Source organism: Pagrus major, chromosome 18 (genome assembly GCF_040436345.1).
Source record: "Pagrus major chromosome 18, Pma_NU_1.0".
Taxonomy (NCBI): Eukaryota; Metazoa; Chordata; class Actinopteri; order Spariformes; family Sparidae; genus Pagrus; species Pagrus major.
In genome coordinates, this window is record NC_133232.1 from 1,433,908 (window position 1) to 1,578,086 (window position 144,179).

Sequence of the window (144,179 nt, forward strand, 5' to 3'; positions counted from 1 at the left end):
TGCCCTCTATTTTCTTATCCTTTCTTCGTTTTTGTTTCCTCCTGGGATTCCCCTCTTCTGAAAAAACACCTCAAGCACACAAAGGCAAAAACACAGGCAAAACACTACACATAGTGATTCCAAACTATTGGTATGTATACCCCAGGGTACTTCTGTATGCTGTTACCAGGCTGTGGAAAGATTGTATTATTTTAGCCAATCTGAAAAAAAAAAAAGAATGATTTCATAAAAACATAAATTTGTAAATTCTGATAAGATTTCGCAGGCTGTTGTTGCATACATAGCAATCTTGGGTTCCATGAAAGGCACTATATAAATTAAAGTTATTATTATTATTGCCCAAGATAAGATATTATCATAATTATGTCCTGTTTTAAGTAGGTCTTGCAAGATATTTTACATTATAAAACAGGCAAATATTGATCGATGTGCTGCACTTTTCACTATGTGGGCTGTGCACATTATTCTTGCTTTAGACCCTTTTGAAACTTGCTTCCTCCCCCTCTTCATTTCTCTTGTTGAAAGAATACTGCAGAAAGGCCATAACAGAGAGAGTAAGTAGACAGAGAGAAAATGTGTGTGTCTGTGTGTGGATGTGCCAATGAAATGGGGTCCTTTGGGGAACTTATCAGAAATATAAAACTCATCTATCCAGAATAATGTCATAGCTCTGATCGTCAAAAAGTGGTGAAAACAGCACTTTCTGTGGTGATAAAGATGAAAGCGTTTCAGAGGTGCAGTGATGTGTTCTGCCAAACTTTTCAGCAATGCAGGAAAAGAAAATGAGAACAAAAAGAAACATGCATTCAAAGTTGTAAAACTAACCCTAAAGTCATATAAGAAGAGGTACACTTTTTGTTTTGCACAATTGACACAATGAGGTCAGCAGTGACGCAAAAAAGCTTCAAGTCAGGAACTTGTTTGGAATATTCTTTGTTTATTAGCAATATTTAAATACTGGTTGATGTGATGCAGCTTTGAGTGTGTTAATGTAAAAGAGAGACACATAGAAAATACATAAACTCAGTGATAACAAGTGTCAAGATGAAGTTTGGTTTGAAGTTGTAGTCTATCAGAGACTCATGTCTGAGCTCATTAACAAGTCAGAAGAAGTAAAATATCTAGAAATGCTTTCATTCCTGCATATGAAAGCAACTGGGCTGCCAGCATTTGCACTTCATATACATCTCCATCCAATGACAGCATATAAATAAGTAAATCAACATCTGTGTGAACCCAAGAAGAAGTCAAAAGTATTTTAATGAGTGAAGTTTTAATGAAATCAGATTAACTGCCAAAATGTGTCTTCACACCAAACATCAAGCTATTCAACAATGTGAGTGGATGTAACATTTGGAACCAGCAGCAGTGCCTGTATGTGTGTTTTCAATCTACCAGACTTTTTTCTCCTAAAAGCTTTATCGACTGAATTTCTTTGGCCACTTGGAGGCAGAAGAACAAGTCTCAAACACAACATGATAGGTTTGAGAGTTAGCACATTTATATCTGAGGCCAATATGGTGCTTTGCCAGAAAATGATTGTTCAGCCCATTCAACAGGTTTTGTGGCGACAAAACTGGGTATTTTTAAGGACAACTCAGGACATCTCCAGCTGTGTTTCCCGTGACAAAAAACTGGTATTTTAAGGGAAAAAAAGTTTTTCTTATCCTAACAAAGTGTTTTTTGTGCCAAAACTTAACCAGAGCATAATCGTGGCATTGTGACAAGAGAAATTGAACATTGAAACCAAACAAAGTAAAGATAAGTTGAAGTCAACCCATCTGTGGTTTTGTGAAAATGTAGGGGTTTTTTGCCAACATTTATTCCTGCAATTGGGATGGGATTGGTCATTCTGGGTTTGGAGTGAGTTTCTGCCCTAAATGAATGAGTGTATCAAGTATTAAGCGATCTTCAAAAGTGAGGGTGAGATAGAATGCATGATTAAAAAGGTGTGTTCATGCAATAGGGAGCTGAACCTGGAGGCAAAGCTCACTTTACCCATCGGCAGAAATCATAGTGTGGGTGGGCACAGAGAAAATTAGGTGGGCCTACCTAACCCTAAAAACAAAGAATCTTTCTTAATACGTTCTGAAAGGAGGGGATATATACAGTCATATGCGTAAATCACTGGGGGGGTACAGAATAAGAACATGGTTTAGGTTTAAAAAAGTATATATCCTGTATATGGTTTGCAATTGAATGAATGGCCGTGTTTACAGTGCAATCTATGCACACCCCTAGGAGGAAGGAGGCAGCTGCAACTGTACAGTTAGTACTACTAGCTTTAGTCAGGCTTTCTCATGCCAGCAAAATGTGGTTAGGGTGATTAGATTCAAGTGCTGCTTTTGACACCTATTTATAGACTTAGGCAATGGGTAAATATATCTGGATCAGCTTTAAATTGGTTCACCTTGTACCAATCAGACAGGACTTTTCCAGTAAAGTTGATAATTATTCATCAACTGAGTGTTGTTCCCCAAGGTTCTGTCCTGGGCCCAATGCAGATAACGAGCAATTTTAAAGATATTCATCGTCTTGTAGATATTATACATTTCATTTAAGCCTGAATTTTTTCTAAACTCTGTTCTACTAAATTGAAAGACTGGATGACTGATAATTGTCTATACTTAACACTGACAAAAAAGAGAAGTTCTTATTTCTGCCCCAGGTGGTATTGTACAGAAAGTCATGGAATGTCTTGGCTCTTTATCCTCTATTAAACCTACCTTCCATAATCTAGGTGGTTTTAATGGGTCAGGCCTCGAGTCTCCACCAATATGGAAATTGTTTGGTTTGTTCCTGCTTCTGTCAGCTGAGAAATATCGCTAAACTCAAGGCCCAGTGTGCCAAGACCTCAGTTAGAGATGATCATTCATGCGCTTATTTCCTAATCTTGATTATTCTAGCTCTCCTTTAACCTGTTTTAGCAAGACTTACATAAACTGCTTACAATTGGTTCAAAAGGCGGCTGCCGAGCTTCTGACCAAGTCCACCTATGTCACACCAATCCAGATGTCTTTACACTGGCTGCCCATCAAATTCTAAATCCAATTCAAGGTCCTTGTAATCACATTTAGTAGTACAGTTTGTAGGTGGTAGTTAAGTTTGACCCGAAAGCGGACACTAAGGGAAATGGTAGGCAAAAAGCAAGCTTTAGTTAACCAAAAGCTGAAATAATCCAAAAACCAAGAATCCGGTGCAAACACCGAAAACAAAGTAGCAACACATAAGGCTAAACAAAGTACAACCAAAAGCAGGGTTCAACTCAGTAAAAACATGAGGAACAAAAAACCCAACACAAACCACAGGGAAACACTGGAGGACACTGGAAGAAGCTCAGGTGAACAACATGGATGAAACACACAGGAGGATTACACAGGACAAACTGAAGAAGACATCAGGAAGCACACAGACTATATACACACAAGGGCTGAGTACAAAAAAACAAAAAAACAACAGAACCACAAACTGAAACATGACATTAGTGACTTGAATGGTCAGGCACTTGCCTTGCCTTCTCGCTGAATACAGAATGATGTTGATGACAGTGGAGTTTGAGGGTTGGAAAACTGAAACAATAAAATGTACAGTGGAGCTGGAGGTATCTGCTGAGTTGGGTGTTTTTTTCTTTGTGTGTCGGTCATTGGATGTTGTTCTTCTATTGACAAATTGCTAATACATTAGACAAATCTTTACTGGTCCCACTCTCTGATTTGATAGTACAGCAGCAGCTTATTTTCTCTGCTCCTGTGGCATGGCATAACTTTTCATCAGTCACTTAATGTCTAATCACACCATGTTTGTAGAAAACAGTTAAAGATCCAGATCACTTTTAGGGGTTGTTCCTTGTTTATCAGGAGGAGGCTCCGACGTGACCCCCCCATCTAGCATCTTTTAGGACTGCTTTGTTACAAGTCCAAAAACTGGATCCGTATGTAACAGCTGATCTGTATTTGTGTAGCAGAACACATACCAAAGCTGCTGTACCACATGTGAAACTGTGCACATCACGCTCTCATTTTAAAGAAATACTTAGTGTTTCAGTGACTGGGTGAAGCTGCAGGTGTTTAATAAACTCAAAGATAAGAATCGGACACACAGCCAGCTGTGGACAACAAACAGAAAACCAGACGTTTTTGCGAAATCCTGAATACATTCAGTGACACCTGAGCGACATTATTGTTACGATCAGACAGACATTAATATGTCATGTATCAGACCTGCCTGAGTCACATTTTGATCAATGTTTCAGAAGATTAAGTTTTATATGCAAAACTACAAAAAGTGTAAGATGCAAAATACACATTGGTTTGTGTTGGTTTGTGACTAATGAGATGTAACTCTGTTCACACAAAGAGAATATGCACCCTTCATGATGCAATCTTACCAATTCATTTAGAGAAACTATTGTTTCAAGTCCCATGTCAAAGTCTTTTTTGAGTAAATTCAGTTTTAGTTACGACTTCAGTTACCGCTCCTAACAGATCAAACAGCGGGTTTCACTTGGACAAATCCTTTGTCTTTGAGATGAAACACCACATGAATAATGATTTAAGGACGAAAACCAACCCTTGTACAAATCAAATGAAATTCTCTCAAAATAGTAACTGAACTTGTTTCATGTGTGTGTCTGTGTGTGTGCCACTAAATTCACAATGGATTTAAAAAAATTGCTGCACCACAAAACTACAAATACTAAATGTTGTGTATTTTCTGACAGCGTTAAATTTGATCAAATAACATCATCTATTGCTGCATTTGTCTGATACAAACAAATTACAAACAATAAAAAACATGTTAACAACAAATCAGTTTCTTTTATAGGTCTTGACTCTTTCGGTTTTGGAAACAAATGTGCAACATCCGAACAATCCTCTGAAGATGAAGTGTTTCCTGGGGTAATTTGGTGGAAAAGCAGAACCTATCCACACCCCTTTAAGATCAAATAAAGATCTCTGTCGGGATCTTCCAAAAAAATGATGAAATCATGATGAAATGACACAGGAAGGCTGTGTGGAAATGATTAAACAGATACAGACCCAAGGCAAGTCTACTGTATAAGCTGAGCCGAACAGAATTGAGCTTCTTAATTAAAACTACAGGTCAAATATTGCCTATTTTTTCTTACTGCTATCAAAAGTAATTAAAAGTCTTGTGTTTTGCTGAGAAAGTTATTTATATTTTGTTGCCCTAAATTTGGTCATTGTCTCCTCATTTTCTTCTAAAATTAGGATAAGCCAGCTCTGTTTTCTCTTGTGAATGATCAAATAACACAGATACAGACAACTTTTCTAATATTTACCCATGCACCCAGTAATGAAAGATCTGGTCCAGTCAGTGTTCTCTATAATGCTTTTTTATATTACTGGATCAGATCGAAATCCTCAACCGAAATAAGATGTCAATAATCAATGTGGTGCCACCAGATTTTACTTTACTGGTGGATTTTAATTTGTTTTCATCCCGTGTGACAAGTTCCTTCTGGAATCGGTGATCTTGCATTCACATTAATTAACACAATTTCAACCAATCTCAATATATGCAGTAATTTGCCTTTTTATTTTTTAAATGCTTCACACATTTTTGACAACGGCAGGTCCACCTTACCTACCATGTGACGGCTGCTGAACTGCCGCAAGCAATTTTTTTTTGGGCCACTCAGACAGCGTTGCTGCAGTACTGCAACTGCCAGTCCTAGAGAGAGAGAGAGAGAGAGAGAGAGAAAGAGAAAGAAAAAGAGACTGCACCAGAAAATACTGTCCTTCATATTCTTTTCATGTCTGTGACATATTCTACAGATATAGGAATCGAAACTGTAGTGAAACGCTGGCATGATGTCATTATAACTGTCCACAGATCCTTTTCAGATGTGTTTTTGCAGAGAACGAAGACTCCAAATCTCCAGATGATGTGCTGCTGCAGCCTGGCATGAGGCGCGTGTGAGCCGCACTTTTCGTGCAGGCTCTGTGGCTGCTCTAATCTGTTTACATGGATGCCCAAATGAAAGCAACCATGGGTCGATCATGCAGGATATGTGGCCTGGGTGTAAGAGGCTGCAGCCTTGCAAGCAGCTCTGTGAGGCTGTACTTGAATGGTGCTTTGAGCTACAGGTTAATGTCAGTAAGCTTATAGAGACAATGCCAACATGCTGATATTTGGCAGGCAGTGTTTTTCGTGGTGGTTCATCAAGCCACACCAAATATACAACAATTCAGTCTAGGCTGACCATGGATGTGCGAATGCAATTTTACGCCAAACCATTTAGCAGTTGTGGAGCTGTTTCGGTCTGAAACTAAGAGGGAATCATAAAAAAAGTTAGGATACGTCTTTCAATGTCTGCACAAAAGATTGTGCTAATCAATCTATTACACTTGCAATTCTATCCAAGACACTGTTGTGGAAGATCATTTAATATAAGGACTAAAAAAACAGGGCCTAATACTGATCCTTGAGGTAAACCTGTTGTACACTTCATGCTGCTAGACAGTGCATCATCAACTTGAACAAACTGCACACTTTTAAATTTGATAATCCAATACTCTGGGTGAAAAATTATATTTCTAGATGTTTCTCTTCAAACCTCTTTACTTTTAGGGGGCAGGGTTATACAATTGCATTCCACACATTGAGGACTTCCACAAATCAAAGTGATTTTTTAAAGGAGAAAGAAAGAGAAAATAAATCGCATTGACCTTCCAAACATTTGATTTCCTTTTATCTTTTGTATTTTCTGAAGATGTGTAGTTTGTGTCATTTTAGGAATGTTTTGATCTATTTTTTTATGGCATAGATGTCATCTGGTTGTTGAAGCCTGTGCCTCTAATATAAGTATATGCTGTTTTTTTTCTACTGTGAATGTGAAGCCTGACTGATGTTGCATTTTCAATAACCTTGGTTCAGACAGTCTGGATGAGTCCTTGTGTTATTTTACATTATATTATTTCCCTATGCTTATTAGGAGTTTTTATTAGAAAAACCTTTTATTTTGTTCAAATAAATATGTTTTAAAAAAACAACTAAATAATGACACAAAATATTTAGTTGCTGGTTAAAATGTAAATGCATTATTAAAGTCTGGAGAGTAAAAATCCTATCCTATTTTCAAACATGCTTCTGTGAAGCCATTTTGTAATACTATTTAAGCCATGCTGTGCAATTGTACCTTTAGGCTCCTGGGCTTGAAATCAGCTGTGGATTTAATGTGTTTGTTCAGTTTGATACCTGAAGGAGCAGCTAAATTAAAGCTGACATTTGGCGCTGAAGTGTCTATCACAAATAAACAAAAACTGTTCTAAAATCCAATTACACAACGCATTTACTACAAAATGACTGATTAAAAGCAAACTAGGCTTACTACTAGCCAGTGCATAAAGTATGTGATTAAATGTGTGATTTAACGCTCACACAGTAAATCACATACTGTATGTACTGCAATATAATTAGCGTAAGGGGTTAGGAGGTGACACGGTTTATTGGGTTCAGAATTCTTTCCATCTGTCTGTTGTTTCATAATTCTCCACTTCCTCTGACTGTGTCCCTATGCCCTTCTCAAAGAAACACCAAATTGATTTAATAATCAAACCAGACCTCTTCTCTTTCTCTCTCTCTCACACACAAAGATGAGTATGCTTTCCCAGAGCCCAGACTTTGACCTCACTGCTTGAACTTTTATTCCACTCACTGTCGCTTTCTTCGCTCTCTTTTCCTTCATTTCCTCCTGTGTGAAAAGACAAATGGAGGATTCCTTCTGTCGCACACATTTGGCCCTGTAATCCATTCAATTATAACTGCACTCTGTGTCTGGTTCTTTGTGTGCACTACTTAACCTCCTTCTGTCTTATTCTGAATGAAAGGTCATTAGATATAACCCGGAGCTGGGCCAGCTGGACAAAATGTTGAACACTCTTCTCTAAACAGCTGCTTTCAAAGTGCCCTTGAGCAGGCACTGATGCTCCATCTGCAGGAGAATATGGTTTTATTTGATGGCTCTCAGCAGTAAGTGCACAATATATTAATGAATCATAAGTAGAATATATATATATTTTTTAAAAAGGCAAAAACTATAACCTTCACCAATAAATGATAACTAACCAAGTTCAGTGTGGTCTTCTTAGGTGTAAAACATGACAGAAAGAAAATATAAAAACTTTTTTGCTTTAACTTATTCTGAAATAAATACTGGCTTGTAGCACAAATAGTGTTCCCGTTTGTCTCGCTACACGACGAGTCGGAAGAACATGGACGCCATCAGGGTAGTAGCAGGCTAGTCATTGTTATTGTTATTGTTAGCTACATTAGCCTCTTTAGCAAACCAGCTCGAAAACAAAACTTTACATTGTATTGCACGCACAGCAAGACCGTGCAATGCATAAATTGGTGACTGGATTAAAGCAGCAATGTAATCAAATGTGTAAGAGCATTTAAAATCAGGCGAGTGGTCTCCCATGTGGTCTCCCATGTAACTGGAATGCAGCATCAGACCTCACGTGTCCTTAACGACTCTGTAAAGACACACCCACACAGAGTTTAAACGCCTGCCAACTCCCCTCCAGTTAGTTAGAACTGAACAAGCCTCTTGGATGAGAAACATCTTCAAGAAACTGAAACAAGTCCAGTTGCCTACGATACAGCACCTAGATTTACCAAGACCTGGATGACTGAGAACCTTCATCAATAATGTCAGAAATAAAATTCTTTGAGGAAAAATTTCCTCCAGGGTTTTTCAAGAAGAGGTCAGATGCAGTGATACCAGCGTCTTTACAAAATCCTTTCTGTTACTCCGACTCCATGCGACTTAAATGGATAGTTTGGTTATTTTGATGTGGAGTTGCATAGCACCAACAGGGAAGCAGAGTATTGTACTGCTAAACTGAACTGACAGCAAGTTGTATTTTAGCCACCTAAAAGAAGTCACAAAATAAAAAAAAAAATTTTTACAGAGGGGCTAGAAAACCAGAACTGTCCCAGTCTACGTCTCGATCGGAATTCCTCAAGAAAAAGAAAAGAAAATCCTCAGGTCAAGAGCACGCTGTCACAGGTTACAGCTCTATAGCACCAGAATTACTACTTCACCAATCAATAAAATGCTATTCTTGTTTTTGTCAAGCTCCCTTCAAATGGTCAAATGGTCAAATGTAATCTGAAAGGCCTCTCCAAAGATGCTATTTGAAACTACGTGGATGTTCCAGGTCATCATAGGTTATTCCAAGAAGCAACTCTTCACTAATAATCCAACAGAGCGATGAGCCTTAACTCTCCTTTTTGGGATGGGTGTATAAGAAAGTGACTCTATCAGGTAACCTGGCTACACAAGAACGAAATTACTTGAACTGAAGTTTTGGTGAAACAATATAGCAATATATATTTTAATAAATGAATCAGTAAATAATAAAACAGGTGAAACAATGGCTAAATAAGTCTTTTTTTTAGTTGTCTATTCAGCTGCCGCAAAAAGATTCTCAGCTAAGCACATTTTAGCCAAAAAATGTTGCTAGTAATGAGTTAAAATCTTTGTCCATCTTTGCCAACAGCTACTTCAACTGCAGAGAGCTTGTAATGTGACATGTAAAAATGACACATTTTGCATTTATTTTTAGATATTTTCAGATCTTTTTTATCCACACGCATCTACACATACTGTACAACTTATATTGGGGAGTTTAAGTTCAAATTTATACTAATAACAGTTGAAAAACTGTCAGCCTCTTGTAGATTGTTGTCTATATTTATTCATCTGCAAAAATGGAGAATGGAAGGAGGATCTAGAGTTGCGTACACACACACACTCACACTCACACACGCACATGCACACAGGACATTATTGCTGTCCTTGCCTGATAAGGGAACAGCTTGGTGAGAAAAGCTTTTCAGAGCGTTTTAGGATCAAAATCTCTCGGGCACAGCTAGAGCCTGAGCGTTTTAGCTTGACATGTTATGACATGGGACTCTACTCGCATATACCCACACACACAAAGATACACTCTAAAGCAACTTAGACATTTATATGCATGCATGGTTTAATGCATGAACACCTGTACAAGGCTTATTATGTAAGACACATTTTGTGTCTATAGAGAGTGGACGTCACGTCTGGGCTAGGCTCTGTTTGACAAGCTTGTCTAACTCATGGAGTCTCTCAGCGACACATGTTCCTGGAGTTTACTGTCCATATTTCACCTGCGTCCACTACAGCACTCGTGTGCTGGATGAGATGTGGCCTCATGACTTCAAAGTGTAGGACCACTCAGGGGGTGTGGACACGTGGGACACGGGACACGTGGGACACTCTCTGCACACAACAAGGTGAAGGATAGTGTCAAAAGATAACTTAGTTCTACATTTATCTGTAAAAAAAAAAAAAAAAAGTTATTCTTGCAGTGTCTGTTGTCAACTGCTGCTTTATACTGTATGAAAAGTTTCTTACTCGGTTCATTAAATCCCTGCAGTGATATGAAGGCACCAGGAAAGATCTGCTGAGAAATCTGCAGCCTTTGATGAGAGACGTGCTGCATCAGAGAGAATGCCATTATGGCTAACTAATAATTAAGAATAATCATTTATTCTATAACAATTACTTGATTGTGAGACATTGAAGTCTATGTGCCGGATACCTAACAAGTACTGTCTCAAAGCAGAATTATGGCGGATGCTAAATATACACACACACTTTACACCTGCCGATGTGTCAAAACTGGATCCATCTCTCACAGTTTTCTTTACAAATTATAGGATTGTTCCTTTTGTTTTCCACAGCAGGCAAACTGGAGTTCAGAGGACATATGACATCTGCTAGGTGCTCCATCAAAAAATGATCTGTGAAATGAAAAGCCACGTACGAAGTAGCTAGTTACTAGCTCCTAACAGTTACTCTTAGTAATGTCTCAACATGTAGGATTGCGTTACAGTAGCTACCAATTTGAAAATGCAAAGTGATGGGTAATGTTAATGGAGTGAACTAAAAAGATTTCTTCTGGTAAATCACACAGATGAATGCACGCTCAATGTCTTCAGGAATGCTTTAGTCCTACATGTTTTTGTCACGGTCCGAGTGTGGCAGTTGGGGTTTTTGTTGTTTTTTGTGCTTTCCCCCTGTCTGTCTTCCCCCCGCCCTTCTCCCTCACCTGCTCCTGTCTTCCTGTGTGTGTCTGTACCAGTAGGCGTGGCAGCAGTGTCGGCAGTAGTGGAGAGGCACACCTGCAAATCATTCTACTTATCATCCTCTGCTATATAACCCCAGTCTCATCTCCACTCCAGCGCCAGATTGTTCCGCCAGTTACGGTGACTATATCGAGTGCCTCTAACTATTATGTTTAGCTTTGTATTTCTAGTATTGATCTTCTACGTTCTAGGATTTCTATTGTGCTATCCTCTGTGAGCTCATCTACATGAGCTCGCCATCTCATGTGATTGTCTTCGTTCTACCTCGTGTGCAGAATCTCCAGCGCCTCTCCACTCTGGCTTCCTGCTACCTGAGTTCCACCTGCGCTGCTCCCAGACGACTCTGCCTGCCTGCCTGCCTGCCTGCCTGCCACCCTGCCAGCTGAGCTTGTCTACTGTTTCCCCCTCCACAAACTCTCTATGCTCAAATAAATTCCTTTACACCTTGACTACAGCCTCCGATCTCTGCATTTGGGTCCAGAAAGAAAACCCCGACATAACAGTTTTCAAGTTTTTTCTTTCTGCAATTAAAAACAGATGAATAGTGTTGGCAGTTTGAATTATATGCTACCCCGGTATTCACTGGGTTAGACCTCTAAATACTAGGGGGTGCATTCATGAACAAAAATGATCAAATATACATTTCTGCCTTTCACTTTTCTGATTTTTCCTCAGAGGAGAACACAGGACAAGTTATTTACAGAGCTGATATGTATGCTGTAGCAGGCAAATAAGCAATTTAATTTCAGTTGGACTTTGAGACAAATAATTAAATCATTCTCAGGGGCATTTCATGTTGAGTAAAAACAACAAAAATACTGTTATTATTCTGTGAGTGTTTAAATTTGCATTCTCATTTCTCAACCTTTTTTTTCATACTTGTGGCTATTTTCATTTGTTTGGCCGGAGGATTGTATATTTTTTATCCTCTAAGCTAATCATTTAAAGTAGCACTCAGTGACATACAGCTTAAATGTGTAAGGTTAGGTAAGTTTCCACCATGCTACAATACAGTAGCATGTTAAAAGTCATTTTGACCTGCTGCGACATCTGAATGAATATGTAATATCGGGACACAAGTCTTAGTGCAGTAATGCTTCCACACATTAATGTGAACTCTGTTTTTCTATCTTTTCTCCATTATAAACAATCCTTTAGGGAAACAGCACTGAGGGCAGTGGCCCTTCTGTTTGTATAGCCTCCATACCGTAAGTGTTCTGCCTGCAGCAGCAATATGTAAGAGTGGAGGGAGCATGCAGATGGTAACTTCATGCTGCTTTTGTTAAGTAAAGTCGGTCTCATGACCGGAAAGTCCAATAATTTCACCCTGAGATTTACAGATATTTACTGCTGCAGGTGAAGAAAGTTGTGACAACTATTTTAAATACTCTCACAAATGCTTAGTCTGTTCAACTTAACACTTAACACAACTAAGCCACATGCAAGACTCAAACTGGTGCTAACAAGTCCAGAAACCAAAGATAAAAGGTGCTGTATCGTAGGCAACTGGACTTGTTTCAGTTTCTTGAAGACGTTTCTCATCCAAGAGGCTTCTTCAGTTCTAACTAACTGGAGGGGAGTTGCAGGCTTTTAAACTATGTGTGGGAGTGTCCTTACAGAGTCGTTAAGGTTACGTGTGAACTCTGAGTTTCAGAGTCATTAGGGCCACTTGTGGGTCGTTGACCCAACCGGCCTTCATGTGGGTTGCTAGGGCTAGGTGAGCCCAGATGTGAATGGTTGTTAAGCTGTCTGGGGAGGGAACTCAGTACTGCATTGTAGGTGAGTGATAAGTAATGTCGTTGGTCACCAGACGGTCATTCCAGTTTGACATAGATGGATTATTTTACTCCTCTTTCAAACCATCCGTCTTCTCTGGCCAAGATGTTTACATTGTTGTCCTCAAAGGAATGATTTTTCTCCTTCAGATGTAAGTGGACAGCAGAGTCTTGACCTGAGGAGTTGGCCCTCCTGTGTTGTGCCACTCATTTATGGAGAGGTTGTTTTGTTTCCCTAATGTACAAATCTGTGCAGTCCTGGCTGCATTAAACAGCATAAATTACATGCCTGGGTGTTTTGTCCCTAGGAAGGACAAGCTTCTGCCTCACCGTGTTGGTAGGTTTGAAATAAACCGGGATATGATGTTTATTGAAGATCCTCCTGAGTTTCTCAGATGCTCCTGCGACACAGGGAATGATGATGTTGTGAACAATGACTGTCTTTGACCAGAGGAGGTGGCCTACTGAGTTCCCTCCCCAGACAGCTTAACAACCATTCACACCTGGGCTCACCTAGCCCTAGCAACCCACATGAAGGCCGGTTGGGTCAACGACCCACAAGTGGCCCTAATGACTCTGAAACTCAGAGCTCACACATGTCCTTAAGGACACTCCTGCACAGAGTTTAAAAGCCTGCCAACTCCTCTCCAGTTAGTTAGAACTGAAGAAGAATTACCATGACCTGGATGACTGAGAACTTTCATCAACACAAAGAAGAAAGGGCACATCCAATCATGTCTGGGACCTACCATGCCTTCCCTTCAACATGGTCATATAATACTACTCACACATGAATATTGTCGCATCATCTAAAAACTACAACCACTCATTAAAAACATATGCCAAACTGTCATCAACATATCAGCCCATTTGATGTTGAATGTCTAAAGAGCCATAGCTTTTGAATGTCACTTTTGTAATCAATCATGTTTTATGTATTAGCCTACTCAAGATAACTTGAAAGTATAGAAGCTGTTGTTAATCACGTTGTGCTATGTTGGATGTACAAGCCAAGAGAAAGATGTCAGTTTAGCCTCAATTGCTGTTTCTTTGGACACCAAAGACCTAAGTTTTGTTCCTTCCCGCTCTATGTCAACTTCAACTCTGAGTACAGAAAGAGAAAGGGCCCTATTAAGCACATGCTGCAAAAGCATTCAGGGCGTGTCCAACTACCTTTTGCTAGTTAAATGGTAATCGGGGCACAAATTAAGAGGCAAGGCACAAAGGGGCTGTGTTTATCCTGGATTAGTCATGGGTGTGTTTTGGACCAAAGAGAAATGAAACCAATCGGGGTGTAATCTCTTATTCACTTTCAGAGCCAAATGTGCAGGACCTGGAGCATTACTATTAAACAGTTGTACTCATCTTCACTGAGGGACAGGGATGTGATCTTCGGCTGCTGGACCCTCTGCCCCGCTGTTTCACAATCATCTGTCTCATCAACAACTTTGTTTGACTGCATATGAAAAAATACACTGATGTTTAACTGAAGAGGAGGAGTGCTGCTGTCTGTGGATCAGGCGGGACGGGTCATAAAAATGATCAGTCTGATCAATATCACGTGGGTTGCAGGTGGGTGAAATACATCATTAATGAGGAAAATATTAATGACATTACCTGCAGCGATCCAAGCTGATAACCTTAACTGATTAATTAAATCTCCTGACTCACTGACAAGATTGGTTAGTATTTCATGTTAATTAATATTCTTTGTTCTTCAGCACATCAAAAGATTACACATGCACACAGTCTATATTCATATAGTAAAATAGTGTGGTGTGAGGCAGCTGTCCTCATAAATCCTGAGATCTGGTCTAAAAATATTTATTTCAGAAGCTAAAAGTTTAAATCTGTTTCCTCTGAAGTTTCCTCTTAGGCTTTCAGTTTGGCTGCTTAAATGTGCCATGATATTTGCTGCAGTGAAATTACTGCACACATGGCTGGTCAACAAGTTCAAATTCATGCAACTTTTCAAAACCTGCCATCAGAGTGGTTGGGGTAATACAGGAAGCAAGTGTTGTCACTGCTGGGAGCCTCATCTGCTTCAACTAGGAAGGCTCAAATGGACATAGTAGCCAGTGGAGTTCCTGCCCTGATGTTTGAGAGATACCAGGAAATACATATTTTGGCCGCATCTTGACTGTTCACCAGTGCCAAATATACTTACTTTAAGTAAGTATATATAGTTACTGCTGATCTGGCTGGCCTCTTCAACCTCCAAGTGCCAAGAAAAATATTTTTTATTCAATCCGATCAACAAATCTAATCCCTCTCAACGATATAGCGTATAAAGAGCAACACAAAGCCATCATGGAATCACGGAATAAGTCCAAGAATCCCACTACTGATTGATTACAGTATGCAATTTTAATGTTGCATGAACATACATTTGTCAAAAAACGCAATTAAAAAGATAGTAAAGCTGGAGAAGAAAGTAGAAGATAGAAACTACTAAATCCCCTATTTGATTTTAAAGAAAGATTTTTTGGTTGGGGACTTATTTTAGAATGACATTACATTAGCACTATAGATACTTCTGACTTTGTTTTTCCTGACTTGCAGTTTTACTTTACAGTATGTGACAGTCACAGCGTGCAGTTTTGGGTTCCTGCCGGCCTGCTGTCACTATCTATGAGTATGTGCCTTGCATTTCATATGTGTTGCACTGTGAGTATCCTTTAAGTGCATGTGAATGCGTGTGCATACATGTTTTTCAGATGGTGTGTGAAGGGAATGTTAGCAGAAAGTGTGTGTGTGTTTGTTGACTGTCTCTGCTTGCTCAGCTCTCTCCAATGATTTCCAGGCAGGATGAAGCTGCGGTCAACGGGGTCTGCCTACCCTGAGGGCAGCAACGACCGCTGACAGAGATCCAACCAACGGCATCACCACACAGAGCTGCTCAGAGGCCTGATCATGCATACACACACCTAAGCACAGATGGGCAATCGTATGCTTATACTTACAAATACACACAAATATGCATGCTCATAACCATTCACAGTCAGGGTCACTGATTGTATCAGCACTGATAGGACTCAGTAAAAAAAAAACCCTGAGCTTATCAACACTCTCAGTTCAAATACACAAGCTTTCAAACTTTCCAAAGTTGATGAAATCACAATACATTGCTTTTTTATTTTATTATTCTTTGAATCAATGTTCTCGTCTTGCCTTGTAAGAATTGGCCACCTGTTGAATTCATCGTCAAAATAAATAGGGGACATACAGTATGTTATCACCAGAGTAACCACCAACTGCAGCCAACTGTGTCTGCTGTTAGCTAGTTAGCTCAGTTAGTCATGCAGCTTGAATTCTGGGGCTCGGAGGACCAGGGTAATGTTGGTTTTGAAACTGGACCAGGACATGCCAGGGCTAGCTGATTAGCATGCTAACTTCAATATATATACACCGATCAGCCACAACATTAAAACCACTGACAGGTGACGTGAATAACATTGATCATCTCATCGCAATGTGATGTTCTGCTGGGGTGGCTGTGGCTCTGGTTCGTTTCCCCTGGTCTGCATGTCAAAGTGTCCTTGGGCAAGATACTGAACCCCAAACTGCTCCTGATGTGCTGGTCGGCACCTTGCATGGCAGCCACTGCCATCAGTGTATGAATTACTGTAAGTCGCTTTGGACAAAAGCGTCTGCTAATTGCCCTAACATGTAAATGTAAATGGGAAACCTTGGGTGCTGGCATTCATGTACCACTTGACATGCACCACCCATCCAAACACACTGCTTGAGGAACACAATAAAGGGCCCAAGGTGTTGGCCAGGCCTCCAAATTCCCAAGATCCCAATCTGATCAAGCATCTGGAACAGGTCTGATCCATGGAGGCCCCACCTCCCAACATACAGGACCCAGAGGACTCACTATAATGGATGCCAGACACCACAGGACACCCTCAGAGGAGAACCTACATAGTGTTATGCCTGATCGGTATATGTAACCCAGTTAAAAACATGAGGTAATAAGTGATGCTTGCAGTATCATTTAATAATCAAAGCATATAAATAGTGTGATTAAAAAGGTTGGAATTCATTTAAGAAGTTATTATAACAATGTTAAAAGCAGTTAAAAAAATGTTATGTTTATTGTTTTATTTAAAAGATGATGTATTCCTGACAACTGTCCAGCATTTATGGGGTTAATAGCGATTGGCCGGAGCGTCAGGTCTCAGGTGTTTCAGCACAGACGAGGGGGAGGGGGCACCTCAGGACAGGCTAGGAGAGAGCGGGCAAGATGCATGGATCTATCATAAGACCTGGATATGGCGCCGCCTCTCGGCAGACACGCCGATTTTTCCCAGTGGCCACTCGTGGTATTGCAACAAAAAATCCCATGGGGCCCAGAAAGCATTTTTCCCATAGACCGCAATAGTAAAAGAGAAGCCTGTAAAACTGTTCTCAGGACACCTCCAGCTGTAACCACTGTTAATTGCTAATCTTTGTATTCCATATTTTTAAGTCATGGACTTTTAAACCGTCAAAAAGTTTTCTAAAGGCCAGAAAAGCCCCCCCAAAGTCTCATTTTCCATGGTGACGTCACAGCTGTGTGCGTGAACTCCCAAGCGCGGTCGTGCTGAGTCTCGGGAGCGAGGATGCCTGTTGGCTTAATGACAGCTCTGAACGGGGCTAAACGTGGTCGGAAAAGTGAATTAAACGACTCCAGGATGAGTTTTTTTTGAGACAGAGTTGTGAAACAAGTTTCATATTTTAATGGCATGCAATTCTAAAGGTATTTCGGCGTTAAATTACCCGCTTAATGACCGCATTTTTACTTACTGCCAGTGCCACTGCTGTGTAAAAGTCGAAAAGTTATTTACCATGCATGTGATAGTTTCGGTGATGCGTGTCACCAGGGTCTCGGTCTCACCTTGACTGATGTTCAATATCCTTTTCATCCTATCATAACGACCTTTTATTACGGTTTGAACCGTCTCAGTCTGATGGCCTGGAATTATGCAATCTGCAGCACAGCATACTGATGATGATGCAAGTATAAACTACAACGCAATAAATAATAAAGACGAATAATAAAATAGAAAAATATAAGATAAAATTAATTAATTAAGAAATGCACATTTTACTTACGTAATGTCAAAGCATTCTCTATTTAAAGAAAGTAAGAAACAACAGTCAACATGCAGTTACATATGTTATACTCTCACTTGGCTCTTACAAACTATTTTTCTCAGTTTTGCAGACTGTAATCACAAATTAAACAATTTTTACTTGGGACAGATTTGTTTGAGCCTTGGAAATATTTTACAATTATTTTTTATACATATATGCACAATCAACTTAACAATGCACATGAATAATGGCACTTGCACTTCGGTAGAGATATCTGCACTTTATTGGATTCACACACAACATTGTTTACACATCACACCAGCTCCGCCTGAAAGGGAGATAGTCAGGATCCTGAATAGAGGGAGATTGGACATGGTGTATCACTTTGTTAGTATTTGGTGGAACGTGTGCCATAATTACTGTGGCTTACATGTGTAGAATATAGTGCCATAAGTGTGTGCATTTAGTTGAGTCATTGTGTACAGTATGAAACACTAAACTGTCCTCTGTGCTCCAGGGTTTTTGGCCAGAAGGCTTCCCCGGGGGCCAGACACCTCTTTATAGTTCCAGGAGGGACTATATCGGTGAGAGATGTCTTGTGTAGATGGTGGAAAGCTTAATCTTTGTTTGGAGTAAGAGTGGGTGTATTAAAATATTGCATGGGGGTTAGGAGTTAGCAGTGTGTTAAAGGCTGAATATGGAGAGTGAACAGAAAAAACACCACCTATTGACCAGAGATAGGAGTCACAACAACAGATAAAGTAATTCCTGCAGTCGGTTGCCAGACCCATTGCTAAGGACGCCACTCTGATCAGAGTAGCACAGAGAAGAACTATGCAGGGTATTTACCTTGTGTTTAATTTTTACCTTCATTAAACAGCTTCAGACTAATTGTGATGGTAGATAAATGACTTGTAACTTGTTACAGGGAGAGTGGAAGCTCCTTCCATATCGTGGCTAAAAACCAAACCTGCGATCAGGGCCTTGGGACTGGGTGGTGTCACAGACAGTCGCTCTGGCCACAGGCTCAGCTCCCATCTCTGTGGCACCGTGAGTCCACAACACAAACGCGCCCTGTAACATGTAATCTGTTGTTTATGACAGATCAGACTACACAAATACACACAACATAACATGTATATGATAATCCATCGATCCACCGATTGACTTCACTGAAAACAAATCCATACGACCGGGAGGAGGGTTAGGAAAACAACGGAGAACAATGTTTTATCCTTAAAAAAAATTTGTATAAAAGTATAGGACTGAGTTAGTTCATTACAAGTGAACTGACAGTTGATTCCCTCAGTCGACCAGATTGAGGGGTTTATCCGCTGTTTTCGACCTGAAGACAGAGCTTGGAGCAACCAGGACTTTGCCCTTGAGTTCTTCTGGCAACGTGGAAGGAGAAAAGAGAAACCGACGGAGTCCATGTTGAGATGCTGATCTGTGACTGTTGGAGTAAGGACAGGACAGGAACGTTACCTCAGGTATCATCCATCGGCCATTAAGTTTGGGCCACAACGAACACGAGCACCGCATCGGGCCTGCTACTTTATTTTGGTTTTATAATACTTTTAGTTGCCGGCTTTAGATTGAGGTGTGTGTGTGGGCCCACAAATTGTGTTTAAGTGACTTTGAAGTTGGTAAATTGAGGGTTTTCCTGAAGAAAAAGGACATTTTATTTTGAAGGTTTAAGAAAAGAACAGTCATATTTTAATTTAATTGTATTATTTCATTGGAACTGGTGATTTTTCATTTAAGTAAATAATTGAGACTTATTTTTCTAAAACCTGGTGTGTGTTACTTTATTACTTACCTGGAAAGAAGTTATCATTTCATTCTAAGAGAGACTTATCTAGACCCATTTGGTTATAAATCTTTATTAAAACTAGAACTTAAGAAAGGTGAATTCATAGGTAGGTTAAAAAACATTTCACGTGTGTACTTTAACAAGATAATAATTAAAACTGAGTTAATCAGGGTTAACAATATTTGATAAATATCTTAAAAGAACCCAAAAGCCCTGCCCTCATCAATATGACTACTGAGGGGAGCGCTACATATACTGATATATATAATTTTAGACCATTTTTAAATGTTTCAACTACATTTCTTACATATTTAGAAGTCAAGGTCAGCTACTGATTAAATGACAGAGATGGTGAATGTTGTGAATTCCACACCCGGCTGTCCATATGGTGTGTTCACAAACAGATGTGTGTTTCAGATGTTTTTTATGTCTGCGACTTGAACTCAAGTCAAGTTGCACTTAAGTCGCCACACAGAGAGACTTGACTTGGACTTGCGATCTGGCAGACTGACTGCCATTCCCTCTCTCCTGTTTCAGAAGCAAGTGGCCACAGATGATGACGTATAGCATTTACAAAAGATTCCCATTTTTGTAAATGCTGTGGTTCTAGTTTGAAGATTTTGTCCTGCAACTTTAAGCTGTCCTAATAAAAGAGGGGCCTGCTCAGACCTATTAGCAGAAATAAGATTGATTTTGTTATGCTCCAAGAGACACATCTGCTCAGAAAAGATGTAAGCAGACTGGAAAACCATCATTATAGAGTTTGTGCTGCAGCTTTAAATAAACCTAAAGGGCTAATGTAACTTGAACTCAGATTAACAATTACTGGCAAAGGGGGTGATGAAGGTTGTCGTGATGCACTTATAAAGTGCATATGTAATGTAAGGAAAATGGCATTTGTCAGCATAAATGCACCAAACACATGAATAATCTTTTTTTTTTTACTAAATAAATGTTTTAAATAAGATGCTGGCTGAACTCTGACTTTGAAAATCAGTTCTGATATGAATGCCATACTAGATCAAAAATTGGACAAAACAAGATAATCTCACTCTAATTTACAAACAACTAAAGCGCTTAAGTATTTACTTTCTGATTTTAATCTTATTGATGTTTGGTGGTCATGTAATCCCACAGCTAAAGGATACTTTTTACTCAAACGGGCATAAGTCTTTTTCAAGGATAGATTTCATAATGTCTTCATCTGTTATGTTTTTGGTTAAAAATCTAGAGATGACTGCTGTATTTAGACAGCCAGTGCATGATCGGACATAATCTGCTTTATTATCAGTTGATACAGAAATGATCGGAATGGAATCATATGGTCTTGGGATCAAATTTGATTAAAATGGTAAAAACTATTTATGCAAACCCCTCTGCCAGTGTTATCACAGGTAGTTAATGCTCTCCTTTTGAAAGTAGAAGTAGTCGTCAGAGTGACCCAATCGCATCAATGTTATTAATTTTATCACTGGAGCCCTTGGCACAGTCCATTAGGTTATATTCAAGCATCATTGCAATAAAAATAAAATCTACTCAGCACCATATATTACCATCCTTATTTGCAGATGATGTCCTTCTTTTGGTTTCAGATAAAAATAGGTCTCTTCCATGCATCCTTAATATTTTCATACTGTTTAGTTATGTCTCTATAAAATTAATTGTTCTCAGTTGTTTTTATTGCCTTCAAATCCTTTAAGTAAAACCTAATGTGCATATTTTAGAATCCCTGTAGTTTCTCACATAAATATTTAGGAATAAATGTACTGTATATGCATCTTCAGAAAAACAATCTCTAAAAACTATAGTAGAACTCTTAACATATCAAAGTTGATCTGAAAACATCTAAATCACAAATTAACAAACCTGAATTTCATACATCTAACTCATTGGACACCAAAGCAGCATTTTATGGTGAATAAGGTAAGAAAAATACTTCTCCGAACTGCACTCCATGTGATTTGAATGAATAAAGGGAACTTTTATATATATAAATAATATATATAATGTGGGAGTGTCCATCAGTTAAAAAATTCTGGGAACAAATAACAATACGTCTATTTGAACCTTTGGTCTTAGAAATTAACTGCTCTCCATGCTGCTTGATGATGATTCAGGGCAGAGTTTTAACCATTCTCAAAGGCAGTTATCAGCATGGACTGTTGCTAAAAGGATGTTGGGGGTTAATTGGAAGCTACCACACACTCTTTCTATTCAACAGTGGGATTACTCTTTAATAGAGATTTTATCTGTAGAGCTCTCTGTTGCTAGGATGAATGGGGCAGGAAATGTCATGCTTGAGGCTAGGAACACAATTTGTTTTCATTTTTACTCTACAATGCACTTTTGAGAAAATTTGTGCATGTATAGTGGAATTTAGAGAGACTCATGGGGAAGGGATAGGTCAGGGTTAAGGAGTGATCAACAGTGCAGGTGTATGTTTAACGTTACTTATTTGTATTTGTTCTGTCCTAAAATAATGGTTGGGCTGCATAACAATTAAAATGGTAATGCATGAGTTTATTAGGAGAAAATATTTATTTAATTTTTTATTATGTTCTGTCATTTATTGCCCTGATATACTGTGACTGTTACAGTTTTTATTTGTTGATGTATACCTGCAAATCTTGGAGAAAATAAATAAAATATTGATCACAAAAACAAATGGTCTCCAAGAAGGGGGTGGGGGTGGGCGGTCTCTCTGACCTATGGTTAAGCTTTACATCTGCAGAGAATGTTTAGTTTCAGATTTTCCACTTTGTTGAACTTAAACATTGAAATCTGTGTTAATGACCTTTACCTACCTCAATCATTAGCTTATCACCTGTTTTGCACCATCCAGTTTAGTTTAACATCCTGTGTCAGAGCATAAACTGCTCCACAACAGTGTAATTGTTCACAAGCTGTTATGAGAGAGGAGTCTTTTGAATAAACTATGTGCTTTTACTTTTAGTATTCCAGGTAGTGGCACCTTCTTAAGGATGCCTGGAGAGCTTTTCCGCCCACTTCATTAACTCTTTATTGAATTAAACAGTGTGCAACCCAGTCACTTCAGTACCAAATATGTAAAAACAAAGTGGGAATATCATACTAAAGCCATTCTAACTTTGCAAGACACCCACTTAATTTGGCACACTGAGACTGGACTGGACTGTGAATTTTTTCCACCATCACTTACAATCAAATTGCTTTAATAAGGGAACTGTTTGCAGGCAAGAGGAAAACTGTCTTTAGAGTGTGCACATAGTTATGGTTCTGTTTGCTATTTTGTATGACATGACATCTTTTGGACACATTTAGTTGTATTGGGCCTTTGTTATTAGATTCATTTGTGTTACAAAATAGTGACCGGGAAAGCTGATATGCCCTGTCTTCGATTCTGTGCAAGTTACAACATGTACTGTTAACATTTAAGATAGATAGCAATTTTCCTTCCTTCACAATATTCCTGGAAATCATTGACTTGGAAGCATGGTATGGGCATTTGACCACCAAATCACAGTCCTAGAAATTCAAGAAATCATTGCTGTAAGCCGTTTGTACATTTATTTGTTCATTTATAATGTCTACTGTACGTTGAAAGACAAAATAGGTTGGACCGAGACTACTGCTCTATCTGTAGATTGATCCATAAGACACCAGAGGGACCATGATAATGAGATGATTTCTAATGCATGTGATGCTGATGGACACTGGACCTCTACTGTGAAATGAGCTATAAGCCAGATGATGATGTGCTGTGACTGGCTGAGATTGAAATGGCTGTTATCCTGTCAACAGTATTATGATAGCTCACTCATGTAGTCTAAGAAACAGCAACATGTGATATTATAATGAAGAAAGAACAAAAGGGGGAAAATCATGTCAGAGAACAGTCTTGAGGCTAAAGCAGTGTTTTTAATAGCTATATATAATTGACTTTAATGACAATGTAGGAGTAATGCATGGTTTGCCAAAATCTTTTTTCACCAAGTTATTATAATTAAATGTCAGAGAGATGTCAGATGTCAGAGAACAGACGTTCTAGGACATCATAATCAGCTGGATGACTGCTGACTCATACAGGCCAAGGTATAAATGCAGAGCAATATAAAGCAGTGCAGTAAAACACAGCAGAGTCAAAGCAGCTTATTATCAGCAGCAGTTAGATACATACACTATGTTTAGTATACTGTTGCTGCCAGGTTGAGTGACAATAAACTCAATATAGAGAGATGCACTTGCTATTAAGCATCCTTCACTATATTTAAATGTGCAGTAGGACTTGCTCATAGCACAAATAAACCATATTAATGTTTTCAGTATCTAATAGGGCCCTATCAGGCTATTGATCGGTACCATTGTTTGAACAGATGCTTCATCAGCCATTGAAATTTCCAGCTTTAAAAACTCACTTTCCTGCATGTGCTTTGGAACTAAAATGCTTAAACAAGCTTTGTGTGTTTGTAAAATATGGGTTTCACAATGCTAACAACCAAAAGAATTTCAGGGTAAATCCTAACGGGGGAATGACCTAATAACTAGCAAAACTAATGGAATTCCTATCAGCCTCAGCTGTACCTTGTGTTTATTAGCAAATGTTAGCATTCTTACATGCTATACTAAAATAGTTATCCCCGCTTAACATACGTTATCCCTGCTTAACATACATAAGCAAATGTATTGATGTTGTGGTAATCACATACACAGTAAAATCATTCCCCAGACCTGGTGAATGGAGAGGTGAGGACGTAGACCCTTTTGGTCAGGTGAAAAGGAAGCATACAACACCACCAGAGCAAGACTGAAAGCTGGTATATAGGAGGCACAGATGAGACATCAGCTTAGACTGGAGAGAGACCTTAACACCAGCATCACCAAAGACATGGTAGGCAATCCAAAACATCACAGGCTACAAAAACAGGAGCAACCTTGTCACGTGTGAGGCCACATTTCCGGATGAGCTTAAATTTCTGCCAAGTGAGAATATGAGTAAAGCTGCTGGGCCTGATGACATCCAAAATGTGCTAATCGGCTAGCTGATATTATTACTGACATTTGTAACATCTCAGTCTCACAGGAGACTTTCCCCACTGGCTTCAAGACAGCCAGCATCGTCCCTGTACCTTAAAACTCTGCAGTGCCTAGTCTTAACCACTACCGCAAAGGCTTAATTTGTACTGGATTCTGCCAGAACAGGATCCAGGACCTCCCAGATTGGGACCTATTTGGTAGGACCTGCTTTGTCACTATCAAAATCTATAAATTTGATTCATAAAAGGAAAGGAGAGAGCGGTCAGGTCACACAGTGTGTGAGTTTATGCACATCATGTGAGCTATGCTGGCATCTGGTTTAAAGTTTCTTAGTGTTTTAATTATTTGGATTGTGATTATACCAAATTAGGATGTGTGTGTGTGGGTGTGCGCTGTACATTCTACCTAAATGGAGTGGAGGAGATTGATCAACAGAAAGACAGAACAGTCCACTTAATGTGGTTTCTTAGTCTGCTGCTTTCCGTGGTTGTAAATAATAGAACCATATTCCATTCGACCATTGTTGCATTTCACCACAGACAGAAGGGAAACTATGTATTATACAAATAATTGTACCCGACTGCTCTGGCAAAATTGTTTTTGAAACTTTCATGCCAATAAAGCTTTTGAATAGAGAGAGAGTGCATGAGTGCATTGCAAACCATAGACAGCTGTTTTTGAGTAATTATTGTGAATGTTCTGATAACAAATGTAAATAAATAATGCTTTATTTGTGATGACAGTTTTGTTTTTGTTTAGTTTTAACAGCTAGGACATAGGTGTTGATTGCGTCAGGCACTGTGGATTATTGATACTTTCCATGATTTTTTCCCTCCCCCCGATTTGCCAGAACATCAGCCTCTCTGTGTTCAAGGACTTCCTGGTTTACAAAGTAAGCACTGACTACCGCCCTGTGGCATTCACCCTGAGTTTCTCAAGTGTTTTGAGAAACTGGTTCTCCAGCACATCAAAGTCAGCATCCCAGCAAGCCTGGACCATCGCCAGTTCACATTCAGAACAAATAGATCCACAGGGCATGCCAGCTCCACTTCCCTCCGCTCAGTCTTCACACACCTATATCAGAATGCTGTAAGTTGATTTCAGCTCAGCATCTCACCCATGCAACTAAATATGTTTTATTCTTAAAGCTTTGGGCATGCACTTCATTTCATCACACATGGACTTAGACTTCCTGATATTTTCCTGAGACATAAAATAGTCCAGTTACTTGAAAAAATTATGAAAATTGATTGGAAAATATTAGTATTGGTCATAAGGCAGTTGTTCTAAATATGTCGAGTGTCACATTATGAGTTGCTGTGATAAAATTCACTCAAGTTGGATCAGCTTGTGATTTCAGTTTTTTACTATTTTGAATCCAGCACTCGATGGGTTGATGATTTGAAATGTGCTCTTATTGCAATACAAGTTATCATAGTGCAAGAAATGTGTTTTTTGCTTTCAAAAAATGACTTTGTGAATGACTGTATAATGATGTACAAAATATTTCAGAAATTAGATTCTCAAAACTATGTCATATTGATTAAATGTTTTCGAAGCTTTATAAACCAATAGCTTGCAACCTACTTTAGCAGACTGAGATGATTGTACATGATAACATTGCCTCTTGAATACATAAAGAAATTACATTTACTTTAAGAGAATTTACTCGGCAGAATATACAGCTTCTGTCTAACATGAAAAAGTATATAGAACATTCATTAATCATTTTCAGTAAATATGTTTTTAATATGTGCAACCGATGTACATATTTTTGAATGTTTATCCAATAGAAGCCATGTTACCTTAACTGTGTGAAAAAATATATGATGTTTATTCGAAACTGATCTCCAATTAAACAACGAATGAAAGAAAATTGCTATATCCCCATTTCTGACTCGGCAATAGATATATCGTTTTGAAAGGTGTCTCGTCAATGAATTTATCTACATCCACCCCTCAGCGTTCTTTTTTGGATGACCACTCAAATCTTAAAGCAGCTGTTAATGTTGCAGTTGACATTACTTTTATGTGAGGAGTCACTTGTGTGTAATCTATGACTACACAAGTTTATTATTTTTTTTTATTTTCATTTAGTAAGAAGAAGAAAATCAGTTTAATAACATTACATTTTGCTGCCTAGTCAGGGATCCCAGGAGGTCCTGGATCCAAACTTGTGAACTCCTGTTCCACTCCACTGATTTCATATTAGAGTAACACGATATATTACTGTTTTGTTTAATTTCCTGGATTCTCTTTCTGTTTTATATGCAGAAATCAAACAGTTTAGTCACAGTGGGCTTCTGTTTGTAAGAAGACAGAGAGGCAGTGATAGAACAGCGCACACAGAAAATTCAAATTAAGAAGGCGAGTTGAAAATGAAAGGAGACCTGGTACATCCGTCCTGGTTGTCACCTCCTGACAGCGAGCCTGTCTGCTTGCTATGATTCACACACAAACTCCCCATTGTTTGTTAATGAGTGGCTCACACATCAATTGTAAAACAATGCATGCTGAGCCTAGCTAGAACTGCTGCTAAAACCCAGCAAGAATCCAGCATCACTACAAAGAAATTCTGGGAAAAAAAGCAGAGAGAAGCACTGACATAGAATAAAAACAATTGGATGCAGTGAGCCACACAGTGTATGAGCATGGGATACCAAGGCAAGGCATCATTGGCCAAGTCTGACATAGGTTTAGCTGTCATTAAAACAAACAGACATTAATGTTTCCTTTAAGATAAAAAAAAACTCCTTTGCTACTACTTCTACTGTCTTTTGTCAGTCTTTGTCAGACTTATTTGATATTTCATCGACACAACAGGGAGTTCTGGCATGTCAGAGTAAAGGCCATGCTGTGATCTAAATTCTTTTAAGGACACTTCACACTTTGCTTGTCAGGCGCACTTCTGCAATGTTAGAACCAGCTTTTATTAATCTGACCTGGACTTTTTCAGGGTCAGCGCAACACTCATCAGATTCCCTCTATCTGGCTCAGCTGTCCTCTGAATGCTTTAGCTGCACTTAGTCTCACCAGTGCTTTTAACCTTATGCTAACATTATATAATGTTGGAATGCTAACATGCTAATGTGCAAAATGTTGCTTACCACCTGCATGTTACCATTCTAACATTTTGCTTGTTGAGATGTTGACATGTTATGCTAACATCAAACTCAAAGTAGGGAAAGGAAATTATCTTTAAGATGCACTTTGTAGTTTTGGGGAAGAAATTTTAATCAGAAGAGAAAGACTGATGACTGAACAAACTAAATAAACAAACTCTCATCATTTTCATGTCTGAATAAACTGAAGAAACAAACTGACCTTAACCTGATAAGAACTAGCCTCCATGTTGTGCCTCTGCAACTACAAGGTCAATCTGACTAATCAAGGTATCATAATAAAGGGAAAGATTTGAAAGACTTGAAAGATTTGTTCAGATGTGTAAGTATAAGTATATACGTCACTGGGTCCACGTAAATTAAGTTGGCACATAGCATAAATGAAAGATTTTTTTAAAAAAACAACACAATTTTAGAATGAATGAGGAATGATGCAGCTGCAGCTCCAAATCTCTAGCAAACCAATAACAGAACATATAAACATTACCTCTGCCTACTTTTATGCTAATTATGTGAATCAGAACAAAATTAGAGAGGTTTTAGTACAGAGTACTCAGGCAGAATCTACAAATGTGCCATTTTGGCACATTTTGGAACATTTTGGCACCATCTGTGCCATTTAAAATTTCTCAGTTACCAAACTATATATTTAACTTATATGTTACCATAGGTGCTTGAAAAATAGCCCAATTGGGCTCTGCTCGGGGGATAACACAATTTCATACTGTTGTTTATATGTATTTGGCGGACCCTGCGACCTTTCTAGCTTCAAACAGATTTTTGACCTTATTTTCCTCTCAGAACAGCTTGTTTATTGAGTTATTGTCTTAATACCTCATTAATATTGTAAATATAAAAAAAATGGGGTTTGAATTTCCTCCCCACAACTACTTAGTGCCCCTTTAAATCAAGTGTTGGACAAGGTAAAAAAATTAACTGGTGATGACACTTATAAGGAATCTGGGACTCAGTCAATGACATTGCCCTGTACAAAACCTATGGTGATCTGTGGACCAACATTATAGAGAAATGGACAGATGACAAAGACTCTATTAAATCAACACGTTCTCACTCCCAACTTGTCAAATACAGCAGTTTTGTCAGTGGCCTTAAGCTTCAAACTATGATGCTCTACCTACTCCTCTAGTGTCAGCTTTGCACGTGAAGGGCTGCACAGTCAAGTTAACAATAATATGTAATATGCAACGTCCAGTCCATGTATGCAATATACACAGTTCTTTCATCGTTTGTTTTTAATTTGAAAAGGGGCTGTTGTATCTTACTCATACTGCCTGTGCCATCTCACAAAAGGCAAGTCAAATTTTTGCTGCAGCTTCACTTTTGAAGATAAATGATATGAAAAACCGTACACAGAGGACTTGCAGTGGCTACTCCTGCATATTAAATGTACATATCTGTTTTTGACTACAGTGCACCTACAAGCTTTTACTCATTTGAATCAGCTAATACAGGAAAGCAAACAAAAATGTAGCATTTCCATTGTGTTAGTGTCTGTTTCAATTATGACCTCTGCACTTTGCGCATTGTTTAAAATGTCTGGTCATGCACTAAAATATGCCTCGTCATACAAAGCTGCTTGTGTGAACTTACAAGATTATTAGAAATACAGAATCCTAATAGCTACAAAGAAAGGGACTCTCACATTGTAATCTGTGATGATACTGTGTGTGTGTGTGTGTGTCTAAGAGTATATTTGTCATTGTTGCCCTTTCTGCAGGGTACACAGCATCCCTATATTTCCCCCTCTGTGGTGGTTTGGAAGTACTCCAGGCTCCGTTGGTCTCATCTATCCACATTTGAGTTTGTGTGAATGAGAGAGAGTGTGTGTGTTTGTAACCCATCCATTCCCCATAGAATGTGATTAATGGTAAGTGATGCCAGAGGCATTATCCTGATCATGACAGAGCAACACGACACCTCCATCCTCCAAATGAGAATGAGCTCTCCAACTGGTCCGTGTGTATGTGTGTGTGTGTGTGTGTGTGTAAAAAGCTGCAGCAAGAAAGAAATACTAGAGGAGCAGAGGATGTAAATAAATGACAGGAACAGAAGGGTGGATAGACAATAAAGCAAGAAAGATTGAGTGATGCAGAGAAAAAGAGAATGGCTTGTTGTTGTAAGGGAAGACTGTAGGAAAAGAACAGAAAAACAGAGATATATGGCGACTACGTTGTACTGAATTCTTAAATATGTGTAGATGCGACTGAGTTATGACTTAGAGAAGAAGTACATATTTTGATGTAAACTGTGGCAATCGAACACTAAAGCTTTTAAAGAGCCTCAATTTCCCCCATGAGCTGTTTCAAAATTTTATAAGAGCAAGAACTCAAGCAGAAGGTAAAAAGTAAAATAATGAAAAAAAAAAAGAATTCATAATTTCATGAGAAAAAAGATTGTCACACAGCTGTCCTTAAACAGAACATAGCCAAGACAAGTGGCTACTAAATACAGATGTAAGTAAGCAAGTATAACATATGTTGCATGTGTCTTATACACATTTTAAGGAAATGTAGTGTCTGTCTTTGTTGCTGAAACAGTATTACCAATGACAAAAATACATTTATCAGCACTGGAGAATAAAGTGCGGGTTTTGTTTTAAGAGTAAATTTTGAGACAATCCTAAAATTCATGCTAATCCAGCTTGGATTTAAGGCTGCTCCTCACTAATGTCTGCTCACAGAAAAATGAAATGACAATTTGGACTGAGCCTGGCCAAACAACAGGAAAACTGGAGACTGTTGTGCCCACATCTTTACAGAGACCTGTCTCCACCACAACATCCCAGATGGACAGACGTGTTCTCATGCAACTGTTAATACATTTTATATTTTTTAATTCATCATTTTGGCAGTATTAATGCATATAGCATACATTTTGGCAATTGTGTTTTTCTTTTAAATTTCAACCTCAGCTCATATAATATGTCTTAAATACACTGTGTATATCAGAGACGGACAGCTTTCATTCTGTGGTCCTGGATGAGTTTTTGTAATTTTTACTATATCACTAAATATGGCAATTTACCTGTATTTTATACATGCTATTCCCCTTGTGTCTAAGGGGGCGTTGCCTCATAATGAAACTTAACCCTCATGCAACTGATAAAAGTTTTCCTCCAGCTCCCCTACATTAATATCTAAAGCCCCTGGAACCTGGCTATAAATTGTCTCTAGTCTAATAAAGTTATAGTAGGGGCACATAATATACCCAGGACACAGCAGAAGAAATCAATCTGCAGTAAAGATCCCGGACAGCACACCTTGAACTGAGGACGAGGGTAGCACTAGCATTAGCCAGCTAGCCACAGAGAGTCAAGTGTGCAGAGGAGGAAAGCATCGCAAACTTGGATGTGATTCTTATATACTGAAATACTAAGAGATTTTCACCAAGAAAATGGGGAGATGCTGAGGGAAATCACGGAAGATATAAATAAGACAAATAACAGGATTGAAGAGGCCAAAGAAAGAACTGCAGAAGCGGAGGAGAGAATACAAGGCAAAGCAGAGGCACGAACCAAAGAGGACATAGTGGAGACGGCATGGCAGAAACGTGGTTTCGTTTTACAGAAGAGAAGAGTGAACATGGATCATGACTATGCTCCAATGGTACTCAAAAAACGCAAGGACTATGCAGAGGCAAAAAGGGTGCTGAGGGAGAAAAAGATACGATTCCAGACACCTTTTTTCCAGCCAAGTTGAGAGTCTTTTTACAAGATGAGACCCGAATCTACTGCTCGGCAGAGGAGGCAACCAAGGATATGGCAGCAAGGGGTTTACCAGTAAAGGTGTTCAAGCCCCCGGAGCCCTGGCAGAGAGGATCAAGCAACTGACCTGGCGTACATCTCCCCAGGGGAAAGAGACTGAGATACCTCAGGAAACAAGGAGTAGCTCGACGCTTTTAGGAGAAACTAAACAACATTGACTGAACAGCAGGAGCAGAAACATATGTTTTCTATTTTCAACTTAGGGGCAAGTTTACATTGCTGAAAGGCATTGAACTTGGACTGTTCAGGGAGTCATTTTTGTGTGTTTTATTTTTTTTTCAACATTGTGTTCCACAGGGTGTCCGTGCATCCTTAAAAAGTCTTAAATTCATGTATCTAAAATTAAGGCCTTAAAAAGTCTTAAATACGTCCATATTTTGCATATAGGTCTTAAATTACATTTAGTTAGGTCTTAAATATGAACGTTCATTTACCGCTTCCGTCATCGCCTTTTTTGTTTTTCGTTTTTGGGAAATGTGTTGGTGAGATTCACAGTTAGCTCCGTGTGTTGTACTTCTTTCTGAAGTATCCAGGAACGTAAGTGGCATTTTGCCAACAGCCCGGTCGGAATTTATCGCCGTACACTTCGCCAGTTCTGGAAAGACTTCGACTGCAGAATCTGCTACAACTATGGGAGAGTTTAAATTTAGTGTGTTGGCTTGAACAACCAGAAATCAGTTGGTTAAAAGCCGCATAATAATGAATCTGAAGCGCAGTGTACGCTCTGCAAGAGGACCCTCAAATTGGGCACATTTGGTGTGAAAGCGCTGGTGTCACACACAAAATCGGATAAACACCAGTTAGCTTCTAAAAGTCTCCAGCGAAGTCACGCTATCACACGCTTTTGTACACCTTTGTCACCAGTTCCCGGTCCAAGTTCGTCCAGTTCTGCTTGACCCGAACTCTGCGCCGCCTCTGCCGTCTCGCAGTCGAGCAACATTCAAACCATCTTCGTTTCAACTCCGACGTTGAAAGCGGAGGTGTTTTGGATTTGAACACCGTGTGTGTGTGTGTGTGTGTGTGTGTGCAGTTTTTTAAAAAAGTGTGGGTAATTAGAGTTAACTAAATTAGGTTAAATTCCTAGATAAAAACTAAACTAAAACTATTTATCACTTCTTAAATTAATTAAAACTCAACTGAAATAAAAAGCAAACTGAAAAACCAAATTAAAATAAAAACTAATGAAATTTAAAAACTACAATAACCTTGACACACACTCACTCCATTCTTCATTGTTTGAGTTGCTCTGTGAATGGCAATAAATTTAGTTATTTTTGAAAGTAATTCTGGGACTTATTTTCCCTTACTGTTTCGTACTTCGTGTAGGTCTTAAATTTAGTTCAAAAAGGTCTTAAAAAGTATTAAATTTGACTTGTTCAAACCTGCAGAAACCCTGGTTCCAAGTTCCAGAGCTTTAATTAAAGATAACATTAAAGAAATACAGTGATACCAGGTTTAGTTATGGCTGTATCACACAATATGAATGGCATGGAATCCCAATCACATCAAGACGAATAATATCTTGAGTAAAATGAAAATGGAAAAGGTGGGAATTGTTTTCCTTCAAGGTTTTAACCAAGTTTTCTCAGCCTCATATATATCTAGCCCAAGAAGGGGAGTGTAAATCTTGATAGTGGAGAGGTTTAATTTTGAAGTGCAGTTTGAAATCAAAGATAAAAAGGGGAAGATACATTATGGTGGGGGGAAGATTAGAGGGGATTGAGGCCACCTTTCTGAATTTATATGCATCACCTGGAGCAAACTTGTCCTTTTTTAAGCAAATCTTTGATCTAATGTTAACAAAAGCCCAGGGTCTAACGATTTGTGGAGGAGACTTAAATGTCAGATTGAACCCCAAGTTAGACTCATCCCGGAGGTCCAGTCCTCAAAGCAGCTCACTCAGCAAAAAAAAAACAAAAAAAAAAACAGCAGTATATATTGCAAGATTCCTGTAAAATTGATGTGTGGAGGGAATTTAATCCCTCATTAAAAGATATTACCTTTTTTCATTGCTGCACTGTACTTACTCTTGAATCGATTACTTTATAATGTTTCATAAGGATGTACATGTGGTTAAATCATGTAGTATAGGAGTAATGGACATATAAGATCACTGTCCAGTTCAGATGGAAATAGAATTGAATTCTGAAAAAAAAAATGTTGTTATGGAGGCTAAACTCCTCCATATTAAATGGGAAGATGAAGGAGGAGATGAAGGAAGGAAATAGAAAAATATTTATATTTATATTAATGGCGAGGTTTCTCCTCCTGTTCTCTGCGATGCCTGCAAAGCAGTGTTATGAGGGAAAATAATTGCTAAAACAGCTGCATTGAAAAAAATAAACAACAAGAACTAATTAATTTAGAAGTAAAACTAAAAAGGCTATAAAAGGGAATACAAGATAAATATGGACACAAATCTTGCCAGAGAAATGCAACAGGTAAAAACTCAAATAATATCCAATCACGAGACACTTAAAAATGTGCTATTTGTGAAACAGAAACATTATGCGGTGGGTAGTAAATCAACACAATTATTGGCTTATAGACTAAGGAAGCAACAAGCCAAGAGAACTATTTAAAAGATAACTTTAGAATTAAATAGGGTTGTAGGGTGTGGCTTGTGGCTCAAGGCCAATAAAAATCCTGGGCTGGACGGACACACAACTGAATGGTATAAGGTGCTTAGAGAACCTTTAACCCACCTGCTGCTGAGGACATTTTATTGGGTGCTACAGAGAGGGGAGACACCCCCTTCCTGGTGAGAAACAGTTATCCCTAAGGAAGGGGGAGATGGGCTGGACTGTTTAATTACAGACCTGTGAGCCTTTTAAACCAGGACTATAAGATTTTTGCCTCAATACTAGCTAAGAGACTGGAGCAAAGTATGCCTTAAATCATACATTTAGACCAAATAGGTATAAAATATCACCAAACTCAAGACAGCATCAGACGTACTTTACATGTAATTCATCTGCTAAACTATGAGCATATTGAAGCAGCCATAATGGGTTTGAATGAAGAAAAAGCTTTCAACTCAGTAAATTGGTCATTTTTATACAAGACTTCACAAAACTTTCATATAGACAAGTCAAGCTTTTTATAACAAACCAACAGTGAGAATTCAAATAAATGGCTCCCTTTCAGGGTCGTTATCTGCTGATGTTGGTTGAAAAATATAACACAGTGAAAGTTGAAAATAATATTAATATGTAGTATTTTTATGGCATGGAACATTTTTTGTACTAAATGTGGTCTGAGTAATTTTTAAAACATTTTTTTTATCAGTTGCATGAGGGTTAAGTACAAGATGTAACAGCAACACCTTCTCACTTCAAAATTGTCAAATACAGCTTGATCAGTGGCCTTAAGCTTCAAACTATGACGGTCACCTACCCTTCTACCATCAGTTTTCCACGTGAGGGGCTCTGCAGTCAAGTAAGCAATTATAAGTTCTGTGCAACCTCCAATTAATCTTTCAAAATGAAGCTTGCTGACAAACAGTTCATATATTATAACATATTATGACTTTTGGATTGTTTTTAATATTGTCAAACAGTCACGGTTGGGTTAGATTTAGGCACAAATACCACTTAGTTAGGTTTAAGAAAAGTTATATTTTTAGGTAAAAAGAAAGTAACTACGTTCAGTCTCATAACTTCTGGAATGAAAGATGTGTACGTAATATGTCTTCAATACAAATCATTCATGATTCTTGGTCACAAACAGGATGCAAATTCTGGTCTTTGGAAGGACAGTCCAGTGCTTCAAGACATGTCACTAGAGGGGTATCTTCAGGGTCAAACTTACAAGCATAGGGCCACTGACCACACTGCTGTTTGACGCATTGTGAGTGAAAACGGGCTGGTAACAGAGTAAATGTAAGGCATTATCATCCATCTCTGCCCACGAGAAAACAGAAAGATAAATGACAAAAAATAAAAATCTGGTCTTGCTGTGATCATTTTTTCCAGTTTTAGAATAGGAAGTGAAAGCAGCTTGGGTGATACTGATGACGGTCGGACAGCCTCTTTAAGCAACATGGAACAAGCCACAGATCGACAGGAAGAGACATTTGTACTGTTATGAATGGGGTAAACAGAGGGGAAGACACACAGAGACTGAATGTCTTGCTGTGACAAGAAGCTATTTTTCTAGGTATCAGGCAGTAATTAGGGAGCAGCATCAGTTAATTAGGATGGCCCCTGACTGATGAATGATGCACTGCTGTCACCTGCATGGGATTTATTCTGACAACTAGGAGCTGAGTGTGTGTGTACTTTTGTGTTTGTGAGGCTGCCTCTTAAACCTTACGCATGGGGAGATTTTGAGAAATGACAGCAATTTTATGTCGGGTGAACTTTTTTGTGAGGTCCTGAAATTTTGCCAAAGGAAAGGAAAGAGCATATTCTGATAAGTGTTGCCATTTTTGCAAAGGGAATAGATTTTTGTGCGAGCACAAAGGGCAACTTTTCAGTGTTAAAAGCAGTTTAAGCATCATATCAAATTAATTCACTGACAGCATTCTATGTTACAGACTTTTCATCCTCTCTTGCATGATGTGGTATCTTGTCACTACACAACTAAATTAAATTTGGATTTATAACTGCTTAAGTTTAAAAAGTGTTCCCTGTCCAGCCTGTTTCCCATTTAAAAAGTAAGTTATAACAATGTCGTCCTCACAAAGTTATATGAATTTTAGCTTAGATCTCTGAAAGAAGACATTATTCTTGGTGCCATTTGCACAGATTATATTTAACAGTCTGTATGTCTTCTGTATATTTTGAGAACTGTTCATCAGATCTACTTCACACTTGGCATGTTCAATATTAAAAATATAAAAAATAAAAATAAACAGCAAACACTGCGCTGTGCAGCAGCAGGGGTTATGGCTACAGAGCTCTGGCTTAATGGCTTTGCAGACTGAAGCTGGGCTCACACGTGATCCCCTTCACGTGCTGTTATGAGGAAGCAGACATAAACAAAATGGAAAGGTCAGGAGGCTTAAATCTGGATCTGTAAACTCCTCACATGAGCAGAAAATTTGTGCTGAATAGCATGTTTTGAACGGGCACTGCACTATTACTATAGTGAAAAGGTGAAAGGAGAATAAGGCCTACAAGTCTTAGAATAAAAATACTGGCCAGATATAATGGGTGAATTTGTAAATAGTCACTGCGAGTGCCAGTGTGCATTCTGGCCACTCTGTGTGAGGAGACTGATTACCAGAGTGCCAAGAGCAGTCAGTGTCAGGAACAAGCTAAATGTAGCAACTGTGGAGTGATGGATAAATTAACAGAAATAATACAACACACATGCTTGGATACAAATCAGAGAGCTAATTCTGAAATAAGCTTGGAGGTATTGGTGGTTGTTGATGTGTGTCATTGAAATGTTAACGTGCTAACTTATTTTCTTTTTAATTATTTTGGGTGAAGAGAGAATGGGGAGAGAGAGAGAGGGAATGACATGCAGCAAAGGGCCACAGGTTGGAATCAAACCCAGGATGCTCCATTAAGGAAACAGCCTCGGCACAATGGGGCACACGCTCTACCAAATGAGCTACTGGGGCAGCCCATTTTAGCTAACTTTACATCAAACTCAACATATTTAGCTAATTTGTTTGAGGTGAGTTGTAGGTTAACGTTACAGATACAACAGTAAAACTTTGGGGTAAATGTGCCATTGCTGGCAACCATTGGTTCTGTTAACTGTTTAAGGTGCAATAAGTACGAATTTTAGCTTGAAACATTCAAAAGTTCACAAAAACTATCGACAGAATGTGAAGAAATTTTATAAGATATGTTAAGGATGTCTAGGCCTATGTATTGTGTTGCAGAAATATGCACCGAAGTTGGCCATCTAGCCTCAGCCCAGCCTGTCTTGTAACAGCGAGTCATTGTTGCGTCCAGTCTAAGGACCACAAGCTGCATGACTAAATGAGCTAACTAGCAGTTAGCAGTTACTCTGGTGATATACTGCCCCCTATTTGTTTGGAGGATGAATTAGACAGGTGGCCAAATATTGAGCTTTTAAACATTGTCCTATCCTAAAAATAACCTGTTTGTTATCCATACAGAAGAGCTCACACTGCTTCTTTGAAAAGCCACGCTCTCATTTTAGTGTCAGGCATAATTTATGATGCACCCAATAAATATTTAGCACAAGGGGACTTGATACTTCTACCAAAGCACCTCACTTAGGCTGTCAATACAAAGGAAGGATACACTGTATATGTATCACTAAATTGTTTTTAGATAACAAAATAATAACAAAATATTGTTCACTCCAAAATCCACTTACTAGCTTTTTCCGGTCTTCATTCAACAAATAAATGTGAAAATGTGTCCCTTGAAGGTTGTTGGCATCGGATGGCATCTATTATCCAACTGTCCACTGAAAGACAGAACATGAAATCAAAATGAAGGGAACCTTTTAGTTAAGATTATTTTTTCATGTGTTCTCAAGGTGAAGAATTTTTTGTTGCTGTAATTATACCAATCATGCTTTAGTATAAGCTGTGTTTATCCATTTTTCCCTGACAGCGTAAAAAAATGGCTCAGTATGTTAATAAGCCAAACATGTTAAATAATGCACTTTAAAAAAGGTCCACATTTGGGTGCAGAGTCATCCCCACATATAGCTACACACACTGGAGCCTCATTAGCTTTTGCCTCCGGTGGAATTCCCATCATACCCCTAGGACATAATAAACTGGAGCAGCAGTAAATATGCAGAAATCCCAATGATGTGAATTCCCAGTGGCACCAGGGACTGACGATCTCCTTCCAGCAGCGGTCCAACCAATGACAGCCAAAATGCTCGAGCATGATGCCAGCCAGCAAGGGTCGCCCACAGTGACATGACACAACTGCCTTTGGCTGTCACATAACCCACTTAGTATACTGAATAGAATTGTCTCCTATTATGGTTTGCCACTGGGTTTTTGCAGTGAGGTTTCACAATTGGAATGTGGCATCCATCAACAGCGCAGGTACTATTAGGAAATCCTGCTGCCTGAAACCTTAGTGCTAAGGCATCCAGGTCCTGCTGCCCCCTGGGCCTGAAGTATGCGGTGATTGCTGCAGAGCAGAGTGCAGACTTTATGCAGATTCACTTGGACAGTATGTCAAACATATCTGCAGTCCTGCTGTATTGCTTGCAGAGTGTGCATATATAGATGGGGACACTGTTTGTTCGGTTTGTTAATGTCAACAGGGCTGATGGCAGTTATCAGCTCCACAGTGGGGGGATATTACTTTCTTATTAACTACATGTTCAAATTTCCAGAGAGCAATTGGAAATTGACCTCTTCCACTTGTTTCAACCAACATGTTCTCACTCCCAACTCGTCAAATACGGCAGTTTGGTCAGTGGCTTTAAGGCCAATAATATGTAATATACAATGTCCAGTTACAATGTTAAAATAAAGCTTGCTCTCAGGTCAGATATTATTATTATGACTTTTGGACTGTTTAACAGTCAGTTTCTTAACGTTGACAAAGGGTTGTGGTTTGGTTTGGTTTGGTTTGGTTTAGGCACAACAACTACTTGGTTAGGGTTAGGAAAACATCATACTTGGGGTTAAAATAACTACATTCAGTCTCATAACATAAGTGATGCAAGTGACTCATGTTAATGCTTAAGTGATGTGACTATGTCATTAGGTTATGTAAGTGAATGACCCGCCCAAACCATCCCGATTCAGACTTTTCTTGCTCTTTTAACTACTGCACTAGACGAGCACTTCAAGAAGTGATGCCAGAGGGGTAACTACAGCATCAAACTTAAAGGCTAACACTGTCCAGGCTGCTATATTTAATGCGTTGGGAGTGAGAACAGGCTGGTTTTAACATAGAATAACAACATTTTCAACACATAAAACAAAGATTTTGTTCGTTTGGAATTAATACTACCAAGGAGCTTCTTCTTGTCTTCTGAAAAAGAGGCACAGGGAGCTTTCTGTGCGTCTTGTGTAGGGTGATGTGTCTTTAGGAGTTCCTTCTTCCGAACAGGAAGTACTCTCAATATAGAGCTTGAGTTCTTTGTGTCACCTATAACTGCTACTTATTTCAGTGTCATAGCAAGAGGCAACTTTCAAAAACTGATCCTCAGTAAAACTGTCTAGATGCCCCTCAGAAGGTTCAGCCAAAAATGTATATACTGTAGTATGAGCTTGTGTATATTGTGTGTACAGTATGTGTGTCACCAGGAGAGGCAGGTATATAAAGTGCTTTTCCATTTTAGGTGTCAATGAGGCCAAACTATAGACTGATTGATTGATTGATCAATAACAGGAGACTGTAGAGAGAGGGGTGGGCTTGGCGTGGGGGTGTTGGGGCAAAAGAAGTGATTGATAATGCATAAGCCCAAGTGACAAGGATGGAGCAAGGGGGGATGAGAAAGGCAAAGAGTGAGAGAGAGAATGGGAGCTGATGATTGATTGACATTTGGTAAGAGACAGGCTAAAAGCCAGGAGATGCATGAAAAAAAAAACTGATTGAAAAGAGAGAGAGGGCAGTGATTGATTGAGGAATATTACTTTGAAAGGATGAGGGACAGTTAGATGGGGTGTTGGAGAGAGGGGGGCGGGGAGGGAAAGAGGTGTGTGTATAAATTATGACAGTGGATAGGCATGGATTTATTCACTTATGATTGATTGTGCTGTGGTTTCACAGCCAGCTGGGTTTGGGGAAGGGATTTCTACATATATTCAAAATGTCATCAGAATAGATGCACTTTATTATTCACCTCAGCTGCACACAAAACATAATCATCAATTAATCCAAGTGATTTTTGTCTGTATGGTAATGGTTACCATGCAAACAGAAAATCCTAGTTGTTGGCTTTGGTTGTGAAGATCCACTAAAATTCCATTTCTACTCTATATACACAGTATAATTCATGGCCACAGCCCCCAAGTACATGAAAATTTGAGCCTGGTCAGGTTAAATAAGCACATGACTTTCATTCTGGAGACTGCTGTTCATGTCCAGTGTGAAAATAGAAGTCAACGGTGAGTTATTTGAACTTACTGTACTAAGTAGTGAAGTTATATCACGTACAAAAGTTACGTCTCTTACGTAAGTTACTAGGTGATGGAAGTATGTTTGTAAAGGAAGTTACGGAAATAACAATGATTTTAACCCAAACTACAATGTTTTCCTAAACCTAACCAAGTAGTTTACATGTCTAAACCTAACCAAACTATGTTTGTCATTGTTACTCCCCAACAGTTATGTTGTTTTGGGAACGGTGATAGAGATGCTAACAATGACTATGATTATTGTTTCACACTTTTAATACTTTATTAATAGTACTGAAGTGTAGACTTTCACAGCAAGATGGTTCCTAATATCCCTGGACTCTCTCGCCTATCGATCCATATACTGACATAACAGGTCTGGTCTAGTCAGACAATGTAGTTTACTTCCTACCAACCTGTTAATAGAGGGGAGTGAAAACCAGATAAAACAGCCTTTGGCTCAAAGGGTTAAAATTTTCCCACCATGGGTTCAATACTCCTTGTGGTAAAACAAAACATGTTCAGTTCCTTCCAGGCTTATGATAGTCATATCTGCCTTTGCAGGCTTTAGTTGCTTGATGGATTCTGCACACATCAGTTTTCTCTTGGGAAACACAGTGTGTCACATACACCTCACACTGTTGTCTGCCACCATCCAGATGTTAGAGCTCAATAGCACAGAGCACACTGCTTTAAAGAGAATCCATCTGTTATTATGAAGGGCCCACCCTACCCACTGATGATGGATTCTTCCTGACCCCATGTTTGTCTGCTCTGCAGGTGAGCACCTGTGGCCGTAAGCTTACCACAGGTCAGCCGCCATGCTGTCTGTACTCACGCTGTGCACCATACCCTCATTAAGTCTACAGCCAGCACAGTGTTCTTATCCTGACAAACAGCCAGCCAGTCTCACTCTGAGGTCTAGGTTCATTGCTGTGGCATTGTGAGGGCACTCTGTCACACGTAGTGCTCGTTGGCTGCTTAAAAGTACATGGTGTTTTTGTTTTATTCCCTATGAAATTTATGCAAATCAAGTTGCGGCAAATATATGCCAGTGAACAGAGCTCTGCACAGCAAACAGCACCTTCATCAAGCAGCATGCCAAGCACAAATTACTTCAGCTTTAAGACTAATCCACTAAGGCTGGCACCCATAAACCCCTTTGTAATTGGAGCATACTCTGATCTAATCAGACTTGTTGGCCATGATGCCTGCAAATTACAAACATCATAGCAGTCTTTCTGAATGGTCACACGCTGCAACTCTCAAGGCTGGCGCTGGAGTTGGTGTGGACAAGCATCAGTGAATTGGCTGTGATCTTGTTTTCCATGGTTTAGGCTACAAATAAATATTTTGTCTACCAAATAATGAAATTTAGATTTGCAGATGTGTGACAGTAACAGGTGAAAAAAGGCTTTATTCTTCAGTCCAGTGCGATTAGGAAGCTTTCATCTCAGTGTGCAAAATTGCTGCATCGGATATACAAACATGCTTTGACATTTTCTGGCACTGAGGACTGACATGATCCTTGACAAATCTCATTAAGACATACACACAATGTGCATTAATTTGGCCTAACTAATTTCATTGCTGTGATGAAGCACCAGCTCCCTCACTATTTGCTCAACCCTTTTGGTTCAGAAAGGTGGACATACACTCACACACAGTTTTCTCTGTTTTCTTTATTTAAATTATAGTTCCAACATCAATTGATAAATACAAAGGATTGTACTCAGCATTAGAATTTGAGAAGGGGGAAGTTTATTTCTCAAAATATATTAAAAGACATGCTGTAATCAAAGAAATAACCTGTCAGAGTTTGAGTCCTTTGTGGTGGCCGTCTTGTGCTGGTGCTGAAAGAGGACACGCGCCCCAACAGTAGCCTTCTTATGTGGTGTATGAGTAGGCGTGTTCTCAGATTTGATTGGATAGTGGATGTGTGATGAAATGACAGCTTATTAAGATAAATACTGAATGATGTACAAATGATTTGTTTATTTTGAATGTACAGTAGTTATCTTAACATGTTGAAGAATGAATTTAGATCTTGTTGGTATGAGCAAGTTAAGAAAACAATGTATATTTGTTATTAACCTTGTCAACTCTCCATTATAGAGATCTGGCCTGATAGGCCATTTTGAACTGGAAAGGCGGACTCTCGTGCTATATATGTGAGTGGAAGGGGAGAGAATGGACTGGTGGTTTTTTGAAGAGCAGCACCAGAACTGTCTTGAGCTCTGTGAAGAATGTTTTTCTTTGTATCAAGTTTTTTTGAGACTACAAATAAAAGTCTAACTATTTTTTCTGCACAACTCCGTGCCAGCGTGATGTTTTATCTTCCACCATGCTATCCTGCACCTCACCTTACAACTACTTTGCTTTTTACACGTATAGAGCTTTGGGCATGTCATTGTTAAGGCAAATAAAATGGGATCACTGACAAACAGCCCAATCAACAGCATAATGTTAGCAGTTAAAGTTTCTGCAAAACACAGACGCATTCAAATTTGTACTTGTCATAGGCTACGTACTGACATTTCCACAAAACGTGTCATATCACGTTCACATTGCATGTTTATTACCTGACTTCCATATTGGGAGGTTGAGGGGATGGTGGTGGAGTTACAGGTGACAAAGCTACCAAGCCAGTGACAGCAGTTTGATCCTGTGCTTCAAGGTGTGTTCGTGTTTCAGGAGACCTCCGGAGAGACGTGCTGGCGGCGACCTAAACAGGTATTTTATGCCAAAACATGATTTTCTTCACCCTAACCAAGTGGTTTTTGTGCCAAAACCTTACCGGAGCATAAACACAGCATTGTGCCAAGACAAAAATAAAAACTGAACATAGTTTTATCTTACCTGAGGTTTCGCAGACATGGACTTTGCCAAAATTCATTCTGGCGATTGTGTTTTGTCAAAACATTTATTTAGGCCCCATAAATAAGAATGTTGCACCATCTGTCTGTGAGCTGAACCTGAAGCTCAGTTGAATCAAGACAATGATCCAAAACATACATGCAGTTCTACACCAGAGTGGCTAGAAAGAATCTTAAAGTTTTGGACTGAGCTGGTTTCACAAACCCTGCTTAATTCCAATGTAGAATATGTAGAATGCAGAATGTGGATGCATTCGGTATCTATATTCTTATCACTTGTCGGAGAAGTTGAACAACAGGATGATTCTGCAAAACCTCAATGTATCTTAAAAACTCAAAACCCTACCTTTCCTTGCTTCTTTTCTCCCTGCTCCTTGTTTTATTCCTCTATGTTTCTCCTCCGCACTATCCTTGTCTCCCATCTAAGCCTACTAATCTGCTGTGACATTTTATCTTCCAACAAAATAATTTAACCTCACGGACACACAGTGAGAGAGGGAGAGCACCAGGGGGAGTGAGAATGATGCTCTCACACACACATATACACACCCACTCACACACGAGCACAAGTAATACACACCAAAGACAGGAGAGAGAGAGACAGACTAGTCTTCACACACATCATGGGGCTGCTAACCTGGAGAGTGTGAGGTGATGTGACCGAACATGGAGCCTCCAGTTTAAACTCACACCTCAAGACCCCTGCTTCATTTCATACTGTTTAGTTAGACCTGTGTGTGTGTGTGTGTGTGTGTGTGTGTGTGTGTGCGTGCGCTTGTGTGAGATCAGTTCTAATAATTGCGAGGTATGATTCCAATTGTTCAGTCATGTCTTCTTCCTGTCAAACAAAATGTCACCTGTGCTTTCAGAAGCTTGAACCAACCAATTTCAACTGATAATATGCCATCCACCCATTAATCAGTCTTCGGCCTTAAGAGGTGAGTGAGTGGCACAAAGACACACATTTATAATAACTGTATTCACTGATTTTGGTGAAACTGGATCATATTTAATGGAGACAGTGTTTTCTGTAGGGATTTTAATGATTAACCATTAATCGATTAATCGGCATTAACTCCTAATGTAGCCTACTCTGGTTTTGCATCAAACATACATCAAGTCAGTGGTTAAAACAGTTATCTAATGGAAAAACGTACAACAAATTTCATATATAGCTAATGATTAACCAATAATTGAATGTTAAGGCATCCGACTATTGATTAAAGAAATTTGCATCCCTAGTTTTCTGGTTTTCCCTCTGGTTTTTGTCCTCCGGCTGCTCTGCCTGAACTCTTGGTGATTTACAGAGTTTCCTGATGAACGAGATGGATTTACTTGTTGCTAAAGCAACCACTAAAAGCAGCAAATTGTTCCAAGTGAACACAGCCGGTGTCTGGACTGAACACAGGCTCTGAGACCAACTGTGGCCACTTTTACAATAGGTAATCCAGGTGGTTTACGGAGTTTAGCTGCTGTGGCATGATACTGGATGCAATAAAAGCCAGTCAATATTCTCGACAAGTCCCTCTCTTCCTGACAGGAATCACATAAGTATGCCAAAGCAAATAACACTCCACCTTCTGTTTCATGCAGACTTAAATCGAGGTAAACGAGAAAACAATTCTGCATCTGTCCCTTTATCCAGATCCCCACCAAATGTTAAAAGGGTCTATGCTGGGCCAAGATCCACCCTCCATCCAAGTTTCATGTATATCTGTTCAGTAGTTTTTTGTGTAATCCTGCTGACAGTCCAACCAACCAACAAACAGGCGGAGGTAACAAAGTATACGTTTTGTATTTAATATTGTCTTGCCCTTCATTGTTGATGTTCCACACGCATTTTAATTATTCCCATCGGTGATCTGTTCATCTTTACAAAACTACCTTAATTTATGCCGCAGGACTGAGTCTGCTTTGTCATGTTAATAAAGCACTGTTGAATTGAACGGGTATCAAGTGAGAGGGACTGGAGATGGAGAGAATGAGGGGGTAAATTAGGTTGACGAAGAGAATCAATGCATGTGTGAATAAGTGTATCACTGTTTGTGTGTGTGTGTGTGTGTGTGTGTGTATGTGTGAGTGAGAGAGAGAGAGAGAGAGACGTACAGAAAGTGAGGTCAGCAGAAGGAATTGGAGCTGAATTTAAGCACGAGTACAGCAATCACTAAAAGTATTGAAGCACTGAGCTCTCAAGGCAATTATTCCCCCTCATACCTGAGAATAGAAAATCAATATGTATGAGACATCTCTCAACGGGGAAAGTAGCAGAGGACACACACACACACACACACATTACCAGGGCCTACCTTCAGTTGAGCAGTGGAGAATAGCTAAACAGGCCTGAAACGAAAGTCATTTTTCATTAGGAAGACATACGCACATGAAACATGCACCTTGCAACAATGCAGACACAATGTGGACAGCCAGACAGCTACTTCAGCCGGACACAATAGAGAGCTTGGAGCAGTGATTACGTCACTCAACTCACACATAACCTCAATTTTACATACATCCCGTTCACTATACATCCATTCTATGCACAGACACATCCAGTCTGTGCAAATACACACATTTTAAAACATTCAAAGATGACACAGACGGCTAACACAGTAATGCTGGGAGGCTTTTCTGAGGCAGAGCTGTAGATATGGTACAGCTTCTCTGCCTAAACTTCAGATTTACCTGGTGTTAAAGAAACCACTAACTGCTGATAATTGTAGCAGTAGCTTTTGAAATAATTACGGCTGCTTTGCTGCAAACTATTTACTCCGTGTGTAACATTTTGGATGTGTAGAAGAACACTGAACATTTATTAACATTAGATCCTCTCTGACCCTGTTGGTATGTCAGGAGATTTAAATAAACAATTAAGTCCGTAAATGGGCACAGCGTCTCTCTTAACAGAAACTTCATATGTTTCTACTGCTGGAGGATCGCTGCACATAATGTAATTAACATTTTTCTTATTAAATATCTATTACATCACCAAGCTGTATACCATCCACAATTAATCCCAGCCCAATCTGATGACAGATCCACACATCCACGCTATTATACTTACAGGGTAAAGCATCAGAGCTTTTCCCCAAGTTGTTGATGGGACAGACGATGGGGTGACGGCAGATGGAACGATTCCACATATACATACATGGTACGTGTAAATAGCAATGTGCCAGGTGCACCTGGATTTCAAAGCAGATGAGATATGACACTGATTGGTTTATTTCATGTTGGCCTCAAAATACTATGACTGGCTTATTAAGAGTCTAAATACACCAGAGCGTGTGCTATAGATTGTTTAAATAGGGTGCCTAAACTCCAGCAACAATTGTAGTATAGACAACTTTATTGTTAGTCCAGCATGTTTTTCATCAGGGTCATCTACAGTATGTTGATGTAGCAATGGAAACAACTGTGTGTTACAGATGCACAAGCCATGTCTGTTTGTGTTGTCTAAAGTTCACTTCACATTCTTTCTGAACACAGAGTAACACACTTTATGTTCGCTGTGCTTAAATCAAGTTGTCAACATGTAATCTGTGAATGTACTTATCTCCCATGGCCAAACTCTTTCTGCAGTTTGCCAGCTTTTCCTTGAACCAGTACAAACATACCTTTTGAGGAAACTATCCTTGGACGTGGGTTAATAAATGACTTCAAACTTGTTGTCTCCAACCGCCCACCTCAATGTTCATTGAATCTACAACTCTGGCTTTCAAACAAAAACTTTCCATAATGAGCTCATTACCAAGTTGAAACCCAGGACATCTCTATAGGCCTAAGGAGACAGCCATACCTTGTCTTCGATCTTACACAATAAGAACATCACAAACTTTTCTCTGCTGCGCATTCCTTTTCAGGGGCATGGAGTCATTGCATGAATGGCCCATTTCCAGTTATTGCTTTATTTTTTTTTAAAAAACCATCTCTGTATGCCAATTCAATGTCTGTCAGCTTTATGACTATGCTTTATTATTTTTCTTCACTATGGATATTGATAAAGCCCATGGCCAGAACTAGGCGGTCTGAAAACAGAGTGACATTTGGAAAAAGGAAAAATGACGATGATAAATGCTCAGCCTGGATCTCAGATTTGGTTCACCTAAAAAGATTATTGTTTCTGTCTGACATTTGGAGCCAGATGCAGTGCCCATAATGCCTCGTAAATCTTTTTCCTTTTCTTCCTATTGGACAGTATTTTTTCTTTGTGCACTTGTACACACACTCAGGTTGATTTGAAGTCACATTTCCGGGATATTTGACATGAGCTGTGGAGACACATTGGTTCACCATATAGACCAAATAAATCTGCTCTCTGCCCTCAAGAGTGAGATAAAAACTGACTGGCATTTTCCTCATAACCTTTAATGAAACAGCTTCACCGTGGGGCCCACTACCATCAAGTCTTGATTTTAAGGGGAGAGTCAAACTGAGGGACAGATAGAAAGAAAGAAAGAAAGAAAGAAAGAAAGAAGGGCTTAGAGAGGCACATGGACAGAGACTAAGTGCGAGACATTTAAAAAGATCACATTATTATCAGTGACCTTCCAAATGCCGGCCAAAGGTCGGATGCATCATAAATGCTTCAGTCAACGTGGGAAGGATACACTTACTTGGTGGGAGATTAATTTGCTGTTTTGTGTGGCTCTCCCTGACTCACTCTACTCTTTATATTATTCTTAGAGTAAGTCCACTTCTATCTAATCTGCCTCAACTCAAGTTCTCAACTGTAAAAAACAAAAAACAAAAAAACAATTACTTAATGGTGAATTCCTTAGAGCAAAAATTAAAAAAAACATTCTACACTAAACACTCTAAACTGGCAATAGACCTTTATGCTTTAACTTATCATTCTGAGGTGAAAAGTGGTTGCACAGTTTAATGGCTGTAAAAAAAAAAGAAAGATAGGATTTGCCCACAACTGTTATAACTGTGGAAACTCTACACTGCAAAAGAAAGAGAACCCCGCTGATGGAGGAGGCAAAGGTGACGAGGGAGAGTGATAGTTACTGAGGTAACGGACTGACATTCACTGAAGATATGTATGTTTCCCTTTACCACCAGGACTCAAAACCGGCATTCTCTCTACTAGATCAGTAAGTAACAAACCTGTCTATTTATTAATACAACAGTGTGTTTTACTACTTTTTTTATAGCACTGAGATGTTGCTCACACTGTCTTTGTGACAGCAGTGCCAACAGTAATACCACAGGGAAACACTGGGAGCAGGGAGTTTGCAAAGTTTCTGTTTCTGCTTTAACTACTTATGAAACATTTAAATTTGAAATAGACACTGACTAGACAGCAAACACCAAAACTAAAAACTCATTTGAAATGCAAGTTTAGAAAATACATACAGACGTAAATGATGATATTGTGGTTTTAGACAACACATTTAAAACAAGTTATACATTGCATCACAATGCATTGTGAAAACATGTTGAAAGGGTCAGTCCACCCAAAATTTGTATAAAACAAAACAAACATTTGCTGTCTTGTGAGAAATCTGTCTCTGCCCTGCACACCACAGGTTCACGGGTGTTTTCACTTGTGCTTCCTGATTAGACAGGCTGTGCTTGATTGACATTCCTCTGTTAGTTTCCCTTTGCCCATTTGGACAATTTGCACTTGTACCATTTCTATTAGCGATGCACCAATATGGAAATTCTGGAAATAACTAAACTGTTTTAAAGCCGTTCAACCCTACATTACACGATCTGTGAATGAGCAATTCAATCTTCAAATTTATGAAAACAAAACAAATCATATAGACCTTCATTATATAAGACTTAATCTTTTTAAATGAGCAACCTAAATATTAGACAGTTAGTGAGTATAATCTGCATTAAACACATTGATTAAAAATGTTCTACGTTGTGTTAAGTTACTGAGAGGTAACGTATTTCCAACCCTGGGCGCAAGAATCTTTGGCCATAGCTCCTCATTATAAGTTGAACATGCGCACTGCACTTGCTGTAATACAAGAGATAGGAGCTTGCTGGGCGCTGACTTTCACCGCCCAAAGGCCATGATAGACAGTGATAGAAGGAGTTGATGTAGGAGCAGAAGACGTAGAACTTCGTAGAGAGTTGGAGGAGCCTTGTATGATAGAGTGAGTTGTGGAGAATAGATTGAAATGGAGAAAGAAAGTTCAGTGAAGTTGCTGAAAACAATGCCGTTTGAGAGGAGAGTACTGCAGGAAAAGCTCAGAGTGAATGAGCTCGGACCTGACCAGCCGGACATTCTCATAAAACAACAAGAACAAGACAGAGGAAGACACAACAGCCTCTCTTTTTCATGAGGCTGGTTTGCTAACTCTAGAATTCCACTGGATGCATATCTGTTGTGGAATGGCTCAGGTGCGGTTTTGCTCCATCGTCTGGCAACCCCCACCAGCTGTGTTTTGAGTCTGGCACTGCGCAGAACTGGGTCCGGACTGCCGGAGTTCAATGAAGCAGATATGCAGCGCAGCGGAGCCAGTGGAAGTAAACACATAGACTAGAGTGAAACCTAACAGCTCTGCTGCCGTGACGGCTCGGAGATGGACTGAACACGGATCTGATGGAATTTAGGGGTAAGAAGTCATGGCTAACTGCTTGCAGTGGGGTCAGCACTTTATTTTGCTTTCCTTGTCTCCTTTTTCAAACAGCAGGAACTGGACCAGCATGGATCCAGTCAGGTAGGACCGATTTAAAGCACTTTACAGAAACAGTGAAAAGGTATGAACAAACTAAGAGCCACATGGAAAATGCTATTCATCTCGGCATGTTTTGTGGCATAAATATTGCTGCTCAGCTTGATGAAGGTTATAGGATAGGGATCTGAAGACAACGAGGAGCTTGACAAAAACAGGCACATCTTGTCTAATATTATAGACTGTAAAGTTCTGTGGTGCCTTTGAGCTAGCCCTGCGTGGCCATGATGAAAGTGTACGCTCAGAAAACCAGGGGGTTTTCAGAGGACTGGTGGATTTTGAAGCCACCACTGATCAGTACACATTATATAGAATACATTGTTTCTGATGTCATGCAAAAACTTTTTGTCACGAATACCATCCATAGCCATTTTTTGCCAGCATTAGACTACCATCATGTGCTCACGTATCTCTCTCATCTCTGACTTTTTGGCAGCTGCTATCATGATGTGCTGCCGCAAGGGAAAACATAACCACTCTCCAATAAAACTGCATATTTGAACTAAAACTGTCCCACCTCATATTAGAGGACTGAATACCTGACTAATTGATTTGTCAAGGCAGACAGTTTTTCAGTGAGTGCATTACAACAACAATATGAAGCTGTCAGATGTGTTCTTCACTGTACTGTCTCCATTACATAGTTGCCGCTTTGCCATGCAGTCAAACAGGATAAAACGAGAATGTGTATCCAGACCCACATTCTTGAGCTGTCATTTGGCTGCTACATATGACACTTTGGCTGGAGCACAAGATGGCTGCCATAGACATTTTCTGAATAGCTTCGCAATGAAAGACTTCCGACGCTGTGTGCAAAGACATAAGATGGATTTTGACAATATTATTTCAATTAGAAGCAGCCTTACCATGTGTATCAAATGACATTATGTATTTAATTTCCTTTTTTTCCCTAACCTTTTGAACTGATAGTATTTAGGGTTGCAACTCTAAAATCTATTTTAGGTTGGCATCACATTTTAAATATATCATGCTTTACATTTCAATAAAATTTACATTCCTGCAGTGTTTATTATAAATGCAGTTCCAAGCTGCTAATCCAATAACATACATACGTATTCTTGTTGTATGGATGTGCACACAAATCCATGTAGGTTATAATAACACAAATGACGGTACATTTCAGAACATCTCAGCACTGCCCTGATGCTAAACTACAGTGTAGTTAATGCTGTGATAAAACACATAGCTGTTCAACAATCTAAGCCCCCATCAACACAATTGAGCCTGTCATCATCACAAAAACGTCCATTTAGGTCAAATATGAAAACAACTTAACATGACACATATTTATGTTGGTTGTCAGGCAGTGACCACTAGTGGCTGTAGTAAGCTTTACAGATGCAAAAAAGTAAGTGAGGAGAAGTAGTATAAAGAGTTAAACGTCCATATAGGGAGGTTAGAGATGGATGATTGGGTTAAACAAGCACAGGACTTTCATTCAGGAGACTGCTGTTCATGTCCAAAGTGAACCCAGTATTCAACGGTGAGTTCTTTTAACTTACAAACATAATGAAGTTTTAACATTTTTAAGAGAAATTACAGTCGTAGGGTACTGATTTTAACTGAATCCCAATGTTTTCCTAAACCTTACCAAGTAGGTTTAGTGTCCTAAACCTAACCAAACAGTGATCGTATGATGAAGGTCTGTTACGTGTGTCGCTGGTAATGTTGTTTTGGGAACAGTTATTTGTGTAATTTTGGGAGATGCTGTCAATTGACCCTTACCCTATGTGTTAGCACAATGTCTTTGTATTTTTTTTCTCTTTTTATCAAAGGTTGGTACTGCTTATTTTTGCTGGAAATGTGCAGTACACAGTTTATTTAGATTAACAGCGACTGCACTATTTTCATACCAAGACAGTTGGTTAAACTCTGTAAGACAAAGTTAACACTTCAATCAGGTTTTTTCACATTAATTAACATCAAAGTCTGACTAAAGATTTGAGTGTGTCGCTTGTCTGACCATGTCTATAGGCAGAAATCATTATGCCTGCTCTGACTGGTCACACTCAGGGTGAAAAGCATGCTGTTATAGCCTCCTCTTAACTCCCACAGCCTCCCTGATCACTCTCCAAGAACTCTAACTCTAACCCTAATCCTACAAATAGAAATGATGATGCGCATTTTCATATGCCTTAAAAGGCATTCAAGGAATCACACTTTGGCCTACATGGAAACATTTAAGTAGAAGTGAAAAATGAAAAAATGTAACCAACAATCTCAAAAAACAAACAAATAGGTTGATTGCTGTTTCCAAAATGTTAGGTTTAGGCACCAAAACTACTTGGTTAGGGTTAAGAAAACAGTGATTTAGGTTGTGTTACGTAAGTAACTGATGTTGCGTTGTGTTGCATTACACTACATTATGTTATGTAACATCAATAAGTTAGTGATTTTAAAGAACTCATTATTGACCTCTGTTTTCACACTGGACATGAACAGTGGTCTCTCCAATAAAAGTACTGTGCTTGTTTAACTGAACTGTCCATCTCCAACTTTCTTCCTATGCAGACTTGTCTTCTGCTTCTCCACACTTCCTCCTTTGCGGCTGTAATAATTACTACAATAGCTTAGGTAGCAGACCCAACTTTTACAACCCTGGTGGGTCAACAAACAGCTAAGGTTAGCATTTGTAGCCTATCTGTCGTTCCTTAGGCAGAAAGCCTGAGGTTACAACAGCAGCGCTTGCTGACATTAGCTGGTTAACTAACAGACCCAACTTTTACAACCCCAGTGTAAATACAGAAAATTCCTTCATATTTGCATGGTACATGTGCCTTATTTTTACAAACACTTCATATAGTGTATGTCGTTTCTGGAGTCACTGGCAGGCAACCTATTATATGAGGATGTGTTGTGATGGAGGGGTAGGGCAGCTGACTGACATTGCCATCATATAGCCTCTCTAATTCAAACCTCAATTTATGTTTTTAAACACACAGTATAAAATAACTTTTCTACACGGCGAAAAGAAAGTACACTCAGAGCTGACGGCAGTATTATTTTTTTATATAAATTTGTCAAATATTTCAGGCAGATAGCCTAATTAAAATAAATAAAGTTAAAAGGACCCCTGCAGAGGAAGAGCATGCCACTGCTGTTTTTCAAATGAGGCAAATGTCAAATGTGTTCACCCAGGATCCAGCTCATTACACAGAACTCTTGAAAGCTTTGGGGTTGACTTCTTAATGGTAAGTTTTTATATATGTAACATACATATTTCTACAGCATTTTTAATCCAGTTAGGAGGATTCTCACCAGCCTAGTGGGTAGTAAAGAAAAATGACTTGCAAATCTCTGAAATAGCTAGGATACGTCAATGGCAAATAATCCTGGTAATGTAATTGTACATTTGTAAGGGCAGAACTACTAGTACCATGAGCACATGTTCCACAGTCATGTCACAAATATAATAGTTTCACTGTTGGCAATGTGGTATTAAAGAGGCAAATTCAGGTCTAGTCAGTCAAGCTTTGCCGTCATTTGCTTTACTTGTGAGCCATCAGATTGCATTACATTTATAAAAAATCTATGTTCTAAAATGAAAGTTTTTTTAAAGGATTATGTCGGATAAAGATCGATATGCTCTGAATGAAAAAGTATCAAACAGCGAAGATATTGACCTGGCCAAATCTCCAGATCTCGGTAAAATCGAGCATCTGTGGGAAGTACTGGACAAACAAGTCCGATCCATGGAGGCCCCACCACACAACATTTCGGTGACAGCTTGCCTGTCTGCTCTACCCAAGCCCAGAGACACACTTGACAGTAGAGAATTGCTCAGGAGGATGAGTGATCCAGACAGAGGTCAAGAGGTCAATGTGTTTACCTGCAAATCTACAACTTATAAACCACGAAAAACAGACATTACCAGAGCTACTGTGTGTGTTAAATGTTTAAGTCAAGCATAGAGAATGCAACCAACAAAGCCAACCTTGGTTGGTTACTATCAATCAATCAGAGGAGGAATACGGCATGTCTTGCGAGAACATAAATGGGATCCATAATAGCGTGAAAAAGTTGTCATTGAAAGTAATCCCAGATTTTGTGGAATCAGACAGTCTTGTCTGGCTATAGGGTTGTGAGACCATAATTATACCCAGCACAGTTGATGGGAATCAAGCAACTATTCGTCGAGATATCTGATCATGGACAAACATGATTGCAACTTGTGGCATGGTGTTATGTCACAGAATAACTAAAATAGTTACAAATCATTCTCCCAACAACAACCTGTTAGAATCAACAGATTTTCACACTCAACTCGTCAAATACAGCAGTTTGAGTCAGTGGCATTATGCTTTAACTACAACGCTCTACGTGTCCTAGTGTCCCTGTGTTGCACGTGTAGGGCTCTGCAGTCAAGTTTGCAATAAAATGTAATATGCAACGTCCAGTTAGACTTTCAAAATAAAGGTTACATGGCCAAGTTAGCAACGAAATGTAACATGCCATGTCCTGTGAGACTTTCTAAATAAAGCTTGCTGACAAACAGTTTACGTATTATGACACACAATGACTTTTGGACTGTTAACGTTGTTAAACTGTCATGGTTTGGTTAGGTTTGTTTACAAAAAATACTTGAGTAGGTTAAGGAACCAAAGCTACTTGCTTAAATTTTAGAAAAGATCTTATTTTGACTTAAAATATCTACATTCAGTCTCGTGATGCAAGTCTCGTGAAGGCTGTTGTATTTTGCTATGTGTGTTTTTCTTCTCTTTTTGTTCACATTGAAATGGCCACTTTGCCATCCGTCTGTTTTGTCGCTTATTTTGGCGTGTTTGAATGGTACAAATGATTGAATATTACTTTACAGTTTGGATCCCAATGTTGACAAAAGTCCCTAAAACTTCAAAGTTATCAGTGTCTCGATCAGATTTGTTTTTGGGGGGATGGAAAAAGCTTAAATACTGAAATTCTCCGTTAAAAGCCAGATTAAATGAATAAATTGCTCATTTAATCATTTTGAGGCATGTTTCATTGATGTTTTTATATTTCCCACCAAAACTAGTCTCTGGTTAGACATCTGACAAAAAATGAAAAATGATAAATTAATACGGAGACTATCGTGGAACACAGTTGAAAACACACTAAATGAATACTATCTGATTTTTAACAAGAGCTTGACATCAGCCACAAAGGAGATGAAAAGATTCAGACTTGGAAAGAAAAAGAAGCAGGGGCCCAGAGATAAAGTCCAGGAAGAAGAAAGGAGCTGGATTACATTTGCTGATTACAAATTCTGCCGGACTGGTTGTCTTAACATGGTGAGAGGGGCCATTTCATCTAAGTGAAATAATTAGGCTGTCTGTGACAAGACTCATTAGTGTAAGGATGTTTCAGATGTGTGGGTCATGATTTGAATTAGGCTGCTGATGAATTTTATGAGCGCGACAGAGGAGAGTAATGATAACTCTGGAGTTACAGGATGATGTATGAACTTTGCTGCAGACATAGAGTACTTTTGATTGTGTGTGTGTGTGTGTGCGTATGTGTTTGTGTGTGCGTATGCTTGTGTATATCATTTCAAGCCACAGCGATGTATTATATCTAACATTCCTGTCTGGTGATGTAATTTTGGTGTGTGTGAAGTCATGTGTGTGTGAAGTCACAGCAAAGAGATACTGACTGACAATTAGTCACGTCTAACCCTCACACAAAAAAGCATGATGAGGACCCAAACACACACCCACACACACACAGAACTGCTCTTGCCTACAGCAGAAAGGTCTGGATAGAGAAGACAGCAGACCCAAACATGCATTAGTTCAAAGTGGAGAACAACACACACACACACACACACACACACACACACAGTCATGGAAAGTAATGCGTGTAAATCAGTGGGTCCCATTGCAGCAGGTTACATCATTCTGAGTGACTGGAGAAGAACATCGCTTCTATAAACTTTGGTTACATTTGGTTTGGTTACATTTTTACGCATGGGAATTTACATTTGGGATTTTAACATTATTTTAACATTTGCTTTTTTAATCTTTCGTTAGGGATTAAACTGGAAGTGGGCGGACTAACCTACAAGGACAACCTGTAAGTCTGACTCTCAGGTGTCAGAAGATTCCTTGTTCTGTTTTTCGTGTATACCGAGGATGATAAAATCAGCTCAAACAAGCATGTCCAGTACATGATGGTTATCCTCATCCCACAAGCAGCCAAATCCATGTTCATAAAGAAGGATGCTTTGTAGCTTTCAGTGTACAATCTGGTTTGAGCACTTTTGATTCAGTTGTTTCATACTGTGTTGAGACTTGAGAATAGGATATTAGGAGAATAGGAGTTTTAGGCTACAGGGACAAATCTTTACATTGCTTGCTCTGATGGTTTCTGATTGATGTGTGCCTGGAAAGCTATAAACCATGTTGCATTATCACAGAGAAGTAAATATTTTTGGCTTTTTGATAATTTTTTTCAATGGTAAAATTGCTTAATGTAGATGTTGCACTGCTTTTTATGTGGCGAGACTTCATTAAAAATTCACACAAGGAAATAGAAAATGAACAAATCTCGCAGAAGTTTCATCTATGAAAGATTCTAAATCATTTCCCCCCACCCTCCTGAACATTAAAGAGAAGCAGTTCTTTGTACATTGTCACAACCTGGCTCTAAAGCCATGACAAAAGAGAAGGAGACACGGGCTGAAGGCAAATACAAACGTGATTTATTTACCAAAAAAGCATAATTTGAAATGTAAATATAACTGAGAATAAGGCAGGTGTGTTTTATCAGTGGTCAGTGGTGAGGGCGTGTGTGTGCAAGAGTGTAAGATGTAATGTGAGCAAAAGATGTTGGATGCCTGGAAAACAATAGGCAAGGCAAGGCAAGGCAAGTTTATTTGTATAGCACAATTCAGACACAAGGCAACTCAAAGTGCTTTACAGGTGCATACAATTACAGTAAAAGCATTTAAAAAAACATTAAAACAAAACATTAAAACAAGTTAAGAAATAAAAAACATTAAAACAAAACATTAAAACAAGTTAAGAAATAGGAAAGTATGCTAAAATAGAATAGGTTTCCTGCTGGATTTACCTCCCATTGTTCTACTTGTCACTCATTCCAGTGCACTTTATAATTATCCTTAAGACCCGGTCGTCACCGCGAATTCAGTTTGTTTACGCTACAAATTCTGAAAAAGCAGCCAACCAGCGGTAATAACCTTAAGAGACCCCTTGTCTCCACTTGGTTCCACTCGGCCCTGAGTTGGCCCCCAATCCAGCGGTAAAACAGCTTAATAGGAAAAAACACCTTTTTTTCCTATTAGCTCCGACGTTCCCAGAACCCGGTATTACTCTGCCCTGAATTGGTCCGAGTCGCCCAACTATCACAATGATCAATAGAAATCCAGCAAAAATTACTATTCACAATAATAGAAAACCAAAGTCACAGCAACTCAATGTGCTTTACATAAAAAAGGAAGCATAAGACAGAAAAAAAAAAAAAACAAACAAAACACTGAAAACAGAGTTAAAAGCAAGAGCAAATAAAAGTAAAATAAAAGAAAATAGATAAAGTTTTAAGTTCTCAGCTATAAGCACGTGAAAAGAGAAATGTTTTTAACCTGGATTTAAAAGTGCTTACAGTTGGGGCTGATCTCAGTTCTGCTGGTAGTTTGTTCCACTTGTGTGCAGCATAGCAGCTAAATGCTGCTTCACCATGTCTGGTCTGAACTCTGAGCTCCACTATCTGACCTGAGTCAGTAGATCTCAGAGCTCTACTGGGTTTGTACTCTACTAACATGTCATTCATGTATTCTGGACCTAAACCATTCAGTGATTTGTAAACCAGTAGCAGAACTTTAAAATCTATTCTGTAGCTGACTGGGAGCCAGTGTAAGGTCTTAAGAACCGGGGTGATGTGATCTGATCTCTTTGTTCTGGTTAAAACTCGAGCTGCAGCGTTCTGAATGAGCTGCAGCTGTTTGATGCTTTTTTGGGGGAGACCAGTCAGAAGACCGTTACAGTAGTCTAGTCTACTGGAGATAAAAGCATGAATCAGCTTCTCCTGATCAGTATGGGACATAAAACCCTTAATTCTGGATATGTTCTTAAGTTGATAAAAGGCTGATTTGGTGACTGATTTGATATGGCTGTTGAAGGTCAGATCTGAGTCTATCAGCACGCCAAGGTTTCGGACTTGGTCTTTAGTTTCTAGAGACAGTGACTCAAGATGTTTACTGACAGCAACCCTCTTCTCTTTATTTCCAAAAACAATGATCTCAGTTTTTTCTTGATTTAACTGAAGGAAATTTTGGCTCATCCAATTTTTGACTTGCTCTAAACAGTGACATAATGACTCTATTGGACTGCAGTCATCTGGAGACAGTGCAAGATATATCTGTGTGTCATCTGCATAACTATGATAGTTGACATTTGAGTTCTGTAGAATTTGACCCAAAGGCAGCATATACAGGTTAAACAGAAGGGGTCCAAGGACTGACCCCTGAGGAACTCCACACGTCATAGCCACTCGATCGGATTGGTAACTACCAATGGTCACAAAATAACTCCGTTCCTCTAAGTAGGACCTGAACCATTTTAGGACTGTCCCGCTGAGTCCTGCCCAGGTTTCCAACCTGTCCAGCAGTATACTGTGATCCACAGTGTCAAACGCAGCACTGAGATCCAACATGACCAGAACTGACACCTTGCCTGAGTCAGTGTTCAGCCTTATGTCATTTAACACTCTAATAAGAGCTGTTTCTGTACTGTGGTGAGGTCGGAAGCCTGATTGAAATTTGTCGAAGAGTCCACTGGAGTTCAAGAAGTTGCTGAGTTGATTAAAAACCACTTTCTCAACGATCTTGGCTATAAAGGGAAGATTTGAGATGGGTCTGTAATTGGTTAAAATGGTATTATCCAATGTTCTCTTTTTTAAGAGTGGCTTGATGGCAGCTACTTTCAGGGGTTTAGGAAACGTGCCTGATTGAAGTGAGAAATTTATTATTTGTTGCAGATCTGTTTGGACAGAGCTTATAATAGTTTTAAAAAAGTCAGATGGTATTGTGTCAAGACAACATGTCGATGTTTTAAGATGCTGAACTGTTTCTTCTAAGGTTTTTTGGTCAACTGTATTAAACTCTGACATTACCGTTGATTTATTCCTAGGTGATGTTAGGGATTGCATCATTGTATTATTTTGCTGATTTGTGTTGATATTTAGCCTTATGGATTTGATTTTTTCATTGAAGAAGTAAGCAAATTCATTGCATTTTTCTGTGGAAAAGAGTTCTGAAGCTATCTCTTTTGGGGGGGTTGTAAGCTTATCAACCATAGCAAACAGAGCACGAGTGTTGTTGATGTTCTTATTAATCATTTCAGTAAAGTGTTGCTGTCTAGCCTTGAATAACCCATGTTTAAAATTACAAAGACTTTGTTTGTAGAGGTCATGGTGGATTTGAAGTTTAGTTTTTCTCCATTTACGCTCAGCTTTCCTGCATTCTGTTTTCAGAGCCTTTACCATCAAAGTGTTCCTCCATGGTGTTCTCTGTCTGGTCAAGGTCATCTTAGTTTTAAAAGGTGCAATGGTATCAATGACATTTGAGATTTTGCAGTTGAAATTATCCAGGAGTTCATCAACTGTCTCTGCACTCACAGTTGGTGACATGACTATAGCCTCCATAAACTTAACACTGGTATTCTCATTTATGAACCTTTTCCTAACAGATACAGAGGGTAACTGCATGTCCGGAGTTATCTGTAAGTCAAAGAACACACAGAAATGATCAGAAAGAGCCAAGTCCTTGATATCAACAGAAGTAATGTCAACACCTCTAGAGATAATCAGATCCAGAGTGTGGCCTCGGGTGTGTGTGGGCCCTTTCACATGTTGAGAGAGGCCAAAAGTGTCAAGAAGAGAGCAAAGTTCTTTGGCATTTGTGTCCATGTTATTGTCTATGTGAATGTTAAAATCCCCTGTTATGATAAAAAAGTTGTAGTCAGTGCAGATAACTGACAGTAGTTCGGCAAACTCATCAAAGAATTTTCCTGGGTATCTTGGTGGTCTGTAAATAATTAGGAAGAGAACTTTTGGATCCCCCTTTACTAAAAAACAGAGATATTCAAAAGAGCTAAAATCACCAAATATAGTTTCCTTGCACTGAAATACAGATTTAAAAATGGTAGCAACTCCCCCGCCTTTCTTACCACTTCGACACTTATTCATAAAACTGAAATTTGTTGGTGCAACCTCATTGAGGATGGTAGCACAGCTACATTCAGTCAGCCATGTTTCACTAAGAAGTAAGAAGTCTAGATTATAGGTCATAATGATGTCATTTACTAACAAGGATTTGTTGGCTAGTGATCTTATATTAAGTAGAGCTAACCTTGTGGAGATAACAGGAGACACTGGTGAGTTTCGAGGTTGACAAGCTATACTCACTAGATTGGTAGATTTAATTGAACCCTTTTTATTTCTCACCAGTTTGATCACTTTTCTGTTACCCATCACCACAGGGATTGAGAAAGCTGCCTGAACTCCATAGGGCCCTGACTTTTCCTGGGAAAGAGCATTCTTGATATCAGTATTGCAGCCTGGACCCGGCACATATCATTCAGACTCAATGATATGGTGATTCAGAGGAAGTGGGGGGGCTCTGTGACTTTTGGTCGAGGGTTGTTTCTGACGCGGTGGAATGCGAGGGGGTGGACGATGTGGGGGGTTAATGGGGGAAAATACAAACAATACAAACAATGCGTTGGTGGAAGGAGAAATAAGAAGAGAGCAGCGGCCATGAGAGGGCCCAGCGGGGGCAGGTGCTTCCAACTACGACCATGCTCTGCCTCCCAGGCAGGCTACCTGCTGTTTTATGGAAACAAAGTACAAGATAAGTGACAAGACACCCCCCCTCCACAAGACTGTTAAGATTAACTGTTTGATATCACTCTTTCTTATCACCCATACATACATTACCGGCTGCTCTGATTAATACTACATTACCAACTGTTGTTAACCAACTGTTATTATTTCAAAATCGATGATCTAGGGCAAACCAGTGGCCTTGCTCCAAAGGTTCAGCATCCCTTGTATCCAGCACCAACCCCAGCAACCTGTGCACCTAGGAAGCAATTTAAGAGACAAGAAAAGAGGCAAGAGTATCAGTGAGAGAACAGACAACATCACACTCAGGGAGGTTTCAAACAACGTGTCCACCACCAGGTTCTCCGTCCCCTTCACACAGTGAACATCCAGACAGTATGCCATCAAAAAAAGGTTCACCTGATTAACCGCTGGTAAAGATGTCGCAATGAGTTGAGGAAAGTCAACATTGTTGGTTTTGGCCAGTAAACACAACGACAGGGGTACTACTGCACACTTTCTTTACTAAAGTAGAAGTACAGATTGTGAGAATGTGTAAAGAAAAGGCTCTGGTAAAAGTAGTAGTAAAAGTAAGAAAGTACAGGCCCTGAAATGGACATTACTACCATCCATCTCTGGGCAAAGCTAACTTAACCTCATGTCATATTAATATAATTCAAAGACTGTTAAACTTAAAGGTAGAATCTAATTCCCTGGATGTCAACTTCCAGCATTTTGGGTTGATAAAACCTCCCAAGCACATAAAAAATGAAAAAATCCAGGCAGAGGGCTGCAGGGTCTCAGCAGATACGAGACACTAACACGCCAGATACACTGCAGGTGAGTTTCCCAAGTGTCTGAGTACACGACTACGTCATCCAAATACACTGAAAAACCTCTCACGTTACCAATAATGCGGTTCATAAGATGCTGGAATGTAGCTGGCATGTTACAAATCCATAAAGGCATTACAGTGTAGGTGTAGAGACCAGTGGGGGTTATAAAAGCAGCTATCTCATGCGTTCACTGGGACAAGGGAACCTGCCAATATCGCTTCAAAGACCAAAATTGCTGCAAAGGCACCGTATCATCAGACTTTGGAACGAGTCAGCATGTGGCGGACCAACTTGCACCAACAGGGCAATGTAATACCACTTTATTTACCATCCAAATACTCTCATTTGTTGATGTTTACAGGATATAATCTCTGCTTAATTGTTTTCATGTCTCCAACATCAGTATCATGCCAAGTTACTCTAGTGGAGTCCCCAAAGGTAAATATGGAGCTATTCCGAGTATTCCGTAATAGGTCCCATTTAAAATGCAAGCTGCTCTTGATTTTGACGATTTCACTGTAGACAAAATATTTTACATCTTGCCATGTTCATGGCCTGAGGACTGGAGCCTCTTTCTCAATGCAAAGCAGGCTGTCTATCTTTGCCAGGACCCTCCCTAGCCCAATGAAGCCATGCTTCGTTGGACTCCTGGTCAGACCAGGGTCTTCTTACTTGTATCTTCATTTGGTGCTCTTTTACTTGCAGTCTTTCTTCGCCCCTTTACCAGGGCTCTTGTGATGTTCATTGTGTAGGAGATACACTAATAATAAACACTCGTTAATGGGGCACCACCTCCGTTATTTTGTCTATTTGAATAATCCGGAGGTAATTAATCAAATTCGACTGGACAAGTTTAACTTGTATCAATTCTAATCAATTTCAGATCAATTTATTCATCTCATATATGAAGCAGTGAATTCTACACATATCCATCGGTTCTCCACATTAAAAACAAACCTGCACAGACAACGACATACGGTTAAATATGTTTATTGACTAAATAATTCAGGTTAAATAAATGAAATGGCAATTTAAATGAATAACACAGGTAACAGGAAATGTGAAATAACTAAGTAATGGGTTATTAGTGGAATATAGGCTGATGGTGAGATCATGGGTTAGGTTGAAGCATTTAAAGATTACGGGAGTAATTTTTAATACTAACGAGACCCTAACCGAATTTCTCTTAAGCTAAAAGTTATGAATCAGAGCCATATACCATCTCATGTATCATGTGTGAATCCAGCTGTTGTGAGTGATGGAGAGCCTACTTTCTCAGCCGAGTTGCGGGGCCGCGGCAGCGGATTCCCTCGGGTGATTTGCGACTCTAGCTGGCGGTCCGATGGCCGGGGTCAGCTCGTCCGGTATCAGTCGGTTGGGCACCTCGGTCCTTTGTCTTAGGAAGAGGGCAGCTGGTCCCGTACCGATCCGGTGCAGATCTTGGCTCAATGCCCAGCGGGATGGTACCGCTAGCGAGCGCTGGGGGCTTGTCAAAGAGTCTGTCTTTCGTTGGAAACCGCTTGCACGGTCTCGGACACAGCAAGTTGCTGTGTCGTGATGATGATTGTGATGAAGATGTTCTTCTTCGTTTCTTCGAGTGGTTTTCAGGCTCTGACTTTGTAAACTAGATTTAACTTCTTGAATAAAATAACTGAGGATGATACGTTGATCAGGCGGATCGTCCGTTGTTAGTTAATGCAAGGTAATCTAAATTAAGTTCACTTCTTCAAAAGCAGGTTACGATACTTAACGGTATAAAACAAATTAAAACAGAACTTTGTTCTGGTACAAACTTAATAAAAGAAGCTAATCAATACTGCGAAAAATATAAAATGAGAAAAATCAACGCGTGAGCACTTCTGATGAGATCGCTGTCTTGGAGCGTGTTTCAAAGTAAAGTGAAGAGCTTCAAAATAAGTTACAAAAGAAAACTTAAACAAAAATTAAAACTGAACTAAAAACAAAAACTGAACAAAAACAAAACTTTTAAAAACTAAACAAAACTGAACCGAGAGACGTGATCTCTCTGTTTTATTACTTGCAAATCGAGGCGTGTCTAGGCGGGGCTTACCGGCTTTTGTCTCCAAGATTTAAACGTTACAAAACAGTGCTTCACCTTCTCACAGATTCTCACCATGGCTTAATAGATGTACGTTGTCTATCATGAAAATGATTATGACGTGATTAAACATTAATTATACATATTCAGCTTAATACTTGTTAAAACAAAGACATATCAGAGTCATTTACTGGTTATAACTGTGAACATATTAAACAGAATATTTCTCGTCCAACTGTATCAGGACTCACCATCAGGAGGTGCTGTGGTTCCACCGAACACAGTACAGATTAAACATTAAAATTTGATCTCAGTCAATCTTAATCGTAGAGAAACGGGAGAAAGATCAGTTTTATGAGCTTCTCTTACTGTTTCTTAATATGTTAGAAATAAGATTGTGAGATACTGACTTAATGGTTAATTAGACATGGTCTGAAATCTGGAAGAATACAGAGGCCATTTGAATGGAATGTGAGCCAGATAAGGTACCAGGCATAAGTCGTAAATTACAGACGGGAGTATCACATAGAACAACTCAGCAGAAGGTGTCTGATGTCCACTCTGTGAATGTTTGTGGATCAGAAGTCATAGAGACAGAGAGAGAAATAGGTAGAAAGTGATCAGGCGTGTTACTTAATCTGCAAATGTAAAGACATTGTATTAACACATCCTCTGATGACCAAATAGCTCCGGTCCCTCCTGATGTGGAGAGAGTAGGTAACTTCATGTTTCCTCAGACTGACCTGTGAGGGAAGGATTTATCTGTTTTGAGGGGAGAGAGAGTTCAGAAATGGGAGTTTAGTTGTAAATTAATTAAAACTGTCCTCATTTGAAGTCTTTATGGTCCAGAGAAGCACTGTCCTCTCTGCCAGGAGATAAGATGGTCAGCCTGGAAGACGCCTCCTTCCTGTAAATCTTCTTCATCCAGATGAAAAGGGTTAACAACAAAAACAGGGCCTCAAGCTAATGCAGAGGCGATGGACAGACATGTTCCTACAATTGGTCGGTCCTTTCTATCCCCATCATCATCACTCCCATCATCATCATCATCATCATCATCAGTATGTGTTATAGTTGCAGTCTTCTTTGGTTTCTCAACAGGTGGTCTTGTTGCAGTCAAGTTGAATTAAGCAACAATCCACTGGTGGAAGGAAAAATGAGGTGAAGCGAAGAGACCTGCAGCCATGAGCTTTTATAGTGAGCGCACTGGGCCCAGGTGCTTCCAACTACAACCATGCTCCACAGGCTACCTTCCGTATAATGGAAACAAAGAACAAGAGAAGTGACAAGCCAGTGGACCGTCACAGTATCTAAACACCTTTCTGTTGTCACTCGAATATATTACAACCATCGGCTCGTTTAAGAGCCATTTGTTGTTCCCTCTCTCACACTCATTTCTCTGTCTATAATAGCTTTTGCTTCGTCTCTCATTGTTTCTCTCTTTCCCTTTTTGTCCTTCTTTGTACTTTTACTTTGTAAGTTCTTTCTTTATTTTTTAAAACCTCATCTAAAAATGTCTCTTACAGAATTTACGGAATAGCTGCAGGTAGGGAAAATGGGAGTTGGCAACAGAAAAAGTTACATCTTTCACACAATATCTCTCTATTCTTTTTTTTTTTCTTTACCGATGTTGATAAAAAACACTTCTGCACACACCTGAAAAGGATGTGTGTGCCCCAGTAAAGGCACATATATCATAGTTTTTACTTTTAACCCTAACCCTTAAAAGACAAGAAAGCAAAAGATGGCTGAAGGATCCAATGTTTCCTGGAGGAAGAGGGACCTGGATGGAAACATCATTCCATGACACATTAGGAAGAATCAAACTGGTAAGCAAAATATAGTTGGTCGGCAGTAACATAATTATATTTTGTGTTTGGAGTTAAAGCTCCCAGCACAAGTGAGCTTCCAGACGTTGAAGACTCGCAGACAAATTAAATTCTTCAAGAGGTCCTAAGTCTTGGTATGCTTATTGAATTAAAAGCTTAAAGCAGAAATAGACATCTTTTTAACTTTCAACCCTCCTTGTGTTTCCCTGTGGTACTTATGTTGGTGATTTTGTCCAAAACAAAAAAAGCAGAGTAAAACACCTGGTTGGATTAATAAGTAGGCAGGTATTGTAACTTACCGATCTAGTTGAGAGAATACTGGACACAACACCAGAGCACTCTCCATTGAATGAATGCCTGTCTGTTCACTCTTGTTTTACCTCCATTTCCATCAGTCTCCTTCTTCACCTTCTTTGCCTGCTCCATCAACAAGGATCTTTTTCTTTTGCTGTATAGAGTTATCACAGTTATTCCATTTGTTTGCACTGTTACCTGGGATACAGATGCAGGGCTGTTTTTTTATTTTTATTAATTTTTTTATTAAAGATGGCATTCTGTGTTCACAAAACAGCACTAACTAAAAAATAAACAAAATAATTTCAAGTATGTGTTGTTTCATAAAACTAAACTGTACCACTTACATGTCTGACAGTTACTGCCCTCTTCTTTTTGAGAACATATGGATTTTACTTTTCATCTGTGCTCTGTATGGGCTTAAGTAAAATTGCTCACTACATCACATGATCTTCACTAGAAGACGAGCTGTGAAAGACAGCTGACCGCTCTCACTGATTGAGTTCATTCTCTCAACCTCACGGATCTCTTCTTCTCTCTGACACCTACTTTGTTTTTGAATGTGGGTCTTTCACTTTTGTTTATTTTTAGTTTTACTTTTTGCAAGATCAACTGGCTGATATGTACATTTATGTTGGGGGCAGTTGCAATTTCTGTGTGTTTTGTTTGGAAGACTTTTGATGACACACATATATACATATATATACCTGTGGAGGAAATACATGAATGCATAATATGTGTATAAATGTATATGTACTTATGCACACAAGACACTACTTTATACTGTTATGTAAGAATTTAAGACAATGAGGACAACTAAATATATTTCATTAAATGTCCTGAAAAAATTCTATCATGGTTGAAGAAGGTAAAAGCTAACATAGCATTATAACAGGAGGCCCACCTGAATGGATTGGTCAGGTATACAATGTATTGTCTACAAGTAGGAGAGGAGTAGCTATTCAGATAAATAAGAATATGCCATTCATTTTAGATAATTATACTTATTATACTTAATTATACAAAAGTGGTCATTATGTTCTTATACCATTTTTTTTTTCTTTTTATGATTGGCTGTATACTGTATGCTCCTAATGTCTATCATGGTGAATTATATTTGACATTACTAGCTGACATTACCTCTCTTTCTTCTTCCTTTGCTATACTAGCAGGTGACTCCAACTGTACCGCGGATCCTGAAGTAGACCGAAATCCCCAATCCAATGCAGTTCCCTCTAAAATGACAAAGGCCACAAGGGGAATGTGTTCAGATCGAGACTTATTTGACACTTGAGGGGGGCCTATTATGTCATATTGTACAGCTAAGAAAGAAGAGGCCCGAAAGACCCAACTTTGTTTAGAAAACCAATTATCAGAATTTGAAAGGCAGGCAAAGGACAATCCATATAAGGCCTTGCTGAACAAAACAGCGGTTGTATGATCAGCTCTTAACCAAATTTTAACACAAAAAGCTGAGGCCAGCATTTGAAATGGGAGATAAACTGGGGTGACTGCTTGCACATTTAGCTGCAGGTAGCCAAAGATGAAATCAAATTTGGATGGATTTGGATCTGTATGGACTGTATACACAACTCTTTTGAAAATCTCTACCTCTCATCGCTTTCCGATGTAGACTGGAGAAGAAGAGAACTGTGTAATCTGTGAAGAGAACAAGGCGCCAATGGTAGAACTGCCAATTCTGGTGTTCTCTTGCGAAAGCCAATCAAGCTGCATTATGCTGGGCTTTAAGCACAGGTCCCACTAGAGGATGTCAGGCCTGTTTGGTCAGGAACATGCACATCAGTAGCCTGCTGGAGGTCATTTTGTAGGGCTCTGGCAGTGCTCCTCCTGTTCTTTCCTACACAAAGGAGCAGATACTGGTCCTGCTGCTGGGTTGATGCCCTTTTACGGCCCTGTCCAGCTCTCCTCGTTTCATGGCTGGTCTCCTGGTATCTCTTCGATGCTCTTGAAACTGTGCTGGGAGACACAGCAAACCTTCTTGCGGCCGCACATATGGATGTACCATCCTGGAGGAGCTGGACTACCTGTGCAACCTGATTGGGCTGCAGGTACTGCCTCACGCTACCAGTAGTGGCATGGACACTAGCAGAACAAAAAACTAGAAAAGAATCAGTCAGAAGCATAAGGAGAGAGCAATTGTCTGTGGCCACCACATGCAAAACCATTCCCTTATGCAGGTTGTCTTGCTTTTGTCTCTCCATTGCACCTGTTGTCACTTTCATTTGCACCAAAGCAGGTGAAATTGATTCATAATCACTTGTGCTTCCTAAATGGACAGATTGATGTCCCTGAAATGTAACTGACTTGGTGTTATACTGTGATGATTAAGTGTTCCCTTCATTTTCTTGAGCAGTGTATGAACACAGATATTAAGTTACCTCAGGATAAGCCCATACTAGGGCCTTTTGAAAAAACAATGATTCATTATACAAGAAACAGAGGCGTTATTTAATAATTTTATGACAATGTTTGGAGTAACAGTAAACAACATAGAGATGGGGTGGTGGAACGCTGGGAAAAGGACCTTCAAACTGTTTATGGGAAGCAATTTTGGAGAGAGTGTGTCCAAGCCTCTCACATGCTTTTTCTTTGTAATAGAGTTGAGAAAAATGCAGTATCCTGGTAGGTATTCATTGGGCCTGCAATTCAAAGTCTCACATAGATCTAAATTGCTAAATAAACTTCTTTGCAAGAAAAACTCATTGCCATGCACTCATTGTGCATGGCTGGAATCTTCCACAAGGCTAGGTGGATGTATTGCTGAAGCTATTAGCAAACTAGTGGCACAAGAATGGCAGAGGAAGTGCATCAAAAATGTCCCAATACTACCATGCTAACTTGACAGCCATGTTCATTGTTCACATTCATTATAATAATGTTTTCTTACATGTGCGTGAGACAAGAGATAGTTGGATATGGTTGGCAATAACAACAATTTGCTGTGCTCACAGTACACAGTCACTGAGTCTGCTCACAAAGCACACACTTACAGCAGTAAGCAGTAATTGTTGCCCAGGGTAGCCTTTTTGGCCTGAAGTTGTTTGTTTATGTATCTATTAGTCTAAAAAAGCTAAGAGAGCTCGAAGAGAATGTAGTGAATTCGCTGCTTTCCCCGTGGGCCAGTGAGAACTGTGAGGAAGTCAGAGTCTGTATTGTAAGGCAGTGCCTGTTCACGAGGAGTAGTTGGAGGGGATTGGATTCTTTTAGGCTGGATGTTTACTCATAATTTGGTCGGATGTGTTCTAGCCCAAACAACTTCTGATATTACAGTTCCATGACAACAATCCATTACTTTGTTCATGAACTTTTTTTTATCTCTTACATGAATACAAGTCGAAGGAGATATTAGATATAGTAGTTACATGTGGGTTGTATGATTCTACCATTGAAGGGGCACCTACAGAGCACCAATACATTAAGGAACTTTTGTTGAAGAGTTTTAGGGAGAAAATAAAATTTTGCAATTCAAGTCAATTTTGATTTATATAGCCTAATATCATAAGTTAAAATTTGCCTTAAGGGGCTTTGCCTTAAGGATTGATCATACTGAAGGATGTAGGATTACCATATGGAAGAAACTGCATTACACGACACTAAACTGACCTGAAATGAACTGAAGTGAACTCAACAGGGGAAAACATCAAAACAGAGGAGTCCAGGTTCTCCGTGGTGTGTTGAGTCTTGAGCCAAAGACAACTGACAGTTCCATCATTTGAAAAACAGCAGGAGGAGAGCTGCTCTGAAATCCTCCTCTGTGGGGATCCTTTTTACTTTGCATCCAACATTGCTGTGTCTGAAAATGTGTTGCCACACTTTACCCAGACAATAAATACAACACTTGTAAATGTGATCCCTTACATTGTTGAAGTAAGCCTCTCAGGGACATTTTAAGTGGTCATTTTCTAATAAATAGAACAGAATGAGTGTAATGAAGTACGGAGCATGAAAGGAAATCACCAAAGTCATTATAATTCATCCTGAATGGCACATAAATGAGCTAATTTACTCAAAACCAATGGTGCTAGATGTAAAGTCAGGCAATCACCAAAGTCATGAGGCTATATCATCTGGGAACAATGTTTGTACAAAATCTTATGGTAAACAATCCAATAGTTGAGTCTGGATTGAAGGGTGGGTGGATCAACCAAAAGACTGACACGACTATTCGTAAAGCCATGCTGCTTGCGTGGTTTCTCGTTGACTCACTTTGACTGAAGCTGCTTTTGTTGGGTGGGTTTCTTGTATTTTTAAGCAGTAAACTAATGACTAAACATTGTAGTTGGAGTGATGTTATCCCTATGGGTTACATAAGTGACATGAACTGTTGCATGGCAACAAGAAGGATGTAACACTACTTTGAGTTCTTGCCGTCTTGCTAGCAATGCTCGCCTTTGCCTTTAGTCTTTGGTGGTATTGTGAGTCAGTCAGACGAACAAATCAAAATGTATGTAAAAAAGAAAAACTGATAAAGAAAGGCAAGAAAGGCATGGGAAGAAGTCATCGCCACAACCTCAATGATTCAGAAAGAGCACATGGAGTCAGAGATAGAGCTTTGCCAGATTCAATTTTAAAGACATAAGGGAGAAAGAGTGTCCCAGAGATCAGGAAGCTCAAAAAGAAACAGCTGCATGAGTTACAGGAAGCACCGCTGAAAAAAACTAAACATAAAAAACTGAACTACTATCTATTTATCTATTAAAGAGAATGTGGCATGCTCATTTCCCATCCAGCAGTGACTGCACACAACTCTCCAGAAGTCCTGTTGACCTGTTCACACATCCTCACCTCTAAATAAAACTAGGTGATCCCTGAATGCAGGCGTACATATGGCTAATGTTAGCAAGCAGTATTTTGCTGTTACTGGGAGCAACATTTCCCCTGTTTAGCCTGTTCTTTCTCCCAATGCAAAACAGAGCAGCCTTGTCAGTATCTCTAGTTCAAACTTTGATGATGTAGTTACCTCCAGCATCACTTCTTGAAGTTCCCTTCTCATGCAGTGGTATAAAGAACAAGAAAAGTCCATATCGGGGTGGTTGGGGTAGTTGCATGGGTCATACACTGGACTTTACCTTTAGAGGCTAGGGTTCATGTCTTGTTTGTGACCAAGAGTCAAGAGTGATTTGTTTTTAAGTTAGAGTGACCAGACATCCCTGTTTTTAGAGGCCTGTCCCCAGAAATGTCCTCATTCTTAACACTGCCTTAAAAACAGGCCGCAAAGTGACATGTATTTTTATGTAGTAAGAAAGACCGGTTAGCAGCAAAGCCGATGGTTGACATCTCAATCACGTTGTGCTGGTTTTTACTCCATTATATTTATCTGACAGTTTTAGTTACAAGTTACTTTTCAGATTACAATGTTTAATCCCCTTCCTGTCCAGTGAAAACCATGGATCTCTAGATGTGTTGATTTTGAATGTTTGTGATAAACTGAAGGCTGAGGCGTTCATTTATGAGAAAATTATCCGCTAAATAAACTCTGTTAAAACCCACTTAGATTAAAATCCCTCACCACAAAGCTGAAAACAGGCTGTTTTTCTAACACTTCTGTGATTCTCACAGGACAGCCACTCTCCAAATATATCCAAAAACAAAATTTTATGTCTGCCAACTAAGTAATAGTGTCTGTAATAGTTTATTACAGCACAACAGTTACCATGGGCAATATACACTAAACAGTCATTGCCCTCCTTTTCTATTTCATAGATAATAACAATGGATAATTTTATGATATACTGACTGCTGAACTGAAAATGTCCCGTTTTCCATGTCCCCGTGACATGGGTTACATGAGTAACATAGCTAAGTTAACATGACCTTGGAGCTCTTCATGTCCAAAACTGACACTAGAGGGGTAGATAGAGCGTCATCATTTGAAGCTTAAGGTCACTGTAGTTTATTTGGGTTAAATGAACTACATCAGTATTATAAATTACATCACATAACATAAATATGATAACTTATTAACGCAACATAACTTGAAAACAAATCACTTTTTATTCTTTGTTACATACAGGATGCAAACCTCAGTCTTCAAAAGAATAGCTCAGTGTATGACCCCCCAGCGACCCCCTGACTCTGACTTTTCTCTCTCTTTATACTACTGCACTAGAGGGGTGCTTCAAGAAGTGACACTAGAGGGTAGGGATGTAATAATATCCATAATTTCACGAAATCATGATAAAAAAAAATGCTGCCATACTGTCATGTGACTGTGACGATATCTACCAACCTATCATGTGGTTATTTTGCTCGCAAAGTTCATGGGTCTAACAAGAGAAGTCAGTATGAATGCATTCCACTATCACTCCTTGTCATTGTGTTGTTCTGTTTGAACAGCAGAAGACAGGCAAATTTTCACAAGACCTGCCCAACTCCTCCTCCGATTGGTTGACTTTCACAAAGCAACCACAAGAAAAACTCAATGCCAACCACTGAACATACAGTTAAGAAAAAATACCGTGTCAGTTACACTGACAGATTTTTCGATTGTTTCTTGGTCGTCTGTTGGACAACAAGAGGGAGGGAGATCAGTGGGACCGGTGGCCAAGTGCCTGTTCTTACTGTCCTCCCGTGTGACACACCCCTGCCCTGGTAGTCCCGCTGCACAACCAAACCTATATTGCATGTAGTCCAATGACTACTTCTTACACATGCTGAGGTCATGGCCGACTACTTTTATTATACAGAAGAAGGCGAGCAGAAGTACCTCAAGTAAAAAGTAAAAACAAATTGTATATGAATAATAAATGCTGTGCACATCACATTTATTATTTAAGGACATTGTTCAAGTCATTTTTTTCTTGTTTTTTATAAAATATTGTGATAAATATCGTACCATGGACTATATATCATGATGATATCATACCGGGAGCTTTGGTATTGTTACATCGCTACTAGAAGAGTAATTGCAGTGTCAAACTTAGAAACGGATGGCCACTGACCCAGCTGTCATATTTGGCGTGTTGGGAGTGAAAATCGAACATTACAATCCCCAAATAAATCTGCGACAGACTCACACTGCACACCGATGGCCAGGAAAACTTATTAAAAATGTATGCTTAAATCAAAGCTTATACACTACTCAAAATTAGTTAGGGATATGGGCTACAGGGCTTATATGTATTTGCATGGATAAGCCATTAAAGTAAAATGAAATGAAAAAAATATTTGTAATATAAAAAATAAAAAATATAAAAATATTTGTTTCACAAAACACAAAATAAAAATTCACATGTCACAGAATAAACAATCAAGTGAAACACTAAAATATCCCAATATCCCTTAGTAAATTCGAGTAGTGTATATCTCTTTATATCTTGTATGCATATCTCTTTAACATCACCCCTAATTGCCTACATATTATAGCTTTCCTACAAAAACGCACCTACGACATGTTTACATAATTTGTAGAGACTTTAAAATGATCCCAGCCTCAGAAATGTTTGCTAAACAATACTAAGGAAATGGCAATCAAAAGCTAAATCTAGAAGGAGGGAAAGTTCAGGTCACAGCTTCACAGTGCTGTTGCCTCATTAACATTACATAAGAAAGACGTGTGAATAATTTTGATGTCCCAACTCAATTAGTCTGTTTTATTCCTCTGTGTCTTCTTTTAACGTACGGCATAATGAGAGCGAATATTTTTAGGGTCACAACAACCCAATTAAATATGTCTTCATGCTTGAGTGAGTTACAGCAGAGTACTTTTTAAAGTCCCACATGCTTACCCTGTGTGACTTTGTTGTGTAACCTTTAATTACTGTTTCATTAAAAAATGATGTTAATAGGTAACCACAATGGCTATTGTAACCTCAAAGGTGCTCAACACATTCATTTTATGGGCTCTTGTCTGCCGCCCCCCAGCTCTATTCATTCATTCATTCAACCTTTATTTGAATCTCGAAAAATTATTGAGGGCAAGCCCTCATTTTCAATGATGTCGAGGGCACAAATAAAAAACAGAATAGGTGCAAAAATGTGATAACAGAAACATAATAACATTCATGCACCACTTTTCATATTAATCACACAGAATGCACAAGGCAGGGGTAAACTGAAATAATTGGGTTTACAAAAGAATTCTGAAACACACTGAGGGCTAAGAGCTGGAGAGTGTTGGTGTTTACACTGCTGTCACAGCAGCTTTGGGCATCGGACATGGTGCCAGACCAGGAGGCAACAGAACCAAGCTCAGCAGCCCTTATGGACATAATGATGGGGGTGAAGAGACCAAAGAGGACATTTACGGAGGAAGCTAAGAAGACAAAAATATTTGGCTGTGTTAACAAAGTTGTCAAATCTCTAGTTTTTGGTCATAAGCCAGGTCAACAGAGGTTTAACTGGTAGCATGTTACAGCCAGGTGTTATTGTATCTGGTTCACATTACATTTGCTTGGTGTGCTGTTAATGTTTTGATTTGTGCGAAGCACTTTGACTGCCGCAGCTCTTGGCAAAAAATGCCTACCGCAAGACTGCTGTTGAGTTTTGTTTGTAGTTAGCATGTAACGTTACATTACATCTGAGGAATCATTAGAGAAACCAGGGATCTTTATTTATGACAGTTGGGTAGCACAATATTGCTTTAACAAACAGTACCTCACCTAATGATGTGTTTGTGATTTCTCTCTTGTGGTCCCATTCATGGATTTAACAATTAAAATCTGGGTACAGTGTTCGAGGCAGAGCTCCGTTAATTCCTATGAAAGCTGCTCAGTGGTGCACAAAGCCAAAAAAAAGCTCGACTTCCTGGTTATAAAATTACCTGGATGCGTGGCCCATAGAGAGTGCGCACTAGAGACTTCCTAACAAAAGTTTGGAAGTTTTGCTTTAAATGCGCACTAGAGACTTCCTAACAAAAGTTTGGAAGTTTTGCTTTAAAGGGGCACTCCACAGATTTTACAAATGAGGACCTGTTTACTTCACATAACCCCGTAATGATGTCATCAGGATGATCTCAGTTTGGTTTATTAAGTTTCTAACATAAGGCCTGTTTTAACTCATGGCATGGATTTGAAAGGTGTAAGCACTGACCAGGTAGAGAGGGTCTTATAAATGACATTGTGAAAATGCATTATGGGAAATGTAGTATTCCATATTATTGGAGTTTGAACCAAGCTGAAAGTCTGAATATTTTCTCTGTTGCATCAATTTTGACCATTCATTTCAAATTTTTTACCATGTGAGTGTCCCAGCGTTATGGCAGAGCAATACACAATTGCAAGAGCACCCTTTAAAACAACCCACTGTTTCCCTGTACTGTACAGCAAGGTCCCATTATATTTTATTTCAAGGCCCTTAGTAGTGAAGTCACTGCCTTTAACTGTGTCATTGATGCAACATGAGCAAACCGTCATGCAATATGCAGAAAACTCCCCACGAACAACAATCTTTGAGCTTTTTTGGTGTGTCACGGCGAGACAACAGTGTGACGTGACGGTGACAGAGGTGACAGTGCTGCTGCGACACAACACAGAGAAAAGGTGGGCTGCTCACGGTTTCAGCTGAAATCAGTCAATCACAGAATAAAGAGATGGAGGACAACAAGAGGAAAGCAGAATATTGAAGAAAAGGGGTAATCTTCCCTGCAGTTCCCTCCCTCTCTCTCATGTTCAAGTACCTGAATACATCTGTGGCAATCTCAGCGTCGTGTGGAGTATTCATGCCTCAAGCCTCTCATTATTTGAGAAGAAAACTGAAGAGTCAGCGGGAATGATTCATCTTTTCAGACAATACAGCAGCTGTATAATCAGTAAAATATTGTATCTCACTACCTTTGTCTCTCCAATATCACTGTTGTCCAAACCATCCTCTCCGTGTCTCTGTCCAATACAAAGAGCTTTATTGTTATGTATAGCGTCTGTCTCACACACACACAGCAGGAGGCATACACACTGCAGAAAGCAGCTTGACAGCATGCAGAGGTGACTGTCTTCTCGACTGTACAAAGCTAACTCTGTAACCTCCTTAGAACTCAGCAGGGGTCTGTGGTCTGATTTCTACTGTACATGTCACAGGTGAGAGAGGAACAAATCTGTCTCCATGCTCCCCCCATCCTCGCTGACCTCCTTTTTGTGTTTACTCGCCTTTTATCCTTATACTCACTGTATATAGAGACAATGTTCTTCGGAACTAGGGCTGAACACAACGGTTCTTTTCAGATATTTGGATTATTGAGTTTTAAACTTAGACAACTGTGAAAAAAGCCTATCATTATGTCACAGGGCATTTTTAATGGCTTAATTTCCCTAACAAATGTCAAAAACCTGAAGGTGTTCAATTTACAATAATACAGCAAAAAGAAAACTTAGTCTAAACCAGATGATGTTTGACACTTTGCTTGATTAATGACCTTAAACAATGAATTCATTGCCAAAACTACTGATTAGTTTTCTGTCAATTGAAACACCCAAGCAATCATTTTAACACTCTTCAAAAGTTCACACACATTTCCTGCCTGGCTAAAACACACAAACACAAGAACAGACAGATTGGTTGGTTTCTACATATTTACATGTCTATATGTACATATGTATAATGACCTTTGGCTCAGGTTCTGGCAACTTTTCTGGCCCTGGACCTGAAAAACTCCTCTTCCAAAGCTGCTGTGACTGTGATGTAAACACCAACACTGTTTGTAGCTACAGTACGCAGTGTAATAATATTGCAACAAATCTTAATTTTCTTTAGTTGTCAGTGCTAATTTTAGCTTTTTGTTTAGTTTAGTTTTAAGTTCTAATCAAGGTCAATTAATTTTTAACGTAGCACTGACATGAATTTGTTACAGACCTGTGCTTAAAGTGAAGGGTTTGGAGGGTCTCAGTCCTACAGGCTTTAAGGAAATGGGAAAATCTTACGAAGAAATATAAGGAAATATTCATATCATAGAAGCTGTTTTAGAAGGGCATGTAGTCTATTGGGTGTTGTACAATGTATGCATACACTGTATATGAACAGTATAATTGCAAATAAAATCTGAATGCCAATCAACAATGTAATTTTACAGCACACACAGACCATCCGCCCTCCAGCTCCACCCACCTCATCACACATGTGTGCATCACGCAGCATGCATCAGTTCTGGCATCAGCAATTTACGTCAGTGTTACCCACACATTTGTTGCCACGTATTGATTTTCTATTTTTGGAGCGGTGCATCCTGTTCTCACTCACTCAAGACAGAGCAACCGTCAGTGGACAGCATGATGTTATATACTCCGATACAGTGGATGGCGATGTGGTTTTCAGTCCACCAGTAAAACCAACAAAGAAGAGGAGGAGGAGTATTTAACGCAGTCGGCTTGACCGGAACTTACTCTGCAAATTAGACAGCTGGCCTCATCTTTAAGATCAAGCCCCCAGGAAGAGCACCAGGCCTTGAAGCCAGTTTTTGTAGTGGCCAAACTGTTTAATTACACATCACGTGATGCACTGGGGCCCAAAAATACTTTTTCCCATAAGCTAACATTGTGAAATACACGTCTGTAAAACGGTAGATAATTGTTTTTGAGCGTCACAACCCCCGTGAAATGACTTGCGTCAGTTTTCTACAACATACTGATAGATATTACTGAGTGTCAACTTTTTTGTCTCTGGCATTCTGTATGGCCTGCTCTGACTATTGGCTACTGGCTGGATATGGACAGCCACCCCAGGTCTACTCCAGTGGTAAAATCTGCCGCTGGTCTGACCCATATCCAACTCTATGTAAGATGTGCTGCGTGTTGTTCCCATGGAGAAATTGAGAGGAATTGATGCTGGGTCCATTGAGACATAGGTAGGGGTTAATGGATGGGGAGGAGGAAGAAGAGGAGAGAAAAAAGAAGAAGAAGAGGAGGAGGAAAAGTAGACACATGAAAATGAGGGGAGAAAGGAGGAGGAGGAGAGAGAAGAAAAGAGAAGAGGTGGAGAAGGGGAAGAACATGAAACAAAAGAAGCATGAGGATGAGAGAAGGTGAAGGGAGGAATAGAGGGAGAGGAAGAGGAAGAACAGAGAACAGGATGATGAAGAGGGGAAAAAGCGGAGGAAAAAAAGGGGGAGGAGGAAAGGAAGAGGGAGGTGGATAGACATAAGGGCAGGAAGAAGACGTGAAGGATATGAGAAAAACAAATTTTGTGCCATTATGTGTGTTTGTGTATTTTTTCAGTTATGTTTTATTTAATGTTGTCATTATCTCAGGAGATAACCTGATGAGGGTCTTTGTACTGAAACGTCGTTATTAAAACTCATTCTTGATTGGAAGTGAGGTGTGCAGTTTTTTCCTGATTTTGTCAGCCCTTGGTCTTCTCCTACGCACCTGTCGATCCACAGGTGTGCAAAATATTTACTCTGTGAAGTGTATTTATGTATTCTGTATTTCATTGTTTTTATGGCTGAGGTTTTACTCCTCTCTGTTCTGTCATTTTATTGTTTTTATTTTTGTTGTATACGATTACGCCAGACATGTTTTCTGGTTGTTGTTTTTATTGATCTATTTGCTCTTATTGAGGCTTGATCATAATTTATTTTTTGTTATTCCCATATTTGTTTCATCTAGCCCATGTGAATGAGGATTCAGGGCATTGCTGTAAAATAACTTAATGCTCAGTCAACTTTCCCTGAATAAAATGGTTGATCACATAACCTGCAGTGATCCAGCATGAGGGCCCATCTATTCCTGGCTGAAGCAGCCCACAGTGTAGCACAAGTGTCATTGCTAGTTTTAGACTGATGGTCCTTAAATGTGGTGTAATCAGGCGCATTCCTGTTGCATCGCCGTCTTGAGACAGCAGAAAGCCTTTGCAGATGGGCCCCTGATCTTAAAGTCAATGTCACAGTGTGTTACCCGCCTTATAGAGGGCTCAGTATTCAGATAGTAAGATATTATTTATGCTCATGATTTCTTCCTGTCAATCTTAATGTCACATGTGCTGGCGTCAGCTTGTACTAACCAATTTCAACCAATAATATCATGCCAGCCACCCATCAATCACTCACTTTAAGCAGTAAGTGAGTGGCACAACCCTAACCCTTCATGTCAAAAAGACGCTGCTGGAGCGGAGCTGATTCCTGTACAGAAACAAATTCATAAATTTATTCACTGATTTGGGTGAAACTGGATCATTTTTACTAAGACAGTGTTTTCTGGTTTTCGCTATCGTGTCCATGGCTGCTTTGTCTGAACCTTGGGAGATTTACAGTTTCCTGATAAACAGATGGCTTTACTTGTTGCTAATATAGCTGCTAACTGCAACTAAGTGTACCAGGCTTCAAGTGAACACAGCTGGTGTCGGGACTGAACACAAACTCTAAGACCAACTGCGGCCAGTTTGACAACAGGGAATCCAGTAACGAGGCGGTTTACTGAGTTCAGCTACTATTAGACAAATACTGTCTGCTTGTTTAGTCATGCAGCTAACATTAGCAATCCTATTAGCTGTCTAGGCCCCGGTTTGCCAGCAGCTAAACCCAGCAAGAAACCACCTTGGTATTGTATTCCCTGCCATCAAACTGGCAGCCATCAGTTTCGGATGCTGCATTAGGTCCTGCTCGTGTTTGGCCAGCACTTAGTCAGCCATGTTTACTTGGCGCTCCCGGTGATCCAGTCAGACTTAGCCATATATATTGGATATATGTGTAGATGTGTCCTGTATGGATGGCTTTCATGGATATATGCTATGGATGTTTAGTGTATTTATGTATCCATGTATGGAGGCTCTGTGGCAACAAATTTCCTTGTAAAAGGACAGTAAAGAATCTATCAATCTATCGTTCCATTTTAACTCGAGTTTAATGATTACAGAGGCTGCTTTCAGTCATTAAAACGTTTCCATGAACACAGGTCAATGACATAATCATTGAAGTTAAACTATACTCGGTCTTGTGTGTAAACGTGCACATCATCTCCCTTCAGGAGACACACTTAATGTTTCTGCTGCCGGAGTCCATTGCAGGTAATGTCATAAATGTATTCCTCATTAAAGATGAATTATTTCACCCACTCACACCCCATCCCCTATTAATAAGGATGATAGTTTTTATGAGTGATGTGCGAGTCATGAGTCAATCATTCAAAACTTGAGACTCTTTTTACTGACTTGAAAGTGAAGAGTCCCTTATCTCCATTAACTCGTGAGACCATGTGCAACGCACATTATTCTGCTACTCTTAAAAAAACTGTATTCGTGGTTAATTACTGTATTAACTTAGCCCTGTGAGAGAAGAAACCACTGTGGCACTCGGTACTCTCAGGGACGTTGGAACTATGTTTTGAGGGGAGGTTGCTGTAAATGGGTGATACTGGTTAGACTGAGCTATTAATGAGCCCAAGCCAGGACTTGTATTTCAAATAATTTAAGAAGAGGTTACAGGTAGAAAGTTAAGATTTAGATTTTCACATGGCATCTTTATTAATTTTGACAAAAAAAGACACATAAAGTGAATTAATGAATGCCTGTCTGTCACAGTAAGAACAAGAACAAGTTTTAATTCATAAAACCTACCATTATAGTTTACATCTAATGACACAAATAACCTAGAATAACTGGAAGCAAATTTGCATAAAATCCAACAGTTCTGTGTGTTTGATTCGGCACATAACATTTTGAGAGATAGTCATTTTCTTTTATTTTCATAAATGTCTATTCTAAAATCCTAATTTTTTATCTCAATAATAAATTGAGATGAAACCAAACATGACACCAAGCAAAAATAGAACACAACTGGATACATCTAAATTTATCTCTGTCTCATGCATTGACATAAGTGGTCCGTCTCTCACTTGTTCTTCTAACAACGGCTTTCATTGGGGTGGGAACATCAATGACATCCAAAATGTTACAGTGAGCATTCATTGCCACCAAGTGGGTGAGTCTCTCCTGCAACATCGTGTGGCATAGCTAGGTCTTCAGTCTACGCAGGCCCGAGAAAAAGCTCCGATGCCACAACGCAGATTGGGAACGACAGGCATAGCTTTAAGAGCCTTTCCTCCTCAGACAGCACACTTTGGGTTTGTGGCTGCAGGCCATGGAGAATGGACACTACATCCTGGATGGTAGTGACTTCTCGCCCCGAACACAAATCTCCCAGCATTGCCAACTCCAGGCTTAGCCGCTCTGGCACAAAAACTGTCAGTTCTGGAGAGCCCTTTACCTGTAACATGAAGTCAGCAAAGCACAAAATGTTTATGATTCAGTTCTTAAAACAGCAATTACATACACAGGCTACTCCTTTAGTCATGTGTAAAAGTAGTAGTAACACATGCATTGAAGTCAGAGCTGCTATATAAATAAAGTTCAAATCAAACAAACAAAATAGGATTCTTATTTTTAGATGCTGAGGTGAGCCATTGACTGCTCATGCATTTATTATTATAATGTCACGTCATTCATTGTGTGGGTAATTTATTTGGGGAAATTGCTGTTTATTGTGATTGTGAGTGATAGTGTTGTTAACACATTTACCATTTGTTACGTATATATGTGTATAAACTGAATAGGAGTAGGCCAATTCTAAACAAGAGTCATTGTCATACTCCTCTTTACCAACCTGTCATTAGCCTACATCATCATCATCATCATTTTTATTACTATTTCTATTATTATTAGAGCCCCACCTTTACTGGGTTTTTGCAGCCATTGCAGATACTGAGACCGTCCCACTGGCATGGTTTGAACACAGTAACACGGGTAAGCAAACCAAAGACTATGCGCGCATTTTGATGGCATTTTTTTTTATTGTGATATCCCAAAATTTGGTATATTGTTACATCCCTTATCTTTAGTGATTATTGATTACTGTCAATGTTTAAACATGAAACCTTTCACGTTATAACATTATGTTTTTTATAATGATGTTAGCTTACAGCTAGTGTACAATAACTAGTGTACAATAAAGTAAGCTGGTTGTTTGGGGCAGATAAACAGTGCATGAGTAACACAAATAAACACAAATGTTCCTGATGTCAAACTCGCTTCACTGTTGATGTATACACATTAAACAACCCATCACTGCTGATGAATATCTGATGATCACAGGTAATTCAAGATCATTCAGGTAATGTTTTAAAGTTTTATTCACGTTTAGGTCGCTGACTTCCTTATCCCGGAAGTAGCGACAGGCAACCACATGAAAAGCAACGTTACCCTGAGTAAACTTGTGGATTTCTCTGGGTTTGAACATTGTTGTAAACATTTGGGATAGAGTAAGTGCACAACTCAACAAAACACAAATTTAAAAAAAAAATACAACAAATGTCTAGTCGTTTTTTTTAGACATGTTCATGCAGAATTCCTGCATATTATATATTTAAGAAAGCACAAACACATAATTTACATTACAGTGAACCACATGGAGACAGACAGAATGCAATCCATCCTGTCTGCTGTTGTGTTTTCTTCCTCTTCTTGTTTCACAGAGGACTTCAGCATTCTTTCAATCTGGCCCAGGATACTTGCGTACACACTACTAACAGAATGTGGTCACATATGGCCCAGACCACCTCTGAATTTGGTTTGAGTGATCGGATCTCAAATGTGTCATCAAAGCATTTTGGGGTGTTTACACTAAAGCACGGGCCGGGCCGAGTTCAGACAAAAATTTAGAAACAATGCTGGGCCTCAGGCTAGGTTTGGTCACATCAGGTGACATGGTACTTTCAAGTTCTTTTAGTGAAAATACAGTGTGTCAGTTGGCTAAATTGTACCTGAAGCTTTCCACCTCTGATCAAATCACTCAGGACAGATGATTAAAAACAGATCTAAACAGGGCCAGTGTGTGACCTGTCCCTGCAGAAGGAGAATTTGACTCAAGGTGTTACACTGGTATTAAATCAATCATGAATACATGGATAAAACATTTTAAAAACCTACTAATTACATCCTCAACAAATCTTTTGTCTCCCTGCCAGGATAACTTAAGTTTCATGTCAGACAAATCCTCTACACTTACATCTTCAACCAGCATTTAAAGGACAATACCTGCTGATACCTTTCACATGACCTGTTCACATGACACTAGTGAGTAAGCCTGCATGGTAATTAACGTAGTGGAAGGCACTAATTGGTTTCGCTGACAGATACAGTAAGCGGTATTACGGCATCAGACACTAAATGGTCTCGCCATGACGGCTGCTAATTAGTATCAGTGTGACAGACACTGAGGGCGAAAAGGCACCTACTCTAGTTCTGCAGAGAATATTCTGAGATGGTTGCTAAGAAACAGCTCTTCCGTCTTTAGTGTGTGTGCGTGTGTGTGTGTGTGTGTGTGTGTGTGTGTGAAGGGGGTTTGCTTAGATATATAGTATATAGTGTTTACGAATGTGCATATGTATCAAAACAAAAGGCAAGCAATTGGTGGTGCCTCAAATATTCTCACACCGACACACATACACACACATACACTAAATGATATATACTGTCAAACAGGATGTGATCACTGCTATTATGCTGTCTGTGCTGCCCTGCTCCTGCCTCTGCCTGGGTTTCACAGGTCAGAAGACAGCATATAGAAGCCAGAAGGACAGTTTGCCTCCAGATCATGTCATGTTTTCCAAACTTCTGCTTCGGCCTGTGCTATGAAGCAGGATTTTGGGTTTTTATGATTTTGCCAGTGGTGCACTTATTACCAGGGTACATTGCCACGGTAACTTGTGCTGCAAACCTAACCTGTTCCGGAGCAGGTCATGTTGGAGACTGACCAATTCAATATTCGTAAAATGGCATCACCAGGTAAGATCCTGTAAAGCTGAGGGCAAAATGTAATGCCAAGTTAGACTCTTGCAATAAAGGCTCCACTATGAGCTGTGAAAGTAACAAATATTCAATGATAAAAATAGAAGGGTAAAAATGCAGTCCTCGCTGCCTCAGCATTAACACCAGACATGCACATACAGTTAGGAAATAGCACTATTTCTTGTCTCATATGTGGTGTGATTTAAGCTTAATTTCATCTTGTTCCACTGACCCAGAGCTCTCTCCCTCTGGTTGTCCAGCAGACATGGCACAGAGGGGTGTGTGAGCATGGCAGATACCCGCGAAGAGGCCCTCGGCTTTGGACATGGACCACACTGATTTCCCTCCCTTCATCTCTCCTCCCTCCCTTGTCTAACATAAGCAGGCTCCCAGACAGACAACTGATAGCTTTTTTTTAATGGAATCAAATGCTTATGCCCCCTTTTTTCGCAGTGAGATCCAACGAGTGTCGAGCTATTTCCTGAGTGGTAATGAATTTCAGTTTGGTGTTGTGAATCAGCTTTAAATTAATCACTTGATTTATCAATCTAGCTAACTGCATTTAACGGCATTTACTTTAGCAACAAAGCTACCGCTATCTGTCTACTAGGAAACTCCGTAAATCACCTCAGTGCTATAACTGGCCTTTTTCGTCATTCTCGCTCTCCAGAGCTGTTCATTGAGAAGCTGCTGGAAATCGTTCAGCCTGAGGGCAGCAAAGGGAAAACCATAGTTTCTCCATAAAACATGACCAGTTTCACTCAAATCACTTACTAATGTTATAAAGGTGGCTTTTTCTACAAGTTATAAGGTTATGCTTTTGTACAGTAAACCCTGACGTCCGGTCGCAAGGAACACATCCTCTGAAGATGTTCTTCATTTTATATATCCATAGCAGCGTCATAAAATAAAGAAAGCGTTTATCAGCAGTTACAAACTCTAAATAACATTAAGAATGCCTTGTCACTGTTGGGTCTCATACTGACGATAGGTGAGATATGGAGCAAGATGTGAAAAAATGCGATTTTGACTTCAGACTTTTCTTCAGTTCACTATGGGAACTACAAACAGGTAAACATTTCACATCACATACAAATGATGCAGAGATGAAATGGGGCAGTTTAAAGCAGAAGGGGTACCAAAAGATGTCATTTCTTTAAATGAGTGAGTAACATACAGTATACAGTTTTGCATTATTAAAAGTGTAATACAGATCTGAGACTCATCATTTGCCAAACTTCGGCAAAGTTTGATCAATGGCACACACCATATTGAGTGAGACACAACAACACGCACACTCACAGACACAAGAACAAGAACACACGCGCACGCACACACACACATCCTTGTCTATATGCCATTGTAGGGACACAAGACGTGGACGTGCAATCTGGGGACCACCCTTTCTGAAGGTTCTACAGCACTGAAAAAAATCAAGCAATATACTGGAGCAGCCAGAAACACAGATGTCACTTCAAATTGTCAATCAGAAGAAGTAGAGTCCCTCACCTGACCAGGAACAACTTCCTGGGGACTTGTCATGTTTTTGTGATTGACGGGGTCCACATATACACACTGTCTGATTTTTCTGTCTTCCTGTGGACCACTTAACACACATTCAGGTTCTTCCCTCCCTCCCTCCCGCCCATCCTTCTTCCTCCCTCCTTCCCTTCCTCCCTCCTTCCATCCCTCTTCCTCCCTCCTTCCCTCCCTCCCTCCTTCAATCCTTCTTCCTCCCTCCTTCCCTTCCTCCCTCCTTCCATCCTTCTTCCTCCCTCCTTCCCTCCCTCCCTCCTTCCATCCTTCTTCCTCCCTCCTTCCCTTCCTTTTTAAGGGTTAAACTCTACTTTTTTTTTTTCAGTGCTGTGATGCGATTTAACGTAAAACTTAAGACTTAGCCAGTTTCTATTTCGAAGGGCTTTTCTTTCACTGTCAAGGCACTTGTCACAGTCCCTTTTTCCAGGAACCCGACATGACTCTATGAAGGACATCATGTGCCTTTCCACGGCAGCGACCTCATCCTTCTCCCACATCCTTTTTTTGTTAGGTTGTCGCCCTATACACCAACACACAACACAAACAAAGTAGCTCTCGTTAATTTACTTATTTTTTGGCAGCCAATCTTGAAATTCAAATTTTAAAAACTTTACCTTTCAACCTCGTCAGAGGTTTGTGAGGATCCTGTTGTGATACTATTTTTCTGTGGCTCACATCTGACCCTGCTGTCTCACTTTCCTCTGTTGTGACAGAAGTTTCTAAAAACCAAAGACAAAAAAAACAACAACTAATTACTGACATGCAAGTAGGAGGGAACCAGATGTGGCAGGTGTCAAACATGCGGCCCGTGGGCCAGAACCGGCCCACCAAGGGGTGCAATCCGGCCCACTTTCTTCCTTCCATCTGTCCTTCCTCCCTTTCTTCCTTCTGTCCTTCCTTCCATCTGTCCTTCCTACTTCCTTTTATCATTTCTTTGGTCCTTCCTTCCTTCCTCCCTTTCTTTCTTCAGTCCTTTCTTCCTTCCATCTGTCCTTTTATCCTTTCTTTCTTCTGTCCTTTTATCCTTTCTTTCTTCTGTCCTTTCCTTCCTTCCATCTATCCTTCCTCCCTGCCTTCCTTCCATCTGTCCTTCCTCCCTTTCTTCCTTCTGTCCTTCCTTCCATCTGTCCTTCCTACTTCCTTTTATCATTTCTTTGGTCCTTCCTTCCTTCCTCCCTTTCTTTCTTCAGTCCTTTCTTCCTTCCATCTGTCCTTTTATCCTTTCTTTCTTCTGTCCTTTTATCCTTTCTTTCTTCTGTCCTTTCCTTCCTTCCATCTATCCTTCCTCCCTGCCTTCCTTCCATCTATCCTTCCTCCCTGCCTTCCTTCCATCTATCCTTCCTCCCTGTCTTCCTTCTGTCCTTCCTCCCTGTCTTCCTTCTGTCCTTCTTCCCTTCCATCTGTCCTTCTTCCCTTCTGTCCTTCCTCCCTGACCTGACTTCCTTCTGCCCTTTTAACCTCTTTCTTCCTTTTAACCTTTCTTCCTCCTGCCCTTCCTCCCCTTCTTCCTCCTGCCCTTCCATCTGTCCTTCCTACTCCCTTTTATCCTTTATTTGTTCCTTCCTTCCCTTCTTCCTACCATCTGTTCTTCTTCCCTTTCTTCCATCTGTCCTTCCTACCTTTCTTCCCTCCATATTTCCTTCCTTCTTTCCCTCCATATTTCCTTCTTTCCCTCCATATTTCCTTCATTCTTTCCCTCCATCTTTTTAATGATCCCACATCAGATCAAATTGGTCTGTATGTGACCCTTGAATGAAAATGAGTTTGACACCTCTGTTTTAGAGTGTTTAGTGTTTTAGTGTGTGTATTTTATGGTTCATTTACTTAATGGTAACAGTTTGTTGATCGTTTGAGGCAGTAAATCAACAGCTGATTAGCAGCAATGAATTAACAAATTGCAATTATTTTTATGAATTATGTGTAGATATTTGAATGATACAGAATGAGAACTTTGCTTTCATACAGAATTGATCATTTTCTTTCACCTACTCATTTTAGACAAGAAATTTGAATACCTTGATTTTGTTATTGATTTTTTTTTGCATTGTGTTGTTCAGTTAATAGTTGTGGACTGAACTAAACATGCTGACCCACAGATTTGACTTCATCTTTTGAGACAACCTTATATACAAAATATGTCACCCATGGAGTCAGCCCACACTCCACGTGTAACAATACACATTGTAAGATTAATTCTGATGTGTTTACAACGCCTCTCAAGGCAATGAAATTAAATTAAGTCAGCTGATCTCAATCCAACCAAGCATATTTTTCACTGATTAAAAGACAAATCTGAATGTAGAAAAGAACTTTCATCAAGTATCAAAATAATTCTAATATTTATAATGACAATGGTATGTCCAATTATTCTAATGATCTCTGTGACTCTGTCTATTTCTCTGTCTGTCTCTATCCCTCAGTCTCTCTAATTCAAAGTCCTTAATTAGCAGGACTATTTGAATACAGTGTTGCCAAAGCTGTAGGAAGAACAGATGTTTAAAAAAATAAGTGTCTGTCTCCAAATACAACCTTTATTAAAATTTCTTACATACATATTTTAATATTTAGGAAATATCAGTATCAGAATGAACTCTTAATCAGACGACAATCAAAAAGTATTTTTTCCTTATTATATTATTCTATTAATATTTAGGATTATATATAAACACTTACCCAGTGAGTTCGACTCATAGGCTGCTTCAGGGTCATGTGGTGCCTCAGGGTCTCTGTCCTGGTCACTGTCGAGGTGCACATTCTCTGTGGAGGATCAGAAGGGGAGGGAGGAAAATTGCTAAGTGACAAATGTATCACACTGGCTGTCTCTGAGAGAGAAATCTATTCTTCAATCACATCTTGAGGATTTGCTTCAAATCAACATATTTTATCAATATTTAGGAAATATCAATATCAGAATGAACTCAAAATCAGAAAAAAAGTATTTTAATACTTTTGATAGTATTCTATTTATCTTTAGAATAAAAATAAAAAAAACACTTACCCAGTGAGTCTGACTCACATGCTACCTCAGGGTCTCTGTCCTGGTCGCTGTCTAGGTGCACATTCTCTGTGGAGGATCAGAAGAGGAGAGAGGAAAATGCATTACACACTAATAATGCCAAGGCAAATAAGCAGATTGTTTTAAATGTGGAACAATTAAATATTAGATACCTTCAGGATCAATGTTGATGTCATCAAGGGACTTGCCCTTGAATTCAGCCAGACGTCCCTGCTCCAGGGCCATTAGGACTTTGCTAATTTTGGCTAGCTGGAGTGTGCCCTCAGGAAGTCTGTAAAACTGTCTGTGCACTCTGACATCATGTCCAAGGAAATCGGCGAGTTGATCCAGTTCCGTATTATTCAGGTTAAGGACTTGGGACAAGGTTCCTGTTTGTTTACGTAACTTTGTCGAAGTTAGACTTTCTGGGCTCTTTGCACCACAGACCCTCGCAAAGTATCGAAGACTATCAGACCCACGGTAGCAAACCAAACTGGATGGTCTTGCAAATAGGTATATGTTTTCTGGGAGAATCCCACATTCCTGTCTTTTTCTGATGAGCAGGTCCAATGCCTCTTGCATTGCTGGGGTCAAAAGTACAGGTACTTTTCTCTCCCTTTTACCTCTGATTTCTATTCTTCGGAAATGCTGACAGAGTCTCTTCTCTAGATCTGAGAGTGCAATATTCACATCCTCCTGTGAGTCTGATGGCTTGTAAGACAAATAAACAGAAAGCGGAATTTTTGACACTTCCCCAGCTCTTCGTCTGTTAAACAAAATGACTTGTGTCAAAATTACCTTTGTCAGGTCTGTATATGTCGTGAGGGCTGTCTCTGAGGACAGTTTTCTGACAAGATCTTGTTGCTGAGCATCTAAATAGGAATGGAGTGTCTGCACATCTTTAGTGAATGGGAGTAACTGAGGAGTATTCCACTTAGACTCCTTCAGCGTTCTAAGTGATGCTGATGATATCAATTCATTCCACCTTGTATCATACACTCTGCGAAACGTGCGTGCTTCTTTTGCTGCACTGAAGTCACTTTGTACATTAGCACTGCTTTCAACCAACATTGAAAGCTTTTTCAAGCTGTATCCAATTTTGAGCGCCAGACTCACAATTGTAACCTGCCATGTCTCTCACAGCCTGGACAACATGCATGAAATTTGCAGGTTTGATATGGTCTTTGATCGTCTTCAAGGGAGTGTTTTTTTCTCGAACATATTAGCAGCCTCCCCAGCTCTCTCAATTTTTGACGAATATACTCGTGTTTGCCGACATCATGTCCAAGCCTGTTGTATAAATGTTCCCCATATTCCATGATACAGGCATCAGCTTTAACAGCAAAGTATACATCATCCTGAATCATGTTGTTCAGCAGTTTCCAAAGCTGTTCCTTGACTCCAGGTGGTGGAGGTGCTGTAAATCCACAGAGGGCCTGCACACGCGTTCTGCCAGGTTTTAGTGGAATACTTGGCTTGAATTTGCAGACCTTCATGTGCTTCCAAAGTACCTTTTTTACAAAGAAGCCCTGACAATATGCACAATGTAGAAAATCCTGCACTTGAGATTCTTCTTTTGGTTGTTTGCGTGGCACAGGAGTTCCAACACCAGAATTCAACACTTCAACATTGTGTGCAAAGTTGCCCTTGTTTCGCAAATGTTCGATATGCATGCGTCTTTCCTTCGAGCCTTTTGGAAAGGACACAGCCCTTGCAACCTCTGGCTTGTCTTTATGAGCACGCTCCAGATGCCTTGCCATTTTTATAAACCCCACCTTGCAGTACAAACAATACTGTTTTTTGTTATAAATTCTTGATCCATCCTCTTTTTTACAAACGGCAGGTATGGCAGGTAAAGAATCAGAGATTCCACCCAGGGAAGATGCTCCATCAGGTAGATTTTTCTCTAAATCAGTTGGTGAATCTTCCAACAGGGCTCCAGTGTCTCCCCCTCCTCTCTGTTTTGTGGCGTTACCAGTACTTGTTTGTGTAGTTGGGCAGGATACACTACTTGAACATCTCCTTCTATGTCTCTTTCCAGAGGTACTTTCTTTTCTTCTAGGTGAGCGCCCTCTCTTAATAGTTGGCTTCAAAGAGGTATTGTCAAGTTCTTGCAGTGACAGACATTCATCTCTGACATCCACCATCTTTCCTAGGTTTGGAAATATCAGCTTATTCTTCATTTTCTGGTCAATTGAGACAATAATGTCACTTGTGTCTGTATCTTCAGAAGTATCTTCAAAACTCTTGGGAATATATTCTTCTTCACTGCCATCCGAGCTGGGATCAAAGAGTTCATCTGAATCAAATTCCATCTGCTCTTTCATCTTCAGAAGAGAAAAGGAATTACATTTAAATCATACATACTTAAAGGGCAAAAAGTTAAGCACATACGTTAATATTTTCTCTACATTATGTGTGTTGCACACCTGTACACTCTTCGTCCTCCTCAACCTTGGAATGGACTGTCTGTCCTGGTCAGTGAGGGTAAGATCAGATTCAGAAGTCGGACTCCATATCTATGATGTCCAAAAAAATTTAATTTACATTTGTACCAATGTACAAGATGAAAAAGGACAATAACACAATGTCTGGTCTAGACTAATATGTATTCAACTTCAAAATACCTGGCTGCTTCCATTTAGCTGGGAAGGACTGGTGCATGGACCTTGAGATTCATCAGAATCTGAGTAGTCTACAAGGCAAGGAATGATTTCATGTTTGTTTGCTGAAAGACCAACTTCTGGTTCATCCAAGTCCTTTAAAAGAAATAGTGGAGAATTAAAATATGAATGATGGCACACATATACACAAAATATATTGACAAACTGAGATTAAAAACCTTTGGGATCATTTACACATTTTATGACGATCGAGATCAATGTTGGCATTAAATGGATTTAAAATGGAGCCAATCGTTTTCTTGAAGCCTATTACTGTTGAAATAATTATTTTTTTTAAATATATATTACAAAATGATTTGGCTAAAAAGACAACAGATGGTACCAATCACAGTCATTGTGAATGGTATGTGAAACAATTTCATATAATCTTTAAAGATTGAAGTTGATTGCGATTTCTCATGAATCTGATGCCGATGATAGAATGGTTGTGAACACTGATTTTAACTTGAATAAACGACAAGAAAGAAATTGCAACACACATTTGAATGAGGAAACAAGACAGTGCTTGGTTTGACACCAAATGTGCACTGATCTAAACTGAAACAAACATGTTTTTTAAATTATTTTTTTAAATGTTTTGAACTTGATTCTGGTTGATGTGACGTTTGTGTAGCCTGTTTTAATACTGCAGTGATTGTTACAGCTGAAAACAAGTGAATATCAAGTGTTACAGGGTTGGATTGACCTGTGATAGAAGTGATGTGAACTGTAGAAAGCAAACGTAGCCCAGTGTTATAGGCTCTATGTAATATATGGTGTGTTGTTGACATTGTGAATGAAAGAGTAATATCAGTATCAGTAAATGTGGAGATTATCTCTCAGCTACGGTGGTCCCCCCAAATGAAGAAACACCAGACAAGTGTGTAACATAGTAGTCATAGTAATGACTGGTTGGTCCCAACTGAATCAGCTACGATGGTCCCCCCAAATAAAGAAACACCAGACAAGTGTGTAACATAGTAGTCATAGTAATGACTGGTTGGTCCCAACTGAATCAGGAAACCAGACTGTGCTTAGCAGCATGTGTAAAACCAATGTTGCACTGATCTAAACTCAACCAAACAGTGTGCACAAGAGCAAAGTTGTACATATTTGACTAAAAATGAAACACAAAACACAATAAAGTGAGTCCTACCTGCATGATGGAGGATGATGGACTCTGTCTGGAGAGTTCAGTGTCAGCGGACTCAGCATCACATGGCTGTTCTGCCTGAAATGATAAATCATCATTATTAAGCAACTAATCAACAAAACCAAAATCATTAGACCAAATAATAAGCAACAGTTAAAGGAGAACATAAATATCAACATCTGTGAGTATCTGGCTCCAAATCATATTTTTTCCACATAAATTGAACTTGGTTCTAGTCAATGTGACGTTTGTGTAGCCTGTTATAATACTGCAGTGATTGTTACAGCTGAAAACAAGTGAATATCAAGTATTACAAGGTTGGATTGACCTGTGATAGAAGTGATGTGAACTATAGAAAGCAAACGTAGCCCAGTGTTATAGGCTCTATGTAATATATGGTGTGTTGTTGACATTGTGAATGAAAGAGTAATATCAGTATCAGTAAATGTGGAGATTATCTCTCAGCTACGGTGGTCCCCCCAAATAAAGAAACACCAGACAAGTGTGTAACATAGTATTCATAGTAATGACTGGTTGGTCCCAACTGAATCAGGAAACCAGACTGTGCTTAGCAGCATGTGTAAAACCAATGTTGCACTGATCTAAACTCAACCAAACAGTGTGCACAGGAGCAAAGTTGTACATATTTGACTAAAAATGAAACACAAAACACAATAAAGTGAGTCCTACCTGCATGATGGAGGATGATGGACTCTGTCTGGAGAGTTCAGTGTCAGCGGACTCAGCATCACATGGCTGTTCTGCCTGAAATGATAAATCATCATTATTAAGCAACTAATCAACAAAACCAAAATCATTAGACCAAATAATAAGCAACAGTTAAAGGAGAACATCAATAATTTACATAAATATCAACATCTGTGAGTATCTGGCTCCAAATCATAATTTTTCCAAATAAATTGAACTTGGTTCTAGTCAATGTGACGTAGCCTGTTATAATACTGCAGTGATTGTTACAGCTGAAAACAAATGAATATCAAGTGTTACAGGGTTGGATTGACCTGTGATGGAAGAAGTGATGTGAACTATTAGTTAACTTTTCATGTGAAATCTGATGATTTTAGCCCTAATTTCTGAATAACTCACCAACACTTTGAGCTGGGAAGCTGAGCTTTTAGGTTCTAGTCCAGACTGGGGAATAGATTGTTTGTGCCAAAAATCAGAGCTCTGTTCCATTCAGAAGGGTCCAAAATGGCCAAAAAGCAATGGTTATGTTTAAAGCCTCCTGTGGCACGAGACATATTTCAACAGCAATTCTTTAATAGCTTCCACACGCTTTGAGTTTGTAGTGGTAAATTTGATGCCTGCACACCCTACTCTCCCCCAAGATATTAAATCACCTTTTGCCTGCTACCCATTTGTATATTCTAATGTCTAGACCTTGCCATTTGTTAATTCAACCTCTTTTGTATCTTACCCAACTTCCTACTGTCTCACCAACATGCTAGACTTGTTAATTGTATCGTCTGGACCCCTCAATTCACACCCCAGGATATTGATGCCAATACACGTGAAAGGTGAAAAGACTTCCTGAGTTAGGGGCTGACCCCACAGCAAACAAAAGGTGTAGCCACACCCAAGAGGTGGGCTTTTCCTAAAGATATAAATGTTCAGATTTCTTTGTATTAAAGGTCTTTTCTTCACCCTGAACCACTCGCGTGTTGACTGACCTTTTCTTTGCAAGGAAAATAAAACTTTGTCGGCCGACAGGTCTCTATTTCATTTTTCACCAGCAACAAAGAATTTCCACGACAATTTGGGGGCTCGTCCGGGATCCCTCGTGCAATCGTCCGGGACGGAAAGCGGTCAGCGACAGGCCAATCCTGGAAGAAAAAGCATTCCAGCCTCCAAACCTCAAAATTCTCTTCTGAGAGGGAGGACTGACCGCAGACGCCCCGGATCGTTGCCGCTGGGATTTCAAGAACATAAGTCTACGAAATTCATCTGGTGAGCACTGAAATATTGACATTTAAATTCTTTTACTTTAAAAATCTGGGTTTAATTAGGCATTTTGATTTCTCATGTTATCCATAATTGGTCGGCTTTTTGATCACTTGTAGCGCAAACTAAGAGATCTGCTTTTTGATCGCTTTATAGCATAAACAAAGCGATCGGCTTTTAAATTACTTGTAGCCTGAACAAAGTGATTTGCTTTTTGGTCGATTGTAGCATGAACAATGCGATCGGTTTTGAATTACTTGTAACCTAAACTAAGTGATTTGCTTTTTTGTCGCTTGCAGCATAAACAAAGCGGTCAGGTACTTTCTAATCACTTTGTAGCCTTAAAGAAAGTGATTTACTTTTCTCGTTTGTAGTATGAACTAAACGACTGGTTGTTTTTAATCACTTTGTTACCTTAAAACAAAATGATTTACTTTTCTCGTTTGTAGTATAAACGAAACGACTGGTTGTTTTTTTTAATTACTTTGTCAACTTAAAACAAAGTGATTTGCTTTTCTCGCTTGTAGCATAAACGAAGTGACGTGCTTTTTATCGCTTGTGCCTGAACGAAGCGGTCTTTATAGAGACGTCTATACTGTAATTGTTGTGCACAAACTCCACATTTAGAATGGGGAGTACAAATTCCGTTGAGGTGAGGCCTCCGGAGGGACCGATTGTGGATCTCATGAGAAAGAAACATGGGGATCAAAGTGTAAAATATTTAAACATCTGGTCAGCTGATTTTGAGTTCCCAATAGGGGGATCCCTCAGTTTAAAAAACATATCAAAATTAGAAGAAAAACTGAAGTTAAAAGAACAAGAACTGAGAAAGAAAAGTAAGATTTCTCTCAGAAAATTTGAAATGATAGAAAGTCAAAAGCAATGCTTACACGTGTGGAAAGAGGAAGCAGAGATTCGAAATAGAAAAACAATACAGAAACAACTGCCCTTTCCATGTAAAAATGTTGAAAACTATGATGAACAAAATTCATATGCGCAAAGAACAGTAGTCTCGCAGAATTCTTCTTTATATCCACAGTTGACGGCTTTGAAACTGGATCCTGACCTCGATGACAACCCACCATTCATCCCTACACCTCCACCACCATACAACACTCAACAACCCAAGGAAGGAAGACAGATTGGCTCCACAGTGACACATCAAAAACCAACTCCAGAAACGACCCATTCTGGTGTGTCTACTTCATCACAAAGCTGTGCAACCAATCCACCTTCTCCAATTTCACACAGACTGCGCTACCCCAACCAAGATGCAGCATTTAACATGCCGATGGTTGAGGTCTCTGGACCAGAAGGACCAACATTGGTCTTTCGCGCATGGACTTCTGCCGACATCACAGCAGCTTCTCAACACCTGCCCAATCCCACAGCATCAGGTAAAATATTTGCTGAACAATTCCTAACATTTTGCCAAGAGTTTAAACCAACCACAAACGAACTAAAAAGACTCTTAATCACCAAAATGAAACCAACAGATTGGCAAAAGATTGCAGGAAAATTTCCACAAAATGACATCCGTTGTAAACACATCACATGGGAAAATGAACACAATGCTCATTATAGAGATATTGTCCGTGATCTCTGTAATGCATTCATCCAAGCTTTCCCTATAAAAATTAACATGGAAAAAATCACCGCCTGTAAACAAAAAGATGGCGAAAACCCCGATGAATATCTCACTCGCCTGACAGAGATATTCAACACCTACAGTGGCCTTCAACTACCTGATGAATCAAACACTACTCCAGATGTGGCAGAAATTCATCTCTGCAGCTCCTTCTTAAATGGACTAAAACCAGAAATTGCCTCATCTGTTAAAAACTCCTGCATTGGTTGGAATGACGCACGCCTATCAGAACTACGTAGACACGCCATACATGCTCATGAACAATTACTCACTAAGAAAAAGAAGAAAGAAGAAACAACACAGAAAGAGCTTCACATGGCCGCAATGACCATGTACAACACAATCCGAGAACATGGACAGCCAATCCGTGACAACAGAGGAAGAGGACGTGGCCGATCCAAACACTGGGAAAGAAAACCTCAAAATGATACTTGTCACATATGTGGCCAGCATGGACATTGGAAACATAACTGTCCGAAAAACACCTCATTGGATAAGACCAGAGAGAACACGTCAGACTGAAAATGGTTAAGGGTTGTCGGAGAGGGATGGACTCCTGCTGACAAGCCAAATCAACTTGTGAGGTCGAAAGAAGGTACTGCACCACACACACATATTGAACATTTGGAAGAACATTATACTGAGAGCTCAGACAATAGATATACAACTGCCTTAACATATGTTCAATACACATATGATAATTTCAAAAAATTTCCACAACACACATTGACCATTTTAGAACAAAATGTTGTATTCTTAGTTGATTCAGGAGCTACACATTCTGTGATAAAAGATTTAGAACTTGCTACAAAGCCAAAACTGAGCGGAAATTATGTATACTCTGTTGGTTCATCAGGTCAAACAATCAGAGAAAACATTACCGTCCCACTTAAATGTGAAGACGAACTCAACACAAGTTTCAAACATGCATTTTTGCTATCAAAACTCTGCCCCATTAACCTAATGGGTAGAGATTTAATGTGCAAATTAGGCCTTTGTCTGATATCAACACCAGAAGGTGTAAAAGTTCACAGACTATCAGACCTAGAATCACATTTTTCACAGTCCTTTGTTCACCATTCCCCAGAACTGCAATATGCATATCAATGGAAATTACAACCATTAACTGCCTCTAGACTCGTTACAGAAGCTAGAAAGACAGTTTTCACAGATGCAAGTGACTTCATGCCACCAGAGGATGTGAATTGCACCTCTCACGTGTCACCAGGACCTGACGAACCATATGAGAAAGGTTGGTTGGAAGAGAGATCTGATGAACTAACACTAACACACATTTATTGGACACAACATAAATGCGCTATATCAGTCTCTCTCACACCAGCTCAATTGCATGTGTATACCATAGAGGATTCCGCTCCACACATCACACTTGCAAAACACACATCAGATAATTGGGAAGATTTAAGCCCATTTGTAACATCATGTCAGCGCGCAACTGATTGGCAAATAACATCTGATCGATCTATTCTTTTTTCACCCACACTGCAGTGTTACTCTAAACGTTTAAAATCCGTTGTGTACACTCAAAGGACAATCCAGCTGGTACCAAAAAGCACTTCCAAATCTTTTTCTTTTTTGTCAGAAGAACAGGTTTTAGCTATTCCAGCCCTACAGGAAATCCCTAAGACACTGTGGGCTGTCAACAAATATGATGTTGGCCTCATCAAAGATTGTGAACCTGTTGTCATAACCCCAAAATCTGATTTTAGACCTTGCAAGGCTCAATATCCACTCAAACAAGAAGCCATCGATGGCATAACACCGGTGTTTGAGTCTCTTAAAGCTGCAGGAGTAATTATTCCCTGTGATGACTCCCCAGTGCGCACACCTTTGTTTCCTGTCAAGAAAATCAGAGATAAAAATCAACCAACTGAATGGCGTTTTGTTCAGGATCTGCAAGCAGTTAATGCAGCAGTCCAACCCAGAGCTCCAAATGTTCCAAATCCTTACACTATCTTGTCTCAAGTTCCACCTAATGCAAAATTCTTTTCGGTGGTGGATCTTTCTAATGCTTTCTTCAGCGTTCCTGTCCATCCAGAAAGTCAATTCTGGTTTGCTTTCAACTTCAATGGACGAGGCTACACATTCACCCGCTTGTGTCAAGGGTATTGCGAAAGTCCCACAATTTACAATGATGCTCTCAAACAAAGTCTTGAATCTCTTGTCCTATCTCCAGGTACTGCTTTGCTTCAGTACGTAGACGACCTGATGATCTGCAGTCCAACCAAAGACCTGTGTGAAGCCAACACAGTCAAACTCTTGAAACATCTGGCGATGACTGGTCACAAAGCCAGCTTATCCAAACTTCAATTTGTCCAGGAAAAAGTGATTTTCTTGGGTCATGTCATCACTTCTAATGGCAAAACTCTTTCACCAAAAAGAGTAGAGGCGATTCAGAATATTCCAAAACCCGTCACAAAGAAACAAATGATGTCATTTCTTGGCATGTGCTCTTATTGCAGACAATTCATTTCAAACTATGCCATTCTTGAGGCTCCACTCGCCTCCCTCATCCATGGAAAAAGTCTGCAACCCCAAAATAAGATCACATGGACACCTGAAGCTGAGCAATCTTTCACTGAACTAAAACTTGCCTTACAAACCACTCCAACTTTGGGTCTACCTGACCCTACAAGACCTTTCACTCAAACTGTGGATGAAAAGAATGGATGTATGACCTCTGTTTTATTGCAAGATCATGGAAACAAACTACGCCCTGTAGCTTATTTCTCTTCCAAACTTGATCCCGTGGCTGCAGGCCTCCCAAGATGCCTCAGAGCTGTTGCTGCTGCAGAAAAAGCAATTATGGCATCCAGAGACATTGTGGGTTACACTGACGTGACTCTCCTGGTCCCACATGCTGTGTCTATGATTTTACTTGAACAGAAAACTTCTCATCTCTCCACAGCACGATGGCTAAGATACAATACTGTACTCTTAGACATGCCTAATATCACTGTTAAAAGATGCAATGTTTTAAACCCTGCTACTCTCTTTCCCACACCAGACGATGGACAAGAACATAATTGTGTTGCTGTCCTTCAACAGGTTTGCTCTCCAAAACCAGACCTACAAGAAACACCTCTGATTAACCCTGATTTGGTTGTTTTTGTAGATGGATCTGCCTCACGTGACCCACAAACTGGTCGCAACAGAGTGGGATTTGCTGTTGTCACTAACCATGAAACTCTTGTCTCCGATTCACTCCCCTCTCACTACTCAGCACAAGCGGCGGAACTGATAGCATTGACAGAGGCATGCAAACTGGCAAGCAACAAAACTGTCACTGTTTACACTGACTCCAGATATGCATTTGGTGTTGTACATGATTTTGGTACTCTGTGGAAACACAGACATTTCTTAAAATCTGACGGGAAACCCATTCTCAATCATGACAAAGTTGCAGCTCTTCTAGATGCCATTTTGCTTCCAACCTCAATTGCTGTTTGTAAATGTCTTGCACATACTAACAACTCTGACCCTATCTCCCTAGGAAACGCGAGGGCTGATGCTGCTGCAAAAAAAGCTGCACTCCAACCCATCACCCTTAACCCTTTGTTTGTTTCAACTCCTGCCTCCATACCCAGCTCCCTAGAAGCATTACAGACCTTTGCCACACCAGAAGAAAAGGCGCTATGGAAACGATGCGGTGCCACAAAACCAGAAGCAGTGTGGCAGGGGCCTGATAACAAACCATGTCTACCTAAACATTTCTTTCCTCACTTTGCAAAATTGACACACGGATTGGACCATGTGTCAAAAGGGGGGATGCTGGATACCATAACCCAACACTGGTTCACCAAAGGTTTCTCAGCTTATGCACAGAAGTTTTGTCAATCATGTATGGTTTGCGTGACACATAATACAGGTAAAACCAAAACAATCACACACGCCGCTCATCCACCACCAAATAGACCATTTGAACACTTGATGATGGATTTCATAGAACTGTCACCAGCAGAAGGGAAGAAATACTGCTTAGTGATAGTTGACATGTGGTCAAAATGGGTTGAAGCTTTTCCAGCAAAACACCCAAACAGCCAAGCAGTAGCAAAAGCTTTGCTAACAGAAATCATTCCCAGATGGGGAGTACCAACCAAACTGAGTAGCGATAATGGTACACACTTTGTCAATTCTGCAATCACCCAAATCAGTAAATTTCTTGCCATTGACCTTCGACAACATTGTGCATACCATCCTGCCAGTGGAGGTGCTGTTGAAAGAGAAAATGGCACTCTGAAATCCAAATTAGCAAAATGTTGTGACGAAACAGGACTGCCATGGACAAAAGCCCTGCCTATTGTCTTAACACACATGAGAATGAGGAAAAGATCCAGGGCAAACATGAGTCCTTTCGAAATTCTTTTCGGCAGACCTCCAACTTTAGGAGTGGAACCTGTATCCAGGCCACTCCCCTCCACTGACCTATGTGAAAATGATATGTTACAATACTGCAAAAACTTATCTTCCACTCTCTCTCAAATTTCTCAGCAGGTGAAGTCAGCCCTTCCACTACCAGCTTCCACATCACTCCATGACTTCCAACCTGGTGACTGGGTGGTGATAAAGGACCTGAGAAGGAAACATTGGCATTCCAAGCGCTGGCGAGGACCATTCCAAGTATTGCTGACAACACATACTGCTGTGAAGATTGCTGAGAGAACGACGTGGATACACGCCAGCCACTGCAGGACGGTTCCTGAACCAACAGAGAGTCTCGACTGCCAATCCGAACACCACGAGGACAACAACGTGAGGGATAACTCTGTGAATTCGACAAACACCAGTTGAACACACAGAACTCTTCCCTCCTAACTACATCGTGCATCACCTGATCCTGTTCTTTTCATGGCCAGTGATGCTGACAGAAGCTTACACCTACAAACCCGCAAAGACTATCATCTTGACCAAAGGACAAGATGCAACATTCACCTGCACTGTCTATCCTGAGATTTTGCGATCTGGACGAATTCAAGCATATTACCATGACATTTAACAAACTTATTATTTATTCTTTACAATTTAAAGAACTTTTTCTTTCTTTTCATTATTCATACTTATCCTTTATTACCATTTGTACTTTACATTTTATTATCATCTTTTCTTATTGATATGTTTATTATCTTTCTTTTTTGTTTTATTTTCCCTTTTTTTTTATATTTTTATTTTACACTTCTTTTTAAATGTTTTTACTTCAAGATTGTCCATTTTTAACTCTGAGAACGCACCTTTCTGAACGACTGCCATGATGATACATTTTAAAATCTGTGTGAATTAATGTGTCGGATAATTAAGTCGCAGCGGGTTGTTAAGGTTCATTTTTTTTATTTATTTTTTGTTTGCTTTCATTTTCAATTTTGTTTGCTATGGTTATTATTTTTTATTATTTTTCATATATCGCTTTTCTCTTTTTTATTATTATTATTATTATTATATTTTTATTTTTTTTTATTTCTCTCCTTTTCTTTTGCCTTCAATTGTGATTAATGAATAATCAAAAGGGGAAAGTGTAGTGGTAAATTTGATGCCTGCACACCCTACTCTCCCCCAAGATATTAAATCACCTTTTGCCTGCTACCCATTTGTATATTCTAATGTCTAGACCTTGCCATTTGTTAATTCAACCTCTTTTGTATCTTACCCAACTTCCTACTGTCTCACCAACATGCTAGACTTGTTAATTGTATCGTCTGGACCCCTCAATTCACACCCCAGGATATTGATGCCAATACACGTGAAAGGTGAAAAGACTTCCTGAGTTAGGGGCTGACCCCACAGCAAACAAAAGGTGTAGCCACACCCAAGAGGTGGGCTTTTCCTAAAGATATAAATGTTCAGATTTCTTTGTATTAAAGGTCTTTTCTTCACCCTGAACCACTCGCGTGTTGACTGACCTTTTCTTTGCAAGGAAAATAAAACTTTGTCGGCCGACAGGTCTCTATTTCATTTTTCACCAGCAACAAAGAATTTCCACGACAAGTTATAAGCCTGAAACTTTCACACCTTTATCAGGAGCCTAGGGCCATCCAGTGTTTGCAATTACAGACCCGTCCGACCTCCACAGGGGTCAAAGGTCAACTTTTCATGTGAAATCTGACGATTTTAGACCTAATTTCTGGAAAAACTCACCAATACTTTAAGCTGGGAAGCTGAGCTTTTAGGTTTTAGTCCAGACTGGGGAATAGATTGTTTGTGCCAAAAATCAGAGCTCTGTTCCATTCAGAAGGGTCCAAAATGGCCAAAAACCAATGGTAATGTTTAAAGCCTCCTATTGCGGGAGACATATTTCAACAGCAATTCTTTAATAGCTTCCACACGCTTTGAGTTATAAGCCTGAAACTTTCACACCTTTATCAGGAGCCTAGGGCCATCCAGTGTTTGCAATTACAGACCCGTCCGACCTCCACAGGGGTCAAAGGTCAACTTTTCATGTGAAATCTGACGATTTTAGCCCTAATTTCTGGAAAAACTCACCAATACTTTAAGCTGGGAAGCTGAGCTTTTAGGTTCTAGTCCAGACTGGGGAATAGATTGTTTGTGCCAAAAATCAGAGCTCTGTTCCATTCAGAAGGGTCCAAAATGGCCAAAAAGCAATGGTTATGTTTAAAGCCTCCTGTGGCACGAGACATATTTCAACAGCAATTCTTTAATAGCTTCCACACGCTTTGAGTTATCAGCCTGAAACACACACACACACACACACACACACACACACACACACACACACACATACCAAAGAAGCCAAAGATCCAAATACATTTTGGAGGAATGAGATACTTGCATCATTGCCCAAGGCATCATGGAAATCCAATCAGCTGCGTGAGATATTTTGTGCTGAGCTGTACAAACTATTACACAAGCCTCTTTTGACCAGTCAGCATAATCTTAATATGCTACACGGGATAAATGACACACATCATTCCATGAAGTTCTGTCTAATCTAGATCAGTAGCATCACGAGATATAGAGTGTGATCGTGCATGAGAGGGATGGACAGATGGAGCCAATCCACATTTCTCCACCCATTTCATCGAGGCAGACAATAAAAGACAAGTAGCACAGGCACTCACTCAGGTATTACTCCCCTACGGGCTCTTAAGTAGCTTTCGCACTCACTTAGACTCCTGAAAGCAAAATGGCTAATGTCTTTTAAGCCTGGTAGTAATGTAGAAAAAGACTGACACTCAGTGTGGCTATAAAAGAAAGAGGTTTGCTTGACGTAGGTATACATTTGGAGGATTACAGGAAACACATCACTGTACCATAGCTTTCTGGTCAGCCAGCTGTAACACATTTTTTATCCATGGTTCACCTGCAACTGTGGGAGTTGAGGAGAGGACTGGAGAGAAAATATTCCAAGTTTCGAGCAGTCTCCATCACATCTTTAATTACACATTACAATATTGTATATACATATAAACTTCTATATTGTGTTGTCCTTTAAGTTCAGTTTGTTTATTTTGTTTATCCAGTTATGAAAATGGAGAGTTTGTTCATTTAGTTTGTTTTGGCATAAGAAATCAGTCAGTGAAGATCTTTCTCCTCTGATTAACATTTCTTCCCCAAAACTACGTACTGCACTTTCAAAGACTAATTAAACCTCCAAACTACTTTTTTCAGCTGAAAAACAATGTATGTGGGTGTCTACTAGTGTTGTTGATTGATTCAGGTCCATATCTTGACATTTAGTGCAAAACATTTTAAGTCTACATGTATTCCAAATATGCTTAGCGACTGCCCTCTAGAGGTTAAATCCTGGCTATTGCAATTTCATTTTGCTCTTAGCGGATGTTGGCATTTTCTGCCAACCACTGTGTTTTGGACAGGGGAGACACGGCATCTCCGGCCGTGTTTCATGGCGACAAACCTGGAGGATTTGTAAAACTCTAATAAAGCACTTTATGCAGCAACACACGGAGGCTGTTCTGTCACTGCTGTGTTAATGCACAACAGATGACGTGGGGCTGCCATAGTTGTTCAAACTTACAGCGTACACATTAACTCACAGATCCCAAGGTGCACACTGTTCTCCTTTCCATTGTAAATAAAAACATACACCAGTGAGGAGAAAAGGGAAAGACTGCTCGAGTTTGGCATTCATCCAAACAGCTGGTTAAAAGCATCTGGCTAATGGCAGCCATACATCAGCTGGAGTTATGTATAGTCTGCGTGACTTTAACTGTCAGACAAACCCTTATAAATAGCCTCTTCAGCCTGTTATGTAATCTATAATGACTTTCTCTGGAAGTCAAACAATTATATATAGCCAATTTGACTTTGACAGTAAATGAACTTAGCACAAATATAAGCCTTCCACCGTATGCTGGAGGATTTACTCGTCCTTTATTTTCATCCTGAATTTTCTAATGCTTCCCTCAGTGTACTTTTACTTTACTTCCACAGGAAATTAAACACAATACTGGTATTTGATATTCTGCACTAGACTAATGTTGACTAATGCTGAACCCAGCATTTGATACCGACTGATGTCAGTTTGAAGACGGGGGATACAGTATGGAGGTAGTTTACAGCATCTTAGTTTGATACAAGAGGGAAAGTTTAATTCGAACAGTGTACGGTTGTATTTTCTGTTAGGTAACCTTTTTTTCATGACGAGACGACTAGCTAAAAAAAGATCTTAGATTATAAAAACTATGACAACATGTATGTATGTATGTTTTAGAAACAGGAATAAAATGTCAGAAATTAAAAAAATAAATAAATTTTTTCCCCCCAGTTTTGCATCTAGTCTGTCTGTCAAAATATAACCAGCAAATCCGTCATTGATTGACGTATTCAGATTCCAAGAGTCTCAAGTGATACTCTTCCAAACCGACAGCAAGTGACAACAACAAGATAGCTTTTCGTCAGTAAATACATCTACAGCTTGAATTCCCCCTCCCAACCAAAGGCCTTTCAGCCAAGTTCCCCCCGGTTTCCAGCAACAGAATTAGTCACATTTGAAAATGTAATTCTATAATACAACTGCAACATTCATATTATGCTATTTATAATCCCACGCATTCAAAAACCCATGCATTTCTATAGCATGAGTAACCTTTGGTAACCTTCAAGGTAAAAACTATTCACATATTTTTCATGTTCTGACAAGGACTTCCGGTGATGCAAGCAACCGAATAGCCACGCTTTGCCGGAACTCCAGCTCAGCCTACTATCTTATGACTGTTTATTATTATTTTTAACAACTTAGCTTGGAAATTACAGAGTACTAACTCCGGGGAATGTCTTTGGAGATCTTTTGGGGCAGTTCTACCGGCAACATGCCTCTGAAACAAACCAAGAAGAAGATGTTCTCCATGAGTATATCACGGATGTTATGTGTTTATTTCAATATAACTTTCGCCTCTTTACTGTTTCTTTACATATATCCTCCTTGCCTCACCTATTTGGAGATAAGGAGATTCACTTACCTGCAGGTTGTCATTACCATTATCGGTATGGTATTTCATTTTATGTTTGTTTATTTGTATATTTATTTTATTATCCTTTTCATATTGAAATGCCCGCTAAGCTAGTATGCTTGCATCTTTGGTAAGGTCGAGGGTCCTCCAATCTCAGAGAAACTCTGTGGGTGCTGTTTTTTTATTTTATGGGTTTTGGTGGTTTCAATTTTACGTTTTCAGGACCTAGCAAAGACAGTTGTATATAGTTCTTACAGGGGTATGACCATGGTTTCACTCTATATAGAGATTGCATTGAATGTTCTAAAACATTATGTATGGAGCAGCTATTATCCCATTTGGGATAATGGATGAAGTGATGGATAAGAGAGACAACAGCAACACAACCCACAGTATTAGGCATAATTTAAGCTTTACACATGGCAGGAGTTAGTACTAAGTTCTGTTCTTGGAATGTGTGGGGGGTACCCCACCTAGTAAAAAGAAAAAAAGATACTAACAAGGGAAGGGGTTAAAATTGCACCATTACAAGAAACTCACCTCAAAGATATAGAACATATCAAACTCAAACTTGACTGGGTGGGACAGGTCTTCTTTTCATCCTTTACCTCTAAAAGCAAAGGCTTATGTATCTTAATCCACAAATCACTGCCATTCAAGGTAGAAAAATGTATTCGGGATGAGGGAGGACGATATGTTATAGTAAGAGGTCTGTTATTTGGTGAGCATATTTCTAAAATGAATATATATTACCCTCCTAACCATCCAACAGAGCTAATCAACAAGGCTTCTACAGGGTTTGCTGATGTAGAATGTGAACAGTCAATAATTGGAGGGGACTTTAATTGTCTATTGGAACCCCAAATGGATAAATCCCCAGCAGAGAAATGACCTCCTTCTAAAAGGGCCAGGGCAGTAATAGAGCTATGTGAGGAGATGGGATACCTTGATATATGGAGGATCACACATCCAGGAGAGAAGGACTTTTCCTTCTTCTCAAGTGTTCATAAGAGTAGCTCAAGAATAGATTATTTCTTTGTTCCCAAGTCTAAATTTGAGCTCCTCCACCATGGGGGGTTCCCCCCTACCAAGACATGGAGATTTGACTCTTCCTTGCTCAGTGACCCTAACTTTATCTCTTCATCTCTCCTTCAACTATCTGGGAGACACGCAAGGCATATTCCAGAGGCTTAATAATATCATATGTGAAAAAGACTTCACTGAACTCCCTATTTACTCATAAAGCGGAACAGTGCATCAGATTTGCGAAACAGAAGTTATATGAATCTGAAACAACCCATGTCTAGTCAGATGTTCTCTGAGCTGACTTTGTAACTTGAGCCGACTTGAATTTACAGATTTACAGGAAACACTTAATAAACCAGTAACTGAACAGGAGGTCGAGGGAGCTCTAAATTCACTGCAATCAGGCAAAGCCCAAGGCCCAGATGGGCTTGGCTGTGAGTTTTATAAAAAAATTGAATCCTTACTAATACAGCCCTTGCTTAATATGTTTCATGACTCACTGAGGAATGGCTTTCTTCCCAGATCACTAAGGGAGGCCAATATCAATCTTATTTTAAAAAAGGGGAAGGCTGATGATGATTGTGCGTCCTACAGGCCTATAAGCCTGCTGAATACAGATCTTAATTTGCTTTCCAAGACCCTTGCTTTGGGCTTAGAAACATTCCTGCCTTCCATTATAAACAATGATCAAACAGGATTCATTATTGGCAGAAATTCGTGCAGTAATATGCGGAGGCTTCTCAATGTGACTCAGCTTTCCCAATCTGGCAAAGCGGACTGTATAGTTATTATTCTGGATGCAGAGAAAACTTTTGATCTCTTGTCCACTCTGGAGATACTGGGCTTAGGGGTATTCATTAGCTGGGTGAAATGACTATATAATAACCTGTTATCTGCTGTCTTAACAAATGGCAAAAGATCATCCTTTTTCCACCTGGGTTGAGATACAAGACAAGGGTGTCCTCTGTCCCCACTATTATTTGCAATTGCTACAGAGCCTTTGGCTGAGGCTATAAGACACACCCTTTCTATTACAGGTATCCTAGCTGGGAGTAAAATTCATAAAATGTCCTTATATGCCAATGAAGTGCTGCTGTTTCTTACTAATCCAGAGGTCTCAGTACCAGCAGTACTATATCTGATCAGTTAGTTCAGTCAATTTTCTGGCTATAAACTAAATTTTTCAAAGTCAGAAGCTCTTCCTTTGGGTGGTCTTCGTGATTTCCCCCCCCCTTATCATGCCCATTTAGGTGGGCAGTGCAAGGCTTTGCATATTTGGGAATAGTGCTAAATCCATTGCTTCTTCAATTACATAGAGCTAGTTTTACACTCTTGTTGAAGCGTATACGTGAGAATCTTAAAAGATGGAGTTCCTTACCGTTATGGAAAAATGTAACAACATCGTCATTCCTTATGTCATCTGAGAAACTCAGCAGGATCTTCATTAAACATCATATCCCGGCTCACTTCAAACCTACCAACACGCTGAGGCAGACTCTTGTCCATCCTAAGGACTAAACACCAGGGCATAAGCAGAGTAATGTAGTTTATGCTGTTCAATGCAGCCAGGACTGCACAGATTTGTACACTGGGGAGACAAAACCACCCCTCCATAAGCGAATGGCACAACACAGGAGGGCCAACTCCTCAGGTCAAGACGCTGTCCACTTACATCTGAAGGAGAAAAATCATTCTTTTGAGGACAACAATGTAAACATGTTGGCGGAGAAGACAGATGGTTTGAAAGAGGACAGAGTTTAAAAGCCTGCAACTCCTCTCCAGGTAGTTAGAACTGAATAAGCCTCTTGGATGAGCGGTGACATGTCTTCAAGAAACTGAAACATACCCAGTTGCCTACGACATAGCACTTAGAATTACCATGACCTGGATGACTGAGAACAACAACATCAACATGTTTTACCAATTGGCTTCACAACCACGCTACATTGCTGACTGGATTAAAAATGACAGTGAATCTGTATGGCTTGAGGAGCAAGGCTAGTCAGTCCTTATGTGGTCCCTTGTTTACTTTAGATCCAAATAAGATTAAAACTTTTATTGGGGACAGTTTGATTATAAACACAACTATTAACGCCTGGCGGGATATAAGAAGGTTGGAAGGACTAGAGTCAACTGTCCTCCCTCTCGCCAGTGTGGGGCAACATAGACTTCTCTCCTGGTACCACAGATGGGTGCTTTAAGTTGTGGGACAGTAAAGGGATTGTTACTATTGGATACTTAAATAAAAAAGGAATACTACTTTTGCTTGATCAATTATGTAAGAAATTAAACATACCACAAAATGAGTCTTTTAGATATCTCCAGGTACAACATTTTTTAAATAGCCAAAAGAGACTGGCCTTTGTCATTAACCTACTCCGCTGGAGAACGTAGTTTCTGTTGGAAAAGAGAAAGGCACTCTGTGGCTTGGGTGTTGTGCACTTTATGAATATGATAAAGGTAAACCAGCATTTGAATGATCTGAATACAGACATTGATGAAGCAACCTGGTTACAAATATGGAAATCGGCAAGTAATATTTCAGTTTGTAATAGGACGAAGGAAACCTAATTTAGACTGCTACACCGTCTGCAGATTACTCCCCAGCTTAGACATAAAATGGATCACAGAAAATCTGAACTGTGTATGAAGTGTAATGCTGAGGCTGGGAGAATTATTCATTGTGTTTGGACTTGTAAATATATAGGTGGCTATTGGAAAAACAGCGGATAGACTTGGCCTAATTCTTGACGTGAAACTGAACAAGGACACCACGTGTCTATTGTTTGGGCTGCCAGACACACAACTTACAAGTATACATTCCAAAAGACTCTAATGTATACTTACTGTCTGTGGAGTATTTCACTTACAGGTCTTAGTGTATGATTAAGGTATTCTATAAGATATGGTCCCCATTCTTAGAATATATAGGAACTAGACTGGCAGCCATTGTGTTGAAGGGTCTGGTAGACTTTGGAAACCAAACAATGTACTAATGCATCACTGATCTGCTGTGGGTTTGCACGGATTATAATGTATGTAAGTGTTCAAGTTTAAAGTAATGCTGTACTATATAGGAATGTAAAATGTGGATGTGGTCTGGTGGGGGTGAGTAACCACCTTTCTTTTATTTATCTATATTATTTTCTTTTATTTATTATTAATTATTATTAATTATTCATGTGTGACATGGCCTCCCCCTTTTTGGTTTTATTTAACTGTTTAATTTCTTGGTTTATCTTTATATTTGTTCGTACTGGTCTTTGAATTTGTTTGTGTCTTTGATGGGGTGATGTCTTTGATGGGGATGTGTTCTCCCCCTATGTTCCTTTAGTATGAGGCATAGCCTTTCTCCTCTGATACTGTTTGGTCTGTTGGCCTGTTCTGTACTTGTTTGTATGTCAGAAAGCTCAATAAAAATATCGACCATAAAGAGGATTAAAAAAAAGACATGTTCTCTCTTCTACACTGATTCAAGCATGAAAAGAGAAAAACTTTTACCATTACATTTCTTGCATTTTTGCCCTTTCACTAAATTAATGAAAATGCCTAGGGTAATTGCATTGATATTTGCAGGGTCCTTGTGAGCATTCAAGTCGAAGGAATCAAATACAGACTCACAAGGTGGAGGTTGAAGGGTAAGAAACAGTCTTTACTTGGTTAAAGATGGAAAGTACAGCTGTTACTGGGAGGGCAGATTGAGCAGGAGACAAAACCAAGGGGCAGAGGCAGGCAAGAGGTCAAAAAAGTGGGTCAAAGCAGCAAAAACATCAAAGAGATTACAAATTACACTGCTGCTGCCAGGCTTTTAACTTGTTCTAAGAGCAGTAACTACATCACACCAATCCATACTGCCCTTCGCTGGTTAGAATTGATTTTAAGATTTTACTGCTCATTATTAAAGCTTTGTATGGTCAGGCTCCGGCCTGTATCTGCTCCAAAAAGTCCCTGAGTCTGATTCCCCTGTGTAGCCTTTCTATTCATTCCAAAATCTAGCCATGTCACAAATACCCCTTTAACACTGGACATAAAAACTAATAACATCCACTAACAATGTCTTTTGTCTTCAATGGTGCAGGGTACGGGTGTTTAGCTGCTCCAGCTCCAATCGGCTATGATGAAAACACACTCATTTTTCACAACTCGAGATGCTATGACGTGGGTCGAAGTTGAAGATGCTGGCTTGGTAATGCTTTTCCATCAATTTGTTCAAGCAGCAGTCAAAACTCATTTAGCCTTCACTCAGTTTGAAAGAGAGACTGAAGAAAAAGGTGTAAAGAAGTAACCACAGTTGTCTTGTCTATGTCAGTACCAGATCCCTCTCCAGCTGCTTGACCTGTACTGCGCATGTGCAACTCTCAACAGAGATGAGAAAGAAGAGCGACTGCTCACTCCTTAGCTACTTCCATCATCAGCTCCAGAAATAAAGCAATGTGTCTAATTCAGAATGTTTAGGCCTTTTAAAACAAGTTTAACGTCATCATGATGCAGTCTGATGAGGTGCATGATCTGAAATGTGGTGACAAGTCTGTATAGGGAGGATGTCCGGATGAATGGTCGGGTAAAACAAGCACAGGACTTTCATGTCTAGTGTGAAACCAGGAGTAATGCAGAGATTTTAACCCAAACTACAATGTTTTCCTAAACCTAACAAGTAGATTTCTTGCCTAAACCTAAACAAACTGTGAGTGTACAACATAGGTCTGGAAAGTGTGTTGCTGTTACACTGCAACGTGTCATGTTGTTTTAGGAGGGGCTGACAATCAACCTATTCAGTCATTTAAGTATGAGGATGTGTTGGATTTATGAGTTCAGATACAAATTTGAATGATTTCTAACTGCATAAACACAGTCTTTAGTTATGTATGCACACTGCCTGACCAAAAAAAAGTCACACAGACTATAATATTTAGTTTTTTTTTTAATTACGGCACGCATTCGCCAGGACATCGTTGATAAGTTGATAAGTTTATGCAATGTCACCACATTTATTTCCATTCAGAGTTGCATTAATTTTTCACCAATATCTTGTATTGATGATGGGAGAGTCAGGCTGCTGTGTTAGTTCTTCTCCAGCACATCCCAAAGATTCTCAATGGGGTTAAGGTCTGGACTCTGTGGTGGCCAATCCATGTGTGAAAATGATGTCTCATGCTCCCTGAACCACTCTTTCACAGTTTGAGCCCGATGAATCGTGGCGTTGTCATCTTGGAATATGCCAGTGCCATCAGGGAAGAAAAAATCCATTGATGGAAAAACTTGCTCATTCAGTATATTCAGGCAGTCAGCTGACCAGATTTTTTGGGCACATAATGTTGCTGAACCTAGACCTGACCAACTGAATCAACCCCAGATCATAACACTGCCCCCACACGCTTGTACGGTAGGCACTAGGCATGATAGGTGCGTCACTTCATCTGCCTCTCTTCTTACCGCCCATCACTCTGGAACAGGGTAAATCTGGACTCGTCAGACCACATGACCTTTTTCCATTGCTCCACGGTCCAATCTTTATGCTCCCTAGCAAACTGAAGCCTTTTTTAGGGCCCGAGCAGGGAACCTGCGAGGTCCCTATTGTAATTGCAATGATTATTATTAGGGCCCGAGCAGGGAACCTGCGAGGTCCCTATTGTAATTGCAATGATTATTAGGGCCCGAGCAGGGAACCTGCGAGGTCCCTATTGTAATTGCAATGATTATTATTATTAGGGCCCGAGCAGTGAAACTGCGAGGACCCTATTGTAATTGTAATGATTATTATTATTATTATTATTATTATTATTTTCCTTTGTCCGTAATGATTGCATTTTTCACTGCCTGAACATACCCCAAAAGTCACCAAACTTGGAATATAGATCAGACCTGGCGAAAAATTTTATAATCTGTTGTCGTTCAGAATTTTCACCACTAGGTGGCGCTACAATCAAGGACAGTGTGTTTTGGCTAATAACTCCCATATACTTTGTCGCACATTCAAAAACCTTATATCCACCCGTTCTGTGAATTCTGCTGAATCTCCTGATATAGGCCACGCCCATTTCTGCCTACCATTTTTTTCGCTAGCTCGCCAAATGTCGTAAACCTTTTTTTTCGAACTCCTCCCAGGCAATTTCACCCATTTGCGCCAAACGTTGCACACAGCATCTGTGGATGCTCCTGACAAAAAGTTATTAAAAGAATTTTGCTATTCCAAACAATACTCAAGTTATTAAATAACTACTTCCTGCAGATTTCGTTCCAAACAGGAAGTGTTGCATATCTCCACATTGGTTTGTCCGAATGACGTGAAACTCAGGATACTACTTGCTCATGAGCCCCAAAGGCTCTGTGCTAAATTTTGGCCGACGACCACTAGGTGGCGCTATTTAAATTGAAGTATTTTATATCTCGACATTGGTTGGTCGGATTAACACAGAACTTGGTACACTCATTGCCAATGGCCTCCTGAGGACAGCTGACAAAGGTGTTACTGATCTCACAATAGGTGGCGCTCTGGTGGCAGTTTCATTTTATAATTGGCACTGTGCCCACACCATAACACTTATGGACATGAAACTGATTGGGGTGGTATAGACTGGCATCTGTAACTCACACACCAAAAACCACCAGCAGGTGGCGCTATTATCAACACAAAACCGTTTTTGGCTATCAGTTAAGACATGCGCGCACAATAACAGGGCAATGGGTCCGGGTAAGGAGCATGCCCCGACAGCAGCACGCCCCGACCTGCGTGGACTGCGAGGGCCCGTTCATCGCTGCTTGCAGCTTTAATTATTATTATTATTTTTATTTTTAGTTTTTTTTCTTTGTCCAAAATGATCGCATTTTTCACTGCCTGAATGTGAATGAAAAGTCAATTTTATTTGGCAAACACATTAGGCTTGGCGAAAAATTTTATAATCTGTTGTCGTTGTGATTTTTCACCACTTGGTGGCGCTACAATCAAGGAAAGTGCGTTTTGGCTAATAACTCCCACATACTTTGTCGCACATTCAAAAACCTTACATCCACGCGTTCAGTGAATCGGGCTGAATCTCTTGATATAGGCCACGCCCATTTCCGCCTACGGTTTTTTATGCTAGCTCGCAAAATGTCGCAAACCTACTTTTTCTAACTCCTCCCAGGCAATTTCACCGATTTGCACGAAACTTTGCACACAGCATCAGGGGACCCTCATGACAAAATGTTATTAAAAGAATTTTGGAATTCCAAACAATACTCAAGTTATTAAATAACAACTTCCTATAAAATCGGGTCAAAACAGGAAGTGTTGCATATCTTCACATTGCTTTGTCGAAATGACATGAAACTGAGGATACCACTTTCCCATGAGCCCATAAGGCTCTGTGCGAAATTGTGGTGGACGACCACTAGGTGGCGCTCTTTAAATTGAAGTATTTTATATCTCGACATTGGTGGGTCGGATTAACACAAAACTTGGTACAATTCTTGCCACTGCCCTTCTGAGGACAGCTGACGAAGGTGTTATTGATCTGACACTAGGTGGCGCTCTGGTGGCAGTTTATTTTTAGATTTGGTACTGTGCCCACACCATAACACTTATGGATATGAAATTCATAGGGGTGGTAAAGACTGGCCCCTGTAACTCACACACCAAAGATGACCAACAGGTGGCGCTATTATCAACACAAAGCAGTTTTTGACCAATAACTCCCACATAATTTGTCAGACATTGTTAAACCTTATATCTACGTGTTCCCTGAATTCAGCTGAATTATATGATGTAGGCCACGCTCACGTTTGCGCTAAATTTCCATTCGCAAATGCGCAAAATGTCACAAACCTACATTTTCGAACTCCTCCCAGACAATTTCTCTGATTTGCACCAAACTTTGCACACAGCACCTGTGGACCCTCCTGACAAAAAGTTATTAAAAGAATTTTGATATTCCAAAGAATACTCAAGTTATTAAATAACAACTTCCTGTAGATTACAGTCAAAAGAGGAAGTGTTGCATATATCCACATTGGTGTGTCCAAATGACGTGAAACTCAGGACAGTACTTCCCCATGAGCCCCTAAGACTCTGTGCAAAATCTTGGCCCATGACCACTAGGTGGCGCTATTTAAATTGAAGTATTTTATATCTCGACATTGGTTGGTCGGATTAACACAAAACTTGGTACACTGATTGCCAATGGCCTCCTGAGGACAGCTGACGAAGGTGTTACCGATCTGACAATAGGTGGCGCTCTGGTGGCAATTTCATTTTATAATTGGCACTGTGCCCACACCATAACACTTATGGATATGAAACTGATTGGGGTGGTATAGACTGGCATCTGTAACTCACACACCAAAAATCACCAGCAGGTGGCGCTATTATCAACACAATACCGTTTTTGGCTATCAGTTAAGACATGCGCGCACAATAACGGGGCAATGGGTCCGGGTAAGGAGCACGCCCCGACGGCAGCACGCCCCGACCCGCGTGGCCTGCGAGGGCCCGTTCATCGCTGCTTGCAGCTTTAATTATTATTATTATTATTATTTTTATTTTTAGTTTTTTTTCTTTGTCCAAAATGATCGCATTTTTCACTGCCTGAATGTGAATGAAAAGTCAATTTTATTTGGCAAACACATTAGGCTTGGCGAAAAATTTTATAATCTGTTGTCGTTGTGATTTTTCACCACTTGGTGGCGCTACAATCAAGGAAAGTGCGTTTTGGCTAATAACTCCCACATACTTTGTCGCACATTCAAAAACCTTATATCCACGCGTTCAGTGAATCGGGCTGAATCTCTTGATATAGGCCACGCCCATTTCCGCCTACGGTTTTTTATGCTAGCTCGCAAAATGTCGCAAACCTACTTTTTCTAACTCCTCCCAGGCAATTTCACCGATTTGCACGAAACTTTGCACACAGCATCAGGGGACCCTCATGACAAAATGTTATTAAAAGAATTTTGGAATTCCAAATAATACTCAAGTTATTAAATAACAACTTCCTATAAAATCGGGTCAAAACAGGAAGTGTTGCATATCTTCACATTGCTTTGTCGAAATGACATGAAACTGAGGATACCACTTTCCCATGAGCCCATAAGGCTCTGTGCGAAATTGTGGTGGACGACCACTAGGTGGCGCTCTTTAAATTGAAGTATTTTATATCTCGACATTGGTGGGTCGGATTAACACAAAACTTGGTACAATTCTTGCCACTGCCCTTCTGAGGACAGCTGACGAAGGTGTTATTGATCTGACACTAGGTGGCGCTCTGGTGGCAGTTTATTTTTAGATTTGGTACTGTGCCCACACCATAACACTTATGGATATGAAATTCATAGGGGTGGTAAAGACTGGCCCCTGTAACTCACACACCAAAGATGACCAACAGGTGGCGCTATTATCAACACAAAGCAGTTTTTGACCAATAACTCCCACATAATTTGTCAGACATTGTTAAACCTTATATCTACGTGTTCCCTGAATTCAGCTGAATTATATGATGTAGGCCACGCTCACGTTTGCGCTAAATTTCCATTCGCAAATGCGCAAAATGTCACAAACCTACATTTTCGAACTCCTCCCAGACAATTTCTCTGATTTGCACCAAACTTTGCACACAGCACCTGTGGACCCTCCTGACAAAAAGTTATTAAAAGAATTTTGATATTCCAAAGAATACTCAAGTTATTAAATAACAACTTCCTGTAGATTACAGTCAAAAGAGGAAGTGTTGCATATATCCACATTGGTGTGTCCAAATGACGTGAAACTCAGGACAGTACTTCCCCATGAGCCCCTAAGACTCTGTGCAAAATCTTGGCCCATGACCACTAGGTGGCGCTATTTAAATTGAAGTATTTTATATCTCGACATTGGTTGGTCGGATTAACACAAAACTTGGTACACTGATTGCCAATGGCCTCCTGAGGACAGCTGACGAAGGTGTTACCGATCTGACAATAGGTGGCGCTCTGGTGGCAATTTCATTTTATAATCGGCACTGTGCCCACACCATAACACTTATGGATATGAAACTGATTGGGGTGGTATAGACTGGCATCTGTAACTCACACACCAAAAATCACCAGCAGGTGGCGCTATTATCAACACAATACCGTTTTTGGCTATCAGTTAAGACATGCGCGCACAATAACGGGGCAATGGGTCCGGGTAAGGAGCACGCCCCGACGGCAGCACGCCCCGACCCGCGTGGCCTGCGAGGGCCCGTTCATCGCTGCTTGCAGCTTTAATTTCTGATTAGTCTCACTGATAAGTGGTTTTCTTAAGGCTACACAGCTGTTTAATCCCAAACCCTTGAGTTGTCTTTGCATTGTGTGTGTGGAAGTGCTCTTACTTTCACTATTAAATAAAGCCGTGAGTTTTACTGTTGACTTTTTACTATTTGTTTCACCAAGCATTCAGAAAAAGAAGAAAGAAAAGAAATCAGATATTGTTGTGGGCAGGACATTGTATGAGAGAGTGTTGCATTAGAGCCAAAGTAGCACATTTTCAAATTAGTGTATTTTATCTGCAATCTAACAGAAAAATCACTGACACTGATAATCTGAAAAAGGCTGAATATTGGCCCAATAATGGGCCAGGGCGGATAATCGATGTACCCCTAAGCAGTACAGAACATGTTCAGTATGATACCCCTTACATGCTACTGTCAATGACTACATTGTTGAGTTGCCTAACTTCCCAATAAAAAAATGGATAAAAAAATGCCATGCCAGACAATCACATCTAAAACATGTCTCAAAAAATCAAGCATCTTTCAACCCTGGGCCAAACTAATCCAAGTGCCAAATTTACTGGGCCTGGCCTGATTTGTGTTTACTCCACTACCAACATCTCTAATCAGGTGGGATGACAGCTCACTAAACCTGGAGTCTATATGACTTTGTTTACAAGTATTCAATATTGTGAAAATAAATGAACCGCATATCAAAACTCAGCCATAATTAGTCATGATCACACCTGAGGCCAACCTGCCACTTTTGCAAATTGATCTGCTGTTTCATGCATGTAAGTCTTGATAACCGTGTAAACTCAGTGCCAAAGACATACAAAGAATTGCTGGTGTCACAGGCCCGGTGGTAATATTTTTAACTGGCATGACATACAGAGTAACTTTCTCTGGGTGAGACACAGAGCTTTTCTTTGGCTCCTTTATTGAATAATCTTACTCATTTGATTTGATTCATGCAAAAAGGAAGCACCTGCAGCAGAAGGGCCTCTGTACAAATCCCCAAACAAACATAAATATATGAGTGAAAGATGAACTCAAGTTTCCTCGTCATCTCCAGCGAATGTCCCTTTCCAAATCCCTTCTCTGGTTTATTTGTATTGTCACAACAGAAGTAGAGCAAACTTTCTCATTCTCTGCAGTGGATAGAGTTAGGTGGCAAAACCCAATCCTTATTCACCTGGCAGTGTGGGGGAAGCTGTAATCTCCGGTTCAGTATTCTGACAATGGCATAGTGAGGACATAGCAGAGAAAGCTATTAGGGCTAAACAGTGTTTGGCACATTCACACCTCAACTCAACAGGCACTAGCTGTCATCCTGAAGGGCCCTTTCAGGAGACTGCAGAAGATGTAATGGTTCAGGATGCTTAAAACAGATTAGGATAAATGACGTGTTGTCTACATCTATAGACAGCAGTGTTAATACCTGTTTTGAATGGCCACAGTTAAAGACTGTGGCCACAGGTAATAGGCTCCTCCAGGCTGACTGATCTTTCTCCAAGAACTATGTGTCTTTTTCCAGGTCTTTGCAGGATTTACTGGGTTAAGACAACAAATGGGACTAATCATGCGCACCTTGGACATTCTCTTCTCGAAGGCATTCATGGTGTTGCACTTTGTTTTTCACACAAAATGTAATGGGAGTAGTTGTGTGATGAGTTAAAAAAAGAGAGCTGGAGAGTGGACCCTGCATACTTTCTCTCCTCTGCACACCTGGACAACACATGACCTGAATGTTTGAGCAGCCCGATCTCACTCCCAATGCGTCAAATACAGCAGCCTGGTCAGTGGCTTTATGCTTCTAAGTTTGACACTGTAGGTACCCCATGAGTCCATCGGGGGTTGGATAGGTCATATACTGGACTTTCCATTTGGTTAACAGGGTGAGTGTCCCATTTGTGACCAAGAGTAAAGAGTGATTTGTTTTCAAGTTGTTAAGTTAATACATAAATTACGTAATTTAGGTCGCTTACATTATGTGACGTGAGATACATAACTTACATAACAAGACTGAATGTAGTTATTTTAACAGAAAGAATGATCTTTTCCTCAACCTAACCAAGCAGTTTTGGAGCCTAAACCTAACAAACATCCACCATTTGACAGTGTTACTAACAGAGTAGAGTCATAATATTTTAACTGTTTGTCGGCAAGCTTTATTTTGAAAGTCTAACCAGACATTCCATATTACTTATTTTGCTAAATTAGTCTGCCTGCCCATCTAGACAGTAGATGGATGGGCAGAGTGTCATAGTTTGAAGATTAAGGCCACTGACCAAGCTGCAGTATTTGAGGAGTTTGGAATAACAACGTTTTGTGTTTGAGATATTGTCAGATCTGCATTCTCTGAGATAAATGTAGCTGGTGAGACCAGGTTTCTGTTAACTCTTATGGAAACTATGTTTCTTACTTACATAAGAAATCAGTTTACTGCAATAAGCTGACTGTAATATAGTTATTGAAGCACTTGTACCTGCATGTAATTCGACAAGCACTCAGTTTGAGCCTACAGCCACACTATCAGGCTGTACTTAGACATAGGGGTGCTTAGAGCTAAATGCTTACATCAGCACTGCAAACAATGCTAACGCTGATGTTAAGCAGGTCTTGTGTTTTCCATGGTCACCATTTTAGGTTAGTGCACATGCTAACAATTGTTGCTTAGAAGTATACACAAAGTACAAGTGACGCTGATGTGAATCTGCATTTTTTTGCAGGTATTTATTCATAGTCAGTCAACAGTGTTGGGTAACGTTACTTTTTAAAGTAACTCATTATGTTACAAGATTACTGCTGTACTTACCTAGTTTGCGGTAACTACAGTTACCAAAAATGACGGTAAAACCCCTTAGGGTTGGGGTAGGTGAGTAAACTTTATTTTTTTATAGTTTAATGCAATTTAATTGCTCATTAAATAGTGGAAACTTGTTAAAATGCAATTGTTGCCTTGAGGCAACAATGTACCCTTATGGAAAATTGCACATGTTGCCTTGAGACAATAGTGAACCTTTATGGAATCACCATGACAGGCTTAACAAGGTGCGTCCCCTCCTATTATCACTCCTGGAAAGCTTCAAAATGATTCCAATGCAGGAGAAGCTCTGTGTCGATGAGCAAATTGTGCCATTCAAAGGGAAAAATTGCCTGAAGCAGTACAACCCGAAAAAACCAAAGCGCTGGGGTTACAAGATATATGTCTTGACCGACAGCAGTGGGATTGCCTACAACTTTGAGGTCCACACTGGCCCAATCTTACCAATGAATGGCATGCCAGATATAGGGGCAAGTGGCAACACTGTTTTGCAACTTGCAAGCCTACCAGTACCACAAGCTGTTCTTCAATAACTGGTTCACCAGTGTGGATCTCCAGATGATTCTGGAAAAGAAGATCCACTGTGTCGGCACTGTACGCCCAAATCAGCTAGCAGGGTGCAGCTTCTCCACAGATAAATGAAGAAGAAGGGCCGGGGAACCTTTGAAGAGAAAGCTGCAAGCCATGATGGAGTGCAACTCAGGGCTGTGAAATGGCATGATAATCGTGCTGTCCACCTCCTGTCTACATTTGCCTCAGCCAACCCAACAACCTCTGTCCAAAGATGGGATAAGGGCAAAAAAGCAGCAGTGCAGGTAATTTTATTTTATTACTAATAGTCTCTCTCTGTGTGCTTTCCTTTTCTGTATTTTTCTGTATAGCACCTTGAATTGCCTCCATGTCTGAAATGTGCTATTCACCTAAACTTGCCTTGGCTTGCCTTGCCAGGTTACCTACCCAGCTGTTGTCCAGACATACAACAAAAGTATGGGTGGAGTGGATCTTCTGGACTCACTCATTGCTCTCTACAGAATGAAGATCAGGTCCAGGAAGAGGTATCACAGGATTGTGTTCCACATGCTGGATTTCACTGTAGTGAATACATGGCTGTTGTACCGCAGGGATTGCATGGACTGCGGCATCCAGAGGAAAGGTCAGCACAGCTTGCTGAAATTCAAAGCTGAAGTTGGAGATTGCCTTTGCAATGAAAGGAAGGTCATGAGAGGGGGAAGACCATCCAACAACGTCGACCTGGCTGAGAAGAGGCTAAGAGGCCCTACTACACCAGTGCCTGCACCACCTGTGTGTCAGGACAATACCAGCCATTGGCTTATTTGGGTGGAGAAGAAGGGCCGCTGCAAAAACCCTAGCTGTAAGGGTATTGTGAAAGTTCAGTGTGCAAAGTGTGTGAGCTACCTGTGCTTCACACCAGAAAAAAACTGCTTCGTGCAGTACCACAAGCAGTGAGGGGCATTCATTCAAATGGGTTGTTCCACAATGCCTACAGGCAACATTTAGACCAGAAACCATTTAAAAGAGTTATTTTTATGTTGCTTTTACATTTAAAATGGAATTAATTGTAACCTGTTGAAGTTTTTTTATATTTTACACATGTTAATGACATAAATGATGTTCAAATTGAAAATAAAACTCTCTTTTTCATTTATGCACCATTATGGTACAATGTTGCCTACAGCCAACGAACCCCAAAAACTTCCAAAAAAAAATCTATAAAATTTCTTTAGATTATGTTTATTTAGTCTAAGACATAAAAACACTCCAAACTCTTTTCCTAACTCGCATCATGCGTACCATATGTACCTCTGAATGTATCGACTCTACCATCATTTTGTAGCCTTCTTTACAGCTCACAATTGGTAACTCTGCAGTCTAATCATAGGAATGACATATGCAATATAACATTTATAGCTCTTTATTTTTCGAACAATCTCACTGAACTGGGTTCTTATAGTCTAGTATATGATGCAGCTGATAACACTTAACCTCCAGGCACAACTTGCACTTCACTGTGATGCTGTTCTCCTTTTTGCCCAAAAATTCAAAATAATGGGAATATTTCCGCGAAGTTAACGTAGTCCTCTCTGCCATTGTGACGGCCATGCCTCTTGTGGCTGTTGCTCTCTACTCTCCACGCTCTTTATTTTGTTTATTTGCTTCTGTTTCCACCTTGCAACATACCACTCACTATTTCGACAATCATGCATACACACTAGCACTACTAATTTACTGACTGCCACACCTCATACCATTTTTTGATATGTTGGTTTTGAGTTAATTCAAATAAATTATGATTTCCTTGCTTTAACTTGTGTCATCTCCCATTATTTGTCATGGTTTTGAGCCAGCCCTGACAGCCATCTCGCTATATTGAATTAGCTAGCTATGCATGCAAGCTGACACAACTGTAGGTTTACCTTCCACTGACATGCAGCCACATGCAAAACAGAAACAGTGCAAATGCATCGGGGAATTTATTTTATTTTTGTGGCGTCAAAAGGAAATGAAAATACTTTTTTCCAGTACCAGATTACTTTTTTGAAAAAGTTACTAAATAACAGATTGCTTGAATTGTAGAACTAACACGTTACGTTACTAGTACAAAAAAAGTAATCTGAGTACTCGGATTAATTTGTAACAAGTTACAGCATTGTCAGTCAGAAACCAAAGTATCTGAAGAATTCAAATACTGAACAGATGATGGTGATAGATGAAAAGCTAAGGGAGCAGTAAATGATTACAATTCATCCTGAGGGTGGCATTGATGTCTAAACCAAATTTTAATGACAATCCATTGAACAGATTGCAGTTGATATATTTCAGTCTGGACCAAAGTGGTGGACCAACTGTCATGATACCAGAGTCATGTCTCTTGCATCACAAATAACTTGTATTAATTATTTCATTTTGCTATAATAAATTAGGTTTTACTTTTAAATAATGGCTATTTGCAGTGTTCTTCTCATCATTAACCATGTGTATTATTCTGCAGAAAAAATTAAAACCATGTGTTTTTGGGAGGTCAGAAGATGCAAGAGTTCTAACTGGAGTGGGTAGTTAGTCTTAATCTCACCCAAATGTTACATTTCATCCCATGCCAAACTCAAGGTGTTAACCATGAATGTCTATGCAGTTGTCACTTATGTTTTCATGCTATTTCGAACGGCTCCCAGCTAAACTTCCCCATATTTCTGTGCTGAACAGATAATGAAATGTGAATGTGGCAGACTGAGCCAGCAGTGAGAGTGAGGCTTTAATCCCAATGTTAATATTCTATCAATAGTGAGGACGCAGGAGGTGGAGAGATATTAGATTCTAACTAATGGGTTACTCAGGACATTCACTTGAATGTTCTTCCTAGAATTGGAAGCCACTTATTACCCCATCTCACTTGCTCTGTAGCTCTCAGAATAACAATGAAGAAAAAAAGAAATGCTGAGGCCACTGGGCCTCTGTCTATGACTCATTTCTCAATTTAGTTTCAAGACACTTTTTCCTGGAAGTTTGAGTAAGCTTGCTAGATCTCATCATTGTCATTTTGATGTGATTAAATTGTAGGCTTGTTAGCTTTTTGTGACCCAAAGTCAAGTTACTTTGTGTGCATGAACATTTGCATAAAAGAAAGGGATATGTCAGAATGGAACATTTGTATGAAATTATGCTGTATGTTTTATTGAAGGCCATGCAGAGGGGATCAAACTGGACCTGTTTAACTTTAATGGTCCAGGGTTAAAGGACAGAGGGTGTACACTGTACAGATTGCAAACTTCCCTGAGGCATTGTAATTTGTGAGGTTGCTATAGAAGTTACATAGAATACTTGAGAATCTAATTTCATTTAGCTTCTGCTGCATGAGGCAGAATTTTAAAAAATAAAAATAAAACATGATTTTTTTTTAAACTGAAGACAGGAATTTGTCAGTTCTGGACAGGTAGGGAGAGAGAAGCATGTTGGTAATAAATTATTGAAGAACCATTATTTGTGTAAAAAAAAATGCAGAAAAAGAAAGGGATGGAAGAAATAAAAGTCCTGGTCAGGGAAGAAGTCAGTCTTGTCTAGCAGCTTGTTATCTGCCAGGGTGTTGCCCATGGCATACAGAGATTTGGATGTGTTATGTGGATGCCACAAATGCTGGCTTCAGGGCAATGTTCAATTACAAGACTGTACAAAAAGAACCCATGAACAAGTAAACACCAAGTCAGGCCTTCAGGAGAAGAAAATATATTCAAATAAGGTATTTTCAAAATTCCTTTGTCAGAGTTCGCTCATTGCCATCCTATGGTGACCTGGCACATGGAGATGTGGTGGCCCATCATTTTTTCACCTTTTTTACTGAAGCATGTATTGCTTATGACAGAACTACACTCATCAACTTCTGAAAAAAGTTTATGATTTAGCTTAAGTGTAGCTGACGGTAGCCCTACAGGAGTGTTTTGAGTACACAGAGGGGCAAGTCTTCAGAGATGCTGCCACTCAGGATAAAACATCTATCTTGAGGAATATACATCTTCATTAACATCATATATCAGCGAATGTGTCAATGGTGAACACAAAGACAAGTAAGATAATGTCCCAACCAGAAAGCCTGCTTGATCTCCTAAACAAAGGGTTAGCTGTAAGGTCTACTCAAAACACCTGAAAAGTCTGCAGTGTCTAGTCTAGAATGACTACTGCCCTGTTGCACTCAACCCCATTCTATTGATGCCATATCTACTGCCCTTCACTCAGTCTTCACACACCTTGAGAAAAAGAACAGCTACATCAGATTCCTGTTTTTCTTGATTTCAACTCAGCATTCAAGATAATCTCCCCCATGAAAGTAATACTTAACAGTTTGAGTGTGACTACCACACTCTGCAACTGGATATTGGACTTTAGTGCTCCCAAGGGCTGTGTGCTCAGCCAAGCAAGATCATATCCCAACTGGAAAGGCTGCTTGAATGGAGAGTTGAGGGCTCAATCCAGAGCCCCTCCTGTTCACACGGTATACTCATGACTGCACTCCCAGACATCAAGAGAACTACATAGTGAAGTATGCGGACGACACAACCACCATCGGCCGTATTATGAACAACGATTGAACAAAGAGCTCATATCAGGAGAAAAATCAACAATCTTGCAGAAAGGTGCACAGAGAACAATCTGCTGCTCAACATCAGCAAAACCAAGGAGCTGATTGTTGATTTTAGAAAGGAGACAAAGACACACAACCCTGTCTACATCAGTGGAGCTGAGGTGAAGCAGGTGAACAGTTTTAATTCCCTGAGAATCAACATCACAGAGAGCCTGTCATGGTCATACTACAGTTCCACCCTGGTTAAAAGAAAAAAAAAGCCATAGAAAATGGTCTGCTTCTTAAGGAATCTTATGAAGACTAAATTCAATCAGTCATAAGTTCTCAACAACTTTTGCAAAAGAGAAACAGAATTTATCCTGTGCAGGAACATCACAAACTAGCATGGTTCATGCAAGGGCCAGGACAGGAAGGTCCTGCAGTGGGTGATTGAAACCGCCCAAAACATCATTAGGGCCTAATTGCCTGGCATCAGTGATATCAGTGAAGTGAGATGTCTGAGCCAAAGGATACTGACAACACAAGAACACCCACCCCAGCCACAGTGTGTTCACCCTGCTGCAATGTTGCAAGGTTCTAAGACTCCTGAACTCATCCTCAACACCAATTTTGTATTTTTTTTTCTTGTGTAGGACAATCTAGAGTTTTTGAAGTCTAAAGTCAGATAAGCAATGTGTCCCTGTCACAGGGACAAACAAAAACTAGCTAGAAAAATAGTAGCATGACAGCAACTCTTATGTAAATTAGGGAATAGCTTTGGCTCTCTAGTTCAATATGGTTTTCTAGTCTGTCTGAGTAATTATAATTGCATATCTTTCCCCCAGATAGTAGCCGATACGCTTTATAGAATAGTTTAACCATTATGATTTAAGTGACCGGTAGCAACATGTAGTCACAGAGAGCAAGAGGATCATAGGGACACACTGCCGACCGCATTCCAATAATATTGCCATGATTATTCAGAAGCATCTGAGAAGCTGAAAAAACATCCCCAGACCAACCACCTTAGTAACAGACTGATTATACATTATATATTTTATTTATATAAATCACATATATTAATATACCCTGTTAAAAATTCATCAATCACCGACTGACTTGAAGTTTCAACTTGCTTTAAAATCAGTTAGTTAACTGTGGGCTTAAACCCTGTTTAGGCTGTATTTGTATACATATTAGCAAACTGATCATTTTGATACTGAACAAAACATTAAAATGTGACAGCAATGTCTTTGGGAAGTGTTAAACACACCTAATATGTCAATATACAGTATGTATCATGATTTGAAATGTATTAACTATGGGATGAGTTGGATGAATTTTCCACTTTCAATAAACAGGTTTGATGGAGACTGCATCTAGGCCATTAGAGGAACTGCAACATAAGGCACTTCCACTTCATAGCTGTGCTTGTTGCCACTTAGCATAATTATGTAATGGTGATATAATGGTGAATTCTGGATTTGTTTCAACTGGCCTCGTTTCAGTCCATCATCACATATGAAACTCGATCTTGGCAAAGTTTCCGATTGTTTTTCAAATCCAAGTAACCTACTTATTATAACGTCATGCTTTATATATGACTATTCAGCTTATGTTGTTTATTAGTAACAATGTTCTTTTTTTTGTATTATTTAAGACCGTTGAAGTATAATTATGTTGCAGCACAGCATGTTAGAACCCACTTATCGCCAATGATGATGCCTTAGTGTATTCAGCTTTCATCCACACTATTTATGGATGTTGACTTTAGAATAGAAACTATAGCATTCCTCAATCTCTGAGTCTCTTTCTTAGAAAAGATCACATTCATTACTGTTTGACACTTTCTGAGTCATCTGCTCCATTCAAACAATGTCAAAGCTTTAATGCAAAAAACCCTCATCCATTTGCTCTCTCTCACTGTATCCTTCTTTTTGAGAAGTCGTGATGAAGAAAAGGTGGGGTACAACTCAAATGTGAACTCTGAAATACACAGAGTAGAATTAATATAAGCAGTGCTCAAAGGAGGCTTTGCAGTTTTTTTTCCCCAAATCTGCATTGTGATGCTCCTTTGAGAATTGGCTAATCCCTAATAATACTTAAATACATAACAAACAGGCAGGAAAAAGAGCTGCTCTAATCAATATATGCTGAAAAGCTTTCTTGGCTTGTTTTTTCCCTCAAACATCATCATTTTTCTGGCACTTTAGCCAGCATTTTCATTGCCACGTACAAAATGTTAATGAGAGGATATGACAAAGGGAGAAGCAGATCAAGGTCAGGTCAGAGGTTCACAGCCTTTTCGGAAGCTTCTTTACAAGGCCAGCTGGTGGATGTAGGAGCCGGAAGAAGACAATTTACTGCAGTTAATGAACTTCCTCCAAACGTTTGCAAGAGCAAACTCTTGACTGTCTCAAGGTCTTTTTATCCACAAGAAAGATATGCTGTACTTGAGATAGATATTAGTAGTGTGGGCGTGTCAAGGTAGATTGTTTTTCTACAAAGTAGTACGATGAAGGTGAATTTTTACGAGGCACCAATAACAGCAGAAAGGTGCTGAAAGATGTTAGGACCAAGAATCTGAAAGTAGTATAATGTGCAAGCGTTAATTAGCTTGTTCTGTAGACAGCAATATGCCTCCACAGGGTACACTGGTGTCAAGCTAATGTGAGGCATTAAAGTATTGCAGTAAGTTATTATCACCAGCCCTGACAGTGTGGCTGGTGTTGTTTTCACTTTGTAAGTCTGTATGTGTGTGTGTGTTTGTGGTTTTGTCATCATGGCAAAATGTGGTCCTGTAGACACCTTTTGTATCACCACGATAGCGTACGAGGATCAGTGTGGTCATAGCAAGTATGCCGAAAGTAGGGGGCTGAGAAATAGGGAAGGGGAATGCCAGCCCCAGTTGCTGTAATCTGGTGTAGCAACCAGTGTGTAGATTGTGAGTCTTTTCACACTGGGCTGATATGTGTGTTAGATCATGTGTGTGTGACTTTAACCTGCTGGTGAGTATTAACCAACCTGCTTCCCTGTTCCCAAAGCTGTTTTTATCCAACCGATGTTTTATATAATAAAGATTTCTATTTTTGGGTTAAGCTGCTTCCTTCTGCTAACAGCCTAACAGTGCTTGAACCTGTTTCCTGTGGCTCCGGGAGGAGGGTGCCACAGTAAGGTAGGAGAACTCACTGTTGACTTCTTTTTTCACACTGGACATGAAAAGTGGCCTCCTGAATTAAAGTCCTGTGCTTGTTTAACCTGTTTGTTCGTCCCCAACCTCCCCCCAAAACAAATTTTCACACATCTGTACTACAACCTTTACCAATTGTTCTACTGGATTGTGTAAAAGTAGGAGCATTTAAGCCAAGTCAATGATGTGCTCATTAGTCAAAGCACAAGTTTCTTTTCCCTTCATTTCTTTTGCTCATATCTAAATAATGACTGAACTTGTCCTTCTGAGCAGAGCTGGCCACACTATTGGTGACTTTATTCCACGTCCTTAAATTTGAAAACCTCTCTGCTCTCTCTGCCTTCTAAATTCAGCATCAGTCAGTTTGCTCTTCATGCTTTGATCTGTCATGCTCTTTTTTGTTTTTGATAAAGAAAAAAAAGAAGGAATTTCATAGGCCTACCACTTTTCATCACATCTGTAGCGGCCAAAATGAAAAGACTAAATTGACTTGGATTGACTTAGGATATAGCCTACACTCAAACATCAATTTGTACACAAGTGGTTCTTAAATAATTTGTTATACTGCTCAGTATCAGCAAAGAGAATATTATTGAACAGGGTAAACTAGCGCAGTGCCCTCTCAAAACATGCTGTTCTGCACAGATTATCTGGCAATGTGAGGGATTTACAGATCCAGTCTTGAGTCTCCTGAACTGCTCCCAGACTTATCACCCCGATAATATTAAACATGTTTAGTATTTACGATTTAAAATTGGGATCATTACATCGGTACAATCCAAACCGGACCACAACAACGAATGAGAGAGGAATCCTGAATCCGTTGCCAGTGCTTCCAACCATGGGTAAACATTCTAGCCCTTGAGGCTGCTGTTGACAGAAATTGAAATTCTCACTCATCTAGCCTGGTTTAACCTTCTGCTTTTGATTTTTTTTTGTCACTGCAATGTGTTACTACAGCAAGTTGTTGCGCCACGCTGATCTCCATTTTGTTTACATCTGCTTCCCCATGAGATCACGTGAGAAGGATCACGTGTGAGCCCAGCTTCAGTCTGCAGAGCCACTAAGTCAGAGCTCTGAAGCCACACCCCCACTGCTGCACAGAGCAGTGTTTGCTATTTATTCAAAAATGTATTAATATTGAACCTTTTGTGTGTCCTTATTGCACCAAATTGGATACTGCATTTACTTTAAGTGCAATACAACAGGCAGCTTCCTTGCTTTATGGTAAGATGTGCATGGTACTGCTTGTTGCTGAGTATTGGGAGAGTTCAGTATGAATCAATAAATATTCAGAATCACTCTGCTGTTCTTTTTTTCTCTATTTTTTTCTGTATTTATTCATTGTCATCAGAACAACAGCAACTAAAACAACACAGTAAATACATAGCTTTCTCTTTATCTCTGCTTCTGTCATGGGTGTAGCTGGTTTTGCATTCGGCCTGCACAAGCCATTAAGCCTGAAAAAACAAACAAAGAGACATAGATACAATACACACATACACGCACAGAGGCTGCTATACAGCTGCAGAAGCCAAAAGAGGGGGACTAATGAGGAAACACGGAACACAGAGAATCCAGGAAGAGTGACAAAGTAGGGAGAGCAGCAAAGGGGGAGGAGGGGGAGGGTAATGAGAGGCTGTACGTACCAAGAATGTCACTGACACAGCAGACTAGGGCTGTGATGAGGACCAGCTGAGCACCAGGCTGTGAAGGCCTGAGTGTGTATGTGTGTGTGCAATAGTGTATGTCTGTGTGTAAGCAAGAATAAAGAGGAAGAAAGATTGTGAAAATACAGAGCTAATGAGGGTTTACAGACTGTCACACAATTGTTGGTGTGATATCACACTACCACATGAGATAACTGGATCAGTGCAGAAAGTGTGTGCCTGATACTTGTGAGCTAGCCATTAGCTACTCACCAGAGTCACTGTTAGCATAGGGGCGACAAGCAGAGGATGATCGACAGCTCTGGGGGGGTGGAAAGTTGAGCATGACTTGATTAGCTGTTAAAGGAAATTAGAATTCATTGTAGCTGGAGGTGTAAAAGGCTTTTTTTTCAGATGCTCCAAAATAATGACAACGCCTGCTTCAGCTCATGGGAATTGCTCAGCAAGTTGTTGCCATGGTAACTGGGGACTCAGCAGGGAGGCAGTTTTATTCCTGACGCTGCTGTAATATAGGAAATACACCCTTGGCAAAGAGCAATCATTTGAAAACTTTTATTCAGTGCTCATGGCCAGGACTTGACAATCATCCTGTTCCATACATTCACACCTGGGAGTTTCCCTGTACAGCCGCAGCCTTGAGCTGCTGGTCACTTTACTTCAGCTTCAGCAGGCAGGGTTTAGTTATACAAATACTTTAGCACTTTATTTATCAAGCTAAATCACAAAGTGGAGCTGCAGCTGAGATCCTCCCAGTAACAAAGATGCAAGATATATGTACTAGGTCTGTCTGTGAGGTCATCTGATGGCAATTTGAAAGTTAAAACCTTCATCAAAAACAGCAGTGGTGACTTTAACTGAACTCAAACCACAATGGTTTCGTAAAACAAACCACCCAGATAGCAAAACTGTTCTGGCCCAAGTCTGGGCCACAGTTGATTTCTATTCTGTAGGGCTGGATCTGGCCCAGACTTGGGCGACATCTGCTTGTGGCTCAGATCTGGCAAACAGCAGTGGAGGGTCCAAGTGTCATCATTCCACGCTGTAGCCTATGTGGGCTGGATGAATATGTCTGCTGTGAGCAAAGGTTCTGGGCCACAACCTCTTTGTTATCTGGGAAAACTGGGAGTGTACGATGAAGGTCCTGTCACTGGTACGTCCGATAGTCACTGCAACAGTGATGTTGTGATAGATATGATGATGATAAATATTGTTCTGGGACTCACACGCAGTGTGGGGTTTCAGAGCTTTTCACCTAAAAAAGCTGCATGCTATGACTGAAAACAACTCTATGTGAGCAGTGAGAGTCAACCAAACCACTTTGACAATATAACAATGTTTTGTCATTTGATACATGTTTTGTGTGCAAAATGTTGGTTATAGCAGCTTTAGGAGGGTCTTCCCTCCATTTATGTGTAAGCTCTGTGCGTTAGCATTATCTTTGTCCTTTAACATCAAGGCAATGTCGTTTGTGCTATATCAAAGCTTCAAAGCAGGGTCAATTTATTTTGACATTAAACTAAAATGAGCATATCTCTTCCCCTTCTAATACCATCAGACAGAAGGCTTGTGCTATGCTAATGTGTCTCATGCATGGCTTTAATACATGCCTATCATTCAGTGTGCATATCCATCACCCACTCTCCAGTGAGGATGTATGTGAATTTGCCATATCTGGCGTTATTACCACATATAGTTGTTGTACAAATGGAAATGTTATTCCAGGGAGCTTATGCAAACCAGAGTGAAATATGCATCAGGGATCAGACAGGAATAAAATCTATCATTTTAGTATACTTGTGCTGAAAGTGATTTGACCAAACTGTTGGGCTTTAATCATATAAAATCACTAGACTGGACCCGAAGCGAGGCTCGAAATGTCCACACTGATGGAGATTTGAACAAGCACCAGACATGCAATTACATCCGTCTGCCTATGTCCCTATTTTACAGCTATTTCTCTGACTGGTTAAATTTGATTCAGACAGAAAATTAATCATAAGGGGATATTTCACGTTATGCATATAAATATATGGTAAGAACTGAAACAATTTCACAGTTTAACTAGAAAAGCCAGACCTACCTTAGCAGGATCCATAAATTACCTTTTACATTTCTTTATATAACTAACATGAGGATTTGCTGAATTACAGGCTGGCCACACTGGATGCATGAGACGCACTTGTCACGCACATGTCAAGCGTGGCTGCTGCCTCGCTCATCTATTTCTACTGCGACACTCGTGGTTCTCGGCAAAAATAGACCTGAAAACGACCTGTACACAGTCATATGGACATCGTACCAGCATTTTACAACAGTTATAATGTCTGTATCTGTTGAATATGTCACAGACCTGCAAACAAACAAGCAGTTTCTTTCTTTCACTTTCTCCATCTCTTTCCCCCTCCAGCTTTCTCGCTCATTCAGAAGGGATGAAGGAAAATCATGTCATCATATTTACTGATAATTATCAAAGGCAAACTCCATGTAAACAGATAGCTGCCCTATCTGTTTACATGGAGTTTGACTACATGGAGTTTGAATTATCAATAAATATGATGAGCTGGAGCTGGAGCTGGAGCTGGAGCTGCGCTGCAGCTGCCACACAGCCTATGTGGACACAAACGTGAGTGAGCAGCATCAGCTCAGCAATGCAGCTGCCATGTAGTACACAGGCATGCAGTGTGCCCAGCCTGTGTGTCCTTTTTTTAATCCATCAGCTCCACCTACCTATTTATTTCGCTAACTTATATGAAGTCACATTGTGGTAAGAATCAAGACAAAAAGATTGCTTATGAATACCAGATGTAATCCAAAGACCTGCGAACAGATGCCATTAACCAGATACTGATCACATGTTAATAATTGACTGTAAAAATGGTGGACAGAGCCACAGTGACGTCAGGTTTCTCTAGAGTGAATGAAGCTCAAATTGGAAGGTACCATCCATCGCATTCTCGGTAGTACCTAACTCTGCCTGACTCCCAGCTAATCGCAGAAGAAGTATGAAGTAAAGTACATTTCCCTTCCATTTAGTAGTTGAATAAGAGAGAATTACAGAACATTACAGTGGATTTTGGCAGCTTGTTGCTGCAGACAGGTTGAGAAGCAAAAGTGAAGAATTCACCTTATTAATCACAAAAGTAAAAAAAAAACCTCTGATCCCCTCAACTACATGTGTTTATTCCTCCAGAGCTCGCCGGCTCCAGCAACTGTTCGCCAGTTAACGCAAACGGCATCACTCATTAGTCCAAAACCCTGTCGTCTGTCCCTCCATTCTGGTCCATCCTGGCTTCATTTTTCAGCTCTGGTGGTTGCTGCTATGTTTTAGGGGACACTGGTACATTGTCTTTAATGCTAATCTATCCATCAGTACTTCACAGGTAATGGCGGTTGAAGTACTGCAAATAGGAAAATAATTTATCTCAATCAGTAACCAAACCACAGTCAAATTGCCGGAGTGATCACAACTTGAATTTTAAATAATGTAATTCCCTCCAGGAGGCTCCAGTGCAGTGAGGCCTCGCTGAAGAGCAACAGGTACACAGCTGAACAGTTGGCCCTCTGCGACGGTTAAATCTGCATGTCTGTTGAGATGGAATTAGATGTCATGCTGTCATTACCATGCAGTCAGTGCACACAAGCAGCGCTCCGCAGTCTCACTCCCCAGCTCCTCAAAGCTCACAACTCCATGAGGTGAATTAGAACAAGCTGCGATGCAAATATCTTTTTGTAATGCTTTTTAATAACAGGATCCCTCTGCTTTGTTACAGAAGCACTGTGGGATGAGGGGGGGTGGAGAGAGGGGATGAGAGACACAGAATCACAGCAGGTGAGAGAGAGAGATGTTCAGGGATGTTTTATCTTTTCTTTCCCTCTGATTGAATCCAATTTTCTTGCTTTCAATTAATTATAACTCAAAGGATGAAGCGCTGTGATGCATGCTGAATGTGCAAGCACATCATGATTATGAGTTGCAAACAATTTCTCTCCAAAAGACAACTTTTGCTCTCTTGTTCCCCTCTACCCCTCCTTCATCATAGCATCACACACCCACACTTCCTCTTTGTCTTACAAAAGGACTTGGAGAGACCGATATCGAGCATTTCAGCCAATGCCAACATTCAGTCCAGTATGTTTTGGAGAATGTAGTACCCTCTGTAAATTGGCCATGTGGTGAAAGCAGCACATGAGCAGCACAGCAGCAGAGGATTCAGTCCTCGTTCACTGTCTACACTGGACTAGGCACAATGTTGCTGCTCAGTCAGAGTCACTGTAGGTACACAAGACTGTGATGAAAACAGATTTGAAGTGTCAGAATATACTTCGATGTTACCGCTACTGGTGTAAAGCCTGAAGGAAAGGCAACTGTTACATTTTTTTAAATAAAACTGTCTAGACTGCAGGTAAATCTGTTCAACCTGATAGACGACTGAAAAAGCCACAACAGCCCTTTAGAGTGTGGAGCTCGGCAGCAGCACCAAGATTTAAAGTGGCTGATGGGATGTTTCTAGTGTTATATGTCACTTTGGCCAGCAGTCACCTATGTTGCTGTTCTATGACTGGCATATGACACATTAAAAACAGTATGTCACTCCTCTCCTAGGCCCACATACTACCCCCTGCAGATTCTTTACATATGTAACTGCTGACTGCTGGTAAGCTGTTGCTGTGTGCAACATAAAAACAGCACATCTCTTATGTTTATGATTACTATATAAAACTGGTATGTTCAGTAGTTGTTTGGTGTTAATGGGTTGAGCAAAATAACCACATGATAGATTGGTAGATTGGTAGAGATATATCGTCACAGTCCCATGACCATATCTCTGCATTTTTTATCGCGGTATCATAAAAATTTGGTATTTCGTGACTGTTACATGCTCCCCCTCTGCTGGCCAGGATGTGCCACTGCGGCTGATGCTTGGCCTCCTGCCTTTCGAGGTGATAGCGGTCTGACTGATTACAAATAAGGAGGCTGGCTGTGGCATTGTATTTTGTTTTATGTTTATCTGATGGGTGCGGTAGTCTTGTTTCCGTGGCTTTGTTTCAGTTAAGTTTAGTTGTTTCTTTCTGTTAGGGTAGAGGATTAGCCCCCCAGCTCTGACAGCCCTAGTGGGTCACTACATTTAACAAGCTCTCTCAGCTTTTTCAGTCATATAGACACATAAATAAACAACTTGTTAAATGTGAAATTGACACAATCATATAAAAATAAGCAAAATAGCCGCAACAAATGTACCTCAGTCTGAAAAGGCGACCTGGCGCCACAGTTAGCCAACTCCTTACCAATGTAGGTGTGTGCTTTGTGCTAAGTGGGTTATTTTGGCTCAGGGGCTGTGTGCTTAGTGCTACTGAGTTAGCTATCTGCTAAACAACATGCCCAGGGGCTGAGTATATGTCCATTGTCACACAAGCACAAATTACTGCTCAAATGCAGGCACTGGGCCACAACTTGAATGCATTTTCCCCCACATTAGCCTTCCATAGTGTTGAGATCTGTAGACAGTAGCTTCAGTAGATGGTCCAGATCATTTTCATACTCGTCCAATTATTCACCGAGCATTCGTGCCAAACGGATGGAGGCGTTCTCATCTTCTAAGATTCCACTCCCATTAGTGTAGAGATGCTTCACCACAGGGAAGAACATGATCACTCACTGTGGCTTTGTGTTTTTTTGGCATTTGTGTGCCCTTCCGGGGGTTCAGAGCATCTAAATCATGCCAGGAAAATACATCACACATTCTCAGCTGCCAGAAAACATTTAGCATGCAACTCTGTGTGCATCTACAGACCTTTAAATACTCCTGTTTCTTTTATATTCACAGTTGCCTGCACATGAACTCAAATATTTATTTCTGCATGTAGTCACTGAGTGTCACAGACAGGAACACACAGTGTGGGCTGATGTTGGCATGACAAGCTACTGTAATGTGTCTTGCATTTTAAAATCCCAGAAAATAATGTCTAATATGTGAGGATCTAGCAGACATATTTTTTTTTAACTCTGAAAACATTTGTGTATGCTCGAGACGGTTCTTGGCAAATGGAACATTTTTGCTCAAACTCCTCTGAGCAAAAAACATGTACTCATTTAGAGACAAGAAGCTCTTATTTTTACAGATCTGGCCCCATACTTTCATGACTTTTTATTCCACAACTTGGAAAAATAGTGTCTGTAGGGGATAACACTCACACAGACGAAAACACATGCACCATTTACTTGTTTTTACTCAACTCAATTTGACCACACTGTGAGAATTTGACCCTGTTGGCCAAAATCTGCGGCGCCACACACACTGTGAGCACACGCATACACACTGTGAGCATACACACATTCATTGTCAGAATGCATTTGTGGATCTGGTAACTTTTGACTTGATTCTGTTGTCATAGCCAGCGGTATATTAGGCTTACTCTAAAATGGAATTTGATTCCTGCCTGCTCAACCATGAGGTGTTACATTCAGCTTATTGTGAAGAACACAGGGAAAGAGGCCTGCAAATAGCTAGTATATGTGTGTGTATGTGTGTGCATGTGTGTGTTTGTGTGTCTGCATGTGTTTTAAAATGCAGGTTAGGAAGAGGGTAAGCAATGATGCATCCAGAATCCAAATCCACAAAACAGCATGTTTATAAAGTCATGGGAGGCTGCATAAGGAAGTGGTGGTGGCAGGTTTATGAGTTTGTGTTTAACCCAGACTTCAGCTTTACTTGTTGTTAACTGTAATGATAACAGCTGGCAGCTTATTAATGTTAGAAATCAGAACCAACTTAAACGTATCAAAAGTAACATTGCTTTGTGTCAGATGGAGAAAATCTTTAAGCAATATAACCACAGCCATTGCTGATTATCTTGTGTATCTGCCTATGGTTAATGTTGTTGTGCAACTGAAATGGTGTTACTGCTCACTAACTAATAATGCTAAACTGATTCTTCAGGTTGAAGGACACCTGACTGCCACTGAGTGTTCTGAGGCTGACCCCTCGATTCCACCAGATACGTGTCCGCCGCGTTACGGCTCCGCCACGGCAGCGGAGCTGATCGGTTTCACTCCAGTCTATGCGTTAGCTTCCACTGGGTCTGCTGCGCTGCGTGTCTGCTCCATCCCAGCTCTGGCAGTCCGGAGCCCTCCGGAGCAGATACGCAGGACTTCTATTTCTGGCGGATGCTGGAGCACGACACAGCAATTCAGCCGAATTCAGCACAGAGCAGACAGGAAGTCAGACATGAAACAACAACGTGACATCCCATTAATTTTCAAAATAAAACACTCGCCAGCACAAAAACCTCAAAAAAGAGACAAATACAAGCTCTTCTAATCCTTCGGTTGGGAACACTTCGTGTTGTTGTGTTTATAACGCATATGTATAACTGCGGTCGCGCGTGATTATGTAATTATCGCGGGAATTCCTCGGTCTCATAACTCCAGCTGTTCGGCGGTGCTGCGCTGTGGCGGACTCAAAACGCAGCTGGTGGGGGTTGCCAGACGACAAATGACGGCGCAAAACCCTACTGGAGCCGGAACACAGTGGACATGCATCCAGTGGAAACTTTGGGTGACACCTGCAGAACCAAAAACCAGGCTCTTCAGGGACCTTCTCGGACCTCCCAGATGCAGGTGCGAACTTTTGTCAGAATGTCTTTTCATGTCAGTCATTTGTTCATACTTTAGTTTTAAGCTTTTCCTCTTTGATTGCTGCAGTCTTTTCACTTGAAGGCACATTTTGGTTTTGTTTTGATCAGTATAACTCATAAGTAAGCATTCTGGTTTTTATGATTTAATGGGGTCCAATCAGAGTGCTTTAAGCAATATAACCACAGTCATTGCTTATTATGACTGCTTATTATTATGCCTTTTGTTCTTCATGCATTGGCTAAAATTTTAACTAGATACATTGCTTTTGGACACTCTAGATATCGAGTCCAAGTTCAGACTCTGAACTTTGCCTCTCTGAAGAGGACCAAGATATTATCCCAAGGCTGAGGAGGACCAAAAGCATACATGTAAGCAACACACAATGAGAGAGAAACGATGAATACATGGGCTTTACATTTCATTACTGATTGTTATTATCTTGAGTGGAATAAACTGTTCATAACAAAAGATAAATTAATTTAGCTGACATTCATTTAATTTACTTTTTCTTTCCTAAAGATGGACAACCAGATTCAATGCGATTGGGATGAGCTCTTTGACCTCACCTCAGGTGACAGTGAAGAAGAATATATTCCTCAAAGATGTATGTCTCTCAAACGAAACTGAACAGTGACTCTTCAAAGCAGGTGCTTAACAGAGGACGCTCACCCTCAAGAAAATAAAGCGACTCTGGTGTGAGACGTAAAAGGCGACTTTTAAGCCGTTTATCCTGTCCTAGAACACAAACCAGTAGTGGGCACTCATCAAAACAGAGTGAAAGTGAGACACTGAAGCTCTATTAGAAAACTCAACACCAAATCTGGATCAGAATCTCCCTGACAGTGCGTCTTCCCTCCATACAGAAGATGGAGTGCCTGATGGTTCACTTTCCATACCTGCTGTCTGTAAAAATGGCGAGGCATTTGGAGCGTGCTCATCCCAATAAGCCAGAGGTTGCACAGGCTGTGTCGTTCCCAAAAGGATCCTAAGAAAGACGAATGCACCTGGAACATCTGAGAAATAGGGGCAACTTTGCACACAGTGTTGAAGTATTAAATATTGGTGTTGGAAATCTTGTTCCTCGCAAGCAACCAAACAGGATTCTCAAGCACAGAATTTCCTGCATTGTGTATATTGTCAAGGCTTTTTCACAAAGACAGTCCTTTGGAGGCAGATGATCTGCAAGTTCAAGCCTGATGTTCCACAAAAAAAACCTGGCAAAACCCGTGTTCAGGCCCTTTGTGCATTTGCTGTTGAAGTAGAGTTTTGGAAGCTGTTAAACAACATGGTTCAAGATTAAGTTTATTCTGCAGTCAAATCTGATGCATGTATCATAGAGAATGGTGAGCATCTGTATAACAGGCTTGGATATGATGTTGGCAAACATGAATACATTCGGCAGAAATTCGGTTCAACAGCACAGCACTTACCTTGACAGTCAAAGTGGTAAGTGGTTCCACAAAGTAAGTTTAACCTGGATGTGTGTTAAGTGGAGCTCGGGAAGAAATCAATACCAGACAGTGTGTGTATATTGACCCCACTCATGACTAAAAACCAGAAGAGTCCCCAGGAACAGGTTCCTAGTCAGGTGAAGGAACTCTACTTTGTCTAATTGATAATTTGATGTGAGAATGTACTTTAAGGGCTCTAAAGGATGTGAATTTGTCAAGTGCCAGCCCAATCCCAACGTCAAATAGCATGAAGTAACTTACGCAAGTGGTTCCTAAACCCAACCAAGTATTTTGTGGCCAAAACCGAAGCAAGTAGTTCTGTTGCCTAAACCCAGCGAAGTACTTTTTGTTCCTTTCACTAACTGACCACAGTTTTGTAGCCGTCTGATTGGATAATTTACCAAAAATCATACATATATATGTAAGGAACTGTTTTGATGAATGTTTGATATCAGTTCAAAGTAAAATGAAAATTAGGTGTGCATTTTTCAAAAGTCTGTTAACTTTTTTGAGTTTTCAAAATGTGGCTGTGCATAATACTTAACTTACAAGCTTCAAAAGCACCAAAACGTAATTCATGTGTCATATTCGACATATCCTAGCATCCCATTGCCAAAGTTCTATTTCAAAAAGTAGACGTTTTCACCAAGCAGCAACCCCCAGAGCTGGTAAATGAAGCCAACCTACAGATGCCAGAATACAAAGTTCCTTGAATGGCCACTTGAAGCTGGCTCCAAAAGTGAGTCAATCCCCATAAGGCTTCTTTAACTAACTAATTAATCTTTAACCGCTTTGCCCATCTTTGATTAATCAGAAGTTAGGCAGAGTCAGGTACTGCCAAGATGCCGACAGCGGGTACCTCCCACTTTGAGCTTCATTCTGGCTCTTCTTGAACCTATGTGTGACGTCACGTCAATGGTTTTCTCCCACAGCACAATGACCTAAAAACTCAAATGATCAGCATTTTTGGATGTATTAACTTGTCTTAGAGGTATCTTTGATTTGTTTTCATAAAGCAGCATGAGAAAAAACAATAATGGCATTTCCACCATATAAGATAAAACTAATGTATTACAACTGTGTAACAAATGAAAAAATGTTGTATGACAATGTGTTCTTTTCCTAGTATTCTGATTGATTTATTTTAAAACACACAAAATGAAAATACAGCAATTTTTTGTTATGTAATACAGACGCTGTAATCTCTGGATGTTTTTTCAAAGTATTTTTAACTGATTTAACTGATTGATATAAGTACAAAGCTCCATCTCTAGTCCTGTGTTTGTTGATGATGCTTTCACTGTGCCAGCTATCAAAAGCGACCCACTGTGCTCAGTAAAAACACTGGAACTGTTTCCGAACACAGTGTTACGAGCAAGTGAACCGCAGAGCAGCACAAACAAATAAACAGCAGCCAACAGTTTCAATTAATAATATCTACACTAACAGTGTGCATCAGTGAGGCTCGCAGAGGCACAGTGATACACATCCACATTATGTTTACTCTCTCCTAAGATTATAAATGCTATAGGACGATAGATGAAACATTATAGGAAAGCAGTGGAGGAGAACTGTAATTTCTTATCTGAAAGGAGCCTCAGATATGTGCAGGTGTTCAGCATCAGAGAGGGATATCAAACGTGGATAGCAGTCATAAACTTTCCATTATCATAAGAAAAACAATTCATCTTTTAGGCTAAGGTCAGAAACTTTTTAACCTTCACCTCACTGTCCTCTTCTCTGACCTAGTATAACCCATCCACTGATGTCAGTTAGGGATGAAACGAAGCACTTTGTGTTGTACAGCCCAATTGACAGTTTATGTAACAGCAGTACATCAGAGGATGTAGCTACCAACTGCACGCACACACACACACACACACACACACACACACACACGCATGCACTGTGATGATGGGATCTCTGAGGACATCCAGTGAGGCTCTGTTCCAGTGCCTTATCCGCTGTATTGGTTACATTACATTTCAACAAATGTGGGGAGAAATTATCTCAAATTACTATCATTCCAAAATATGACAAATGTGGGATGCAAAGCAATGGCCTTTGCTGCTAAAATCACCACTTTTATCGCCTGTGTTTTGGTTTAAATTCATACTTTTGTGTGTGTGTTAAAATGCAGTATATTTGATGATGGGGACAGGCAGAGAACTGAGGTTGAACTGTCTGCCACAGTGCTCAGCACATGCTGGCTGCTGCCAAAAGTTTTTGCTGTCTTTGCTGAACTGAAAGAGGACTCAGAAAAGATGAAGCCATTTCTTCCACTGATGAGCGTTCCAGTGTGTTTCCTTCCAAAATGGTGTAAAACATGTAAACAGCATTTCCGGATTTTGCTGGCTTAGTGTGAGTGTAGCTATAATGAGACAAGTCAGGACATTACATCTTCCATCTGTATGGTACATGAGGTGTGTGGTCCAGGTGTCATTTGACGTGTGTTGGATAACAGAACTGCCTCCTAAACTCCTAAAACTCTGGTGTTGTTAGGATGAGGTCTTGCGCAGTTTTAGTTTAATGTGAGCTCAACAAAGCCCATTTACATTTCTGATATATTTTTCTATTTTTTAATAGATTACGACAGAGATGAACTCATCAGAAAGGGAAGTGTGGGGTTTGGATTGAGTGCAGCAGACCGCGAGAGGGTCTCCACCAGCGGCATCTGCCAAGTGGCCAGCCAGACCAGCGGGACAAGGTGTCACTGACACGATTTGGATAAAAGAGCTGTTACTCTACCAAGCCTTCTTCTGGCTAATGTCCGATAGCAGGAGAATAAAGTGGGTGAGGTACAAATCTTCACAGAGACGTTCAGAGCAGACAGGACACAGGACTCTGGTAAGAGAAGAGGAAGAGGGCTCTGTGTCTCTTAAAATAATACTCGGTGCTCAAATGTAGTTTAAGTGGATGGACAGTGTTCACCAGATGTCAAGTATCTGATGCTTAGTTGTCGACCATATAATCTGCCGAGAGAAGTGTTTTTATTGTTGCTGTGTACATTGCCCCAGATGCAAATTAAAATTCATTCATTGTAGCTGGTGATTTTAATCAAACAGACCTCAGAACTGTTTTACCTAAATTCCACCAGCATGCCCAGATCCCCACCAGAGGAAAAAAATATCCTGGACCATTGGTAAACAAATATTCCTGGCACCTACAAAGCCCTCCCACGTTAAATAGTGGAAGTATCTCAGAGGTACAGAAGTATCTGCTGCCCTACCACCAGACTATGGAGTAGCTTCATTCCCCAGGCTGTGGGACTCCTCAATTCATCATCAACACTCCATTTTCTAATAATAGATGTAATACAAAGGACTCAACATAGTTTTGTTTTTTAAACCTTGTGTTTAAAAAAAAAAAGACATTGAATTTATCTTCTAACCTTACACCTTTGTGAAATGACATTAAGTATTAAATCTTGGTATCCCATTGATTTAACATTACACTTCAAAAGTCTGAGACCACAGTGAAAATGACTAATATTGAAGTGTTAATGTTATGTTATTCTAGACAAAGAGGGACTTTCTCTTTGTCAAATCATTACTATCAGAGTTCCTAAGAGGGCAATGCAAACTCAATTTTCAGAAACTGGATCGGTAGTATCCAAAGCACGATCAGGCAGACCCAAAGTGACCACACCATCAGAAAATCCACACATCAAGCTTAGTTCCCTAAGAGATAGAAAAGCAACACAGATACAGAATTCACTAAATAAATAACGCAAGTTGTTAAATATGAAATTTTACAGTGGATGATGGAAAAAAGTCCTATTTTCTGATGAATCCAAGTTAGAGATTAATGGCAGTAACAAAAGGGTGTATGTAAGGGGACGTACAGGGGTTGGACACCTGTACAGAATTGACTCCACCCCGACAAGGGGAAGCACCACTCCATTCTTCAGAGACATGCTCCACCCTCTGGTTTGATCTTCCTGGAGAAGAATTCATACTGCAGCAGGATAATGAGCCCAAACACACCTCAGAGCTTTGACAGAACTACTGAAGACCAAAGAAGACCAAGGAGTCCCGACTGTCATGGACTTTCCACCACAGTCACCTGTCCTCCACCCCATTGACCATTTATGGAGGCACTTGAAGACTGAGAAAGCCAAGCATTCTGTGACATCACAAGAGGCTTTGTGGTACACTGTCAAATCATGCTGGGATACCATGAGTCAGCAGGTTTTACACAAACTCGTGAAGTCCATACCAGCTCAAGTGCAAAGAAGACACAGAACACATTATAGCAGCACTCAAGACAGTTTTACTGAGTTTCCTGTCTACATTGGTGGAATGTTGAAATATTTCAGTACTGTTTTACTGATTTGTCTTGTGTTTTATTTGAAACATAAATCTCACAGTTTGAAGAGAGTTGAGTTGTGCATTCGCTGTGATGCATAGTATCAAAGCACAGTGACCATTTAAAAAGTGAACAAATTACAAATAGGTGTAACCCTTCATAAACAAAATTTAATGCTAGTGCACAAACACGCACACACACACACACACACACACACACACACACACACACACACACACACACACAATAACAAACTATGTGTTTGATAAAAGGATATAGCTGAACTAGATGTAACATCAGGTGCTGTTCAATTATTGCCCATCCCTCCAGCAAATGACCTGACAAAACCTTACTCTACTCAACTGGCTTTGCTAGCTCCAGCGTGTGTGTGTGTGTGTGTGTGTGTGTGCATGCCTCTGGCTTGTACAGCATCCAAAAAATAAGCAACTTAATACACAGGGAGACACAGCAGTGAAGAAATTGCGAAATCAAATAAAAAAGGAGAAGGGTAAAAAAAGGGGGTAGAATATGCTGTTAATGAGGTGAAAGGGTGCAGACAACTTGATGTAATTGACTGTTTGCTGTCTCAGCTGCATAATTGATACTGAATCACTGTAAAAGCTTTTTGCACATGCAGTATTTCTATGCTTTCATTCATGCACTGTCTTGAAATACGAACTGACAATTCCAGAGTCGAGAGAGGAGGGAGAAAACAAAAACACATGCATTATTACAGACTGCCTTGTTAAATGTTTACTTTGCAATCTGCTGTGTATTTGTGTTGTTAGCAGTCCGTTTTAATTTCCGTCAGAATCACAAAGCCATTCTTTTTAATGGTCTTACTATTTGGTGCGCAAAAAACCTAAAACAACAATAGCAGTCAATAATGTTAGCAGCGATTTCATGTAAAGCAGCAGCACAGTGTAGAGATGATACAATGCTCAAGATATAATTTCAGCTGGGACAGATAAGTCAACACAAATACAACAAGCTTGACAAACAAATCCTCCACACACTGACATAGACTTTACTATAGTACTTTATTAAAGGGAACAACGCGTTTCGCGTTCAGCGCCATCAGGTTCACCTCAGGTCTGAGCATTCACAGGTGTGTTTAAATGCTGGCTGGTCACATGACCAATTTCATTTTTTTCTAAGCAAGACTCAAACAGTAAACACATCACAGTATACAAAAACAATACAATAACATCAATCATGAAGTTGAAAAATATGTATCAACCATGGTATAAAGTTAAAAACTTCAAAATTTCAATGCATGAATATTATAGCAAAATCTACTTACATATGAACAAACAATAATACACAAAACGAGGAAATAAAGTAGAAATACTACAAAGTACTATATCCCTGCTTGAGGCCACAGCCAGTACCTATATACAGAAATACAAATACCTTTATGCAGAAAAACAATATAACATGACAAGAATAATACACATCCTACAAATCTATCC